Source organism: Schistocerca piceifrons, chromosome 7 (assembly GCF_021461385.2).
Source record: "Schistocerca piceifrons isolate TAMUIC-IGC-003096 chromosome 7, iqSchPice1.1, whole genome shotgun sequence".
NCBI classification, from domain to species: Eukaryota; Metazoa; Arthropoda; class Insecta; order Orthoptera; family Acrididae; genus Schistocerca; species Schistocerca piceifrons.
In genome coordinates, this window is record NC_060144.1 from 283468737 (window position 1) to 283612915 (window position 144179).

Consider the following 144179-nt stretch of genomic DNA (forward strand, 5'->3'; position numbering starts at 1 on the left):
TCTGATGGTATTTGTATGAAGTGTAGACTCGTACTGAAGTGAAACGTGGATGATAAACAATTCAGACAAAAAGAGAATTGGAGGTTTTGAAATGTGATGCTACAACAGAATGCTGAAGATGAGATTGTTAACAAGATAATTAATGAGGTATTAAATTGAAGTTGGCAAAAAAGAATTATATGGTACCTCCTGTGAGAGAGTTAGACAAACCTATGACCATTTGTTTATACCTCATTTCTAAACATATAAAGCAAGTTTCCAATATTTGCACAACTTTGCAATCTTTGCAAGATCTACCGGGATATTCGTGTGGATTTTTTTTTCAGAGAGTACTTAATTACAGATGACAGTATTACATGAAATATTATCTGTGTTAAAAGAAAAGAAAAAATTCCTTGACGTCTCTATTTATGTGCTGCTCCATGACTCTGCTGTCAATATCTTTATTCTTGGTTTGTGTGTAACTTCTGTGTTTTTTCTTACAGTAAATGTGTTTTTTTCGTATCCAGGGTGTAATTACAAAGCTAATAAAATGTTTTCTTGCCTTTAAATAATATTTTTCATCAGGTTATGGGCCCAGTACACGTGTAAAGGCAAACAACACAGTTTAATTAAAACAATATTTGAAATGAGCGTATGTCTGTAAAGAAACATGACTGCTAGCGGCGATTATAAGGTCATCATTGATAAGCTTGAAGGACCTGACGACTGGGCCAAATGGAAATGGCATATTTCTATGGTGCTACGTTCATATGGACTAGAAGATATTATTAACGGTACACGTGAACGTGTAGAGTTGCCGCAAGATGCGACAAGTGAACAAAAAGAAGCGTATGTGGAATGGCTCAAGGACGACGCAAAGGCATCAAGTCTTATAGCAAGTGCGCTAAGTAAACCTGTTGCAGAACTCGTCTTAACGTGCAAGAATGCTGAAGAAATCTGGGACAAATTACGCGCCCGATTTGAACGTAGCAGTACTCAGCGTTTGAATATGTTGATTGAAACATTTTTCCGTGTTAAACGTGATGAATCGGAAGATATTAGTGCACATGTGGCCAAACTGCAAAAGTTATTTGTGGACCTGAACGATGAATTATCAAAACATGAAGAAAATACGCTATCTGAAAGAATCTTAAATGATCGAATTTTGTCTACACTGGGAAAAGACTACGACAATTTTAAGGATCTCTGGGATACGATACCGACAGAAAAGCAAAGCTTGAATTTATTGATTGAAAAACTCTGTACTATTGAACTGCGTGAACAAAACGTTAATGGAAGTGCAGCTTTTGTCGTTTCTGAAACAAGAAAACGGCAAACAAGTAATCAGCAAGTAAAGATGACGAAGTCACAATTAAAACAGAAGTTTCCGTGTAATAATTGCAAACAATTAGGTCACTGGGCAGCAGAGTGTCCACAGAACACTCGTGACAGCAATAAAAGAAAAGAGAAGAAGCGAGACAGTGAACACGCTGCATTTACTTCATACGCTATGGGTGTGTGTACCAGTAATCACAGTGACCCAAATAAATGGTATTGCGACAGTGGCGCTACAAATCATATCACTCCCAACAAACAGTATTTTGTTTCGTATAGTGAATTTGATGTTCCTCAAGTAATTTCATTGGTAAAACAAGATGTGAAAATGTGTGCGTACGGTCAAGGAACAGTTTACATCCAAATCCGACGAAACAATAAATGGTACAATGCTAGAATGGACAATGTTTTATACGTCCCTGATGCAAGTGCTAATCTGTTCTCTGTGAGAGCCATTGCCTGCAGAGGCTACAGTACTAATTTTAGTTATAATAATGTCTGTGTTCGAAAACAAGTCAGTGGCAATATTGTTACGACAGGTTATGTGAAAAATGGACTTTATGTGTTGAACATGCGTGTTGTTAGAAATGCAAAATTGAATCGTATGAGCTTGATGACTTCATCCAAAACATTGCAAGTGTACCATGAAAGGTTTGGTCATCAGAATAAACAACATGTGAAGAATATTTTAAAAGGAATGAACATTAATATGGAAGATGCCAAGAGTGAATTTTGTGACGGCTGTGCGGTTGGAAAGATGCATAGGCTGCCATTCAAAACACGAACAATAAGCGCTACCAGTACTGGTGAATTAATCCACGCGGATGTAAATGGACCAATGAGCACGAAATCTTTTGGAGGCAAGCATTATTATGTATGTTTCAAAGACGATTTTAGTAAATTTCGTCGAATTTTCTTTTTAAGACACAAAAGTGAAGTGTGTACTGTGCTTAAGCAGTTTTTAAATGAAGCACGAACTAATGGACATGTTGTCAAACAATTTAGATGTGATGGTGGCAAAGAATTTAACAATAAGGATGTCAGTGAACTGCTTGCAGACGGGGGAATAGAGCAACTGATTCCTCCTCCTTACACTCCTGAACAAAATGGTGTGGCTGAACGGGAAAATAGGACCATTGTTGAAGTTGCCCGGCCAATGCTAAATCCGAGTAAATTACCTAAAGGGTTGTGGGCAGAGGCATGTAACACAGCAGTCTACCTAATAAATCGTACTGGAAAATCTTCAGTTGAAAATAAAACCCCTTATGAACTATGGTTTAATCGACCAGTAGGACGACTTGATCATCTCAGAATTTTTGGTACAGGCTGCTATGTTCACATTAACAAACAATTCCGTTCCAAGTTTGATGATAAGGCAGTTTTTGGACGACTTGTTGGATATGTTAATGACAAAGATGGGTTCAGAGTTTGGATTCCATCTAAAAAAAAAGTGGTGTTGAGTCACGATGTAAAATTTAAGCCAGAAATTGTTTGTGATTTACATAGTGATCATGTTGAATTTGAAGTCCCTCGGGAAGAATTTAATGATCCGAATTCATCTAAAGATGACCAATGTAAATCTCCTAGGCTGTACACTTCTGGAGGAAGCCAAACTCAAGAAAAAATTGGCACTCTCGATTCTAGAGAAAGTAAAGAGTCGAGTGAATCTGAAGAAAATAAAGAATTAACAGAATTTCTAAAAGCAGAAGCTGCTGAATCTTCTAATGAAGAGAAACAGAAGAATAAAAGACAACGAAGAAAACCAACCTGGATGGAAAGTGGTGAATTGTGTATGGCAACAAAAGTTGATGCACTTGGATACAAAGATCCAAACTGTTTTTCAGAAATATTGCAGTCAAACGAGAAGGAAGAATGGATGCAAGCTATTAGCGAAGAACTTCAATCACTTACGGAAAACAATACCTGGGTGCTGGTTGACCGTCCGAAGAATGCCAAAGTATTGCAAAACCGCTGGGTTCTACGGCGAAAGGTCGCAGTCAATGGAGGTACTCGCCTTAAAGCCAGATTGGTTGCAAAAGGCTGTATTCAGAAAGCAGGAATTGATTATGACGACGCCTTTAGCCTTGTGGCACGTTATGACACCATATGAACTCTGTTGGCTGTAGCTGCTTCAAAGAAAATGCTGCTAGAACAATTCGATGTAAAGACAGCTTTTTTGAATGGAATACTTGAAGATGAAGTATATATGGAACAACCAGAAGGTTTCGAAGATGGTACAGGCCGAGTATGTTTCTTAAAAAAAGGTCTTTATGGGTTGAAGCAAGCGCCACGTTGCTGGAACAAACGTTTTGTTGAGTTCATGAAGAAAGCTGGTTTTTCAAACAGTGATGCAGACCCATGCCTATTTTATCGTAGACAAAATGGAAATAGCCTTTATGTGGCAATCTACGTTGATGATGGCCTGATTGTCGGCAGTAACAAGAAAGAAATTGCTGTTTTTATGGATGTTTTATAACATGAATTCGAAATAACAACTCGCAGTCTTGACAATTTTCTTGGCATAAAAATAAAGCAATATGAAGATGGAGCAATAATGATAAGTCAAGAGAAATACACAGAAGAAATTCTGCAAAGATTTCGAATGGCAGAATGCAATACAATCTCAACTCCTATTGGACGTGAGGACAATAATCAAAACGAAGAAGTTTCGTCATCTGTACCCTACCGTGAAGCAATTGGTTGTCTCATGTACCTTTCAACAGTAACTCGTCCAGACATCACTTTTGCAGTCAATAAAGCTGCTCGAGCTATGGAGAAACCAACCACTGAAGACTGGAATAGAGTAAAGCGCATTTTCCGGTATTTGAAAGGGACCTTAAATTTTGGAATTGTATATAATAAAAAAGAAGAGTTAAAGATTTACGCTGATGCAGATTTCGCAGGTGATAACCGGACAAGGCGCTCAACAACTGGAATTCTTGCAAAGTACTCAGATGGTGCAGTGTCATGGACAAGTCAGTTGCAGAAAGTAGTGGCCACATCCACAACCGAGGCGGAAATAATTGCAGCTAGTGAAGGAGCACAAGAGTTAGTTTGGTTACGTCGTCTGCTATCAGAATTAGTGGAAATGTCGGGGCAGCCTCCAGTTCTTTACATTGACAATGCTAGTGCATTGAAGTTGGCAAAAAATCCAGAATATCATCGACGTTCTAAACATATAGAGGTCCGACATTTCTATGTTCGTGAAAGATATCTGAACGGTGAGATTTTCTTGGAACACATTGATGGACACAATCAGTTGGCAGATATTTTGACGAAACCTCTTGAACGAGTTCGATTTAATTTTCTATGTTCAGAAATTGGCATGCAAGAGACAAAGCAATAATTTCATGATTTTTTTCTTTTGGAGGAAGTGTTAAAAGAAAAGAAAAAATTCCTTGACGTCTCTCTTTATGTGCTGCTCCATGACTGCTGTCAATATCTTTATTCTTGGCTTGTGTGTAACTTCTGTGTTTTTTCTTACAGTAAATGTGTTTTTTTTCGTATCCAGGGTGTAATTACAAAGCTAATAAAATGTTTTCTTGCCTTTAAATAATATTTTTCATCAACCTGCAATGCCATTAATATTCAGCATGAATATGAGGACTCCAACACACTTCCATCGAGCATGCCTTAAGTTACTTCTACTACTGTCATTGCCTCTTCATTCAAGTTAATATGCTGAACCCTCCCAACTAATAAATCCTCAATTTAGTCACAGATTTTGATATCACATATGATCCTACTTCAAGTAATGAACACCGGTCTCATACTGATTCACAAATGCTGCACCCACCTGATTGTCTTAACCCAAGGCTTCGTAAGAAATTGAGTTGGGTTTTGCATCATCATTGCTTGCACAGGTACATTAAGCTTTTTATTCCATAGTTTTTCCAAGTCTTGTTTTCTTTCTTGTGAAGTTGAACCATTATAATACTGGCCCAGTTTTGGGCACTCTCCTCTACATTTTTCAAGTGTTTTTTGTATTGCTCTTGCTGAGGTTCTAACCATTTTTATGGAAAAATCATCATCTCCAGGATACAGAATTGCAGCCACTCCTACCAAGAAAGTGAAAAAAGTTCTTTTTGTGTCTATCAGAAAGATCAGTTAAACATTGGCTGAAATCACATAAAATTTGCTTCATTTGCTTATCTGACTAAACATTAGCAAATCATTATTTCTGCCTCTGCAACGTTTTATTGTTTAGGTCCTTGATAATGTACCTTTTTGTACTCCACCATGTCCATATCTTTTACAAGCTAGAGTCAGAAGACTAGTATACAGGGTGTTACAAAAAGGTATGGCCAAACTTTCAGGAAACATTCCTCACACACAAAGAAAGAAAATATGTTATGTGGACATGTGTCTGGAAATGCTTACTTTCCATGTTAGAGCTCATTTTATTACTTCTCTCCAAATCCCATTAATCCTGGAATGCAAACACACAGCAACAGAACGTACCAGCATGACTTCAAACACTTTGTTACAGGAAATGTTCAAAATGTCCTCCGTTAGCGAGGATACATGCATCCACCCTCCGTCGCATGGTATCCCTGATGCGCTGATGCAGCCCTGGAGAATGGCATATTGTATCACAGCCATCCACAATACGAGCACAAAGAGAGTCTACATTTGGTACCGGGGTTGCATAGACACGAGCTTTCAAATGCCCCCATATATGAAAGTCAAGAGGGTTGAGGTCAGGAGAACGTGGAGGCCATGGAATTGGTCCGCCTCTACCAATCCATCGGTCACCGAATCTGTTGTTGAGAAGCGTACGAATACTTCGACTGAAATGTGCAGGAGCTCCATTATGCATGAACCACATGTTGTGTCGTACTTGTAAAGGCACATCTTCTAGCAGCACAGGTAGAGTATCCCGTATGAAATCATGCTCCATTGAGCGTAGGTGGGCGACGAAACTAAAATGAGCTCTAACATGGAAATTAAACGTTTCCGGACACATGTCCACATAACATCTTTTCTTTATTTGTGTGTGAGGAATATTTCCTGAAAGTTTGGCCATACCTTTTTGTAACAACCTGTATAAATAAAACTACAATACCTCAACTGTTGTTAGTTTTTGAATGTCATTTCTGTCATTAACTGTCTGTATTTCTAGTTCATCTATTGAACTATACATCGATTACAGACTTCAAATACCTGCACAGTTTTGTTTTTCCTTGTACCATTTCTTCTATTTTCTTTGTACCTACACCATCCTCTACTGTTTGCAGAAGTACCTTATGCTCATTAAATGATTGGCCCCTTTTTGTCTGTGTCCATGTAACCCTCAAATTCTAAGATGCTGTACCTGTTACTTAATTTAGTCAGGTATACCTCCATTTCAGATAACTTCTTGTAATCTACATTTCCAGACAGTTTATTTCTTCTTAACTTTATATCTACATTTACTCTGTGTATAACTAGTCAGTGATCACTTGCAATTCTAAAATGGTTTGGGAATTGACTTGACCTGTACAGTTGTCTTATTCTTTGACTACAGACAGTAAATTTTGTTTTTAGTTCTGTAGATCCTTGTCCACTTTTTTATCTTTTTGCCATTGGAAGATAAAGTTAAGATCACACAAGTTTTTGGTCTTTGAAATTTCCATTAATGTATGGCATCTGTCAGTTCTGTTATCATACTCAGAGTTTGTCAATTAACCTCTAATTAGTTTTTGCCCTGTTTCAACATAAAAATCTGTATCTAGTGGTGATATCTGGTGCCTTTTCATTTTTCTGGAATTCCTTATACATGTCTTCTACCTCCTCTTCTTAAATGTAAAGCAGTCCTCAAGCTGAAAGTTGAGTTGAACTCCAGTGTTTTCCTACGTACGGTGCAGTTTGACATGGTCTGCCATTACCTCCCTCTAACCTTCAAAACTGCCTCACCTAGTGCATTATAGGCTGATCTATATTTTAATGTGGACTCAAAACACAAGGAAAAGAGTCATATTTTTTCATGTGAACAAGTCATTGCCAGGAATGAAAGAAACAATCAGTAACAGAAAAAAATCCAAGGAACAACTAGCGATCAAACCCTGGATGTGTGAATTTTTGTTCTTCATTGAATTAATATTTGTCTCTTTGACTGATGTACTAACTTTCTTGGGATACCTGCCTATATTAATAAAACTTTGCATGTAGATATAATTGTTTCAAAAAGAACAACCCCAACATAGACTTTTCAGTGCTGCAAGGTAAACATACTACAGTAACAAATCCATCCCATCAATGCAAGTAACATTTATGAACTGTGATTTTCGCTATACATTGCTTTTCAACTTTAAGCAACAGCTTGTCCCACCAGTGCACCTGACATTGTCCCATGCAAATACTGCCACACTCTCTCCTTCCTTTTGCTACTGTGTGAAGTTATTCACATTTTTAGGCTCCCCCAAATGAACACAGTTGATTCCCCATCACCACACTTCAGTTTACTGAGATGTGAAAATGTGTATATTATCTATCAAGTGACTTGTAAGTTTTGTCTATATTTTCATTGTTGTAATTAATTTGCAATTACAACTGTAATTACAATTAATTTGTAATTAATTTTTTTTATCAAAAATTGTCTATCCTAATAATAGTCTACATATTGTTTTAACATGCCCTGATACCTGAGAAATCTGTTATTTTATGCATCGATAGAATTATCTAGACTATTTCTAGATAAGTGAAGTGAGCCGTCAATTTATTTGGCCTTTAACTCTCAAATCATTTTTACTCTGCAATTTCTTCTCATTTTAAACTATCTTATAGCATTGAGGCAAAATGAACTTATTTACCAGGAACACCAACAATAAACCACAGACAACTGAGTTCTGTCTAATTCCTACAAGTGATTGTTCAAAGTGAAGAAATGGAAATTTAGCATGATATGTAAGTGAAATTGTGAGGTGGGGGAGGGGGTGGGGGAAGGCAGAGCAGTGGATTTATCATTTCACATGTAAAACTATGGTCCAATATAATTCAAAAACAGAAAATATGTGACAGTCCTGCCTAATCTGAAAGACAGGAGATTCAAAAACTTGGCCTCTAATGTTTTCCGTACAACATGTGTGTTCCACAACTGCTTGATAACTTTGTGACAAAGCAGCACTCCCAAAAATTGCTGAAGTTTTTTCCTGCTAAATTTCTGTTTATTTACAATACGTTTAACAAGCAATGTGTAGCACCTACTTGAAAACCAAGTTATTATTTAGTCCAAATTTTACAGGGGTTTATTTCATGCACTCTGATTTCTATTTTATATTTAATTTTCTTTAGGGCACTGTTAATTAAAAGTTACAATTATAATAATGCATGGAAAGTTCTTGTTCAGAACAACGAATTATTTAGGAACAAAGACACAACTCACCAAAGGGCAGAAGTGCTGCATTGTCGACAGATACACAAGAAAAAGGTACAGAGCTTTGCTTTGATAGCTTTTGGAATGAAATTCCTATCTCAAGTTGTAGGAGAAACATGCACACAAACTCTCACTCACATACACATGGCTGTCTCCCTACCTTAATCTCATTCAATTGCAAGCTCTTACCCGGCCCATGGTGAGTGTACTGGGGTGACGTTGGAGTGCAGGGTGGTGTGGTGTGAGGGATGGAGAGAGGCAGGAGGCAGGAAAGGGGTTGGGGGGGCAACTCAGGGGAGAGTGGGGAGCTGTCCGTGGAGTAGCTAGGGGTGCAGGTGGAGGGAGCTAGTGGCAGAGGGCTGAGAATGACACACACACACACACACACACACACACACACACACACACTGTGGTGGTGGGGAGGATACAGATGACACGGGTTGTGAAGCAGCCACTGAAACCTCACAAGTTGTGCTCTGCTGCATGTTGTGTCATAGAGTGGTCCACCTTTTTTTTGGCAACAGTTTCATGGTGGCCATTCATTCTGGTTGACAGCTGGTTGGCTGTCATACAAATATAAAACACTCTACACTGGTTGCAGCAGAGCTAGTATACAACATGGCAGCTTTCACAGCTGATGGGGTAGGATGAGCCTGTGACTGGACTGGAGTAGGAGGTGCTGGTTGGGTGGATAGGGCAAGTTTGCATCAGGGTCTTCCACAAGGGCATGATCCCTGTGGCAGGGGATTCCAGCTGGGAGTGGCATAGAGATGGACTATGAAGTTGTGGAGGTTAGGTGGGTGGCAGAACAACACTTTGGGAGGGAATGGAAGTATCTTGGGTAAGATGTCCCTGATTTCAGGGAATGATGATAGATAATCAGAGCCCTGATGAAGGACATGGGTCAGCTGTTCCAGTCCTGGGTGGTATTGGGTGACAAGGGGGGCATTTCTTTGTCGTTGGTTCTTGGGAGTGAAGTGAGGATCGGGTGTGTGTTTGTGGGGGGGGGGGGGGGGAGGGGAAGGGGGGATATGGCACAGGATATCTGTTTGTATATTAGGTCAGAGGGGTATTGCCTGTGAGGCTTTTGGCATACTGGGCAAGGGAGTTCTAACCACTTCAGATGCATCTGCCACCAGTGGCCAGGCTGTATGGGAGCGATTTTTTGGTGTGGAAGGGGTGGCAGCTGTCAAAGTGCAGGTACTATTGGTGATTGATGGGTTTGATGAGGACTGAGGTGTGGATGAAGCTATCTGAGAGAAGGAGATCAACATCTAGGAAGGTGGCATGATGGGTGGAGGAGGACCAGGTGAAGTGGATGGGAGAGAAGTTGTTGAGATTGTGAGGGTATGAGGATAAGGTGTTCTGGCCTCGGGTCCAGATTATAAGGATGTCACCAATAAACCTGAACCAGATGAGGGGTTTGGTATTTTGGGAAGCTAGGAATGTTTTTTCTAGGTGGCTCATGAAGAGGCTGGCATAAGAGGGTGGCATAGGAGGGTGTCATGCCAGTGCATTTAAGGATCAAGATGAGGGACATGGTTTTGGTTAGGGATAGGGAAAATTTTCTGAAGTGTAGCAGATAAACAGAGCAGGGGTTCATTGTGTTGGTGGGTGGGGGGCACTGGGGAAGGAAGTTTGTTTTGGAAGTGGTGGTTAAAGGTTGCAGGTGTTCCTTAAATGCTGCCTAAGCCATGGAATTCCCCACAATAGCCTAACCATAAATATTCCTATTTCTGGGTGCCACCCCTTCTTCTACAATGACCTTCATCTTTTAAGGTTCCACTAGTTGCTTTCCCTCACAAACCTGGTTCTACCAAAACATGTCTCCATGGCACAGGCATCCCCACAAAGTACTGCTAGTTTGCAATCGCCACTACCTACACCTCATCACCCAAACTGATATCCTGCCACTCAAACACCTAAAAGAAAATTTCCAAACTCCAGCCTGCTGAAATCCTACTCCCGCCTCAGGGCACCACTATCCAACCCAACCCAATTTCCAGTGTTCCTCCTCATCAAACCCCTCACAGCAACCAGACCCTGCCTAGCTGACCTTTTCAACCTATCACATCCTCCAAAACCTCCTACCAGCACTCCATGAAATCCAGAATGGAAACAATCCCAGAACACTGTTTTTAACCTCTCCACCAAAATCCTCAGACCCCCAGAAATTTCAGACCTATCCAAAGGCGTCACATTCAGTCCTACTCCCAGGTCTAACTATGTTGAACTTGTGAAAGATCTACGCTCCTTCTCTCGCTCCCTTCAGTGGAAACACTTCTTTGCCACCAACCCATCCAACTACAGCCAGTCCAAACCTAAAATCAAACCCTGCCTGTCCCAGTTTGTACCACCATCCAACTGTGATGATGATGATTGGTTTGTGGGGCCCTCAACTGTTCGGTTATCAACACCCGTACAAAGTCCCAATTTTTACAAAAATTAATGAATTAATTCACTAATTAATAACTTCATGTAATTCACTTTCATTTGCAATATGGTGTCTACTTATGTAAATGTAGAGAATCATGACATAGAAGAAAAACAGTGTCTATGTATTTTTATAAATTTGTAACCAGCAACATTTTTTGTAATTCAAAATTCTTTTATTTCTTGTACATCATCAAAGATAATAAATTCCAACCTAGCCATATTTCAAAGCAATATGCAATTTAAAGAATGACAATTGGGTCTTATGCCCATCTATAAGTAGCCAGATATTGCTCAAAATAATCAGTCCATGGTTTGAAAATAAATGAGTGACATTTGTGTTGAACATGCTCTCATTGTTTGACTCACACCACAATTATGTTTATTCTGTACATAGGAATATACACTCCATTCACCATGAAAATCACAAACTTAATATTGAGAAGCAGATAGATTGCTACTCACTGTAAAGTGACGTGTGGATTGAAGACAGGCACTGTGGAAAAACTGTTATAAGATTTCAGCCAAAGCCTACTTCAAATAAGAAAATATGCACATTCACACAAGCAAGCAGATCTCATTCAAAAATGGCCACTAGCTCCAGCCATCCCACACTGTCATGTTGAGTGAAGACAGTAATCTGGAGTGGGGCAGGTAAATGGAAGGGGGAGGGATCGCAAGACATGTGTGGGGAGAGAGTAGTGTTAGCATTGCCTGGCAGAGCATGCAAGGATTGGATGGTAGCAGGAGAAGGCTGCCAGGGTCAGCATTGGGAGGCTGAGGGAGAGGGGGGTGTGGGGTGAGGTGGGAAAGGCGAGGAGTAAAGATAGGGAAAAGACTGCTGGGTTCCATGGAAGAGAGCTGCACACAATGAGGGTTAGGAGATGTGAACTGCGAGTAGGAGATGGGAGAGAGGGGATGGAAACTGTTCAGTGGAGGGTATGTGGGCAGTGGGTTACCGTAGGTAGAGGCTAAGATAATTTTGGGAGTTGAGAATGTGTTGTACGGATAAGTTCAGAAAAGCTGGTGGTAGAGGGGAGGTTCCAGATGGCCCGCGTTATGCAGCAGTCATGAAATCAAGAATGTTACATTCAGCTGCATGTTGTGCCACAGGGTGGTCCACTTTTCTCTTGGCCACAGTTTGCCAGTGGCCATTCATCCTGGTGGACATCTGGTTGGTAGTCATGCCAATATAAAAAGTTGTGCAATTGTTGCAGCAGATCTCATATCTGACATGGCTGTTTTCACAGGGGGCCTGGCCTCATCAGAGGGAACGATAAGCCGGTGACATCATTGGACTAGGAAGTTCTGGGTGGGTGGATTGGCTAGGTCTTGCACCTGTAGTCTTCCATAGGGATATGATCCTTACGGATAGGCGTTGCAACTGGGAATGGCATAGGAATAGACTAAGATGTTGGGGAGGTTGGGTGGGCAACAGAACAGCACTTTAGGAGGTGAGGGAAGGGTCTTGGATAGGATGTCCCTCATTTCAGTGCATTATGGTAGATAATCAAAGCCCTGTCAAGGGATGTGGTTCAGATTTCCAGTTCTGGTTGGTACTGAGTGATGAAGGGGGCACTCCTTTGAGCTCTGGTTCCTCAGGATGGTGGGAGGATTGGTGGTGTGTGGGGATATAGCACAGGAAATCTGTTTGTAGACTAGGTCTTGGAGGCTAGTACCTGTCTGTGAAGGCCTTTGTGAGACTGTCAGCATACTGGGAAAGAGAGTTCTTGTCACTGCGGATACAACATTCCCAGGTGGCCAGATTGTTTGGAAAGAATTTTTTGGTGTGGAAGGGATGGCACTTTTGGTGGTTGGTGGTTTCCATGAGGACAGATATGTGGGTTGAGCCATCAGATAGGATAAAGTCAACATCCAGAAAGGTGGTATGCTAGGTTGTAAGAAGACCAGGTGAAGCACTTGGCAGAGTAGCTGTTGACATTGTGACAGAATGAAGATAGAGTGTCTTGACCCTGTGTCCAGATTATGAAGGTATCGTAAGTGAACCAGTCCAGAGGTTTGGGGTTTTGTCAGGCTAGCAAGGTTTCCCCTAGATGGCCTATAAATAGCCTGGCATAGGAGGGTGTCATGCTGGTGCCCATGGCTGCACTGCGGATTTGTTTGTATACTTTCCCTTCAAAGGAGAAGTAGTTGTGTGTTAGCTTCAAGTTAGCAAAGTGTTTGATGGATGAGGTTTTGGGTTTGGAGTCTAGAGGACATTGGAAGAGATAGTGTTCAATAGTGGTAAGATCATGGGCACGAGGGATGTTGATGTATATGGGAGTGGCATCAACAATAATGAGTAGGGATCCACAAAGTAAAGGGGTAGGGATGGTGGATAGTCAGTGAAGGAAGTGGTTGGTATCTTTGACATGGGAGGCAAGTTTTGTTATATTATTGATCAATAGGGACTGAAATTCTTTCAGTGGAGGCACAATAACCACCTACAATGGACATCCACAATTTCTAGGTTCATGGATATTGGGGAGCATGTACAGGTGAATGTGTAGGGTGACTCAGGGATGAGAAGAGAAATGGATTCGGGTGAGAGGCTTTAAGCAGGGATTGGACTTCTGTGATGGGATAATTCTGAGAGGCTTTAAGCACGGATTGGATAATTCTGGCAGAGATTATAGGTGAAGCAGTCAGACAATTTTCAGAGGCCTCTACCAGGCAGTCACTGCAATTTATACCAACAGTGATGAGGCCACTGTCAGGAGGTAGGATGATTATGTCAGCATGTGTTTTTGAGGCTGTGTATGGCTGACCTTTCTTCTGCTGAAAGATTGTTGTTCTTAGGAAGGGTCCTGAGGAAAGATGGTGAGGCCAAACTGGAGGTAAGGAGTTTGTGGAAGGTGACCAGGGGGTGGTTAGGTGGGAGGGGGGAGGATCACTATTGAATGGTGGCACGAACACGGAAAGGTAGGGTTTAATGTTGTCATTAGGGTGGTTTTGGCTGGAGGTATTGGTGGCAAATAAGTGATTCCATTGCAGGTATGGGGAGAAGGACAGTAGGCATTTGACAAATCCAACATGGTTAAATTTGGGTGCAGGTCAAAGCGAAAGAGAATGTATAACAAGTTTTCTCCTGTCACCATGATGTCATAGGCATGGCCACGGCTGCTCTTCTTCTATGGCTCACACCACATCTCCTAGGCAGAGCCGCTGATACAGAATAAACTGACTGAACAGCAAATACTGCAAATGTGGTATAATGTTTATCATCTTTCTGGCTTGCAGATGCACTACGTCCATTTGTTTCATGATACATGTTGTTGTGGTCTTCAGTCCTGAGACTGGTTTGATGCAGCTCTCCATGCTACTCTATCCTGTGCAAGCTTCTTCATCTCCCAGTACCTACTGCAACCTGCATCCTTCTGAATCTGTTTAGTGCATTCATCTCTTGGTCTCCCTCTATGATTTTTACCCTCCACGCTGCCCTCCAATACTAAATTGGAGATCCCTTGATGCCTCAGGACATGCCCTTCTTCTAGTCAAGTTGTGCCACAAACTTCTGTTCTCCCCAATACTATTCAATACCTCCTCATTAGTTATGTGATCTACCCATCTAATCTTCAGCATTCTTCTGTAGCACCACATTTCAAAAGCTTCTATTCTCTTCTTGTCCAAACTAGTTATCATCCACGTTTCACTTCCATACTTGGCTACACTCCATACAAATACTTTCAGAAACGAATTCCTGACACTTAAATCTATACTCAATGTTAACAAATTTCTCTTCTTCAGAAAAGCTTCCCTTGCCATTGCCAGTCTACATTTTATATCCTCTCTACTTCGACCATCATCAGATATTTTGCTCCCCAAATAGTAAAACTCATTTACTACTTTAAGTGTCCCATTTCCTAATCTAATTCCCTCAGCATCACCCGACTTAATTTGACTACATTCCATTATCCTCGTTTTGCTTTTGTTGATGTTCATCTTATATCCTCCTTTCAAGACACTGTCCATTCCGTTCAACTGCTCTTCCAAGTCCTTTGCTGTCTGACAGAATTACAATGTCATCGGCGAACCTCAAAGTTTTTATTTCTTCTCCATGAATTTTAATACCTACTCCGAATTTTTCTTTTGTTTCCTTTACTGCTTGCTCAATATACAGATTGAATAACATCGGGGAGAGGCTACAACCCTGTCTCACTCCCTTCCCAACCACTGCTTCCCTTTCATGCCCCTCGACTCTTATAACTGTCATCTGGTTTCTGTACAAATTGTAAATAGCCTTACGCTCCCTGTATTTTACCCCTGCCACTTTCAGAATTTGAAACAGAGTATTCCAGTTAACATTGTCAAAAGCTTTCTCTAGGTCTACAAATGCTAGAAACGTAGGTTTGCCTTTTCTTAATCTTTCTTCTAAGATAAGTCTTAAGGTAAGTATTGCCTCACGTGTTCCAACATTTCTACGGAATCCAAACTGATCTTCCCCAAGGTCTGCTTCTACCAGTTTTTCTGTTCGTCTGTAAAGAATTCGCGTTAGTATTTTGCAGCTGTGACTTATTAAACTGATAGTTCGGTAATTTTCACATCTGTCAACACCTGCTTTCTTTGGGATTAGAATTATTATATTCTTCTTGAAGTCTGAGGGTATTTCACCTGTCTCATACATCTTGCTCACCAGATGGTAGAGTTTTGTTATGACTGGCTCTGCCAAGGCCGTCAGTAGTTCTAATGGAATGTTGTCTACTCCCGGCGCCTTGTTTCTACTCAGGTCTCTGTCAAACTCTTCACACAGTATCATATCTCCCATTTCGTCTTCATCTACATCCTCTCCCATTTCCATAATATTGTCCTCAAGTACATCGCCCTAGTATAAACCCTCTATATACTCCTTCCACCTTTCCGCCTTCCCTTCTTTGCTTAGAACTGGGTTTCCATCTGAGCTCTTGATATTCATACAAGTGGTTCTCTTCTCTCCAAAGGTCTCTTTAATTTTCCTGTAGGCATTATCTCTCTTACCCCTAGTGAGATAAGCCTCTACAGCCTTACATTTGTCCTCTAGCCATCCCTGCTTAGCCATTTTGCACTTCCTGTTGATCTCATTTTTGAAACGTTTGTATTCCTTTTTGCCTGCTTCATTTACTGCATTTTTATATTTTCTCCTTTCATCAGTTAAATTCAATATTTCTTCTGTTACCCAAGGATTTCTATTAGCCCTCGTCTTTTTACCTACTTGATCGTCTGCTGCCTTCACTACATCTCTCAGAGCTACCCATTCTTCTTCTATTGTATTTCTTTCCCCCATTCTTGTCAATTGTTCCCTAATGCTCTCCCTGAAGCTCTCTACAACCTCTGGTTCTTTCAGTTTATCCAGGTCCCATCTCCTTAAATGAGCACCTTTTTGTAGTTTCTTCAGTTTTAATCTACAGTTCATAACCAATAGACTGTGGTCAGAGTCCATATCTGCCCCTGGAAATCTCTTACAATTTAAAACCTGATTCCTAAATCTCTGTCTTATCATTATATAATCTATCTGATACCTTTTAGTATCTCCAGGATTCTTCCAGGTATACAACCTTCTTTTAAGATTCTTGAACCAAGTATTACCTATGATTAAGTTATGCTCTGTGCAAAATTCTACCAGACGGCTTCCTCTTTCATTTCTTCCCCCCAATCCATATTCACTTACTACATTTCCTTCTCTCCCTTTTCCTACCGACGTATTCGTCACCCATGACTATTAAATTTTCGTCTCCCTTCACTACCTGAATAATTTCTTTTATCTCATCATACATTTCATCAATTTCTTCATCATCTGCAGAGCTAGTTGGCATATATACTTGTACTACTGTAGTAGGTGTGGTCTTCGTATCTATCTTGGCCACAATAATGCGTTCACTATGCTGTTTGTAGTAGCTTACCCGCACTCCCATTTTTTTTTTTTCATTATTAAACCTACTCCTACATTACCCCTATTTGATTTTGTATTTATAACCCTCTATTTACCTGACCAAAAGTCTTGTTCCTCCTGCCACCGAACTTCACTAATTTCCACTAGATCTAACTTTAACCTATCCATTTCCCTTTTTAAATTTTCTAACCTACCTGCCCGAATAAGGGATCTGACATTCCACGCTCCGATCCGTAGAATGCCAGTTTTCTTTCTCCTGATAACGACGTCCTCTTGAGTAGTCCCCGCCCGGAGATCCGAATGGGGGACTATTTTACCTCCGGAATATTTTACCCAAGAGGACGCCATCATCATTTAGTCATACAGTAAAGCTGCATGCCCTCGGGAAAAATTATGGCTGTAGTTTCCCCTTGCTTTCAGCCGTTCACAGTACCAGCACAGCAAGGCCGTTTTGGTTAATGTTACAAGGCCAGATCAGTCAGTCATCCAGACTGTTGCCCCTGCAACTACTGAAAAGGCTGCTGCCCCTCTTCAGGAACCAAACGTTTGTCTGGCCTCTCAACAGATACTCCTCCGTTGTGGTTGCACCTACGGTACGGCCATCTGTATCGCTGAGGCACGCAAGCCTCCCCACCAGCGGCAAGGTCCATGCCATGGTTCATGGGGGGGGGGGGGGGGGGGGGTATATTATGTGCAGCCCAGAAGTACTTTTCTTCCACAGAGGCCCAGGTAAGCTAAGAGGTTTGTCGCCCCTGCTGTACGGTAGCCTTACTATATTATTTATTATTTTAAAAAGTTTTTCAGTCAACGTTTCCAATTCTACTGTTACTTATACAAGTAACACCCAGCACCGAATTTCCATAATCTAAATGGTTCATCCGATTTCGTCGATCGGTGTGTCTTTAGAAAGCTATTAGTGTAAACCTAAATTGCTACGAATTATAGTCATGTAACTTCAACAGTAGACAAGTTATTGGAGGCCAAAGTGGCCGATTACTACTAATCGCGTCAGGCCATAAGTACTCCACAGTGACACGAAAAAACGGTAGCAGCATGCTTATAAATATATTTATTCGTCTATGTCTTTGTTTATGTCTGATACATATTATTCATGAAGAAATTGGGTAAATATTTAGTGTGTTTTAGAAAGCACAGAGACATTAGGCTAGAGGCCTACCTTTCGTTCTATTCCTTTGATATATGTTTATTTAGTTTGTTTATGTATCTAATAATGTGTGTTAGAGCATGATTCTCATCCAGCCATAGGAATATTTATTTAATTTCAAGTTATTTAAATGTAAATCCAGTATTTCGAATGTGTTTCATTATGTTTGTGTGGGTGTGTTGATTTGAAGACATGGCACGAGCACTCTAGCCAATCACAGTGCTTATGAATGAGGAGACTGCATGGAAGCGGGAGAAGAGTTCTGGGCAGGACGGCACAGGACACGGGGAGTGCTGGACGTGACAGTGTGATGGACGCACATTCGCAGGAAAGACTTGGAGTGGAGCAGTTTGGCGCGTGGTCGCGAGAGATAGAAATACTTCGGAGTGCCGACTAGTAAGATTTCCATAGCTTCTACAGTGAAGACGTAGTGTGCATTTAGAAGTGAATATCTCGTGAGCTATGTTGTTGTTCATAACTAATTATGTGCAGTAGGATTCGATTGTTTCCCTGTTATTCAACTTATATCTTATTTAATTGCTGGACGATCAACACCACCAAGTGTTTTGCAGAAATATACCATGTTCTCAAAAGCACTTCTTCTATCGTACTCATCATTTAAAAGTTAAGATAGTACCTGCAATTTTAATTTTAAAAACCAACAGCCTCAGTTGCAAAGTTTACCTAGATTTACCTACGTTTCAGTCGAGATAACCCAACCTTCTTCAGAATAAAAGTAACTACCGTTTGTCCATACTGGACATTAAAATTAATATTTATACGGTTGCTGACAGGACTGCGAAATGTTGAAAATATTTAAGTGCTGCAGATTTTGTTTAATTGCAATCTTTCATTTATAAATTTCTACATTACATTCGCAATTGCTGAGTGATACGAACCTTTGACCATCCGACTCTTGTGTATATTCATATTGTATATTGTTGACTTAGCAGTATTTGGCTTGTAATGCGGTAACTATATATGCCAGCCCCTAGACAATGAAATCAGCCAAAAACAGAGGGTATGTAGTTGAGGACCACACCCACACCATTCCTTTTTACTTTTATTGGAAAGCCCGCACCTGCCACCTTTCAGCCTTTTCAGGATAGTGGCTAGCCATTTCAGCTCTTAGAACTCATACGTAAGCTTCCATTTTCTTCAAAGCCCTTTGTAGTTATCCTATAGGCAGCATCTATCTTTCTCACTTATGTATGCTTCTACAGTTTTAAAGTATCTCCTCTAGCACTTTTGCACTTCTTGTCAGTCATTTTTTGACATCCGTATTCCCTTTCCCCCGTCTCATTTGATACATTTTTATTTTTCTTCTTTCATCAGTTGAATTTAATATCTCCTGCATTAGCCAAGGTTTCTATAAGGCTCTGTCTTTCTACCTATTTTAATGCTCTGCTGCCTTCACTGTATCACCTCTCAAAGCAACTGATTCATCTTCTGTATTCCTTTCCCCCACTTCAGTCAAACATTGCCTAATGATTCCTCTAAAACTTTCAGCCTCTGGTTCATTCAACTTACTGAGGTCCCATTTCCTTTTAGTCTTACCTTTCTGCAGTCCATAACCTATAATTTATAATCAGAGTCCACATTTGCTTCTGGAAATGGTTTGTAGTTTAAAAATTGATTTCTAAATCTGTGTCTTAGCATTATGTAATTTATGTGAAACCTCCCTGTTTCTCAAGGTCTCTTCCATGTATAAAACCTTTTGTGATTCTTAACCCTTTCACTACTACAGATATGCTCTTTGCATTCCATGCCAATGTGGCTTTTGTTACAGCTACGCTGCTTGCCAAATGCTAGTACCTGTGCTGAGACAGTGCTCTAGCCCACATGAAATTCTTATCTGATTTTCAAAAACAATTATGTGAAAAAATTGGGCTTTTAGACATCTTACATTCTGATACCTTCAATCAATAAAGAACTGAATTTCTTCTCTTTATATGCCACATTACCTGTGTTGCATCAAATTAATTAAAACACAGCATGAAATTTTAAAGATTTTGCAGTGGTTAAAACACACTGCATGAACTTTGTTTATATTTGATTTTAGATCATACATTGTAGTGAATGTAATGTAGATAAGATATTGAAATTTTATTTAAAATTGAGGGAAGAAGGATATCTCATTTTATTCTCGAGTTATTGGGTTTTATATTCGATGGATGGTCATGCATGATGCACCCGTTTACATCCTTTCACATTGTGAATCGTGTGTCATAACAATTGCCGTATCTCAAACAATTCAAAATATCGAGGTTTTTTGTAAATGACAGCATGCACATGGCACATTATATGAGAAATACCCTGAACTCTTATTTACCAAGATATGGATGTAACTCATCTGCACCAGTGAGAGGTAGACAGCTCAGGATGCTTTTATACATCCATAGCACTGTCGAAAATCCAAGCAGCACGCAAACTCATGTCAACAACACATGGGGAAAGGCATAACAGGACATGCATACAAGCCTACATCAGCAAAAGTGTTACAGTGTAACAATGATAAAAAAATTGTTCTCTGTGCAAGATTCTGTAAGCCTGCCCTTTTCATTCCTTTCCCTCATTCCATTTTGTCCTCCCAAGTTCCCTACTCTCATTTCCTACCATCAAATTCCAGTCTCCCCATTACAGTTTTTTGTATCTTAACTACCTGAAAAAGTTATTTTTCCTCATCATATGTTCTTTCAATCTCTTCATCTGCACATCTAGTACACATATACACTTTGTGACATAGTAGGTGGATTCTTCCCATCTGCTACGTTTTTTGTACTCTTATAAATAATCAAATTTTTGTGCTAAATTCTATGTTATTTTCAATACATTTACCTACTAGCATGTAATACCTATACGAAAATCTCAGTATCCTATTTAAATGTAACTTCAGTTAAATTTATTATTTAGATTGTCACTGAAGTGTTCCGATTGCATTTGTATAATTAGTTTTCATCAAGGCACTTAATTAAAAATTACAGTTAATTAAAGTTAGCACAATAGTTCACTACATGTAAAACATGGTAATCAGCATAATTCCACAAAGTGACCTATACCATTTGAAAGCTGCACATTCCCACTTGCCAGTAATGTATTTTAAATAGCCAAAGACTAATTATCTTCCACAATAATTAATAGAAGTTCAGAAGCAGTCCCAATTTTCATAGCAGATTTTGTAATAACCATTGGCTGATTCCAGTCTTTGACAACATAACTTTGTTACCATAATTTTTCTGTACAAAATGATATACAGAATTGATTGATTGATTCACTAATTAATAATTTCATGTATTTCTCTGTAATCTGCAATATGGCAGGACAGGTGGTCACAGGTTTGTTTTAAACAATACCGAGAAAGTCTACTGACCAAGTTTCAAGAATCGGCTTTAAATAATGACACTAGGAATACTACAATCCCAAACATACCACAACACTCCCATAAGGAGTGGGGACAAGATTAGATTAATTACAGCATGCACTGAGGCATTTAAACAATCATTCTTCATGCACTTGATACACGAGTCGAATGGGAAGAACCATAATATCTGAAACAATGGGATGTATTCTCTGTCCTGCATTTCACAGTAGTTTACAGAGGTTACCTGTAGATTTAGATTCATATAAACAAGGAAATTCACACTGTGTACAGATAATAGTTCCATGTAATTTCCAGACTTCTGACTAGCAACATTTTCTATATGCCAAAACCACATTAGCTATTGTAGTTTATCAAAAACAGTAAAATCCAACCCATCAAAATTTTAAGGCATAACACGGTTTCCAAAGTAACAGTTTATCCCTATGTGAATATTTATAACACATTCTCAATCATGAAATAGTCTGCAGTTTCAAAGAGCAAAAGTAACATACTTTGGATGTGCTCTCTGTGTAGACTCACGCAGGCTAGTCTCTACACACTATAAGAGAAATACAGGCACTGACAACCACGAAACTGGAGAATAAGTTTTGTAACTTTCAAGTTATCTCTGTAGCCTACATTAATGGCCATTTTAATTGAATGGCAATGTGGTCAACAAACACTCCGGACTATCATCATAATCATTGGGTTGAGCTATTGTTGGACTGTGTTATGGACTGATTTAAATGAATTAACTGTCATTGTCTTTAACAGGAACTATGATAAGTGAAAACTGGGTCAATTTCGAATAAATATGGACTGTTCATATTGTGCCACAATTTAATACTTCATCAATGAACTGTGACTTGGGCAATGTGGGAGCTTACTGAATACTTGTGCTAATGATTTATCATCATATTTAATATATAAACTTTATGAGGATTACAGGTGTGTTAACAAAACCTGAATGTTTGTATCACATACATTTTTACTACTGTACACTTTCAGCTTCAAGGTGATCCAGATCGGTGTTACCAAGGAGAGACTAAAAACTCAAGTCAGTTTCTTTAAAACTTCTACTACTGTGGTGGGTGTTGAATTTGTCTGACTTGGTAAAACATAGGCAAAAGCAATGAAAAACTTTGTGACATAATTTCTCTTTTTTTATTAAATAATGTTTCTACCCACAGTTCTTAGTTACAAAAGTCCACAAAAACACACACTCATTCAAAAGTCAATTTTCTTCCATTACTGTACAATATTTACATATTTATCTTCATCAAAATAAAATCTCCATGTTTGAAAGACTGAATTGCAACTGTCAGTGGCACAAAATATCTACATCCATTTAAGGTCCTCACAATAAATTAAAACCTGTCAATCAAAAGTCATAAAAAATTCTTCACAACAAACATCCTTTCATACTGATGGGTCTTCCACTTACTCTGAACATAACCATACATAACCTCCCACTGTGACATCACACCTGGCAAGCACAAGTATTTGACACAATCTCCTAACTTACTGTTATTACCTGTATCAGTAAATAAAAAAAGTTCAGTCATTTCCTCCAGTATTGAGCAAACTTATGGAATTGTTCAACTAGAGCAGCCATTACTGCAGTAACCGACAAGTCCAGCAAATTCTGCATGTAGTGTACTGCCTCTTCATCTCCAAGATCAAGACGTAGTTTGTCTTGAACCTTCTTCACTGCTTTATCAGGTTCTAGAGCAATGTCTGGTACACTTGCATCCACCATAAGAGAAAACAGATTCAGCATTAAGTTTGCATGCCTGAAATAAAAGAGAAACAGATTATTAAATTGTAAGAATATTTTTTTGTCATCAGGACATTTGAAGATATAATGTGTACTATTAGCTGTGCAAAACGTTTTGGCGTCTGTGGAGATTTGCTGTGTGTACTGCTGTTACACAAAACAACACTGCAGCATGTCCACTTAAAAGAAGGAAATAAGTTAATTACACAAGAACAGAACTACACAATTTAATTGTGAAAAATGTAACAAATAAGGCTGTGTGTAAACTGCAAAGATTCAATTTGTTTTTAATTTCACTATCGTTTTCAATCTTCTTATGTTACTGAGTGTGCAACTGTTTCTTGCCAGTAGTGAGAGTTAAGTAGTCAACAAATATTGCACAAAAGATTGATATTAACACAAAAAATAAACAATTTGCATATCATTTTCAAATATCAATTATCTACAGAGGGTAAATGGCAGTTAATATTGTTTGGATATTAACAATTTAAGATGTAGGAACCGGTATAACATACATTTAAAACAAAAATGCCTGTCTTAGCATTATTAATGCTTTAGATCACAATAATTCTTTTCTGTGTAATATATTTACCTTCTCAAAATAATTAATTAATCAACACTTTGCAGTTTAAATTTTTTGCCAAAAACTGATTGTTTTTGTTGTTATATTTACCTTCTCAGATGGAGGAAAGCTGTATAGCACTGTTTCCTGAATTCCTGATAATGTTCTGAATTGATACCACCCATAGCTTCAACCATTTCTTTGCTCAGCTTCATTGGTGGAGGTAGTGGCTTTGGATCACGACCCAGAATATACCCGAAGTCAATATGGAACAGTTTTCCACTGGTTGTTAGTAAGAGATTATCAAGATGGCGATCACCGACACCAAGCAAGTATGTGATAACACAATATCCAGCTGAAATTAAAAATTTTTCATTGACATTTGTTTAAAAAATTACACTACTGAACAATATAATGTACTGACAACTTGTGTAAAGAAAATGATTTAAATACCCTGTATTAATAATGGATGCAAATTTAGTAAATTATTGTTTACAGATATGTGAAGCATGCAATAACATCCCCTGAGAAAGCACAATAAGCAGTAAAATATCATTATGCTCATCCATGTGTATATTAATTGGAAAATCAACAGATGCTTGTTAAGATCATCGTTCACCGTGGAGTTTTGAAGATTACATGGAGTTTGAGGCACCTAGTCACTATGAGTAAAAAAAAGTGCTCTATTACCTGCTCAAGTAGTCTGAGAAATGTGTGAGCACTGAACACAATTTTCATAATTCAAGGCATGGATGCAATAACCAGGTACGTCATGTTTACATAATTCCACAAAGTGGAAGAAAAATTAACTGGTATCATCTTTTCACAACCTTTATTTAGGTCTTCAGCAAAGTGTAATAGGTTATTACAAGTACAAACAAAGATTTAGTATAATATTTACTGAACTGGGAAAAAACTGACTTTTCTCCCTTGCAACAAATAACTTTGTTTTATGAATATGATGTCAAATCAACAAATAAGCAACTACAGAAACAACAACTATCAGAACTTAAAATAAAATTTGTAAAATGACTCATTCTACATAATGACGATTTATCGTGCAAAATGATCCACGGAACATGAAAGTAAGTAACAAACAGTTCTGCCATAAATCAACTATAGTAAAATTTTAAGCCTGACAGTGGCACAAACTTCTGGGCGAACTTCATTATATCTTTATATTTTTCAGATTTAAATGGAAAAGACTCCATAAAGTGTTTCCTCAGGGAAATGCACGAGTTGTTGTCTTTCAAAGATGATTTGAAGATTGTTATAGCAGATTGCTGCATAGATCACAGAAACGTGTAACAGAAAACAGCATTAAACTAGCTTTGAAGCGCTAGCTTTTTTCTAGCAGTAATACACATATTCACACACACAACCACACAGACACCCAAACGCACTCTCGCATAGCCATAGACATTTTTGTTTTCAACATATCAGCTTTAGTCATCGACAGTGTGTCGCCAATGGCTTGAATTCACTGCATTTGCGGGACATCGTTGACATGAGGATTCATTTCCATCCTGATTGCACAACGAGTTGAGCAGAAGGAGTTGCAAATGATAACTGAATGTCAGACACTGTACAATGGTTTGATTTTTATTACTGCTGTGAGAATGGTTATTCTGAACAATCTGAAGCGACAGTTGTACATACTGCACTGCGAGGTAACCATTTTCTCGAGTACTCTCATCTCACCAAATTAAGCCAAAACGACAACCATGTTTTCCGATACTGAAATAATAACTGAATTTTAACAGAAAACCAGTTCCCCAAGCTGACAAAAGAAAACAAGAGGTCCTTCATTCAGTAAAAACGAAGCTGGAGTGTATGAGATTCATCAGGAATAATAAGACAAAAATAGTCACTGTATTTCATGATGTACAGTTGGCAGTCTGAATTTCCAGTACTGGACGGGTGTCAATTTTTCCACTTTCACTGTCACAAAATATGTATTAGTTTTATAACAGCATTTAGACCATTCAACTTTTTAAAATCTTCTTTTCTTTTTTAGCAAGATATGCTCATTATAAAGACAAGAATTTCATTTCTACCATTTAACAGCCCAGTCTTTTCCAGAATTCACTAGTATCCAACAATTCTTCTGTACGAAAGCAAGCTTAACCAATACCTTGGTATCTATCATTTACACACACACACACACACACACACACACACACACAGACAGACAGACAGACACACACACAGACAGACAGACAGACAGACAGACACACACACAGACAGACAGACAGACAGACAGACACACACACAGACAGACACACAGACACACAGACACACACACACACACACAGACACACACACACACACACACACACACACACAGACAGACACAGAGACAGACACACACAGACAGACACAGAGACAGACACACACAGACACAGAGACAGACACACACAGACACAGAGACAGACACACACAGACACAGAGACAGACACACACAGACACAGAGACAGACACACACAGACACAGAGACAGACACACACAGACACAGAGACAGACACACACAGACACAGAGACAGACACACAGAGACACAGAGACAGACACACAGAGACACAGAGACAGACACAGAGACAGACACACACAGACACAGAGACAGACACACACAGACACAGAGACAGACACACACAGACACAGAGACAGACACACACAGACACAGAGACAGACACACACAGACACAGAGACAGACACACACAGACACAGAGACAGACACACACAGACACAGAGACAGACACACACAGACACAGAGACAGACACACACAGACACAGAGACAGACACACACAGACACAGAGACAGACACACACAGACACAGAGACAGACACACACAGACACACACAGACACACACAGACACACACAGACACACACAGACACACACAGACACACACAGACACACACAGACACACACAGACACACACAGACACACACAGAAAGAGAGAGATATTTGTAAGTTTACCCAAATTAGTGGATTGAAGGTTGTGGTTTTAACAATTTTATTACTAAATTATTTTAATATTATACAACTACAAGCGATTTCAGCAATGCTTCTCAACTGCCTAGTGTGTATGGGAACTGGATACACACGTACAACTACTTTGCCCCTTCTTTCTACCGTCACTTCCTCTGCCCTCTCTCTGTCCATGTGCCTCCCCCCCCCCCCCCCCCCCCTCAATCTTCTACTGAAGAAGGCTCAGAAGAATGATACAAAAAATAAAACTTCTCATTGATTGGGAATTGAAGTTGCTTAAAAATTAATGGGTAAATTGGTATATGGGGTGAGAGAGAGAGAGAGAGAGAGAGAGAGAGAGAGAGAGAGAGCTCTCCAGCTGGTGGTCAGTGAGAATAGCAGCTTCAGGGACAGTATTTCATGTAGTTTTAATCTACAAATGTATAGGACTATCAAGTTTCAGCAATTCACATTCCGAAGTAGCGTTCAAATCATAAGCCCATAAGCTGTAAATTCAACTTTCCTGTTCGCTATAAAACTGATTTTGAGGAAAAAATGAAACAGCACCTGTTTTGTACATACTTGTTTGAAAAAAAATTATATATATATATATATATATGGAGAAAGAATAATGTGGGAGAAACAATTTGTCTAATGTCATCCTACCATAGTTTAAACTGACTGCAAAATAGTAATTGAAAGCACACATTTTCGCAGCGCTGCACAGCATTTTCTTCCTTGGAGTTGATTTTAACTGAAAATCTATACATTGCAGTTACAAAAATTCATGTATGTTCATTAGGGGGTCATGTAAAATAATTTGTTTTTGCTTATCTGTTACAAATTAAAACATTTGTTTCACTGTTTCCGGAAATGCAACCATCAATGGGGTGAAACTAAAGTTTCTATGGCAATATCACTGCTAGAACACAAAAGGCATGATTAACAAAAACCTTCAAGTCCAGCAACATAACTGCATTTTGGTCAGAAGTACATTCAGAGAAGACTCTGCTTCTAGGGCCTTAATTGACATGAAAAGTTAAGGTTTTGCAATTTGTAAATAAAACAAAAATTTGAGAAAAGAAACAAAAATTTTAAAAATCCGTGCAGATCACACAGTCTACGTGAGTGACATAGTGGGCACTAACTAGTTAAAAATACACTCCTGGAAACTGAAATAAGAACACCGTGAATTCATTGTCCCAGGAAGGGGAAACTTTATTGACACATTCCTGGGGTCAGATACATCACATGATCACACTGACAGAACCACAGGCACATAGACACAGGCAACAGAGCATGCACAATGTCGGCACTAGTACAGTGTATATCCACCTTTCGCAGCAATGCAGGCTGCTATTCTCCCATGGAGACGATCGTAGAGATGCTGGATGTAGTCCTGTGGAACGGCTTGCCATGCCATTTCCACCTGGCGCCTCAGTTGGACCAGCGTTCGTGCTGGACGTGCAGACCGCGCGAGACGACGCTTCATCCAGTCCCAAACATGCTCAATGGGGGACAGATCCGGAGATCTTGCTGGCCAGGGTAGTTGACTTACACCTTCTAGAGCACGTTGGGTGGCACGGGATACATGCGGACGTGCATTGTCCTGTTGGAACAGCAAGTTCCCTTGCCGGTCTAGGAATAGTAGAACGATGGGTTCGATGACGGTTTGGATGTACCGTGCACTATTCAGTGTCCCCTCAACGATCACCAGTGGTGTACGGCCAGTGTAGGAGATCGCTCCCCACACCATGATGCCGGGCGTTGCCCCTGTGTGCCTCGATCGTATGCAGTCCTGATTGTGGCGCTCACCTGCACGGCGCCAAACACGCAGACGACCATCATTGGCACCAAGGCAGAAGCGACTCTCATCGATGAAGACGACACGTCTCCATTCGTCCCTCCATTCACGCCTGTCGCGACATCACTGGAGGCGGGCTGCACGATGTTGGGGCGTGAGCGGAAGACGGCCTAACGGTGTGCGGGACCGTAGCCCAGCTTCATGGAGACGGTTGCGAATGGTCCTCGCCGATACCCCAGGAGCAACAGTGTCCCTAATTTGCTGGGAAGTGGCGGTGCGGTCCCCTACGGCACTGCGTAGGATCCTACGGTCTTGGCGTGCATCCATGCGTCGCTGCGGTCCGGTCCCAGGTCGACGGGCACGTGCACCTTCCGCCGACCACTGGCGACAACATCGATGTACTGTGGAGACCTCACTCCCCACGTGTTGAGCAATTCGGCGGTACGTCCACCCGGCCTCCCGCATGCCCACTATACGCCCTCGCTCAAAGTCCGTCAACTGCACATACGGTTCACGTCCACGCTGTCGCGGCATGCTACCAGTGTTAAAGACTGCGATGGAGCTCCGTATGCCACGGCAAACTGGCTGACACTGACGGTGGCGGTGCACAAATGCTGCGCAGCTAGCGCCATTCGACGGCCAACACCGCGGTTCCTGGTGTGTCCGCTGTGCCGTGCGTGTGATCATTGCTTGTACAGCCCTCTCGCAGTGTCCGGAGCAAGTATGGTGGGTCTGACACACCGGTGTCAATGTGTTCTTTTTCCATTTCCAGGAGTGTATATAGCCTCTCCAAATGTTCATTAGAATTTCATGTAAACATTTGCAGTAAATCGGTTTAGAAGTTTTTAATTTTTGGCAAAAATGTTTCCCCTTTATGTATTAGATATACATTTATTTATTTATTTATCCTTCTAATCTATACTGAAAATATTCATTCCATGTCCATCCAAAAGTTCATTAGAGTATTGCATATAAATCTGAATTAAATTGGTGATGCACTTTTCAAGATTTTCAGTAACAATGTTAAACAACAACTTGGCTTTATGTAGTAGTATAGATATACTAACCACAGCTTCGCACGTAGGTGTCCATGACTTCAGATGCTATACCATAGGGGCCAGTTTCTGACTGATTGTGTTTCCGAAAAAAGTTCAGAATACTACCTTCTGTAGCAAGAACCTCTGCTACAGGTATTGATTCAATGAACTGTACAAAACCTGAAACAAAAAGATAATGCACTACATACAGCGAACACATCATTTATAAATCCAATGTGTTTGGTGTTCTACATATTTTGACAACAGAGATTAAATGAGTAACTATGGAGATCACCCAAGACTAAAGAATTTTTTTTGCACACTTCAACCATCTTGTTGCACAGGAAAATGAGAAAAATGTGTTTTACATAAAACTTAATCACTAATATGGAATGCCATCCTGACAAATAAAAACAGCAGGTCTTGCACCCCTCCGTAACAGTGCTTGTACTCCTGACTTGCTACAGCTGTTACGGATAATTCTGTGCCCATTTTCTTTCATAATTAAGCTAATGCTGTAGTTTAATGTCAGTGGAATAGTATGTTATGGCTTAATATTCCACTGAATTAAACTACAGCATTAGCTTAATAATGAAAGAAAATGGGCACAGAATCAGCCAGAACATCTGCAGCAGGTCAGGGGTACAATGACTACTATGGAGGGATGGAAGACCCGCTGCTCTTATTTGTCGGGATGACTATGGTTCTCCCACGTGGGCACTGTGGGTTTGTTGGGTTGGCAAGGACTACGGGAGTCTCTTGGAGATGAGGATGACTGCAGCAAGACAGACAACATTTATATAAACTTTATTACTCCAACAAGCAACAGTAGACACAGGTGCATACTCTCGTCCAAAGGCATGGCGAGGCATCAATCCATGACAACCATGTTCCAAGGGCATGGCCAAGTGTTGATCACAGGCCAATACTTGAAAGAAACAGTGTCATGAGGATTTTGGGAGTGGCTGCCTCAGTAATGTTAAGGCCTTGCATCGATGGCATACAGCAGGAACAATGTTGGCGGCAAGTGACATGCCCAGCCTGGCTGGACAGGCAGTTTTTATATACATCTGGGCACGTCTTCTTGTAGTTGGGATGATGTACATGGTCTGCAAGCCACCATCAAAATGTTTCTAAATGTCCTCATACCTATGTCAGACTTACAGAGCCCCTGGCATGGCTTCAGTGCTGAGCTCGCAGGTGTTTGCAAGGGTCCAGCTTCAGCAACTCTGCCCATGCCACTGCACCTTACTAATGGACTTGTCCCAGCAGCTCTCTGAAGTGATTTAACAAATGGATAGGGGGAAGGGGTAGATCAATTAATGAAAGACCTGCGAGGAAATCTCTACCTCACGATAGATTGTTATCTGCCAAATAGAAGAGATATGGAGCAGCAAACACAATTGAAATGGACAACCACTTAACTGAGACACATTGCTCAACTACCACAGCCACCACATGAAGTTTTCTATTAATGTATTGCAGATGTGCAACCTGAGTTCACTGACCTTCGTTTGCTACATCCTGGAACTACTTCCTCCCCTAAGTCCTGTCCAATGACCCTACACCCAAATTCAATTATGCTGGTTTTGTTTAGGTCTAGTTTCCTGCACATTACCCCACAGTATAAATACTCCTGTCCAGCTGTCCAATGCAAACATCAAATCCTACATCACTAAGTTTTTACCTGCTCCCAATCATGATCCTTCCCCATCGCCCCTTTACAGTATCCTTCTAATCATCAGGAATTCCTAACTCTCAGCATCACATCATCTCCCTTCCCCAGATTTAGTCACCATGAGGTCAACCTCACAGCCAGAAAAAAACCCTGCCTCTATCATCTTAAAACATGCTGGCCTGATCATCGTACCTCCAGACAATGGCATAACTGTTCATATGACACACGTGGTTATGTAGCACACTGCCTACACCAGCTCCTCAATTGCAAAGACCCCACAGAACTACTTCCTTTTGAGTCCCCACAAACTGGACACAGATGTGACTAATCTCACAAAACAACAAAGCGGATGGGGAAGACCAAATTGTTGCAGAGCTCATAAAAAATGGAAGACCTGACCATGTAAGAACCATGACAAGCCTCATATGAAAGGTCTGGCAGCAAGAAAGTCTCTCAGAAGAATGGAAAATGGCCATCATCTGTCCATTACTGAAAAAGAATGACCCCCTGGTATGGGACAATTATGGGGGAACATCTCTGCTAGATGTCAGCTATAAAGTACTATCTCTGTGCCTTCTAAATAGGATGCTAGCACCTGATGAAGCTGTAGGAGACTACCAATGTGGGTTTAGATGCAACAGATCAACAGTGGACCACCTACAGGTGTATACATGGACGAGGAAAAAAATCCCGGATTTTGCCGGATTTCCCCGTTAAAAATACACTTTCTCCCAGATGAAAATACTTTTTCCGTGGTAAGTAACAGTATACTTTTCCTCGGAACTGTAGAACTTATCAATCCTTTCAAGAGTTGTGGTTTTATACACTGGCATAGAATTTCCCGGTACTTTAGAAAACGAAACTCAGACGAAAAAAACACGTTTTGGAAAGATGTATGATAGGCAGCAACATGTACACTGCATGTTTTCGTATTACACAAAAGTATAAATTCGAATTCCACCGAACACCGCATGTTAGTTTCTGAAGGATTGAAATCAAGACTGCGATGCGCTTTTGTAAGTCAGTGCTAGCTCATGTCAAGCGATCATGCCAGCCAATGACAGAGGATATGTTTTCGTATTACACAAAAGTATAAATTCGAATTCCACCGAACACCGCATGTTAGTTTCTGAAGGATTGAAATCAAGACTGCGATGCGCTTTTGTAAGTCAGTCCTAGCTCATGTCAAGCGATCATGCCAGCCAATGACAGAGGATATTCAGAGCATGGGATACGTGACATAGTCAGCCAATAGCAACATCACTGTTAAGTAACATGAACATACAAATAGGAAAAGGTAATGGTTTAAATTACTATACATAGTGTTGCTACAAGAAAAGAAAAGAAAAGAAAAGCTTACACGTATAATATTGGTCTCTAAGATTAATAAGATGCAAGAGAAGCTAAGCTTTCACACATAATGTTTATCTTTTTGCATGTGGTACACTTTAAGATACATCACAGAAATGTGCCAGTAAAATTTTTAACAACGACATAAATGTCTGTTGTTCTGGGCTCGAAAATATTCTAAATGGTTGTCCTCCAAGATTTGATTTTTGAATGAGATTCAAACGCTCTGTGATTTAAGAAATTCAGACATTTGCGCGCAGAGTTCATCTTGTGTAGAAGGAAATTTTCTTCGAAAGTAACGCTCTTCAAACGATCATTCGGAATATTTTCCTGTGACCTGTTGGAAATAGATTCATTTCAGCAGTTACCAGTGAGTGCCAGATAACAGGCATTGCCGCGCTTGCGCAGCTATGACGACGCAGGAAGCCCATATGTTCGTACATGCAAAACATTAAAAGATCTTACATTATGTCATAAAAAAAAAAAAAAAAAACAAAAAAACAAGACATTAGAGGATACTCCAAGAGCATGGGAATTTTGTGAACCATACTAAAATGCATAATTCGGCTTAAAGTGCACAGTCGCATGTCCAGATTCAGATGTGCATTTTCTTGGAGTACCAGTACTGTATTATTTCATGTTTGGTTCTAGAAGATGAAAATGTGAACTTTAAATGCAACGAACAGTTGAAACTAGCCAATAGTGTGGAATTAATCACTTTGTTTCAAATAAATTGACTGTCTCAGCAGAAAAGATTAATAAAAGTAAAATTTCTTTAACAAACCGACAACAATAACTTCAGTGTTCTACAAGGCGATTAACACTTGACTGTCAGAAAGGTGGCAACAAAATAAAATCCGAAACTAACAACATATTTCAGCCTTCCGTAATTACGTGAATGTCTTTTTAATTCACTTGATAGTTCCTGGCCACAGAAATCTGTTTTGTTCTCATTTGATGTGAGAGCAATAAACGAAGAGGGAACAGCAAAATCACTTAACGTAAACATGGGTCACGTGGATACTACCACCTCCCCACTACAACTCAGACTGCTCTGTGTATCACATCCGGGTCTACGATATTTCCGAACTAGGGCAATATTAGATAGTGGCGCAACCCCTCCCTCGAGCGTTTGAGGTAGGACGCCAAAAATTTAAAAAACCGACTTTTCAAAAATGCCTTCATTTTGTAGCGCACATCTTTCTGAAGGGTCTGATACATAAAACATATATGTTCGAGGGAACGTAAGACATGTTATTTGGTCTTAAGTGTGCCAAAGTGCAGTACCACACCTCTTCACACAGCATTATTCCATCACAAGTATTTGTATTTCGCTGTGTGGAATTCAAACATGTAATATTTTGTAATGCGTGCCATTCAGGCCAGTGGAAATTAAAATGTCCTGTTGTGCCTCTCCTGCTCGCAGTCGGCCGGTTTGACATCCTGCCCCTCTTAAAAAGAATCTCGCAATTAATACTGGATGGGATTATTTGTAACCGGCAGAACAAGAACTCTTCAGAAAATTTGCAGTCTTTACTGCCTATTAGCTAGTAACTTGCTGTTTTGTGACATAAAATAAAATATAGGATACATAAAATGAGTAAAGACAAGAGACAAGCAAGGCAGTACACATTTCTTCAATCCTTAAGTCCTAGATTTTTTTCCTATGGAATCTTGCCACCACTTTATGTGGCGTACTTTCTTTTCTGGGACACTATGACCTCATTGAAGTTCGTCAATGTTTTGCTACATAAAAAAATGAAATGTCGTTGTCTAATACTAGAAAAGCTGTTAATGCAAATTGTACCCAAGACTGGTGTGGTTCCTTGATCTGGTTACGTGTATTTTGTCACTTTCTGCTTGATAAAACGAAAGAGGGCTGCCTAATATTGCAGCAATTGTTACACACACCAAATAAATGACACTGTTTTGACACAAATGGTCATTTTTATAACACGACGGGCTATAATTCACGAAATACCAATATCAAATGCATATTAGGCCTACTAAAAGTAAAAAGTTTTATGTTAGGAAATAGTTCCACATTTCATTCATATTCTCTAGCTTCTGAAGCATGAGACTGAAAAGTAGGTGTACAAAATTTTTATATAAATTTTGAATCGTCATATTCTTCCGTAATTTGTGTAAGTCCGTTTCTTCTCCTTCCTCATTTTAAAAAACAATCTTGTCATCACTAATTCTGTAACTATTCCCGCCAGTGTCAAAACGTATTCTCTGGTTAACTTCACTAACCCTGCCACAATCACCGCTTTAGTTATCCCGCATTTATTCTCCGGTTAGGCGTTATTACATGTTCGTACAACGCATTTTCCACGCTACTCCCAGAATAGAACTTTAGCGGCTGCTAGCCGGGGACCGTATAACTGGCCCTTAGTAGTGTAGTGGTCTGGCCAAAAATTTTCTGTCAAAACTTCACTTTCTTGGATACACGGAGAAGACAATATGTAATCTTTGTTGCCTGTTATTCCTGTTAGTCATTTATTTCCATTCTGGTAGTCTGAATCTATGGCATTCACTAGTAATTATAACAATGCTGATAATTTACAAACCCAGTCAACCATATAAAAAGCGATTGGCATTCACCCGTTCAACTTTATTCCGCTCAGCTCGTATAGACCCATCCCCTTTTGCCTGCATGAAAATTCATTTCTAGATGCGGCAGGAATTCCCCTGGCAGAGACGTCATGTACACTATGCACACGCTCAAAAATCAACTTACGATTCATTCAGAAATAAACTTAGAATTTGTTCAAAAATCGTTTAAAAACCAACAGGGATGCATTCAAAATCATATGAGTAATTGATAGACCAAATTGCGCTGGATGCCAGGAGCTTTGTGAAAAAAGGTCTTTTTTCTCAAGAAGTTTTAAGATCAGACTGTACCAAAGAATGATTATGCCAGTGGTTTTGTACGGTTGTGAAAGCCTCACCTTTAGGAGAACAGATGAAGAGAAACTACTTGTTTTTGGAAGAAAACTCCTCCGAAAAATAAATGGTCCTGTTATAGATTCACAAACAGGAGAATGGAGAATTCGAAAAACACCAAGACTTAAAAGAGCTTTACGCACAGCCTGACATTATAAAAAGAAAAAGGAGGAGGAGGAGGTTGGTCTGGGCTGGACATGTAGCAAGGATGAATGAAGGGTTTGACAAGGACACCGAGGACATGAGACTAGGAGCGGGTGAGTGGTGGTAGGAGGCTCGGAACCAGAAATAATGGGAGGAGGAATGTGGAGCAGGCATAAGGTCACTAAGGCCCAAGCCAGGGGGTAAGTAAGTGCCTACACAAGCTATTTGACACACACACCTACAAGCTGGTCTGCAGTATTATAATCCCCTCCTAGATATCCAACATGGTATTCAATACGCTCGCATCCCTACATCTTTATTAAAACCTCTCCCATGGGTGCCTCCCTCTTTACTCTCATGACTCCCTGGTCCCTCACTTTTTATAAGCTTTCCCCATCCACAAGCCCATAAACCAAACCACCCAGGACACCTCATTGTGACTGGTATTGTGCCCTTGTGGTCCAATACCTTTAAACAAATGTACAAAGGTAGTTTGAAAAGTTTACAACCTTAACTTGAAGATAACAGCACTTGTCAACTAATGATGGGGAATTTGTTTATGCATACTTGGTAAAGCAGACGCCAAAATTTCAGCCACTTTGGATGAGCTGCTGTTTGACAGTCATTTTAGTGATTCAATGCAAGTGTTTGTGAAAATGGGAAAAATTGGGTACAGAGCCATCATTAAAGTTTTGATTTTGAAAGGCAATACACCTAATCAAATTAAACATGAGTTGGACTCAGAAATATCATTTACCACTGTGAAATTTTGGGCAGCTGAACTTAAACATGGCTATACCAGCCTGGGTTACTAATGTCTGGGGCAGCTTGAACCTGTAACCACAAATGATAGCATTGCTCAAATTCACCAAATGGCACTAGAGAACCATTGAATTGAGGTGAAAGACACTGCAGAGGCTACGAGAATATCTAAAGCACATGTTTGTCACATACTGATTTAAAATTAGGGGTGAGAAAGCTGACGGCATGATGTGCGCCACTATTGCTCACTCTGCACCACCTCACACATCTATGGCTGCCATGGCAAAAATCCACAAACTGTGGTTTCAGTTGCTTGATCACTCTCCTTGCCGGATATATATGCCGAAGTGACTTTTGTTCACTCACCTGAAAGTTAAATTTTGAAGACAGAAATTTTTGCCAAATAGAGGGGCCATTAACAACATAAACAATTATTTTGTAGAGAAAGACTATTGGATTTCTTATACAGACGGGAGCATCACTGGGAGAAGTTTATAAATTTATAAGCAGATTACATTGGAAAATTAAAAAAATAATGAAAAGGGCATTTATTTGCTAGGTCAAACTTTTAATACTACCTTCGCATGCTGTTTAGCATCATACAACAATTACACAAACTTTATCCACTAGGTCTCCACAGTACCTGTCCCTTATTAATCAGTAAACGTCCCGAGTATATCTGGTCATGGCACCATAAAACACTACCTCTCCCAATAACCGCCTTGATTAGACCTGCTGTCTTCTTCCTAATAATCACAACTGTATAATCTCACCTAAAAATTTTCTCCTCTGGAGGTTGCATCTACAAAAACCTGTGGAACTACTATGAAAAATAGTGGCACTATGCCATGCCAACATGCCCATGGGTCATCTAAAGAATTCATTCTGGTAACTCACATTTTTAAGCCATTCACCTTTCAAAGTGTTCAATAACCAGCAACTGTAGAACATGAGTGTACCAGGCAGCAAAATTTGAGACTTCTGATGACATTCTTTATACTATGTTAGCCCAAATATCAGTCAGTCCTGATTAAGGTTAACTACTTTTCAAAAGGCTTCTTGAGAAAAATTAACTTTTAACATGTTCTGACTCATCAAAATTATACGCTATTTTACTGACAAAATATCTGCCTAAAACACTAACATTATACCCATTCTAAATGTATGCCATTTATTGATTGCCTACAATTTGATAATACAAGATGAAATACAATAAACAAAAACATATGGTTTTCCTCATCCTCATCCTCATCCTCATCCTCATCCTCATCCTCATCCTCATCCTCATCCTCCAAATAGTACAGCTGGGATATTAGCATCTATGTTGTCATAAATATTTTGCTGTTTCTGCTGAATATTTGGTGATTTCTGAGACTGTGGTTACAGTGGGATCTGAGAACACAGCTGATTTCATCTGAATATGTATCTGATTTCACTTTATACTGAAGTGAGGATGTAAAAATGTCTCTTGCTTCCAAACACAGTCTGCCCACCACTCTCTCACTTGCTGCATAGAACCAGCAGCTGACACTCCCCTTTCTTCCCATCATGTTCCGGTGAGTGTCAACAACACTGCAGCATGAAACACATACGTATGCCTCTGGCCCCTAACTAGACTTATTGTTTCCTGCAGTGAATACTATTGTTGAATATTTGTCCAATTTTAAATTTAATTCAATTCAATCCTGACTACAAATGGGTTCAGACAAACTTCAGCTGAAAAGTGGCAGATGTTCCTAAAAAGCCAAAGTTCGTGGTAGAGATTTCCATGGTTGGCAATATGACTATTTGTTGCCCACTCACTACTCCCCTCCTGACATTCATCTAATTCTCAGCCAAGCTGCTATCAATGTTTTCCCTCCATCTCCTCCAGAGTGCTGTGCTTGAGCAACTTCAATGCACATACTGCAGAATCTTCTACTTTGCAAGTCATATGTAACAACAGCAACTAAATCTTAAAATGATCGCAATCATGATTCAGTCCCATTCTCAAACTCTGTTCATCCTATCTATCTACAGATGTCTGTTGGCACTGTCTCCATGACGCATCCTGCTACTGTAATTTTATTCTTGTAACAACAAGAGTTACAGTTTAATATGATTTATTTTATTCATTAGACACTATTCTGGATTAATTTTCCTTCTCATTTCATCATGTTCTAAAGCCGATTAAAAGCTGGGATGTTTTTATCCCGCATTCTAATATGAGAACTGAACTTCTCATTTTCGACCCACTTAGTAAGTCACTGCGGTCTCCCATAATCAAAATATTGATCTGGGTTCAAAATCAAGTAATGTTTTTGATGCACAATATTTCTGGTTTTGAATGTTACTTTTACTTAAAAAGCCACATTAAAATGTTTGTTCACATTATCCATATATCTAACAGAACTTTTATTGCAAATCTGTTCAAGTACAACAAGAGTTTGTGCGATGATAGAATTTTGTGCTATTTCCTCCTGTGTTTCATAAAACTGTCAAATTTTAAGCTGGAAAATATACTGTTGTAGTAAGTAGCTCAGTCTCTTGAATATCCCTTGCACTAGTGCCACATGAGTCAAATGTCATGTGATTGATTTAGCAATGTTGACACTGTATTGAGTGTTTAGGGATATCTGGAAATCTCGAGCCTATTCGAACGTATTGTTTGCCCAGCTGTGCCTTTCTGAACTCTTCAAAACAGATCTGCTCATGATCTCGATCGCCATAGCTTCATTTGTAAATGTGAGACAGCCCCCTATATTTTCTACTAAACAATGTAAAAATATTAACCTCAGCCGCAATAGTTTAAACTGTGAATATAAAATTAACCCATATTTTTTAATGCTGTAGCTGAGGAAAAAACCTCAATTTATAACTGAGTGAGTGTGGTAACAACAAAATTAACCCATATTTTTTAATGCTGTAGCTGAGGAAAAAACCTCAATTTATAACTGAGTAAGTATGGTAACAACGTAATAGGTAAGAAGTGTACTAGCACATACTACATCTTGCTTGTCAAATACTCCTAAAAGTTCCACATGTTAATTTTCACTCTTTAGAGCAATGGACACCATTTCATCTCCATCAAATCATCCTTTCTTTGGGACACTGGTTTCTAACCAGCTGCTGTCCAAAATATAAACATAAAGTGAAATGTAACAGCTACGTACTGGGTTATTCTCTATAAGGTTTATTATGACCATCTCTACAAAGCAGCAATTAGTGCCATTTAATTTTTCCTCAAAACCTTGTAGCTGAGATGGGGGTGTTGCTGGCCTCATTAAAAATATGAGTTTCAACAAGAATAAATTCAAGCAAGCCAAATCTCTTGTCTTCAACCAGTTTAATGCCTTAATACATTGTGACATTTCAGGTAAAAACAAATATGTACAAGATGCTCAAGTACTTTGAGATGCTTTATTGTGGAACATTAGAAACATACAAAACCTTGCACAATCTCTTGTGTCTAAGAGGTGTCAATGGAGAATAATACTTTGAGAGTGCCAGCCATTTGTGCTAATTAAAGGTAGCTTATCAATCATGGCTGTTTGCATTGCTGTTTTACGAAAAAATATTTTGACAGCATAAACCTTAAGTCATCTTCAGGTGATACTTGTAGAATGAGCTCTTTGCCACATCTTACCTCTCTCATACTCTTATTACTCTGTACTCTTTCCCTCACTACCTGGTGCATATCTCGTCGGGCAGACTGCTCCACTAGCTCTCCACGGTATCTGTCCCTTTATCATCAATAAACATCCTCAGTATCTCTGGTCATGGGACCATAAAACACTACCTCTCTCAACAATTGATGAATGCTGGGTGCAAACTTCAGGCCTTCAGTCCTCCTCTTGCTGTCATCAGGCATGGAAGCTGCTCTGAAGCTAATGTTGAGACCTCAGGTGGCTGAGCTCTGGGTTTCACATTTTACTGGGAGTAAAGCTACTGCCTATTTTTCAGGCTACCAGCAACTCATATTTTGACACCCTCCTTTGAAGCATAGTCCCAAAATAACATGCTTTACCTTAGCACTTCTGTTTGTTCATATTTCGAGACCTCTATAGTTATGCATGCTCTGCAATCACAGATTTTGTTGGTTACTTTAATTCGATATCTCTCCTGCATTCCTGGCACCTTTCTTTTATTGTCCACACAGTTGGCCCAATATAGGCCTTACCACAAAGCCACCAATAAAATCTGTGGTTCTGGAAAATTGCATAGCTATGGGGGCTCAATGAAATATGAATAAACAGAAGTAATAAGACAGATCAGTCATTTTGTGATTTTGTTCCACTGGAGACTTAAAATACAAATGGCCGGCAGCCTGATAGTGGCATCACTCCCAGTAAAGCCTGGGATCAGAGCTCAGACAACTGAGGTCTCATGTTGTGACAGAGCAGCTTCTGCACTCTATGGGAGTGGTAGTAGCACTGAGGGACTGAAGTTTGCATGCAGTGATTGCGTTCCTCACCACTTCATCCGACACACCGTGCGGCCATATATTGAGGAAAGGGGTGGACTGTGATGATAGCATGTAGGAAGTGCAATGTAGCAAACATGCTCATTCTCTATATGTCACCAGGAGATGGCACCAAGGTATGTCGTTGAAATATTGTTTCATGAATTGCACCCACTGGACACTTGAGAGCAATACAAACTGTTGAATCATGAGAAAAAGGTAACAAACAGTTGTCAGTTAGAGAAACTAAAAAGGTTGCCACCAGGAAATCTATCTGAAATTTATGACATAACCATAAAATTTTAACATACTTTGCTTATCATTCTGGTGATGGTACCACTGCATTTACTTTTGTGAATATCAGCAATCTGAAGGTTCCTTTCACAGGTCTGATGGCACAAACCAGCAGCATAACTTTTACTAGTTCTCAATGGACACTGAAAAGCAACATATATTTGTCTCTAGTGTTATACAGTAGTTTTAACTTTTCCTAACCTGCTTTCTAATTAGGAAATCCATGAGTATAACTTCTAAGATTTACAGCAATGCAAATTTATACTCTTAAGTCCTATTTCATTCCCTTTTTTTTGACATTCACGTAACAAGTAAGGAAAGAATGCTTTGCTCTGAAATGGGTTTACCACACGAAATGAAAATGTATCAACTGCTGACCTTTAATTGAAAACAATTTTGTTTTGAAACATACCATGCTTTGTACTTGTTGCTAGGACTCTGTAAGGAGTAAGCTTTAGGTCAAGGTTCTCTCTCCTTAGTAATTTGTCCATGAGTGTTATCATTTGTAAAATTAACTGGTCCTGGCGCAGATCATCTCCATGTTTGAAAATTGCAACATACTCAGTATCTTCAGTTGTCAGGAATGTAAGGCGGGATGGCATCAGTGCCGATTTGAATAGGCTAGCCCTGTAATGCAAAAACAAAATTTTTCAGAAATGATAAAAACATGAAAAATTTTCTTTTGGGTTTTAATCTGTAGGCAGAGATTAAAATCAGCTTTCATTTTAAGTTAACATAATTACATTTTTTATAATTAGCACTAATAATGTCACTAATTATTAATATATTTTGTATTTAAATATATATTGTGTAGCTATAGTTTTATATCAAGCATAGAGTACAAAGAGCATAAGGAAACACTACCAAGTAGTACATTTACTTTTTTCTCTTAAGAAACTACACTGATTGAAGCACAGAGAAAAGGGGGGAAGGAATGACATCATCCATCCAGTTCCAAAGATAGTGAGGATAGATATGTGCAATAGTTTCAGCTGAGTAACACTTCATTTCAATCTGCTAACAAGAGTAACATACAGAAGAGTGTAAAAGAAAATTGAGGAATTGTTAGAGAGCTATCACTTTGGCTTTAGGAAGGGAAAATCCACGAGAGAGGCAGTTCTGACATTGTGCTTGCACAAGACTGAAGAAAAATCAAGACCTGCTCATAGGATTTGTTGGCCTTTAAAACACATACGATGATGTAAAATGGTGCAAAATGTTTGAAATTCTGAGAAAAATTTGAGTAAGCTGTAGGGAAAGAAAGGTGACATACAACATGTACAAGAACAGAGACCAAAAATGAAGTGTCCAATTTAAAAAGTGTATAAAGACAGGGAGGCAGTTTTTCACTCCTACTGTTCGATCTACACACTAAAGAAATAATGACTGAAATAACAGAAAGGTTCAAGAGTGGGATTAAAATACAGGGTGAAAGGATATCAATGATAGATTCACTGGTGGTATTGCTGTCCCCAGTGAAAGTGAACAAGAATTACAAGATCTGGTGAATGGAATGGACTGTCTGATGAGTACAGAACAAGGATGACAAGCAAACCGGAAAAAAGGAAAAGTAATGAGAAGTAGCACAAATGAGAATAGCAAGAAGCTTAAAAACAAAATTGGTGATCATGAAGTATACAAAGTTAAGGAATTCTGCTATCTTGTAAGCAGAATGACCTACGATGGACAAAGCAAGGACAATACAAAAAGACAAACAAGGGCAAAGAGGGCATTTATGGCCAAGGAACAGTATCAAACATAGGCCTTAATTTGATGAAGAAATTTATTATTATTATAATTATTATTTCTTTACTTTCTCAGACGTTAAGTCTGGTTAAAAATGGAAAGTGACGCGGACCTTGATCAAGCGTCATTTCCTTTTAACTGTACGGTATGTGTTATATTGCATTTAGGAACCGTCAGGTAACTGAACATGTATCAATAATTACTGATTTCTGTAGTTGTATATATGTTTGGATGTAGCTGTATTGCATTGATGTACTGGTGGATATTGTGTGGTATGACTCCTGTAGTTGATAGAATAATTGGTATAATGTCAACTTTATCCTGATGCCATATGTCCTTTACTTCCTCAGCCAGTTGGATGTATTTTTCAATTTTTTCTCCTGTTTTCTTTTGTATATTTGTTGTATTGGGTATGGATATTTCGATTAGCTGTGTTAATTTCTTCTTTTTATTGGTGAGTATGATGTCAGGTTTGTTATGTGGTGTTGTTTTATCTGTTATAATGGTTCTGTTCCAGTATAATTTGTATTCATCATTCTCCAGTGTATTTTGTGCTACATACTTGTATGTGGGAACATGATGTTTTACAAGTTTATGTTGTAAGGCAAGCTGTTGATGTATTATTTTTGCTACATTGTCATGTCTTCTGGGGCATTCTGTATTTGCTAGTATTGTACATCCGCTTGTTATGTGATCTACTGTTTCTATTTGTTGTTTGCAAAGTCTGCATTTATCTGTTGTGGTATTGGGGTCTTTAATAATATGCTTGCTGTAATATCTGGTGTTTATTGTTTGATCCTGTATTGCAATCATGAATCCTTCCGTCTCACTGTATATATTGCCTTTTCTTAGCCATGTGTTTGATGCGTCTTGATTGCTGTGTGGCTGTGTTAGATGATACGGGTGCTTGCCATTTAGTGTTTTCTTTCTCCAATTTACTTTCTTCGTATCTGTTGATGTTATGTGATCTAAAGGGTTGTAGAAGTGGTTATGAAATTGCAGTGGTGTAGCCGATGTATTTATATGAGTGATTGCTTTGTGGTATTTTGTTAGTTTCTGCGCGTTCTAGAAAGAATTTTCTTAAATTGTCTACCTGTCCATAATGTAGGTTTTTTATGTCGATAAATCCCCTTCCTCCTTCCTTTCTGCTTAATGTAAATCTTTCTGTTGCTGAATGTATGTGATGTATTCTATATTTGTGGCAGTGTGATCGTATAAGTGTATTGAGTGCTTCTAGGTCTGTGTTACTCCATTTCACTACTCCAAATGAGTAGGTCAATATTGGTATAGCATAAGTATTTATAGCTTTTGTCTTGTTTCTTGCTGTCAATTCTGTTTTCAGTATTTTTGTTAGTCTTTGTCTATATTTTTCTTTTAGTTCTTCTTTAATATTTGTATTATCTATTCCTATTTTTTGTCTGTATCCTAGATATTTATAGGCATCTGTTTTTTCCATTGCTTCTATGCAGTCACTGTGGCTATCCATTATGTAATCTTCTTGTTTAGTGTGTTTTCCCTTGACTATGCTATTTTTCTTACATTTGTCTGTTCCAAAAGCCATATTTATATCATTGCTGAATACTTCTGTTATCTTTAGTAATTGGTTGAGTTGTTGATTTGTTGCTGCCAGTAGTTTTCGAACATCCATGTATAGCAAATGTGTGATTTTGTGTGGGTATGTTCCAGTAATATTGTATCCATAATTTGTATTATTTAGCATGTTGGATAGTGGGTTCAGAGCAAGGCACAACCAGAAAGGACTTAATGAGTCTCCTTGGTATATTCCACGCTTAATCTGTATTGGCTGTGATGTGATGATATTTGAATTTATTTGGATATTAAGTGTGGTTTTCCAATTTTTCATTACTATGTTTAGGAACTGTATCAATTTAGGATCTGCTTTGTATATTTCCCTTATCTGTAGTAACCATGAGTGGGGTACACTATCAAAAGCTTTTTGGTAATCACTGTATGCATAGTGTAGCAACCTTTGTTTAGTTTTAGCTTGATATGTCACCTCTGCATCTGTTATCAGTTGCTCTTTACATCCACGTGCTCCTTTGCAACAGCCTTTTTGTTCTTCATTTATAATTTTGTTCTGTGTTGTATGTGTCAATTTCTGTGTAATGACTGAAGTTAATATTTTGTATATTGTTGGTAGGCATGTTATGGGGCGATATTTAGCTGGGTTTGCTGTGTCTGCTTGATCTTTAGGTTTCAGATAAGTTCTTCCATGTGTAAGTGTATCAGGGAATGTGTATGGGTCTGCGATGTAACTGTTAAATAATTTAGTTAGATGTGAATGTGTTGAGGTGAATTTCTTTAGCCAGAAATTTGCTATTTTATCTTTTCCAGGGGCTTTCCAATTGTGAGTAGAATTAATTGCTTGGGTGACTTCGTGTTGCAAAATTATCACTTCAGGCATTTGTGGGATCATCTTGTATGTATCTGTTTCTGCTTGTATCCACCGTGCATGCCTGTTATGTTGTACCGGGTTTGACCATATGTTGCTCCAGAAGTGTTCCATGTCTGTTATGTTTGGTGGATTGTCTATTTTAATGTGCTTGTTATCTATTGTCTGGTAAAATTTCTTTTGGTTTGTGTTGAATGTTTGGTTTTGTTTCCTTCTATTTTCACTTTTTTGTATCTTCTAAGTCATTTGGCCAATGCTTGTAATTTCTGCTTCTTTTCATCTAATTGCTTTATCACTTCTTGTTGTGAGATTTTACCTAACCTTTTTGTTGTTTTTTTTTTTCTGACATTTCATTTCTTATAAATTGTGTTAGCTGTCCGATGTCTTTTCTCAGTCTTTCTATTCTGATCTGTAGCCTGTGTTGCCATGCTGGTTTTGTGGGTTTCTCCTGTGTGTTGGTTGGTTCTGATCTCTGCCTAGTGTGTATATTTAGTGTAGTGAGTGCTCCTATATAAACCAGTAGTTGTAGCTCTTCCATAGTTGTGTTTTCATTTATTTTGTTGTATATGATTGTGTTGATAGTTTTTATTATTGTTTCGACTTGTGGGTTATTTGGCGGTATATGCAAGAATGCTCTAATGTCTGTATTTGTGTCTTTGTATTCTATATATGTCAGCTGAAATTTTTCTTCTACATCTAACATGTGTGTCACTTCGTGTTCTATTTGTGCTTGTTCTGGTGGCTGTCTTAAGATTTCGTTTTCCTCTGACTGTTTAATTGATGCGTGTTGTTCTTTATTTGTTTGCTCTGGGATGTTTGAGTCTATTACTGTATTTTCTTCTTCTTCTGATTGCACATATTTTGTTCCAGTATTTGTTGTACTTGTTGTTTGATGTTTTCTAATTCTGACTGGGGTATCCTGTTATTTTTGATTACTACACGGATCTGATCAGCTAGTCGTTGTTCTGTTAAAAATTTTAATTCTGGGTTTCTGGTAATAAATGTTGTGTATACTTGTGATCTGTATCCAGTTGTGTTGGTTCCTAGGTTTGTTGCTTGGTAGTAACAGAACATGAGGTGTCGATTAACTTCATCTGACCAACTCATCCTCGGTCTTTGTTTTCCTTCTAGGGTGGTTGCAGGAAGCATATCCTGCAAAACACCTCTATTTGGGTTTGAATCATTTTCCAGTTGGCTAGCAGTGTCGTTACCATTGTGGGCGGGCATAGGGTTCAAGTGTCGTCCCCGACCATGACGGCGCTTGTCTGAGGCTTCTTTAGTTCTGTCCTGAACCAACTAATCACACTAAAAGGGGGGGGGGGGGTTAGCCCTATTAGTGGTTTGTTCTTTTCGTTGCCTTTTACGACTGGCAGAACATACCGGAGGCCTATTCTTTTCCCGGGCCTCCATGGGAATTATTATTATTATTATTATTATTATTATTATTATTAATAATTTTTTGGATGCAGGGCACTCAATATCATGGTCATTATCGCCCCGACAACAGGTTAGCGTGTTTTTCTCGTATGGTGTAGGGGAGGGGGCGACAACGGCTGTCCCTATGTCCAGAGGACTCCCCAGCATATTAGGGATGAGGCCCGACAGTTCTCAGAATTTAAAAACCTGAGAAACACTGATGCTGGTGTCAGGCAGGATGGTGGGCAGTTCACCAGTCAAATTGCATGCTCCCCTGATGTCAGTACATAAGACACACACAGCCAAAATGTGCTAAACCAAAAGTGGCACACCACAAGCTTCACAAAGTGGTGGATCCTCCTTTTGGAGGGGGAAACCATATGTTAAAGGACTATGTCCTATTCACAGTCTGGTGAGCAGCACTTCCTTCAATCAGTGAGGTTGGCTTGAAACCTGCCATACCTTTATGGTCGATTTGAGTGACCAGAGTTTGTTTTCTCGCAACCTCCAATGATTCAGTTTCCTATTGACACACAATGAAATGACAGCATGCAAGGGGATTGCATATAGGAGTACAAAACGCTGAAAATCACTTTGGGTCTCTGATGTTGCCAAGGTGGCACTTTGTCCGACCCCTGGCTGTGTATTCAGAGGTGCAGTATATTCAGATTCTTGAGACAATCATCAGCACATATCCCAAATGGCTTGGTCACTTAGGGCCAACTCCTGAACATCCACTCAAAGTTACGGCAGACAGCCACACTAAATGCTAACGACTGACACAATGCTGAGATTTTCGAGCCAGAAAGAGGTGCCGCCGAATCCAGAGTGGAACTTCACCATCCTTTGCACACAAACTCTGAACTGGGCTCGTCTAAGGCTCCGGTTGATATCCGAATGCCCTAACGGTAGATAGGGTGTAACATTTTGAGGTAGCCAATAAGGGCCAAATCTGGGCTGATCTGACAAATGCCCTATAAAAATGCAGGAGGTGGACCTATCAGTTCCCCACACTTTCTGCTGAGATATTTCAAATATTCAATGATCTGAAGCATTTTGTTTGCAGTTCTTTTAGGTGTGGGAGCCCAGTTAATTCAGGGTCAAATAGTAGGCCCATAAAGTGCACATTGTCCTCAAAATGTAAAACACAGGCCCCCATTGTTAGCTCTGGTTGGTGATAACTTTGTGGAGATGGTTAAAATTGACAAAGCAGTCTTCTCTGTTGAGAACCTAAAATTAGTTTTATTCACCCAAGCTTCCAGCCTCCTGATTGTCAACTACTTGCCTCGTCTTTGTAAGGTCTGAGGAAGAGTAGATGATTGCAAAGTAATCTGCAAACAAAGAAAATCTGACAGGGCTCCAGACTTTGGAGGAGATTCCTTTGATAGTGATTGTAAACAGTGTGACACTGAGTACACTGTCTTGTGGGAACCTATTCTGCATGGCAACACCAGTTTGATATTAGAAGCACCATTTCCTCAAGGAAGGATTAGTTAAGCAGTGGCAGACATCCACGCAGTCCCCATTTATGAAGTTTGTGGAGGATGATGTACCTCCAGGAGATGTCTTGAAACACTAATCAAATGGTTTCAGCCTAAGAAGGAATCCTGTAGCACCATTTCCAGTAGAATTAAGTTGTCAAGGCCAGAATAGTACTGCCTGAAACTGCACTGGTTGCAGCACAGGCGACCTTGGGACTTGAGGAGCCAGATGAGGCAGCAGTTGGTAAGGGCTCCCAGTAACTGTTAGGGTCTGTTATGATCCTTGCCTGGTTTCACTCAAGGAATAAGGAATTAATATTGCCTCCTTCGAAGTCATAAGGTAGTGTCCATCAAACCAGATTCAATAGAAACAAGATAGGAACTCTCCTTTGCCTTCAGGACAAAGATGGCAGAGCATGGCATAATGTCTCTGATCCAGTTCTGGAACAGTGTGTCTGACCGCAGACAGAACTGATTTCAATTCCCACATGGAGAATGGAAGATTGTAGACCTCATCACAGTAGAAGCAGCACAGCCTCCTCATATCCACAGCCCTACAGAATACCTGGAATGCAGGAGCTCATTTGGATGACACAGTGATTGTAAAAAAGGGTTCCACTAAAATCTGAACTATGTCTTTGAACATGTCCACCAATGTCTCATTTCTCAACAAGGCCTTAAAGAGAAGTGCACTACCTTTGCATGAAATCTGCCCTGTTGAGTCCCAGACTTTTGCAATGAAGTGGACCGATTAATGGAAGTTACAAAATACCTCCTTGCATTCTCTTCCATTCTTTTATCACTTGCCTCACTTGTGCTCTTGCAGACCAGAAGACATGAAGCATTTCTGTAGTTGGATTGTGTTTGGATTTCTGCAAAACTGGAAGCCTGGCTCTGATTGCTGAGTGGTATTTGTCATTCCACCAAGGGACAGGTCATCATCTAAGGTGGTTGCCAGACTGGATAATGGAATCTGCGGCAGCTCATTTGATCTCACAGGTGATCTGGTCCATCTCCTGGTCACAATCCTGTTTGAAGATGGCCTGTTGAAAGCGTCCCAACCAATCTGCATTTGAACCATTTACCTTTACAGTCTCCTGTTAACCACTGTCCAAATTGGCAGACAAATCCACACTGGAAAGTGGACACTAGAAGGGAAATCTATGGCTACTTCCCACTGAACTGAATAGCTAGGGGGTAAAAATGATGTCAATGGCTGAAGATGATCCTGTAGCTGTAGAAAAGTTTGTCATCTCACCATAATTCAAAAGGCACTCGATAATTCCATCCATGGAGCAAGTGGTAGCCAAGCCCCACAGCACATTGAGTGCTTTGAAGTCACCCAAGAGGAGGAATGGACAGGGAAGTGCATGGAAGAGTTATATCAGTGCATCTGCAGGCAACAGATCATGGGGTGGAGGATATAGAGAACACACAATGATTTTAACTAGTGTGAGAATTTCCGTAGCAACTACGTGTATGGCTGTGGTAAGGGCAACCCCTTCATGCAGGTGTGTCAGTGACTTCAAAATGAGTTTCTTTTAAGCAGATGTAGAACAGACACTCCATAGCCAGGGTCTATAACTCTACCAAATATGATCGGTATCCATTTAAGTGCTACTGCAATAGGGAAGTCCCTATGGAAGTTATGGTTGTCTCTGTCCTTCTGCCTCAGCAGTGGCAATTTACATGAGAGGTCAGGGGGAACATGAGAAGGTGCCCAGCTTTCCAGTTCATGTGATATCAATGTCCTCGAGCATAAAATCATTATTGAAAGGGAAAATGCTCACTGATTCAATAGTTTTGCTGCCACTTTCTTCCACTTCAAACGACTTTTTGTGCGACAGTTTCCTTACTTACGAGAGGAGTTGCTTGGATGGGTAGAGAGAACAGCTTAATGGTTTTCTGATTTGTGTGCACTGGAATGTGGCCGAGATTCCAAAAGATTTCCGGTTCAAGTGTAGCTCTTTCCCCCACAGGTTCACTGACAAGCACATGTAGTTTTACCTGAATCTGTGGCCTGGGTTTGTTTGGAGGCATCACCTTGGCAATTGGCTCCTTAAGGGTCGATGCAGAAGAAATAGTGAACACTGGAGGGTATGAAAGCTTTTATAGCTTCACCATAGGGCATGCTTCTCTTAACTTTCAACTCCTGAATTTTCCTTTCTTTGTTTTAAACTGCACACTTTCTTCTCCATAATGGGTGATCCATGGAGCAGCCTACATTTCAGAAGAAATGTAGAAGAGTTACCGAATTCATGAGCTGAGCCTCCATAATTTCCACATGTAGCTGTCCCAGCACATGCCATAATGGTATGACCAAATCTTTGACATCAGAAGCATCGCATTTGGTTGGGGACATACTGATGAACCTTAAGACTGATACAGCTTGCACAAATACGTACAGGTAATTCCGGTGTGTTGCACATTAGAATAAATGCTGCTGTTTTTTAAAATGTGCTATTGACTCATAGTTCTGCATTTACATGACACCCAAATTTTTCCACTACTAAAATAACTCCTCAGGGTCCATTTCCAATATATTGCAGCAGGTTCTATGGCTAATTTCTTACTAACTATGGAGATGGACTGATAAAGCAAAGAATGAGGATGGTCTCCACATAAGTGAAGAAATGAATATTTGGAAAACACTGACAAGAAGGAAACACTGACAAGAAAGAGGGACATGGTGATGGAACATTTGTTAAGACATCAAGAATAAATACCATGATACTAAAGGGTGCTGCAAGGGTAAAAATTACAGGAAGACAGATTTGGAATATATTCAACAAGGATGTAGGATGAAAGTGTTACTCAGGTGAAGAAGTTGGCACAAGAAAGGAACTCATTGTGGGTCACATCAAACCAGTCACAAGACTGATGACAAAAGTGTTGAGTGCAAGTCAAAATATCTTTTCCCAGATAAAAGATCTGCAATTCTCATTTTCACTTTTGAGAAATAAAATATGAACCATAAGGCTTTTAGACACAATAATGGTTAATATTCTTCTTGAGTTTGCAACCACAACATGTTGCAACACACACACACACACACACACACACACACACACACACACACACACACATTGGTGCATGAAGGTCAGTCCATTTGTAAGAATTAATGGGCAGAAGTCCTAAATAACTTTAATGCTATAATATTCCATATTTGCCTATAATGTGATCATGACAGTTTTTTATGTAGTTTATCACTAAAGATTATTTAATTTTTATTTGGAAGAATGAAAGTTAAAAATCAGCCAAAAAAAAGAGACAAGAATACAACTTACTTCTCAGGCACAACACCTTTAATTAGAACATCTGGGTCCAGAGGAAATGGAAGAGGCTCAAAATTGGCAAAATTAATCTTGAATGCTTCAGGATCTCCCAATAAGGCCTGGAGTCTCTCAGTCTGTGTGAAAGTATGTTTTCTTCAATAACTGTTTTGAATACATACAATCATAAAAAGTACATGGATCAAATAATATAGCTAACACATACCTTTTTCTTTCTGTTTCCACTCTCTCTTGCAACTGTTTTAACAAGCTTCACAAGTTTATCAATGAAGCCCTGTTGACGGGATAGAAAGACTCTTCGCTTTTGCAGATCAGCATTACCTTTGAGTAGAGTCTACAACAGATATATAACAAGAAGTGGGCTGGAACACTCAAAACTATGAGCTTCGCCAGATTATAGAACATTAAAATTATGAGCTATCAATACGTACCTGTGAGAACATTCTCATAACTGTTAAGTACATATCTCTGACTCTGCTATCCTGCTTCACAGCAGGTTCTTGGTCTTCACATTCTATCAACAGGTACCTAAGATATAATTTTAGTTAGCAATATTTTAAAGATTCAATTAGTTGACATGTCAAGTTTAAATACTGATCATATAAGAATTGTTTAAAAAACAGCTGGTACAGACTGTATTTGAGTGAGTAGGGCACTTTTGTTTAAAACAAATAGCCAATCAGCACAAAACTGTCTTAATACTTCAGAATTAAGAACAACTTTTTCAATTTTCCAATTTTCTGTTCAGCACAGAGTCCAGTTAACTTATATTTTACAATACCTTTAACTCGTATTGTTTATTATGACACGAATTGCTCTAGTTTCTTTTACTGAATAAAGAAATTTAAAGTGTGTATAAGGAAAAAAGCTTTGATGATTGCACTACTGCACAGTATGTAAAGGTAACACACCATCATTTTTATTTTAATGCATTCAGGTATTGCTGCTCAGTGTCAGAAGGTACCTATGAAAGAAAGAGAGAGAGAGAGAGAGAGAGAGAGAGAGAGAGAGAGATAGATAGCACAACCACCTAATATGGCCATGTTACAATCATCATGATACTATTTTTTGCCACCTGGCACTATAAATGGCAAGATTGCTGGAGGAAGACTGAATTTTACTAGCTACCAGTGGTTCATAACTGGGGCACCTTCAAATGTGGCATGCATTGTAACACGAATACCTGAGGCCATGCTAGGAACCACAAAATAAAGTAGTAACAAACATTGTTGGACACCAAGATTTTTTTTGGACACACTGTCTTGGTAAAAAGAGAAAGGTAAGAAAAAGCCTCCTGAAATGGGTCAACTCTTACTCTATGATTCTTGCCTATGATCTTTCTTCCAATGCCATATTAGTTCTCACAGTTTGTGTTCCCCTATCTGCTAGTTATCTTCACACTACCTTACGTCCTGGAAGAAACAGTTTATTCTGATAGTTCCTACATCTTCTATACTGGATTTTCTTCATTATGAACTTGGGTTTTGAAAAAGACTGTTTAATTTTGTTGCAAATTGTATGACCAAATATGTTCATTAATGCTTATGTATTCATAAAATGATCTGAATTTATGAAGAAGCTATTCTTTCACGATATCATGAACCATTACAAACAAGGTGTCGTACAACAAAAAGGGATGAATATTCCCTTCTTCTATCTATCATCCTTCAATGAAATCTGCCAGCTAACTGGTCTCCTAGTTTTTCTTGACAAGTTTAACTATAATAATGTTCTCTCGTTTCCCGTTTAGTGAATTCATTGAACCGATACAATGTATCAATTACTGTCAGTCCCATCAGCCGGCAAAGATGATGGGAGTAACACTTATCAAAACAGCAAGGCATTTTGATGAACTCTTTCACCTGGATCCCACATCTCAACTTAAATCTTGACTCCTCATCACAACACACTTTTATGCCCTATGAAAACTCTTTACCACATATGTAAGTGGAAAGCAGTGTTGTAAAACCCACAAAATGCAAATTGCCAGTACCATTTTCTGTGAAATGTATGCAAGGTAAGGATGATGTATGAAGAAATGTTTATCAGCCAATTTCCATACAGGTTTTGAGATTATGAAGCTCATCTTTACAGTGAACGGTCACAGGTAAGTCATTTAGAAAATCAGTATCAGAACTTTTGAACTCTTAACACTTTGCTGTCCACACGTCTCTTATAAATTTATTTGCTTGGCACTGGCAGCGCTAATCTGGATTACCTGGCTTGTCGCCAGCCGTTCTGGAGATTATGAAGAGATTATAAATTGTTACGTTTTACTAATCTCGTCATTAGTTCTCATAAGTTCTCAACCCTTCTCCCCTACTTTCATGAAATTCTGAAGATACACATATGTAAATAAATACAAAATTTGTTTGTTTCATATATTTGTTTATTTGCATTGTCTCTGGGACTTAGAATTTCTCTTTCGTATGATATGCAGCAAAACAGCCTCCAAGACGTAATGCAACTCCACAAGACTTGCACATTAAGTTTGTTGTTCTTTTTTTGTTTTTGGAACATACATGGCAGTTTCTTTGTTTTCATTTATTCGTTTCAGAAATACGTAGGCCTATTAGCTGGTGTTGCTTTATGTGACCGGAAAGTCTGTCAACCAGATCATGATGAGACGTATGCGATGTAGTGGCAATCTCCAAGTTTTGCTCCACGCACTCATCGTAAATAATCGAATCTTCTCTTGTGTGCCATGATGAAAGGGCACAGGTACTTATAAAAACAAAGAACTTGTGGACATGTGTAACTTATTGTTACCTAAACAGATCACCAACAGAATGCCAAAGATACTGAAGTGCTGTCGCCTGCCACTGTGCGATACTGGCTGTGGCCGAGCGGTTCTAGGCGCTTCAGTCTGGAACCATGTGAACGCTACGGTTGCAGGTTCGAATCCTGCCTTAGGCATGGATGTGTGTGATGGCCTTACGTTATTTAGGCTTAAGTAGTTCTAAGTTCTAGGGGACTGATGACCTCGGATGTTAAGTCCCATAGTGCTCAGAGCCATTTGAACGTTTTTTGCACGATACTATACTCACTACACCACTGTCGTGTCGCTGGCCATTGACCATTACTTCACGCACGACACCACTGTGGTGTCGCCGGATGGCAGAGTGTTATGAGGTGGCAAACCTACTCTGCAATATGCTCTGCACATCCACCTTGTCTGCAACAATACTACAAGGTGCACCACTTCTGCCATTTCTTCCCCAACATTTGAGGCTTCAATGAAAAAAATTGGTTACACATGTATCATTCAAAGTATTTTCATTGCTGGCCACTACTTTCTCCCAGCTTGCGGGCAATGTACAAATCCAACATCACAAAAATTGTTCATCATCTTAGGCGCTCCACGAATCGATCCAATTTGTGACTACTTCACGAGATCGGAAGTGTTGGTCAACCAAGCCATGCGCCATTGATCTAAACAGGTGGTAGTCAGAGGGAGCGATGTCTGGAGAATATGGCAGGTGTGGTAGGACTACCCTTTTTAACATTTCCAAGTATGTTTTGACCTTTTTTGCAACATGGGCTCAAGCATTGTCATGCTGCAAAATCAGTTTATCGTGCCTCTCGCTGTACTGCGGCCTTTTGTCTTTTAATGCTCAGCTCAAATGCATTAATTACATTCGATAACGAGCACCTGTGATTGTTTTACTTGCTTTTAACACCTCATAATACCCAATGCTGAGCTGGTCCCACCAAATGCAGAGCATGATCTTGGAGCCATGAATATTTGGTATGGCCGTCAACGTGGAAGCACGGCCGGGATATCCCCATGATTTTTTGCATTTAGGGTTGTCGTAATGAACCCTTTTTTTGTCCCTAGTCACAATGTGACACAGAAATCCCTTCCATTTTTGCCTCTGAAGCAACTGCTCACAAACACACAAATGCTGTTCAACATTTCTTGGTTGCAGCTCACAAGACACCCAAGTTCTCTCTTTCTGAATCATGCCCATAGCCCTGAGACATTTTGAAATAGCTGGCTGTGTCACTCCCACTAATCACACCAATTCTCCTTGAGTTTGATGTGAGTCTTCACTCAGCAATGTCTCCAATTCTGCATTTTCGAAAACATTCTCTCTTCCACCACCCTGCCAGTCTACGATGTTAAAATCACTGTGCTTGAAGTGTTGAAACCACTCACAACACGTTCTTTCACTAATAGTGTTCTTACCACACGTACTTGAGAGCATTCGATGATACTCGGCCACTGTTTTCTTCATATTGAAACAAAACGGCACCACCTCTCACAAATGACTATAATTAGGCTCACAAACTGACATTTTCAATCAAGAACAACTTTATGATGCAGACAAATCAACTAATGTTTGAATGAGGTCATGTTGACTGAGGTCCAAGGTAACTGCCTGACGTCTGCGATCTGTTTCTTTTGACCGCTACTTACCGTTGTCGCACCTATTGGCAAACAGCGGAAACAACGTTGTACACCTTGTAGTTACTTCTCAGTTTTCCACAGTTAAATTTGCCTTTTCAATTTATAATCTCCATATTCTCTTTGTCCGAATGGCTTACAAATTTTATATTGACAAAATCTTAAACATCGCTGTTAAACAGCAACAGTGTAAATCTGAAGAAGTTGAAAACAAATCAACTGGTTGGCTGATTTTCTTCGACCTCTTATTTTGTCCTTATTTTACCTGTCTTGACAATTCCACACACCCGCCCCTCATACTCCCATTTCTTTCTGAATTTCTAAATCTCTCCCCATACACTGCTCATAACTCTCAGATTTTAATGTAACTCCAAAAGCTGAATACTGACTGTCAGTTCACTGTCACTACTTATTTCTTTCGTGCCCTCGTCTCCCCTGTTCTGGCCTTTTGGTGTTATTTTCTTTGCCCCAACACTTTTACATCTTAAACTTTTTACTGCCTTCCGCTTTTTCCACATTTCTTAAAAAGTATTAAGAAATTCATAACTGACAGTACTTTTTAATTTGTACCTATCAAACCTGATCACATTACTTCTGTTTGTGCACCTGGTTAGTACTAAATCCTGTCTAATAATTTCTGCGGCCACGTGAGTGTGTGGTTCTGCGTACTATTGCTGGAAAAGAACTAGTGCTCAAAAACTAATGTGAATACAGTTTCCTGTTATGTGTTACTGTGCTCCATGCATTGATCTGCTATAGATGAGTGATTGCCTTTCCTTTATTTTACATACTGTTCCATCCAGGAATTTCACTGTTGCAACAACAACAAAAACAATCAAAATTAATATGATTCACATGCAATACTTGCCAGTAGAAGTAGTTGGCAAGAGTGGAATTTTGACAGGCACGATGTATGAGAAATGATGCTAGGTCACATCCACCTGACATATCATCTTCCAGACAACTTGCATCTATAGTAGCATCAGGCAGTTGATTTTGTGTTGCAGTCTCAGCTAAAGATGCAGAGCGAACTATCTGAGAAGCACCATCATCAGTGTTGGGTAATTCATGCACTGGTGTAGGAGTAAAGCTCTGAGACTTTTTCAAGATTCCTGAATCCCCACTCTCCTTGTTGTCACTGCTATAAAGAAAATTTACAATTATAAAATTGGTCCAATAATTGATGAAAGCAAATATGACAAACACATAAGACTGACAAGTTCAAAAGAACTAAAAATTAATGGCCCAGCAATTTCAGTATTAAAAACATGCTTCAGTTTATGTTACAGTACTTGTATGCAAACATTAACATTGTTTACAGTGTTAAAATCTGGTTCAGTAGGACCATCTCTTATTAACATCTACACATAAAAATACAGATAAGCAAATCACCTTCAATTACACGTCCCTTTCACCCCTTCTGACATCCTCAAATTTTCGAGAAAGTATCTTACAATAATATTACAGACATCTTTCTGACAGCAGAATTTTGTAACTCTCTCTTAACTTGGTTTTCAAAAAGCCAGCTTAAAATAAATACATAAGTAATCTGGTAAATGAAGTCCTAACAGAGCTATGGATGAAATCTTACCACTTAAAGACCTTCGATAGTATGGAATATAAAATTCTACCTTGTAAACTTTAATATTATAGCTTCAATGACATATCATTTGCAAGGCTGGATTATTATTCTCTTAACAGAACAGGAGGTCACACTGGCCGCCAAAGGAATAAAAGCATGCCGAGAACAAAGGAACACAAAATACAGAGCCCCAAAAGACAGTTCAGCCATGCAATTTTACTTTCCAGGGACCATAACTGTATCTCATTATGCAGTAGACTGTGTTAAATGATTTACAAATATAATAAGTTTTGAAAATAATTTATCATCTGCCACAGTCACATTAATTTTAAAACTAAATTAACTGTTTCGCCGATCATTTGCCATCCTCGGATCTATAACACAAACAAGTTTGAAACTTATAAGAGAAGATATGCAGATTATGCCAAGATTAAAATGAAATACAGTAAAATAAAGTGACGTCATACATGTGTTACATTTTAATAAAAATTTGAAAGAGTATATGTAAATTTTTAATCTGTGGAATGAATAAAACTGCAACACAAAGTCTGCAGTTAGTGTATCTTAAGACACAGACGTGTTGCATTTGTAAAAGCAGGTATATTTTACACATATTATGACAGTATGCAAATAATAGTGTTTAAAGTTTTTACGTAGGTGTTTAAAATTTCATCTTTAATAAGAAGTATCATACACCTTATTGTTAAAAAGAAACAGTGAATATTTGCAGAGAGTTCTTGATGCAAATAATTTCATTTCTTACTGGGAGATGGCACCGCATTCTGGCATCCTGATCACCACATGCAAGCTCATTTCCTTCTTGACAGTGCTCCAGCTCAGACAACGTAGGCAGGCAACAGGTGAACTCAACTCTCTATATGCTCACATGATTGCAGCTCCAGAGACTGTGTTTATAAAATGTCATCTAAAAAATTTAGATCATTGCAACTGTCATCTGGAGCTGTATGTAAACATCACAAGTACATGACAAATGAAATCCACCTGCTGCCTGCCTGCGGCGTCTGAGTGAGAGTGCTATCAACAAGGAAATAAGCATGTGTGCGGCGACCAGGATGCTAGACATCACTGCTTTCTGCTCAGAAACAAAATTATCTGCCTCATACAAATCCCTGCTCATTTTCAATACTACTTTTTAACAACAGTATTTATAAATAAGATATTTCTTATTTAACATGAATTTTTAAAGGACTTTAACAAAAAATAAATCTGGTGTTAACTTATTGTTATACTATCAGACTATGTATTGGGCCATATCCATGCAGATGGTGCAGTAAGGAAGGGACACCAACAGCTGTGGGGGCTTTGGAATCTGAGTGTGATTCAAAATTTCACACCTAGCCCAAGTGTCTAGAGTGTTTGTGCACCTGATGGGTGCAGCTGCTTCGGCAAGCATGTGAGGTGGCATCATCCTTTGATGAGGGTTTACCAATACATCGCAGCCCTGCGACTGTAGCCGGTCTTTCACTAGTCACTGGAGTCAGATACAGGCACAGTATTTTGATCCTGTCTGATAAAACATTTCATTGTTTGGACTTTTCCCTGGAATGTAGTGTGTGGTTAGACAACTCAGGTATGCCCTGGACTTACACTGTTTATGAATTCACCTCGTGGTCTCCACTGTCAGTCACCGCTGTGACCATCTGTTTTGTTCCGCCAATCTCCTCATTACTGCTAGTGTGGGTAATCAAACTGTTTCTACCTATGCAGAGTAAGATAGAAAAGGGGGCTCCAACCTAAACAACAACGTATATGGTAGGGGAGATGCAGTTCAACAGCTGAAACCTAGGCACAAATGCATATCTTGCATAACTTATAAGCTACAGCTAACAGGCCTCCAAATGACAGTAGTAGTAGTAGTAGTAGTAGTAGTAGTTTTCTTCAGTCCTGAGACTGATTTGATGCAGCTCTCCATGCTACTCTATCCTGTGCGAGCTTCTTCATCTCCCAGTACTTACTGCAACCTACATCCTTCTGAATCCTGCTTAGTGTATTCATCTCTTGGTCTCCCTCTACGATTTTTACCCTCCACGCTGCCCTCCAATACTAAATTGGTGATCCCTTGATGCCTCAGAACATGTCCTACCAACTGGTCCCTTCTTTTCAAGTTGTGCCACACACTCCTCTTCTCCCCAATTCTATTCAATACTTCCTCATTAGTTATGTGATCTACCCATCTAATCTTCAGCATTCTTCTGTAGCACCACATTTTGAAAGATTCTATTCTCTTCTTGTCCAACTATTTATCGTCCATGTTTCACTTCTATACATGGCTACACTCCATAGAAATACTTTCAGAAACAACTTCCTGATACTTAAATCTATACTCGATGTTAACAAATTTCTCTTCTTCAGAAACGCTTTCCTTGCCATTGCCAGTCTACATTTTATATCCTCTCTACTTCGACCATCATCAGTTATTTTGCACCACAAATAGCAAAACTCATTTCCTAATCTAATTCCCTCAGCATCACCCGACTTAATTTGACTACATTCCATTATCCTCGTTTTGCTTTTGTTGATGTTCATCTTATATCCTCCTTTCAATACACTGTCCATTCCGTTCAACTGCTGTTCCAAGTCCTTTGCTGTCTCTGACAGAATTACAATGTCATCGGCGAACCTCAAAGTTTTTATTTCTTCTCCATGGATTTTAATACCTACTCCGAATTCTTCTTTTGTTTACTTTACTGCTTGCTCAATATTCAGATTGAATAACATCGGGGACAGGCTACAACCCTGTCTCACTCCCTTCCCAACCACTGGTTCCCTTTCATGTCCTTCTACTCTTATAACTGCCATCTGGTTTCTGTACAAATTGTAAATAGCCTTTCGCTCCCTGTATTTTACCCCTGCCACCTTTAGAATTTGAAAGAGAGTATTCCAGTCAACATTGTCAAAAGCTTTCTCTAAGTCCACAAATGCTAGAAATGTAGGTTTGCCTTTCCTTAATCTATTTTCTAAGATAATTCGTAGGGTCAGTATTGCCTCACATGTTCCAACATTTCTGCGGAATCCAAACTGATCTTCGCCGAGGTCGGCTTCTACTAGTTTTTTTCATTTGTGTGTAAAGAATTCGCGTTAGTATTTTGCAGCTGTGACTTATTAAACAGATAGTTCTGTAATTGGGATTGGAATTATGATATTCTTCTTGAAGTCTGAGGGTATTTCGCCTGTCTCATACATCTCGCTCACCAGATGGTAGAGTTTTGTCAGGACTGGCTCTCCCAAGGCCGCCAGTAGTTCCAATGAAATGTTGTCTACTCCCGGGGCCTTGTTTCGACTCAGGTCTTTCAGTGCTCTGTCAAACTCTTCACGCAGTATCAAATCTCCCATTTCATCTTCGTCTACATCCTCTTCCATTTCCATAATATTGTCCTCAAGTATATTGCCCTTGTATAGACCCTCTGTATACTCCTTCCACTTTTCTGCTTTCCCTTCTTTGCTTAGAACTGGGTTTCCATCTGAGCTCTTGATATTCATACAAGTGGCTCTCTTTTCTCCAAAGGTCTCTCTAATTTTCCTGTAGGCAGTATCTATCTTACCCCTAGTGCGATAAGCCTCTACATCCTTAGATTTGTCCTCGAGCCATCCCTGCTTAGCCATTTTGCACTTCCTGTCGATCTTGTTTGTATTCCTTTTTGCCTGCTTCATTTACTGCATTTTTATATTTTCTCCTTTCATCAATTAAATTCAATATTTCTTCTGTTACCCAAGGATTTCTACTAGCCCTCATCTTTTACCTACTTGATCCTCTGCTGCCTTCACTACTTCATCCCTCACAGCTACCCATTCTTCTTCTACTGTATTTCTTTCCCCCATTCCTGCCAATTGTTCCCTTATGCTCTCCCTGAAACTCTGTACAACCTCTGGTTTAGTCAGTTTATCCAGGTCCCATACCTTTAAATTCCCACCTTTTTGCAGTTTCTTCAGTTTTAATCTGCAGTTCGTAACCAATAGATTGTTGTCAGAGTCGACATCTGCCCCTGGAAATGTCTTACAATTTAAAACCTGGTTCCTAGATCTCTGTCTTACCATTAAATAATCTATCCGATACCTTCTAGTATCTCCAGGATTCTTCCATGTATACAACCTTCTTTTATGATTCTTGAATGAAGTGTTAGCTATGATTAAGTTGTGCTCTGTGCAAAATTCTACCAGGCGGCTTCCTCTTTCATTTCTTACCCCCAATCCATATTCACCTACTATGTTTCCTTCTCTCCCTTTTCCTACTCTCGAATTCCAGTCACCAATGACTATTAAATTTTCATCTCCCTTCACTACCTGAATAATTTCTTTTATCTCATCATACATTTCATCAATTTCTTCATCATCTGCAGAGCTAGTTGGCATATAAACTTGTACTACTGTAGTAGGCATGGGCTTCGTGTCTATCTTGGCCACAATAATGCGTTCACTATGCTGTTTGTAGTAGCTTGCCCACACTACTATTTTTTTATTCATTATTAAACCTACTCCTGCATTACCCCTATTTGATTTTGTATTTATAACCCTGTATTCACGTGACCAAAAGTCTTGTTCCTCCTGCCACCGAACTTCACTAATTCCCACTATATCTAACTTCAACCTATCTATTTCACTTTTTAAATTTTCTAACCTATCTGCCCAATTAAGGCATCTGACATTCCAGGCCCCGATCCGTAGAACGCCAGTTTTCTTTCTCCTGATAATGATGTCCTCTTGAGTAATCCCCACCCAGAGATCCGAATGGGGGACTATTTTACCTCCGGAATATTTTACCCAAGAGGGCGCCATCATCATTTAACCATACAGTAGAGCTGCATGCCCTCGGGAAAAATTACGGCTGTAGTTTCCCCTTGCTTTCAGCCATTCACAGTACCAGCACAGCAAGGCCGTTTTGGTTAGTGTTGCAAGGCCATAGCAGTCAATCATCCAGACTGTTGCCCCTGAAACTACTGAAAAGGCTGCTGCCCCTCTTCAGGAACACATTAGATCAAGTAATTTTAGGCCTATTGCGGTATGTAACTTCAGGTCCTTTTTTGACAGCTCGTAAACAAAGTACAAACTGAGAGGAAACAACCACAAAGTAAGTACTTAGTAGAAAGTTGGCATGTTTGTAGAGGACTGATTGTCAAAGCTCATGTAATGCAAGAAAACTTCCTAAGAATGTGACTTCTTTTTCTGATTCAGAGTTTGTTGTAAGGTTTTTACACAATTACGCAGAACAACATGCCATTATTTTACCAGGCAGAAGTGGCACTCAGTATAATGCAAATTTCAAACTTCTACCTTCAAGTGATAATAAAGCCAAAATTTTTGAAACTTACATGGCTTCCTTTACAAATGATATGACCGTAAAACCAGTATCAAGTAGTGTGTTTTGTAATATTCGGAAATAGATATGCCTAGAAATAGTTGTCATGAAGCCCAAATCAGATCTCTGTGCATTTTGCCGAAGGCATTTCAGTTCAGGAACTGCAATGGCTTCAGTGCCTGAAGAAACTAAAATGGGAACTATTGAAAAAACGAGGTCCCATCTACAACTTGTTGCAAAAGAAAGAGAGTTTTATAAGGGAACTATCAAAAAGACTAAGGAAAATTTTGAAGATGGTGATAGAAGTTGTGTACACTGCAGTTTTGACATGGCCCAGCAGGTTCACATATCTAGTAACCCATTGCAGCCTGGACCTATTTATTTCTTGGTACCGTTCAGAATAGGAATATTTGGGGTTATGTGTGAGACTGAACAAACAAGTAAACTATCTACTCCCAGAAAGTGTAGGAACAACAAAGGGATCTATGTTGTTGTCAGTCTTTTCCACAACTACTTGGAAAACTACAGTCATGGAGATGACACAATGTTCAATCATGCTGACAATTGTGTAGGTCAGAACAAGAACAATATCTTATTAGGATATCTTGCTTGGAGAATCAGTAATATCAAAAATAAGAATTGTTTTGTCATTCATGCCAGTAGGCCACATGAAATTTGCATGGGACTGGGCATTTGGAGTTTTAAAGGAAAGATTTAGGGTCACCTATATCTCTTCCATACAAAAATTCGCCGACTGCATTGAGAAATCTACACCTACAACACATGTTGCTGTGGGCAATTAAATAGTTGAAGTTGCTGTGAATACATATGACTGGCTATATTTCTTGAAGGATAGTAATGCTAACAAAGTACCTCACAGAACTAAATACAACCACTTTGAGTTCAACATTAGCTACAAAGGTAGAGTACATTGCAAATTGCACATTGATGGAAATGAATTTGTGTACCGCATCTTCCCCAATGACAATGGACCCACTGGGTTTCCTGCTGCAGTAATTCCTCCAGGGATGACAAGACAACGAAAAGAGTACCTTTTTAAAAAGAGAACTACAAAGACATTCCGTGTCCCGAAGTAGGCTCAGAATGTGAACCAGAAACTCTAGTCAGCGACAGTGAAGATCCTGAAGAAGAACCTGACCAATCAAATATTCCAGAACCAAAGAACAGGAGAAAATGCTCAGACTTCCTATTACCTATTGGTGACACACAAGAATCAGTGCCGGACTGGGTTTGAATCCAGATATCCTGCTTATCATGAGTGGTCGCCTTAACCATCTCAGCGACACACACACACACACACACACACACACACACACACACACTGGATCAATCCAATCCTCCGAATGCTACACTGACTGTGCCCCTATTGCTCATAAGATTACTTGGATTCTTGCAACAAGGTTAATGAAATAGCTATGGCGACTGCTCATAACAAGTGAGAAATCCACTTTGCTCCTGCAAAGATTTTCTACATCACCAATATGCAATATTTCCACACCTAATACAGTTGATGTCAAAATAATTCACAATTGCAAATAAATTTTGTAAGATTTTGTTGACTATGGCACTTATGTATGCTCTTTTAAATTTTACTGAAAAATGTCAAATGCACATGATCAGTCAGTCAATAGCCCACCAAGGGATTTGCTTTTACACTCAGGACCTTCCTTCATATATATTCACGACAAAGTGACATGTGAGTGAACTACTGTCTCTCTTAAGGTACATCACCACTTAAATTCACTGCATTATTTTAATTTTGATGTAAACTGCATAACTTCTTGTAACTTATTTGTCATTTAGATCTGAGGGTGGACTGTGATGACCAAAACAGGTAATTTACTTCTGAAACTGGTGTGATTGTGCTTAACAATACATTATTTTCAAGATGAGCAATCACTGTCAGCTCCTATTTGACTGAACTGTGTTTCTTGTTATAATATGTTTAACGAAAAATTTAACTACCTACTCGTCATTTAATGAGTGACGTTTACATAAATCTGATCTCTCTTATCTTAAATGATTGAGATAGTCTGATTTTGGTGAAAAAGGACTGAAAGCACTTCACTTCATTATAATGCTTCGTTATCAGTAAATATAGTTCCCATTTTATTGATATTGCCAACATCACTTTTTCCCTCTGAACAGGAGTCTTAATTCAAGCTGATACAGCTGCCAAACTGAGTCTTACTGAAATATGACCTGAAACAACTACTAACTATACCTTTACAAGACTTGAGTAACGTGACCAAGCAGTTATCATCTTAAGTTCTCCAGATCAACCCTAGTCAACACATATTATGAATAAAAATCACACATTATGACAGTAAGATACTTCCAGTCTGAGTCATAGTCATTCCGTTCTGTTCAAGGAGCAGAGCAACAGACTCGATCATTGCTCCCTCTTGTTGGCAGAGTGGGGAAACCACATCTGTAACTGCAGGAATCAGTAGTGACTAGCAACAATTCCCATACAGTGATGAGTACTGTGGTTTAGAACCTTCATTAAAATTGCAAATCCCAGAAATTAACTGGGAGGGGGGACAACAATGCTCTCAGGTGAGCAGAGAATGGCATACCACTTCAGAGAATCGTGCTTTATAAAGAACCACGGCAGTCACATCAGTATTCAGGATATGAATGTTTCAGTTTAGTAACTGAAAATTCAATCAATCAAAATGTTTTTTCTCAGAAAGAAAAAAATAAACACTAAGAAAAACTAGGTAGTAAAATCTTCACTCAAGTGCTGTTTAAAAATTCTGGTTTGTGTTATTCTGTTTTATTGTATAGGTGTTTGATTTGTATGTGGTAAATGAAAAGTCTCTTCTGTGATATAAATTGTCACTGACTGAATCTGTATGTGTTCCTCTGTTCTAAGAGTATGAGCTTCACCAAAAATTTATGGAAAGATGTTCACTAATGGTTAGTACTGTATTAATATCCTTTTTTATTGAGTACTTAAGAATTAAATACTTATAAGCAAAAGTATTTTGTGGAATTGACACTTTAGGTATGTTCCTGAGTACCATACCTACATAAGCAAAAATAATTCCTAATACTTTCCTGCACATGTTTCTTACTATGAATTTCTTAAGCAATTTCAACAATTTGCCTCATGTCTGGGAAGTGATTATCAGAGAGGGTAACTATCTATACATGGTTCTGTAAGATTTGTTTATTTTTGTGGTAGAATTATTTTCCTTGAAACTTTGTGACAGGATAAAACTGCACACTGGACCAACTTACACTCAGATCCTTGCTTTTCACTGGCATTGCTTGTAACAATTTTTCAGCATGACACAAGACCTCCCACACAGCTTTTGATTGCTAATACCTACAAACACCTCTAAAGTAAATTTCCAAAGCATCCGTAACAAAGTTACTGAGTTCACTACCCTCCAGGAATACTGCCACACTCACATTATAATCAGAACCAAGAGCATGAAAATGTAGAAACCTTCATAAAATTTAACGAAGCATGGGGCACATACTGAGAAGACAAGGCACACATCACTGAGAGGGAGAGTTCATTACAACTGACAAAAATTGTATCTATGCAGGTCGAAATTGAGTCTGGATGCGAGTAACCAGCCCACCTGAATTCAAATTAATCATTGGATATTTTTACCAGCCTCCCAATTCTGCCATAAAGTTATAAAATCATTCAAAGAAAGTTCATTTTCAGTACACAGACCATGCTGATTAGTTGAAGACTAACCAACCTAGTACAGACAGACAGCTATGGATTCTCTTATGAAATAGAACACGTTTTTCAAAAACGTGCCTTTAGCAGGTAGTTGGGCAACACACAAACTGATTAGTTTCGTAGGTTGTTTCACTTTAAATTGCTTCAATAGCACTTTCTTAGATATTTTATGGAAGTAACTGCTTCCAGTGATTGTTCTCCATTCTTGTAATCACAAAATAAAGTGTCATCTTACTTATTCATGTTAGATTTATGATTAACATCAACTGTTTCAATCCCGGCACCATGCAACGATCCCCTGCAGGTCTTTCTGCATTTCACTACAATTTCCTACCATTGCAACTTCTCTGTATGCAACAGAGTCACCCGCAAAAACCCCAAAGTTACTATTATGTCTGAAGATCTCTCTCCATTGAGAATGACATGTGTTCTGTTTGACAGAAATCTTCAATCTGATCATACAGCTGGCCTTACATACCATAAGCACTTATTTTGTTCACTGAGTGGCTCTATGGAACTTTAACACCTTCTGGACATCAAGGAACACAGTATCAAGACATTACCTACAGCCTTCTGGGCCTCTTCGACAAACAGAACAAGCTAAGTTACATATGTTTGCTGTTTTTGAAAGCCCTGTTGATTCCTACAAGAGATTTAAGGTCTCTAGGAATGTCATAATATGCAAGCATAAAACATGTTGCAAAATTCTAAAACAGACCAACATTAGAGATATAGTACTGTGTATAAGTTCGACAACCTTTCTTGAAAATGGGAATGACCAGTGCTTTTTTTTTTTTTAATCATAAAGAGCCATAAAGAGCACTTCACTCTTCCTGAGACCTACTGTATACTGTTGATAGAAGATGGGCAAGCTCTTTCACATACTCTGTAGATTCGTACTGGAACTCTTATCACGTCCAGTGACATTTCTTTTGTTGAGCAATTTCAGTTGCTCTTCAATCCAATGGTCACTTATTTAAATACCTGTCATTTTGACATTCATGTGACAATTTAAGGGGTAACTAAAGTGCAATATTCCTCAATGAACAGTTTCAGAAAGACACTTAGTATTTCGGCCTTCTGTGCCATCCTCTGTTCTGATGCCATTATAATCTCAGTGTGGACAGATGGCTTCAATCCTTTTCCCGATTCAACATCAAATCAAAACTTCTATGATTTTCTGTCAGGTTGGTAGATAGAATTTTACTTTCTAATTCACTGAACATTTCATGCATGTTAATTTTGATGTAGTTCAGTTTTTGATTGTCTGTGAAGCTTTGGGAGTGTTTAAATTTGCTGTGAATTTTCTCAGCTTTCATAGCAGCTTTCTAACATGGCTGCTAAACCATGGCTGGTACTTCCCATCTCTCTCAACTTTGACCAGCACATACCAGCATAAAGCATATTTTAGAGTGCTCTTGAACTTTGTCCACTGATGCAACACTATCAGTGCTAGAGTTCAGTTTTCATGTTGACCACTCTGGTAATCTGAAACTTGTTTCTTCTTGTTTATGCTAAGCAAAAACATTCATTTATTTATATTCCTATTTACATCTGTATTCAGTGATGCTGTAATAAACTTATGGTCACTGATTATAGGTTCTACACTGAGCCAAAAAGTTTGAGCCTATTGGCGACCAGGAGATTTAATATTGCCTTCAGAAGTATGTTCTCCGATTACCTAGTCAAGGCAATGTTCAGATAAGGGATTTAGAACAATTTCACATGTCTCCCTATCTCTTCTACCTACCGTAATCAGGTCAGTGTCACTGTCTATAGCTATTAACTTGACATCATTACCTTATATAACATGACCAGGCACTATACATGAAATATTCTCTAAGAGTGTGTGTGTGTGCGCGCGCGCGCCCGCGCGCACACACACACACACACACACACACACACACACACAAATGTGGCATCAAATCCCTCCAACAACCAACCAAGGCCTCATTGCTTCTATGCCATGATGTGTCGCAGCTGTTATCCGTGCCAAAGATGGACATACTGGCTATTAGGCAGGTGGTCTTACTGTTCTGGCTGATCAGTGTGGTCTTTTCTTATGGCTATAATCACACCTCCACAACAGGCATTCAACAATTAAATTTAAGGACTCAGGAAGACTATACTTAACACAAAAGTCTGAAAGAAGGGCACATTCCACAAATATGTGAGATATCGTCAGTCTAGCTCCACAACCATATTGTGGGGGTGGGTCATTATGCAGGGAGAAACAATGGGCGAGATGGGTATGACCAATGCGTAAACAGCATAAAACAATGGACTCCTTCCAAGAGGAGCAGAAAGAAGAGTGCCAAACTGCAGTAGACTTCTTGATTGTGCGGAGTTTATTAGTATGAGCAGTAGCGCTCCAGATAGCATTCCACTTTTGGGCAAAGATTTGACGTAGCTCCGCATATTCACAGCTGGAATCATGAAAGTAAATGGGGTAAGCGTCTGCCTCCCTAGCCAAACGGTTAGCCAGTTCATTCCCTGGGATGCCCGCATGAGTCAGGACCCAGAGAAAGACAACTGAACAGGCAGCATGCTCAAGGGCAGAGAAAAGGTCATGGATAGCGTAGACAAAAGGGTGACATGCGTAGCATCGGTCGATAGCCTGCAGACTGCTCATGGAGTCTGAACAAATTAAAACCCTGTGGAGGGGGGGGTGGGCTGAGAAACAAAAAGGAGGGCCCTGTGAATGGCTAGAAGCTCTACTGTGAACACGCTACATGACCCCGGCAATAAATAAATGGTGTTCGAAGGCAGTAGGAGATGTGCATATCCCACCTTATCAATAGTCTTAGAACCATCAGTATAAAAGATGGTGGCACCCTAGAACTCTGCGAGGATGGCACAGACAAGATGCCGGAAAACCATAGGAGCGACAGAGACCTTAGGACCCTGGAATAGATCAGTCCTAACCTGTGGTCTAAGCACCATCCAAGGGGTGTTATGGGGGAGAAAGAGACAGGATGCAGTCCAGTGAGAGGAGATGGAGATCCTGACAGAGGGAAGTCAGACGTATGCCGACTGGCAATCCCACCTGTGGGCAGGTGTTACGAGGGATACATCCTTCATTGGCAAAGAGCACAGGGTACACAGGATGGTCAGGAATTGGCGAATAGTGATTGCCTAAGAAACAAGGAGTTGGCTCCATCTGATACGTAGAGGGGTAATCCCCACTTTTGTGAGGAGACTAGCAACAGGACTAGTGCGAAAGGCACCAATAGCCAGACGCACCCCACAATGATGGACAGGGTCAAGGGGTTTCAAAGAGGAAGGAGCTGCTGAGCCATAAACTTGAGTATCATAATCTAGTCTGGACAAGACCAGAGCACGCTAAAGATGGAGTAGAGTGGAACGGTCTGCACCCCAACATGTGTGGGCCAGGAGGCGGAGAGCATTAAGCTTCCGCATACACATAGTCTTTAGGTGGCGAATGTGGGGCAGCCATGTCAGCTCGTTATCAAAAATAAGGCACAAGAAATGGGACTGTGCTACAACATCGAGGAGCTGGTTGCCTATATGAAGTCCTGGATCGGGGTGTACAGTGGGTCGACAACAAAAATGCATAACCCACGTTTTGGAGGGAGAAAACAAAGCCATGGATCATGACCCATGCAGAGGCCCATCGGATGGCACTTTGGAGCTGGTCCTCAGCAGATGCTACTGAGTGGGAGCTGCACCAGATGCAAAAATCGTCAATGTACAATGGCCCAACAGATGTCACAACCCCATTGACGGCAATGAGGAAGAGTGTGACACTTAGCACAGAACCCTGTGGGATACCACTCTCCTGAATCTGAGGGGCGCTGAGTGAAGTGCCAACTTGAACCCGGAAGAGCTGGTGAGAAAAACTCGCGGATAAAAATCTGAAAGGGACCATGGAAGCCATAGTCATGGAGAGTAACTAAAATTTCATGGTGCCAAGCCATGTCATATGCCTTATATAGGTCAAAGAAGAGTGCAACAAGATGCCAGCAGTGAATAAAAGCCTGTCAGATGGCCGATTCCAATCGGAGTAAATGGTTAGTTGGAGACTGCCCCGTCCAGAAGCCACACTGATATGGAGACAAAAGGCTCCGAGACTCGCCAGCCTTTCGAGCAGTTTACAAAGTACATTCGTCAGGCTAATTGGGTGGTAGCTGTCTAGACACACTGGGCGTTTCCTGGGCTTAATGACATGAATAACTATACAGTCTTTCCATTGAGATAGAAAAGCACCCATGAGAGCCAAATGTGGTTGTAAATGCTGAGGAGCTGTTGCCTCTGGGGGACAGCCAAGTGTTGGATCATCTGGTTGTGGATGGAATCTGGGCCTGGGGCTGTCTCTCGTGGAGAGCCAAGAGCCTGCACCAATTCCCATTCAATGAAGGCTGCATTATAGGGCTCAACATGGATCACGATGAAACAAAGGTGGTCTCTTCAATCCTGAGTTTCTGCTAGAAAAAGGCAGCAGGTAGGAAGAGAATGATGATTCTGTCGCAAGGTGTGTCATGAGGTTTTCTGTGAGAACAATTGGATCAGAGCACAGAGTACCTTGGAAGTTCAGACCCTGGACAGTTTTCTGTCCCTGGCAGCCCAGAAGGCTACGGAGCTCGGACCAAACCTGTGCTGTAGAGGCATACATCCCCAGTGAGGAAACATAGCATTTTCGGCATTCCTTTTTACTCTGCTGAATAAGGTAACGAGCCTTAGCAAGGAGACACTTAAAAGTGAGAGGGTTGGTCTGTGAAGGGTGTCACTTAAATTGCTGCAGCGCCCGTCAGCGACCCTGGACAGCGACATCCTTGGTCCATCATGGTACCACTCAACATTGAGGGGGCGCTCTGGATAGGGGGACAGCAGTGCCAGCAGCATCAAGAATACTGACAGAGATGCCTTGCATAACTACATCAATGGATTCGACAGGAAGGTGCCAAATTCACAGCAGACATATATAAAGGCTAATTGGCCTGCGGAACACCCAATGGGGGGGCCTGTCTGCCTGGTGGCAGCAGGGGAACGATAGAATCACCAGAAAGTGGTCACTGTAACAAAGGTCATCATGGGATGACCAATGTAGGTTAGGGGAGGAGATCGTAAGATCATTAGCAGAGAAGATGCCATGAGCAGCACTGAATGGGGCAGGGGAACCATTATGAGGAGAGACAAATCGTGGTCCATGATACATTGGTCAATTAGGATACCCCTATCCGTTGAAGGGGCACTCCCCCCACAGTGGATGGTGGGCACTGAAGTTCCGAAGCAGGAGAAATGGGGGCAGGAGTTGCTGGATTAAGGTAGATAGTGCAATGTAAGGAAGTGGCCTACCTGGAGGGAGGTGGTTGTTGTTGTCTTCAGTCCTGAGACTGGTTTGATGCAGCTCTCCATGCTACTATATCCTGTGCAAGCTGCTTCATCTCCCAGTACTTACTGCAACCTACGTCCTTCTGAATCTGCTTAGTGTACTCATCTCTTGGTCTCCCTCTACGATTTTTACCCTCCATGCTGCCCTCCAATGACAAATTTGTGATCCCTCTGATGCCTCAGAACATGTCCTACCAATCTATCAATTCTTGTCAAGTTGTGCCACAAATTCCTCTTCTCCCCAATTCTATTTAATACCTCTTCATTAGTTATGTGATCTACCAAACTAATCTTCAGCATTCTTCTGTAGCACCACATTTTGAAAGATTCTATTCTCTTCTTGTCCAACTATTTATTGTCCATGTTTCACTTCCATACATGACTACACTCCCTACAAATACTTTCAGAAACAACTTCCTGACACTTAAATCTATACTCGATGTTAACAAATTTCTCTTCTTCAGAAACGCTTTCCTTGCCATTGCCAGTCTACATTTTATATCTTCTCTACTTTGGCCATCATCAGTTATTTTGCTCCCCAAATAACAAAACTCCTTTACTTCTTTAAGTGTCTCATTTTCTAATCTAATTCCCTCAGCATCACCCAACTTAATTCGTCTACATTCCATTATCCTCATTTTGATTTTGTTGATGTTCATCTTATATCCTCCTTTCAATACACTGTCCATTCCGTTCAACTGTTGTTCCAAGTCCTTTGTGTGTGTGACAGAATTACAATGTCATCGGCGAACCTCAAAGTTTTTATTTCTTCTCCGTGGATTTTAATACCTACTCCGAATTTTTCTTTTGTTTCCTTTACTGCTTGCTCAATATATAGATTGAATAACATCGGGGACAGGCTACAACCCTGTCTCACTCCCTTCCCAACCACTGCTTCCTTTTCATGCTCCTCGACTTTTATAACTGCCATCTGGTTTCTGTACAAATTGTAAATAGCCTTTCGTTCCCTGTATTTTACCCCTGCCACCTTTAGAATTTGAAAGAGAGTATTCCAGCCAACATTGTCAAAAGCTTTCTCTAAGTCTACAAATGCTAGAGATGTAGGTTTGCCTTTCCTTAATCTATTTTCTAGGGTAAGTCGTAAGGTTAGTATTGCCTCGCGTGTTCCAACATTTCTACGGAATCCAAACTGATCTTCCCTGAGGTCAGCTTCTACCAGTTTTTCCATTCGTCTGTAAAGAATTCACGTTAGTATTTTGCAGCTGTGACTTATTAAACTGATAGTTCGGTAATTTTCACATCTGTCAACACCTGCTTTCTTTGGGATTGGAATTATTATATTCTTCTTGAAGTCTGAGGGTATTTCACCTGTCTCATACATCTTGCTCACCAGATGGTAGAGTTTTGTCAGGACTGGCTCTCCCAAGGCTGTCAGTAGTTCCAATGGAATGTTGTCTACTCCGTGGGCCTTGTTTCGACTCAGGTCTTTCAGTGCTCTGTCAAACTCTTCGCGCAGTATCGTATCTCCCATTTCATCTTTATCAACATCCTCTTCCATTTCCATAATATTGTCCTCAAGTACATCGCCCTTGTATAGACTCTCTATATACTCCTTCCACCTTTCTGCTTTCCCTTCTTTGCTTAGAACTCTGTTTCCATCTGAGCTCTTGATATTCATACAAGTGGTTCTCTTTTCTCCAAAGGTCTCTAATTTTCCTGTAGCCAGTATCTATCTTACCCCTAGTGAGATAAGCCTCTACATCCTTACATCTGTCCTCTAGCCATCCCTGCTTAGCCATTTTGCACTTCCTCTGAATCTCATTTTTGAGACATTTGTATGGAGGGAGGTACACATTGCAAATGACGGATGCTGGAATCATTTGCACTCAAACCACTATTGCTTCCAAGTTGGTACGTAAGGGGATCAAGTCACTAATGACATCAGAGCAAACCAAAGTGCAGACCCCACTAGATGCTACCCCAGGGGCAGCACAGTGCTGACAGAATGCCTGATAACCACAAAATGTTGGAGAATGGTAATTGTGGAAATGTGTTTCTTGACGAATGAGACAGAACGCATAACAAGAGGAGACAAGACATTGCATTTCCAGTAGGTGACGATAGATCGTTTGAGAGTGTCCAAGGTAGACATGAAGAAGCCAAGGAGGAGGTTAGGTCACTCAGTCAGTAGTTGTCACTGACAAGGATGGGGTGACATCCATAAACAGTATGTCAGACTTGGGTTGTGAGGGGAGAGATGGCATCTATGGGGGGGGGGCACTGGGTCTTGGGATTTATGTTTTTTCTTCTTCTTGTTCTTCTCCCCCTCCCCCTCCTCCTCCCCCTCCTCCTCCCCCTCCTCCCCCCGAGGTGGACGAGGGCAGGGCACAGTCGGAAGAGAGTGAGAGACTTTGGGGTGCACAGATGGTGTGCTTTGTGGCTGAGCAGTGGTAACAGTCTTGTGGCCTGAGACGCGGGGGAGAGGGAGCAATATCACCAGCAGATGCCGAAGGAGGGCACCTGATGGGAGGTCATGGGAACTGCAGAGGATGGACAGTGGAGAGAGGTACAGGGCTGGGGTAAGGATTGGGAGGGGGGGGGGGGGGGAAGGAGGAGGAAAGGAAGTAACAGATGCAAAAGTTGAAGATAGTGAACTGGATGGAATGTCTCATACTTTTGGCAAGCCTCAGTATAAGACAGGTGATCCAGTGATTTGTATTCTAGGATCTTCTTTTCTCTCTTGTAAGCTGATCAATACGATGAGTGAGTGGAGTGGCAGTCAGCGCAACTGACACACACAGGTGGCGGAACGAAGGGGCTTCCCTCAGAGTGGATGGCCAGTCACCACACAAAGGGTCCACCATACAATGGGAAGACATATGCCCAAAATGCAAGCACCGCATAAGTGGAGGGATGTATGGTTTCACGTCACATCTGCAGCACATAACCTTGTCATTCTCTGGGAGGGTATCTGTCTCAGAAGCCAGAATGAAGTTGCCAGTACCAGTGAGGTTGTCTTTGCGACCCTTATGCATACATTGAACAAATGAAAAATTACTCCCTGGACCATATTCAAAGATTGGTGAGGAGCGATAGACACGGGGGCATTGCCAAGATGATCAGAGGTACAAAGAGTTGCAGATTGGGTGGCAGAAGAAGCTCTGATCAACAGGAAGCCCGACCGAATCTTCTTAAGAGACTCCACTTCACCAAACTTGTCCTCTATATTTTCCATGAAAAGCAATGGATTTGTGGTGGTGAATGTGTCCCCATCCATCCTAGTACAGATGAGGTAACAGGGAAAGGGTTTCATCCCAAGACGGTGAGCCTGGCCCTCCTTCCACTGAGTAGCCAGGGAAGGGTAAGTTGCCATGTCATACGAAGCAGCATTCAAGGATCCTTCACCAATCCAAGAGACAGCTGTTTGACAATGGCCAGAGTTTCGCAGCCTGATACACTTCATGCACCATGCATCCGCCCTGATACCACCCATTCCAACCAGGGGCTGTCCCCATGGGCACCACCCAGCCACAGCAAGAGCTGTCTGGCACAGTGGCTGTTGCTGGGAGTTCCGATGCTCCATGAAGATAAGCAACCTCTCCTTGGCATACATGGGGAGGGAACAGCTCAGGTATCAGTAGTGTGAGCCCTGTGTCGTCAGGGGGCTCAGCGATATGGGTACACAACAGCCCCATCACACAGACTGGCTACATGTGCTGGGGACCTAGCAGGGTGGAAGGGGGCTACAGTGGGGAAGGAAGGAAGGAAGTGGGGGGAAGGAAGGAAGGAAGTGGGGGGAAGGAAGCAAGGAAGGAAGGAAGTGGGGGGAAGGAAGCAAGGAAGGAAGGAAGTGGGGGGAAGGAAGCAAGGAAGGAAGGAAGTGGGGGGAAGGAAGCAAGGAAGGAAGTGGGGGGAAGGAAGCAAGGAAGGAAGTGGGGGGAAGGAAGGAAGGAAGGAAGTGGGGGGAAGGAAGCAAGGAAGGAAGTGGGGGGAAGGAAGCAAGGAAGGAAGTGGGGGGAAGGAAGGAAGAAAGGAAGTGGGGGGAAGGAAGGAAGGAAGGAAGGAAGTGGGGGGAAGGAAGGAAGGAAGGAAGGAAGTGGGGGGAAGGAAGGAAGGAAGGAAGGAAGTGGGGGGAAGGAAGGAAGGAAGGAAGGAAGTGGGGGGAAGGAAGGAAGGAAGGAAGTGGGGGGAAGGAAGGAAGGAAGGAAGTGGGGGGAAGGAAGGAAGGAAGGAAGTGGGGGGAAGGAAGGAAGGAAGGAAGTGGGGGGAAGGAAGGAAGGAAGGAAGTGGGGGGAAGGAAGGAAGCAAGGAAGGAAGGAAGGAAGGAAGGAAGGAAGTGGGGGGAAGGAAGGAAGGGGGGGACGGAAGGAAGCAAGGAAGGAAGGGGGGGACGGAAGGAAGCAAGGAAGGAAGGGGGGGGACGGAAGGAAGGGGGGAAGGAAGGGGGGAAGGAAGGAAGGAAGGGGGGGGGCGGAAGGGGGCGCGGAAGGGGGGGGAGGAAGGGGGAGGAGGAAGGGGGGGAGGAAAGGGGGGAGGAAAGGGGGGAGGAACGGGGGGGAGGAACAGGGGGGGGGGGAGGAACGGGGGGGGGAGGAACGGGGGGGGAAGGGACGGGGGGAGGAACGGGGGGGGGGAAGGAACGGGGGGGGGAAGGAACGGGGGGGGGGAAGGAACGGGGGGGGGAAGGAACGGGGGGGGGAAGGAACGGGGGGGGGGAAAGGAACGGGGGGGGAAAGGAACGGGGGGGGGGAAAGGAACGGGGGGGGGAAAGGAACGGGGGGGGAAAGGAACGGGGGGGGGGGGAAAGGAACGGGGGGGGGAAAGGAACGGGGGGGGGAAAGGAACGGGGGGGGGAAAGGAACGGGGGGGGGGAAAGGAACGGGGGGGGAAAGGAACGGGGGGGGGAAGGAACGGGGGGGGGAAGGAACGGGGGGGGAAGGAACGGGGGGGGGGAAGGAACGGGGGGGGGGAAGGAACGGGGGGGGGAAGGAACGGGGGGGGGAAGGAACGGGGGGGGGGAAGGAACGGGGGGGGGGAAGGAACGGGGGGGGAAGGAACGGGGGGGGAAGGAACGGGGGGGGAAGGAACGGGGGGGGAAGGAACGGGGGGGGAAGGAACGGGGGGGGAAGGAACGGGGGGGGGAAGGAACGGGGGGGGGGAAGGAACGGGGGGGGGGAAGGAACGGGGGGGGGAAGGAACGGGGGGGGGGAAGGAACGGGGGGGGGAAGGAACGGGGGGGGGAAGGAACGGGGGGGGGAAGGAACGGGGGGGGGAAGGAACGGGGGGGGGGAAGGAACGGGGGGGGGAAGGAACGGGGGGGGGAAGGAACGGGGGGGGGAAGGAACGGGGGGGGGAAGGAACGGGGGGGGGGAAGGAACGGGGGGGGGAAGGAACGGGGGGGGAAGGAACGGGGGGGGAAGGAACGGGGGGGGAAGGAACGGGGGGGGGAAGGAACGGGGGGGGAAGGAACGGGGGGGGGAAGGAACGGGGGGGGGAAGGAACGGGGGGGGAAGGAACGGGGGGGGGGAAGGAACGGGGGGGGAAGGAACGGGGGGGGAAGGAACGGGGGGGGAAGGAACGGGGGGGAAGAACGGGGGGGCAGGAAGGGGGGGGAAGGAAGGGGGGGGCAGGAAGGGGGGGAAGGAAGGGGGGAAGGAAGGGGGGAAGAGGAATCCACAACATAGATGCTAGGGAGGGAGTTCTTCCCCATATGGCTCACACTAAAAACAGGAAATTGTGAAGTGGAGGTCAAACCTCAAGTGGGGACCTAAACGCCAAAAAGGATGAAAGAACAGACAAAAGGAACAAAATTGCAACTAATACAGGAAACCAGGTGGATAGCCAGGTCTACATAAATCAGAACACCGAGAGAGGGGAAGGAGGTGGCAACAAGGATGGAGCGAAGATAGGGAGGAAGGGCAGGGGAAAGGAATTGCAGCCAGGGAAGGAAGAATTGGCTGCAGTAGTTTGGGGCCCCATGTGTGCCATGTACAAACTCACGAAAGAACCGTGAGCCTCTGGGTGGGGGACACCTCATTTGTGCCGACATGAATCAGGATTTGCAGCTGGATGCATCCTGTACACTCAATCACTGCAAGCACAGTCTCTTCCACATCTCTGGCATGACCCCCATGTTTAAGCTGTACTGGTGCAGAAGCAGAGTGGTGTACAGGGAATCTTCAACTGACTCTGCATGCAGAGGTATTTAATCAGTGCTTTTCTGTACACTGATCAATCCTTGCATAACATAAGAGTCAGTGAATAGTTTGGGGGTACTATTTTGGCTTTGTTCTACGAAGCCCCTCTTTTTAGGAGGGTGCTGAAATGCCTAACCATAGGCACCAGCATATATTAAAATGACCAACAACCAGTTTTTTCCAGTCGAGCTCAGCAATTCAGCGACACAAAAGTACAAATCTGCTGCTTAATAGAAACACACATAATGACTTCTAGAGATACATGACACTTCTGCAGTGAGCACACTGTCTGTAATATGTTTTACGGAGAGTTTGCAGTTGAGTGTTATTCTTACATTCTACATGACATTAACTTTGGATCAACCGTTTTACATAACACAATTAACATTTTTTCAATGGCATTGAAGGTTACGAGAGAGTATTTTATGCAACTTTAAATATTAGCCACGTGCTCAGAGCTATAATTACCGTGACAGTCTCTCTTGCTCCCTTTGTTCTTCCATTTCATTCTTCAACTGTGAATAGGTTTGAGTAATTCTGTCAAAGTTCTCGTACTTCAGTGCCTGAACTAACTGTAAAAGATACAACAGCAAATCCTGCAAAAAGAAACGAACACTAAAATTACCTTTTAATGCAAGTACCTTAAGGCAAATCAAACAACATGGCTGCTTAAAAGCATTTATACAACTGATAAACTACCTCATAAGATATTGTTCTCTTAATGACTTTTCGTATGTTTTCACACTATAGATAGTGCCGTCAGCTGTTGGAAAACAAGTCATCACATCTACACATTAAATGTGTTTCAAAGCATTTAGTTTATTTCTGTATAATTTATTTGTAACAAATAAAGAACACAAGAAACACTCTGCATGTTAAAAATTAGTTGCCTGGGGCTTTAACTTTAACCTTTACATTTGTGTGGACAATGTTAAATCAACTATGTAGGCACAACTGCTTTCATAACTTCAAACCTGCTAGTACCCATCCACTGCTTCCGTAGAATCACCGAAATTTTAGTGTGAAAATTCATTCTGGAAACAACCCTTAGGCTGCAGTTAAGTCATATCTTAAGAGTAACCTTTCTCATAAAAGTGATGGTCCAACGTGGAACTTGGGTGAGCGTTTGTGTGGCTGATAGAGTAACAATGGTACTGGCAGTTTGAAGTTATGACTATGAATGTAAGTTAAGGGTTTTTCCTGGGTAGATCAGTAAATGAGAGCATTGTCAGGCACATTTACAGCAAGAATATTCAGAAAGTATAGTCCGCCCATGAAGAAGTTACTCAGAAAACTCATTCAAGAGAGACTGTAGTATTACTTATCAGTTGGGCCCTGTATCAGAAAGGCCTAATCAAGCAAACAAAGGTCTACATCTACATCATATGCTGCACACAACATAACATTGTGTTGAGGAGAGTACTTCCACTCGCAAAAGTCATGTGGGAGGAATGACTATCTGTAAGCTTTAGTATTAGCTCTAATTTATCAAATGTTTTTGCTATGATCATTTCGCAAGATGTATGTGAGTGGAGGTAATATGTTGTCAGACTCTTCCCAGAAAGAGTCCTCTTGAAATTTCAATAGCAAACCTATCCATGAAGCACAATCCCTCTCTTAACATCTGCCACTGGAGTTCGTTGACAATCTCGGTAATGCTCTCGTGCAGACTAAATTATCTTGTAACAAAGTGTGCCACTCCTACTCTCTCTCTTATCAGCCTGTCTGGTAAGGATCCAAACATTGATGAACAGTACTCAGAAATCTTTAAGATTCTCCCTATGAAACAGTCTGGTATCTGCTTTTCTTACATTTTTTTATGTTGCCATCCACTCAAAGTCTTCCTGTACAGTTACTCATAGATATTTTAAGGTAGATACTGTTTCCAGCAGTTCTTCATAAATGGTGTAATTGTACACTACTGGATTTTGTTTCTATGCGTGCACAATATGCCACATTTATTTATGTTCAGGTCAACTGCTGCCAAAGTATGCTCAATTTATCAGTCCTCTGCAGGTTATTCTGCAAATTTATCCCATCTTCTAGTGTTGTTACCTTCTTATAGACAACTGCGTCACCTGTGAACAGTCTTTAAGAGCTTCTGACACTTTCTACTTGATCTTTTATATATTGTAAACAGTAACTGTTTTGTCGCACTTCCTTGGGGTACTCTGGAAATTACCTTTACATCTATTGATTTTGTTCCATTCAGAGCAATGTTTACCTGCAACGAAGTCTTTAATCAAGTCGCAAATCTGGACCAGACCAAAACCTATTTGGATTTTTACTCATATCAGTTGACAAAATTTTACTTTCAAAATTACTGAATGCTTCTCTCATTGATCTCCTTAAGCTCATTTTCAGTTCAATCAGCCCCTCATTCAGCTTTTGTTTGTCAGCTAGGTTTTGACTTCTCTTTAATCTCTGATGAAGCTTTCTTTGTTTAAGGAGCAGTTTTCTAACAGCTATTATGCCATGGTGGGTCTTTTCCATCCCTTAACACTTTGCTCGGAACATAAGGCACAATGAGCAACGCTTTTGAATTTTTTTTCTTTTATGTTCCACATATTTGCCCTCATAAGTGAATATTTGACACTGACTACTCAGCTACTCTGAAATTTGTATGCTGTCACTTGTGCTAATCAGAGACACATTGTGCCTCATGGTGCAATTCACTAAATTCAGAATGCGTTCAGACCAATGAGTGTCAACAGATATATTTCTTCCTCTCACAAACATTTCATATAAAGGCCATGAAAATAAAATTAGTGTGGTTTCAGCTCTCTCAGACTGCAGATATGTGTACATTCCATCCTAGATTTTCCATTGTTTGAAAATAAAATTAGGTAGATTTAAGCTCACAAAGAAGGCTACCAACAATCTTTCTTCCTGCAGGCCTTTCATGAATGGAATAAAGGAGGGAAATGACAGTGGTACATAAAATGCTATCTGCTACACACCATCAGCTGACTTGCAGAGTGTGGATGTAGATGTACAGGGAGCCTATCTGGACAACAGACAGAACTTCACCAACTGCGACATAGTTACGTATACAAACAATGACCTAATACTGTCAAATGTTTTTTATTCCAGTTTTTGATCACAATATCAATTCTTTAGACGATGACCAGTTTCAGTCCGTAATAACCATCCTCAGATCTACAATATACAAATATATACACCTGAGCAGTGTCTCTTTCGACGTAATATAGCAATACATACCACAATATACTTTCATACAACAAGGCGCACATAACAAAACTGCATTGGTAATGCATTGGTACTGCATTTGGCAGAAACCGGCCACACTGTAGGCAATATTGAGAGTTGTATGGGAACTCTACACAGGGCAGAGAAGGGTCATGTGCTTGACTTGTTGGAAGAGTTGGAAATTTACAAAGCCAAAAAGCACAAGCCCACTAGAGTACCCAATGGACAAAGCAATTTTGTGCTCAATGCCTACTTTGGTTTATTTGATAACATATTACGATACCCAAATAATGCCTCGCATATTTATACCTAGCTTCACCTGATGATTTATGTCAAGAACAGTAGGCATTTGCCTTACCTCCATACATTAGTCGCTCTAAGCCTGAAACTGATTATGTCCTACCTATTCATAGAATGTATAGCCAGACTATATAATTTTATTTATCTGATTAATGGAAAATCTCATATAAAGATGTGAAACAAATACTAACAAAGAGATAGAGGGGCTGGCCAATACTTACCTCAGCTCAGTACAGCTGATAGATGACACAAAACAGAACAGAAAATTTACATCCTAGGAATGTTCTGTACTGAGCTGAGGTAAGTACTGGCCAGCCCCTTTACCTCTTTGTTAGTATTAATTTTATTTATTGACAATTAATATGTTGCTTAAACGTTTTCCGTGGCAGACATAACACGATGTATGTAAAGCCCTCTAGTGGTTAAGTTCTTACAATCGGTGCGCGTCTACATAACATCCTGGCAGCCAACCTAACAGAGGGCACTGATGACTGATCTGTCTTTCAGCTGTCATATAGACATTTACCTTCCATAGGCAATTTATAGGATGCTACAGGCAATGTATTATGTATATTAATTATTGACCATAAATTCACCATAAAAAGGATCATATAATTCCTCTTAATAATTTTATGTGGGTAATTGTATTCGTCTTTTAATGTCTCACAATTGGTTTCTATGATAGTTATCAATTTTAAAGGTCTGCTATATGTATTTTACATAATGTGTTTTTATCAGATTATGTTCTTTGCATAAATGATGACTTCATCTAAGCCCACAGAAGCAACATCTAGGGAGGATTTAGGGAAACATATTTCTGGTAGCTACTGTTACTTCAGTAGCCAATTCTACATCTTATTTTAGATCTATATTACGATGCTGTGCTGATTATATTTATATGTTTTGACAATGCCATTATGGCCTTATCACTTTAGGACATTGTGTGAAAAAGGTACGTTTTACTGTATTTTATCTGTACATTTCCCTGGTTGTATGAAAGTATATTGTGATATGTACTGCTACATTATGTCTAAAGACACACTGCTCACTAGGTGTAAATATTTGTATATTGTAGATCTGAGGATGGTCATTACGGACTGAAACTGGTCAACATCTAAAGAATTGATATTGTGATCAAAGACTGGAATAAAAAACATTTGACAGGCAGAACTAATTGCTCTCTAAGGAGACTAACATTCTTAACAGAGTTCATGAAATCTTACTTTCCTGCCCCATCTCTGAACTCTCTGATGCCAATTCGTTTGACTATACAACTGGCAGTCAAAGTAATGCACAATAATTATGGATTCAATGCATTGCACCAAATCAAATTAATCCTGCTCTGATAATCTCTGAACAGAACTGAATGACATGTTGAAATGGAAGTATGTTGTCTTCCTTCTTGTATTGATCTATATGTTCCTCCCATTAGTACTGAGTGTAATATTTAGGCCTTATTTCTTTGCATGTTGCCACACGATAGCTGATGTTGAAGGAACTATGTCATTTGACTTAAGCTGGCTATTTTAAGGTTTTGTCATTAAAATCGGCTACTTGACATGATACAGTTGTCATTGAGAATAGAATGGTAACAAATCTGTTTCACAGACTGTAAAATTCCTGTTTCCAGTTCTTTTCTCAGGACAGAAAAAGATATTGTCTCAAGTCCCTTCTTGGCAACTATGAATTCAATACGACATGTCTGTGCTCTTTTATTCTACATTTACATCGATACTCTGCAAATCACATTTAAGTGCCTGGCAGAAGGTTCATCGAACCACCTTCACAATTCTCCGTTATTCCAATCTTGTATAGCACATGGAAAGAATGAAAACCTGTATTTTTCTGTACGAGCTCATATTTCCCTTATTTTATCTTTGTGATCGTTCCTCTCTATGTAGGTCAGTGTCAACAAAATATTTTCGCATTCAGAGGACAAAGTTGGTGATTGGAATTCTGTGAGAAGATTCCATTGCAACAAAAAATGTCTTTCTTTTAATGATTTCCAGCCCAAATCCTGTATCATTTCTGTGACACTCTCTCCCATATTTCGCGATAATAAAAACATGATGTCTTTCTTTGAACTTTTTCGATGTACTTTATCAGTCCTATCTGGTAAGGATCCCACACTGTGCAGCAGTATTCTAAAAGAGGACAGACAAGTGTAGGGTAGGCAGTCTCCTTAGTAGGTCTGTTACATTTTCTAAGTGTCCTGCCAATAAAACGCAGTCTTTGGTTAGACTTCCCCACAACATTTTCTATGTGTTCCTTCCAATTGAAGTTGTTTGTAATTGTAATACCTAGGTATTTATTAGAATTTACGGCTTTTAGATTAGGCTGATTTATCGTGTACCCGAAGTTTAACGAGCTCCTATTAGCACTCACGTTATTCAGGGTCAACTGCAACTTTTCACACCATTCAGATATCTTTTCTAAATCATTTTGCAGTTTGTTTTGATCTTCTGATGACTTTATTAGTCGATAAACAACAGCGTCAGCTGCAAACAACTGAAGACGGCTGCTAGGATTGCCTCCAAAATCGTTTATATAGATAAGGAACAACAAAGGGCCTATAACACTACCTCAGGGAACACCAGAAATCTATTCGATGACTTTCCATCAATTACTACGAACTGTGACCTCTCTGGCAGGAAATCACAAATCCAGTCACATAACAGACGATTCCATGAGCACGCAATTTCACTACGAGCCGCTTGTGTGGTACAGTGTCAAAAGCCTTCCAGAAATCCAGAAATACGGAATCGATCTGAAATCCCTTGTCAATAGCACTCAACACTTCATGTGAATAAAGAGCTAGTTGTGCTTCACAGGAACGATGTTTTCTAAACCTTTTTTTTTTTAGGGTGCAAAACTTCTATGGTCATTAGCGCCCGGTCCGTGACTTAGGAAACAGTAAAAAACCGAAATTGAAAACCAGCAGCAATGGGAATGAAAGTCATAAAATTGGAGAAACTAAAAGCAGAAGGAAGGCTTAAAAATCCACTACAGAAAGGGGTTGGTTGTCCCCAAAAAAAGCTTCAAATGACTGACGTCATTTCACTGGCACTAATAAACTTGAGAACGCGGTCGGCTAAGCGCGTACCATCTGCTAAAATCGACGATATATCAGGCGATAGCTGTAGATGGGAGCGTAATGGATTAAAATAGGGGCACTCAATTAAAAGGTGTCTTACCGTCCACAGCTGAGAGCAGTGGGGACAGAGTGGGGGAGGATCGCCGCTTAAAAGATGTCGATGGCTAAAAAGACAGTGCCCTATCCGGAGTCTAGTTAAAATTACCTCCTCCCGACGACGCGTTCAGGAGGAAGAGGTCCAAGCACAACGAAGAGCTTTCATGTCCCGCAATTTATTATGGGAAGTGTCGACCAATGCGTGTGCCATAAAGGAACAACATGTTGACATAGAACGCTCCATAGATCGGCGAAGGGAATCGATTGAATAGCTGGCCGAGGAAGAGAGACTGCAGCCTTGGCTGCAATATCGGCCACCTCATTTCCACAGATACCAACGTGTCCCGGGAGCCAGAGGAATGCCATCGAGACACCCCCCAGGTGGAGCAAGCGCAGACAGTCCTGAATCCGGTGGACCAGAGGGTGCACAGGATACAGAGCGTGGAGACTGAGGAGAGAGCTGAGAGAATCTGAGCAGATAACGTACTGTATCCGCTGATGGCGGCGGATGTAGTGGACAGCCTGGAGAACAGCGTAAAGCTCCGCAGTATAAACCGAACACTGGTCGGGAAGCCGAAAGTGATTTGGGGTGTCGCCAACAATATAGGCACTCCCTCCCTATACCTAACGATGTTTTCGAGCCGTCGGTGTAAATAAATGTGGCGTCCGTCATTTGTGCACATAGAGCAGCAAATGCCTGACGATAAACAAGTGAAGGGGTACCATCCTTGGGAAATCGACAAAGGTCACGGAGCAGGCAGATCCGGGGACGGAGCCAAGGCGGTGCTGTACCCCAAGTTGTCAAGAAGGTTTTAGGAAAGTGGAAGGAAAGAGAATGGAGCAGTTGACGGAAGCGGACTCCCGGTGGTAGTAGGGAGGAGGGGCGGCCTGCATACCCTACATCAAAGGAGGCGTCGAAAAAAAGGTCATGGGCTGGATTGGCAGGCATGGAAGACAGATGGCTAGCATAACGACTCAGAAGGACTGCTCGCCGGTTGGACAGCGGAGGTTCAGCAGTCTCAGCATAAAGGCTTTCCACAGGGCTGGTGTAAAAAGCTCCAGACACTAAATGTAATCCACAGTGGTGGATAGAGTCGAGACGCCGAAGAATAGACGGCCGAGCAGAGGAGTAGACCATGCTTCCATAGTCCAATTTCGAGCACACTAAGGCGCGATAGAGGCAGAGAAGGACCACTCGGTCCACTCCCCAGGAGGTACCATTCAGGACGCGGAGGGTGTTAAGTGATCGCAGACAGCGAGCCGAAAGATAGGAAACATGGGAGGACCAGCACAGTTTTCTGTCAAACATAAGACCCAAGAATTTAGTGACATTTGAAAACGGAAGGTTGACAGGACCTAGATGTAAGGAGTGCGGAAGAAACTCCTTACGTTGCCAAAAATTAACACAAACGGTCTTACTGGGAGAAAAACGGAAGCCAGTTTCGATGCTCCAAGAGTGGAGGCGATCGAGACATCCTTGAAGACGTCGTTCAAGAAGGCTGGTCCGTTGAGAGCTGTAGTAGATCGCAAAATCATCCACAAAGAGGGAGCCCGAGACATCAGGAAGGAGACAATCCATAATTGGATTGATGGCAATGGCAAACAGTACAACACTCAGCACGGAGCCCTGGGGTACCCCGTTTTCTTGGGAGAAAGTATGGGAGAGAGTAGTGTTCACCCGCACCCTAAATGTGTGCTCTGCCATAAATTCGCGAAGAAAAAGGGGCAGCCGACCTCGAAAGCCCCAAGAGAACAGTGTGCGGAGGATGCCTGTCTTCCAACAGGTATCGTATGCTCTCTCCAGATCAAAAAATATTGCTACTGTTTGGCGTTTCCGGAGAAAATTGTTCATGATATAAGTGGAGAGAGCAACATAATGGTCAACTGCAGAACGATGCTTTCAGAATCCTCATTGGGCAGGTGTTAAAAGACTTCGGGATTCCAGCCACCACGCTAAATGGTAATTCACCATACGCTCCAAAACCTTACAGACACTACTCGTGAGAGAAATGGGGCGATAGCTAGAGGGGAGATGTTTGTCCTTTCCAGGTTTCAGAACAGCTTCCCGCCATCGTCTGGGAAAAGTACTGTCGGTCCAAATTCGATTATAAAGGCAAAGGAGGTAACGCAGACTAAGGGTTGATAAATGCAGCAACATTTGGACGTGGATACCATCCGGTCCTGGGGCGGAGAAGCGAGAAGAAGAGAGTGCATGTTGGAGTTCCCGCAAGGAGAAAACAGTTTTGTAGCTTTCGCGATTTTGAGAGGAGAAAGCAAGAGGTCGCACTTCCGCTGCACGTTTCTACGGGAGAAACGCTGGCGGGTAATTTGAAGAGCTCGAAATCTCAGCAAAGTGCTGACCCAACAAGTGTCATGCGCGACAGTGAGCCCAGAGACCGGGGAGAAACTAGGCGCGCCTGAGAACCGTCGAAGCCGACTCCAAACTTCCGTGGAGGGAGTGAAGGTGTTAAATGAGCTAATAAAGAATTTCCAGCTTGCCTTCTTGCTATCGCGGATGACACGACGGCATCGCGCTCGGAACTGCTTATAGCAGATACAGTTGGCCAAAGTAGGATGGTGGCGGAAAACGCGGAGAGCACGTCGCCACTCACGTAATGCATCACGGCATGCCTCGTTCCACCAAGGAACTGGGGCGCGCCGGGGCAATTTGGAGGTGCGTGGTATTGAATGTTCTGCAGCTGTAAGAATAACGTCGGTAATATGTGTGACCTCATCGTCGACGCTGGGAAAGTGACGGTCATCGAATGTCCCTAGAGACGAAAAAAGTGTCCAATCGGCTTGGGCAAACTTCCAGCGTCGCGGGCGCATGTAGGGCAGTTGAGGCTGCAGTCTAAGGACACATGGAAAGTGGTCACTCGAGTGTGTATCATCAAGGGCGAACCATTCGAAGTGCCGAGCTAGCGGAACAGTACCGACCGCAAGGTCCAAATGAGATAAATTTGTCGTGGAGGCAGACAAAAATGCAGGGACCCCAGTGTTGAGGCAAACTAGATCTGCTTGGTGGAAGACGCCTAGCAATAGTGAGCCTCGTGGACAAGGATGTGGAGATCCCCAAAGTGGGTGGTGGGCATTGAAGTCCCCAACCAGCAAATATGGGGGTGGAAGCTGACCAAGAAGATGAAGGAGATCAGCTCGTGCCATTGGTGTGGATGATGGAATGTATACAGTACAAAGAGAGAACGTGTATCCGGAAAGGGAAAGACGGACGGCGACAGCTTGGAAGGAAATGTTTAAATGGATTGGGTGATAATGGAGAGTTTCATGGAGAAGAATCATGAGTCCTCCATGTGCTGGAGTGCCTTCAACAGAGGGGAGATCATATCGGACGGACTGAAAATGAGGGAGAACAAAGCGGTCATGGGGATGCAGCTTTGTTTCCTGAAGACAGAAGATGACCGGCGAGTAGGATCGTAAGAGGATCGACAATTCATCCCGAATGGCTCGAATACCGCGGATATTCCAGTGGATAATGGACATAGGGTGAACAGAAAATGGAGGAATGTGACCAAGGTCGCTGTCAACTGAACGACTGCTCTGAGCTTGCGACCGACAGCATGGAATGGCATTCAGCCGAAGGCAGAAGATCCTGATCCATAGGTTGGTCAGGAGCAGCTCCTGCCACCAGCGATCGGCCGGTTGATCGGCCGCCAGCAGTGCGCCTCGGCGACACAGAAGACGGCCGAGGGCGATTTCCGCCAGGTGGTGCTGTAGATGGGACACGCCTTGGCGGAGAAGGAGAGGAACTGGGTTTCTTTGTGGCCTTCTTGGAAGTATGATGTTTAGAGGAAGGAGGAACCGATGGTTGGGAAGTTGCCGTACGTAAAAACTCTTCACGAGTATGCTCTTTTTTCGAAGTCTTGGTGTCTGACTTTTGGGCTTGAGATTTAGCAGAACTCGACGAAGGGTAAGCCAGAGAGTGGGCAGGCGAAAGTGGTGAGGTGAACGGGCGATCTTTGCACTGGCCGATCTGACGACCGTGGCACTAAAGGTGAGGTCGCAAGTCTGCGTGGCCGCCTCCTTTGTTGGCTGAGGAGAAGCAAGGACAGTGCTGTATTTTCCTTTCTGAGGCATCGTGGGCTGTCGACTGGCGAATAATTTTCGAGCAGCAAAGGTCGACACCTTTTTCTTTACTCTAATTTCCTGGATGAGCTTTTCGTCCTTAAAAATGGGACAATCTCGAGAGGAAGCAGCGTGGTCACCCATACAGTTGATGCAGCGAGGGGATGGAGGTGGACAAGCACCCTCATGGGCATCTTTGCCACACGTAACACATTTGGCCGGATTGGAACAGGACTGGCTGGTGTGATTGAACAGCTGACACTGATAGCAACGCTTAGGGTTTGGGACGTAAGGGTGAACGGAAATTATTTCATAGCCTGCTTTGATTTTCGATGGGAGTTGAACTTTGTCAAATGTCAAGAAGACAGTGCGGGTTGGAATGATGTTCGTGTCAACCCTTTTCATAACCCTATGAACAGCCGTTACGCCCTGGTCAGACAGGTAGTGCTGAATTTCTTCATCAGACAATCCATCGAGGGAGCGTGTATAAACGACTCCACGCGAGGAATTTAAAGTACGGTGCGGTTCCACCCGGACAGGGAAGGTGTGTAGTAGTGAGTTACGCAGCAATTTTTGTGCCTGGAGGGCACTGACTGTTTCTAACAACAGGGTGCCATTCCATAATCTGGAACAAGACTTTACAGGACCTGCAATTGCGTCGACACCTTTCTGAATAAAGAAAGGGTTGACCGTGGAGAAGTCGTGACCTTCGTCAGACCAAGAAACAACAAGGAACTGTGGCAACGATGGAAGAACTGACTGTGGCTGAGACTCTGTGAACTTACGTTTGTGAGCAGACATAGTGGAAGGTGAGGAAACCATTGCGGAAGAATCCCCCATGATTACCGGCGTCTCCGATGGTGCGCTCCCCCCTTGTGGGGGCCCTCCCTGAGGGCACTCCCACCTTAGGTGATTGTTCACACCTCAGGTCACACCTCCCGACAAACGGACGGAGGGACCAATCGGCACTTTCGGAAGGTATCAGCTCGGGTAATCACCCCTCCCTGGGCCTGGCCGTTACCAGGGGGTACGTACGTGTCCTACCTGTCTACCCGGGGTGGGGAATTACGCGTTACCCCGTCACCGGCTAAGCATGGAAGTGCGTGGGTCGGCCTTCAGACACGCACAGGGAGGAAAAAAGAGAAAGGGAAAGGAAAGAAGAGGGGTCTCAAACGCTGCAGCAGAGAAAAGGGCAAAGAGAAGAGGGAAGGAAAAGAGAAGGACAGAGGAAGGACGAAGACTTGCAAGTGTAGAAAGCAAGGAATTTGTAGCAGTTTCGAGCGTCCGTCTCCGGACGTAGGCACAAACCATACTCCCAGAGGGGGAGAAAGGGAAGGAAAGAGCCAGAGATGGGGGGGGGGGGGGGGGGGGGCGAAGATGGGGGATGGGGAAGGGGAAGGTATGCAGCCCGGAAAAGAAGGAAGGCCACATTAGCTCGGGGTCCTGTGCTCGCTACGCACGTATTCACAAAAGAGTTGTGGATCCCCTGGGGGGTTCTAAACCCATGTTGACTGTGTGTCAATAGACCATTTTCTTCGAGGTAATTCATAATGTTCGAACACAATATATGTTCTAAATTCATGCTGCATATCGACGTTAACGATATGGGCCTGTAATTTAGTGGATTACTCCTACTACCTTTCTTGAATAGTGGTACAACCTGTGCAACTTTCCAGTCTGGGTACCGATCTTTCGCCGAGCGAACGGTTGTATATGATTTGTAAGTATGGAGTTAATGCATCAGCATACTCCGAAAGGAACCTAATTGGTATACAGTCTAAACCAGAAGACTTGCTTTTATTAAGTGGTTTAAGTTGTTTCACTACTCTGAGGATATTTACTTTTACATTACTCATGTTGGCAGCTGTTCTCTACTCGAATTTTGGAATATTTACTTTGTCTTTTGTGAATGCATATCAGAAGGCTGTGTTTAGTAACTCTGCTTTGGCAGCACTGTCTTTGACAGTATCTCCATTGCAGTCATGCAGAGAAGGCATTGATGGCTTCTTACCACTAACATACTTCACATACGACCAGAATCTCTTTGGATTTTCTGCAAAGTTTCGTTGTGGAAACTATTATAGGCATCTTGCATTGAAGTCCGTGCTAAATTGCAAGCTTCTGTAAAAGATCGCCAATCTTGGGGATTTTGCGTCAGTTTAACTTTGGCATGATTGTTTCATTGTTTCTGCAACAGTGTTCTAACCCGTTTTGTGTACCAAGGAGGATCACCTCCGTCATTTGTTAATTTATTTGGTATAATTCTCTCAATTTCTGCCGATACTATTTCTTTGAATACAAGCCACATCTGGTCTACACTTATATTATTAATTTGGAATGAATGGAGATTGTCTCTCAGGAAGACGAAAGTGAATTTTTATCTGCTTTTTTGAATAGGTATATTTTTCGCTTATTTTTCGAGGATTTGGGGATTACAATATTCAATCTCGCTATGACAACCCTGTGTTCACTAATCCCTGAATTAGTTTTGATGTTCATTATTAACTCAGGATTATTTGTTGCTAAAGAGGTTAAATGTGTTTTCACAACCGCTCACTATTCGCATGGGCTCATGAACTAACTGCTCGAAATAATGGTCAGAGAATGTGTTTAGCACAATTTCGGATGATATTTTGTGCGTAACTCCGGAATTAACATGTATTTTTGCCAACATATCGAGGGTAAATTAAAGTCACTACCAACTATTATCGTACGAGTCAGGTACGGGTTTGAAATCTAACTCATTTTGTTTGAACCTTTCAGCAACTGTATCATTTGAATTGGGAGGTCGGTAAAAGTTTCCAATTATTATTTTATTCTGGTTGCCAACAGTGACCTCTGCCCATACTACCTCACAGAAAGTATCTACTTCAAATTCGCGACAAGTTAAACTACTTCTGACATCAACAAACACGTCACAGCCAACTGTGTTTAGCCTATCCCTTCAGAACACTGTTAGGTTCTTCGCAAAAATTTAGGCTGAGCTTACATCCGGCTTTAGCCAGCTTTCAGTGCCTATAATGATTTGAGCATCAGTGCTTTCTATTAGTGCTTGGAGCTCTGGTACTTTCCCAACACAGCTATGACAATTTACAGCTGTTATACCAGTGGTTCCTATATCTATGTTCTTCCTGTGTTGAGCCTGCACCCTTTGGACTGAAGCCCTTCTTGTGTTTTGCCGACACCCTCCAACCTAAAAACTGCCCAATCCACACCACAAAGCCCCTGCTACCCATGTAGACACCTCCTGTGTATAGTGGATAGCTGACCGGTTCAGCGGAACCTGAAACCCAACCACCCTCTGGCGCAAGTCGAGGAATCTGCAGCCTACACGGTCGCAGAACCGTCCGAGCCTCTGATTCAGACCCTCCACTCGGCTCTATACCAGAGGTCCGTAATCGGTCCTGTCGACTACGCTGCAAAGGGTCAGCTCTGCTTTCATCTGGAAAGCAAGACTGGCAGTCTTTACCACTTCTGTTAGCTGCTCGAAACCAAAGAGAGAATCTCTTCTGATCCAAACTGACACACATCACTGGTACCGACATGAGCAACCACCTGCAGTTGGCTGCACCCTGCACTCTTCATGGCATCCGGGAGGACCCTTTCCACATCTGGAATGACTCCACCCGGTACGCACACGGAGTACACACTAGATTATTAATCATGTAACTCTTATTTTCATTAAATTCATCAGAAGAACTAGTCCAGCCTGGCATTCCTAGTAGGTCAGGTATGAGAACTTCCTTACTATCAACATGAACTACATTTAATTTTGGTTTTACAGATTATACAGTTCCATTCAGGTCTCTCAAAGAGCAAGGAGGTCTTGTGGAGTATCACCTCCAATGCAATCAGAAATGGCTGTGTAACAATTTCAGTGTGGCGGTTGCCACTGTCAAAGCCATCCCCCCTTCCCCCATTTGTGGAGTATAGCTCACTTCAAGACTGATGCACTTCTATCATCTTTATTGATACAAGGGGTCCATGAAAATACCACTGCGAGATAGACAATGTTTCACCAGTGTACCAAATGGTCATTGATTTATACCCAGTGTTTGTGATGGTAATGAGATGGTAGAATTAACTAACTCTCCACTAGGTTTATTTATTACTGTAATAGTGATACACTTAACACTAACACATTTTAATGAATCAAATAAAAGATGTCAATATAATAGAGGGAAACATTCCACGTGGGAAAAATATATCTAAAAAGAAAGATGATGAAACTTACCAAACAAAAGCGCTGGCAGGTCGATAGACACACAAACAAACACAAACATACACACAAAATTCTAGCTTTCGCAACCAATGGTTGCCTCGTCAGGAAAGAGGGAAGGAGAAGGAAAGACAAAAGGATATGGGTTTTAAGGGAGAGGGTAAGGAGTCATTCCAATCCCGGGAGCGGAAAGACTTACCTTAGGGGGAAAAAAGGACAGGTATACACTCGCACACACACACATATCCATCCACACATACACAGACACAAGCAGACATTTGTAAAGGCAAAGAGTTTGGGCAGAGATGTCAGTCGGGGCGGATGTACAGAGGCAAAGATGAAGTTGAAAGACAGGTGGGGTATGAGCGGCGGCAAATTGAAATTAGAAATTAGCGGAGATTGAGGCCTGGCGGATAGCGAGAAGAAAGGATATGCTGAAGGGCAAGTTCCCATCTCCGGAGTTCTGACAGGTTGGTGTTAGTGGGAAGTATCAAGATAACCCGGACGGTGTAACACTGTGCCAAGATGTGCTGGCCGTGCACCAAGGCATCCTTGAACCATTACACCAACAACCTAAAAACAGCTTTTGCATCCCGTAACTACCCTCCCGACCTGGTACAGAAGCAAATAACCAGAGCCACATCCTCATCTCCTCAAACCCGGAACCTTCCACAGAAGAACCCCAAAAGTGCCCCACTTGTGACAGGATACTTTCCGGGACTGGATCAGATTCTGAATGTGGCTCTCCAGCAGGGATACGACTTCCTCAAATCCTGCCCTGAAATGAGATCCATCCTTCATGAAATCCTCCCCACTCCACCAAGAGTGTCTTTCCGCCGTCCACCTAACCTTCGCAACCTCTTAGTTCATCCCTATGAAATCCCCAAACCACCTTCCCTACCCTCTGGCTCCTACCCCTGTAACCGCCCCCCGGTGTAAAACCTGTCCCATGCACCCTCCCACCACCACCTATTCCAGTCCTGTAACCCGGAAGGTGTACACGATCAAAGGCAGAGCCACGTGTGAAAGCACCCACGTGATTTACCAACTGACCTGCCTACACTGTGAAGCGTTCTATGTGGGAATGACCAGCAACAAACTGTCCATTCGCATGAATGGACACAGGCAGACAGTGTTTGTTGGTAATGAGGATCACCCTGTGGCTAAACATGCCTTGGTGCACGGCCAGCACATCTTGGCACAGTGTTACACCATCCGGGTTATCTGGATACTTCCCACTAACACCAACCTGTCAGAACTCCGGAGATGGGAACTTGCCCTTCAGCATATCCTTTCTTCTCGCTATCCGCCAGGCCTCAATCTCCGCTAATTTCTAATTTCAATTTGCTGCCGCTCATACCCCACCTGTCTTTCAACTTCATCTTTGCCTCTGTACATCCGCCCTGACTGACATCTCTGCCCAAACTCTTTGCCTTTACAAATGGCTGCTTGTGTCTGTGTATGTGTGGATGGATATGTGTGTGTGTGTGTGCGCGCGAGTGTATACCTGTCCTTTTTTCCCCCTAAGATAAGTCTTTCCGCTCCCGGGATTGGAATGACTCCTTACCCTCTCCCTTAAAACCCGTATCCTTTTGTCTTTCCTTCTCCTTCCCTCTTTCCTGACGAGGCAACCATTGGTTGCGAAAGCTAGAATTTTGTGTGTATGTTTGTGTTTGTTTGTGTGTCTATCGACCTGCCAGCGCTTTTGTTTGGTAAGTTTCATCATCTTTCTTTTTAGATATAAATAAAAGATGTAATTTATTTGGCAAATTATTTAGTACATAATCTGATTAAGTATTGGCTTACCATCCATTTGCACAGTTTTGACAATTAATATGCATTTGGATACAGACTATTAATACGCAAATCACAGGCCACTGAAAACTTCTCACAACAAAAACCTAGAGACATTGTAGCCCACAAACTTACCTCATCAGGAGCCTGCTGTAATCTGCCAACTGAATAAGATCTTACAGCGGGGTGGGTAAAATTGGGTCCCAAAAGTTCCAGCGCATCTTCTACATCCATAGGTGCCCACTGTTTCAACATATCTAAGGCCTGACGTGCTTCCACATTCAGTTTCCAATTTACACACTTAAGGAATTTTGTGAGTGCCTGCAAATAAAAAGTTAGTTAGCTTATGGATTTAAACATAAAACAAATATTGACTAGTGACAATAGGGTGAAGGGAAATGATGTAGATATTAAACACAAAAACTTGTCTAATCTGTGTGAATGCATGGTCTCAGAATCTGAATTAATACAATGAAAAGTATGGGGGATGCGGACATGCAAGAAAGAAAATTACAGACATTATGTTGAAATCAGTATCAGTTACATGCTCTTATGAAAATTCTTCTTCCATTACTCAGATTCACCACACTGGGGATAATGTGCTTTCATTATGACACAAATTAAAAGATGATTCAGTAATATGTTGGCATATCTTCAGTCATATTTATACTCAACGAGTTTCACCTGGCCTGCCACCTAAATCCTTCCATTTGCAGGTGGAATAGGGAGCAAACTGAATTCTGATAGCACCTGTAGAAGATCTCTGCATTATAAACGCCACTAAAAAGTTCGCAGTCCACCATCTATGAAAGTGTTTTCACCACCCTATAAAATTTTGCAACACTGAAAAATAATTACACTGAATCAGTTATTTCATGTTTCTAGAGGCACCTATCTTTTGTTGAATGCAGTGTTATTTAACTCACAATATAGTATTTGCAAAATAAATTGTGGAAACAGATAAGTTTAGAAGGCACATTTAATTGAGAATGTCAGCAGCTTTGGGAAGTTTCACATTTTTAAGCAGGGGTACCACTGTTGCTGGCCAGCCTTCCCCTTCCCCTTCTTCAGTCTGAAGACTCGTTTGTTGGAACTCTCCAACTACTCTAGCCTGCAGAGGCCTAGTTATCTGCACTGCAACCTACATCTATTTGAGCCCGCTTACTGTACTCATTCTTTGGTCCTTCTCTACAAATTTTTACCCCAACACTTCCCTCCATTAGTAAACTGACAATTCCTCCATGCCTTAGGATGTGTCCTGTCAGTTGATCCTCAAGCTGACATAAATTTCTGTTTTAAGTCACAAAAGAATTGGCTGTGAGTGGACATTGATTAAACTCAATGGGGAAAGTTGAACATTTGTGCCAGTCCAGGAGTTGAACCCAAGTCTCCTGCTTACTAGGCACAGATGCTCTGACCACTTAGTCATCTACATCTACGTCCATGCTCCTCAAGCCACCTGATGGTGTGTGGCGGAGGGTACCTTGAGTACCTCTATTGGTTCTCCCTTCTATTCCAGTCTCATATTGTTCGTGGAAAAAAGGATTGTCGGTATGCCTCTGTGTGGGCTCTAATCTCTCTGATTTTATCCTCATGGTCTCTTCGCGAGATATACGTAGGAGGGAGCAATATGTTGCTTGACTCCTCGGTGAAGGCATGTTCTCAAAAATTCAAAAAAGCCTGTACCGAGCTACTGAGTTTATCTACCATCTCTGTAATGCTTTCACGATTACTAAATGATCCTGTAACGAAGCACGCTGCTCTCTGTTGGATGTTCTCTATCTCTTCTATCAACCCTATCTGGTACGAATCCCACACTGCTGAGCAGTATTCAAGCAGTGGGCGAACAAGTGTACTGTAACCAACTTCCTTTGTTTTCGGATTGCATTTCCTTAGGATTCTTCCAATGAATCTCAGTCTGGCATCTGCTTTACCGACGATCAACTTTATATGTTCATTCCATTTTGAATCACTCCTAATGCCTACTCCCAGATAATTTATGGAATTAACTGCTTCCAGTTGCTGACCTGCTATATTGTAGCAAAATGATAAAGGATCTTTCTTTCTATGTATTCACAGCACATTACACTTGTCTACACTGAGATTCAATTGCCATTCCCTGCATCATGCGTCAATTCGCTGCAGATCCTCCTACATTTCAGTACAATTTTCCCATTGTTACAACCTATCGATATACCACAGCATCATCTGCAAAAAGCCTCAGTGAACTTCCAATGTTATCCACAAGGTCATTTATGTATATTGTGAATAGCAACGGTCCTATGACACTCCCCTGCAGCACACCTGAAATCACTCTTACTTCGGAAGACTTCTCTCCATTGAGAATGACATGCTGCGTTCTGTTATCTAGGAACTCTTCAATCCAATCACTCAATTGGTCTGATAGTCCATATGCTCTTACTTTGTTCATCAAATGACTGTGGGGAACTGTATCGAACGCCTTGCGGAAGTCAAGAAACACGGCATCTACCTAGAAACACGGCATCTACCTGGGAACCCGTGTCTATGGCCCTCTGAGTCTCGTGGACGAATAGCGCAAGCTGGGTTTTACACGATCGTCTTTTTCGAAACTCATGCTGATTCCTACAGAGTAGATTTCTAGTATCCAGAAAAGTCATTATACTCTAACATAATACATGTTCAAAAATTCTTCCCTTGTTCCATACATCAATGGAATGAGAAGAAATCCAAATACTGGTACAATGGGACATACTGCCTGACGTGCAGCTCATGGTAGTTTGCAGAGTATAGATGAAGAAGCAGATAAAGTCTTTTGAAGATACTATCCAACCTGTTCAACTTCTCTTCAGTGTCCTTTGCTGTGTCTGACAGAAGTATAATGCCAAAATTAAATGTTTTTATTGCTTCTCCCTGAACTTTTATTTCCTCTTCATATTTCTTCTTGCGTTTCTTACAGCCTGCACAAGTGCACAGTGTATAGACTGTAACTCTGGGACAGGCTACAACCCTGTTTCTCTTCTCAAACACCACTTCCCTTTCGGATCATTCAACCCTCCTAACCACTGTCTAGTTTCTGAGTAAGATTTAAAACTTTCGCTCCCTGAACTGAAGGGGTCAGCAGACAAAAGTGCCAACCCCAAATTTAGCAAAGGTTAGTCTGATCACCTTATCTGCTGTATATTCGAATGCACCACATGCCAGGAAAAAGTAATTCCATATGCACCAATATCGATACCTATCAAGAACTCAAAATCCACTCTTCACTTGACTCCCTCGATTTGATCCCTGCTATCTTCAGAATATCAAAGAATGTATTCAAAATAGTAATCGACAGCAATCAAAATTCTTTTATCCATTTAGGTAATAATATGTCTTTACATGCTGTACAAGCTATTTCTGGTTTAGAATGTATTAAGTACACCTCACACAGGGAATCGTGGCTAGAGCTTTACCCTTTTAATCCTAAATTTTGATGGATAGTCAGCAGTTTTGGCAATAACACAGTGCTCTGCACATCGATCCTAACATGGATTTGGTAAAGTTGGTTTTTAATCTTCTGTTGCTGTTGTTGTGGCCTTCAATTCTGAGACTTGTTTGATGCAGCTCTCCATGCTACTCTATCCTGTGCAAGCTTCTTCATCTCCCAGTACCTACTGCAGCCTACATCCTTCTGAATCTGCTTAATGTATTCATCTCTTGGTCTCCCTCTACAATTTTTACCCTCCGCACTACCCTCCAATGCTAAATTTCTGATCCCTTGATGCCTCAGAACATGTCCTACCAACCGGTCCCTTCTTCTTGTCAAGTTGTGCCACAAACTCCTCTTCTCCCCAATTCTATTCAATACGTCCTCATTAGTTATGTGATCTACCCATCTAATCTTCTAGTAAGATTGTTTTACTGTAATTCCTTGGTGCAAATAGTATGTGTCTTGCTATTTTATGACCCATTTTGTTATGTATTTCAGAATCTGGTCTGATGATCACTGTATAACAACGAAAATCAGCAATTCAGAATGAGATTTTCACTCTGCAGCAGAGTGTGCGCTGATATGAAACTTCCTGGCAGATTAAAACTGTGTGCTGGACCGAGACTCAAACTCGGGACCTTTGCCTTTCGTGGGCAAGTGCTCTACCAACTGAGCTACCCAAGCACCACTCACACCCCATCCTCACAGTTGGTAGAGCACTTGCCCGCAAAAGGCAAAGGTCCCGAGTTCGAGTCTCGGACCGGCACACAGTTTTAATCTGCCAGGAAGTTTCAAAATCAGCAATTACTAGTAAAATAAATTTATTGTGTTTTGAACTGATACTGCACTGAATGTTAAATACAATCGATGTTCAAGTATTCTGCTAAAAATTCTTACTGCAAGAGATTCCCAGGAGTAGGACTGACTTTTTGAAGCTACTTATACAGTGGGGTAGGTTAAAGGTCCCAGATATGACATCCTGCAGCCATTCTTCCTGGTGGGCCCTTATTTAGGAATAATCGACATAAAGCAATGTCAAAATTCCTTGTGGATCACTCTTTCCAAGCATTAATCCAAACTTGCGGGGTCTGCTGCCCTTGTGGATCACTACAACTTTTAAAATTGTGCTGAAATGGCAAAGAGTGCCATAGCATGGTGATTAAGTTAGTGGGTTGGTATGCAGACTGTTGTGGGTTTGAATCCTGTCTGGTGCAGTACTATTTTATTTTAATTTTTCATCTTATCTGGAAAGACTGCGATCATTTTTATTCTACTAGTTGGCTTACATTTTTTCTCATTTCTTATCATTTGCTTCATCATTTTAATCATTATATTAGTTGCTTTTGCTCTCTTCTTTACTTCCTTTTATTCACTTAACGGCCCCTTGATTTTTAATTATTGTTATATATTTACATCAATTTATATTCTTTTTTGTCCTTTTAAATTTTTCATTTAAGTCTTCATCGGTGTTCTTTTTCTATGGTGTGAAAAGAATTTATGTTTCAAATGTTTATATAAATACTACCATAAAAAATTGCCATTTTGCAGTGAAAAATTTTTGATGCCACTACATGGCCAATACAAACAGATCCTTTTGTCTTAGGTTGTTAACCAATAAACCAGTATTTTAAAATGTTTAAATATTATTATAAAAAATATTTAAAATCATGAAAACAACCATTCCTAATGACAAAAGAATAAAGTGAAGTAAGAAATGGAAGGAAATAAAAAGCTGATAGGATTACTGAAATGATGCAGCAAAGGATAAGAATGAAGGGAATGATATTTAAATCAACTAACTGAATAAACAGTCACTGCAGTTATTTTGATTAAGATGTAAATAAAAAAGCAGTCTCCACCCAACAGTATTTGAACCACAACCTTCAGAATACCAATCCAGTAACTTAACTGCTACACTACAGTGCCATTCTGTAATTCAGTACTATTTTAAAAATTGCAATGGATCAAAAGAAATTCTGAAAGTATTTTTTGATGATTACTCCCAAACAAGGGCCCTCCACGATGAATGGCTGCAGGGTGTGTTACCTGGGACAAATTTACTCCACTGTTCAAGTGGTTCCCAGAAGTCTATCCCATCCCTCAGGACCTCTCCTTAAACATTTATGTTGGTATTGGTCACTTGGGGGGCCAAGCCACACATAATATGTATTTTCACAAATGTTATCTTGCTGCAGGTGAAGGAGAGGAGGATTTGCCAGAGTCTGCCTTTCTCCAGCTTCTCTTTCCTGTCTTACACAATACTGTTTGAACAGCTCATTGAGTCATGCAAGTATTTTGATTTTCCAAGTGCTGACAGTTAGCCCAAATCCGTAAGACACGTTCGTGAAGCAGCTGACAGAGGCTTACTGTTCACTAAAAGTCAAGCATCAAAGCTGCACTTAATTCCCAAAATGCTGTTTGTAGATATTTCAGAGGCTGCCAAGCACAGGACAGGACAGAAAGCATGTGTACGACTGTGGCCTTGTTTCAGCCTAACTGTTATTGGGAATTCTTCAGAATACAGAAATGGACAACTGATACCCATTGTGTGCTTTCTAAGGAATTCAACTAAGTGTGCAGGCATACAAAGTGTTCTGGAACTACCCACATACCACCTTTAGGTACAGGGTCTAAGACTTATTCTATGCAACTGAACACTATGAATTAAAACTACTAAGGCACTATTTGCACTTCTTTTGCAACTGTATGATGCAGATTCAAAGCTAGCTTTGGAGGAGGGAAATCAACAATTCAGGGAGATTCTCTCTCCCCCCCCCCCCCCCCAACAGATCCCAAAGCAAAATTTTAGCTAAGATTTTTCTTATGGGGGAAAGTGCAGAAACATCATGATGACAGCCACATAGTACAATAAATTTTCATAAATGTAGTGATTTAATGGCAGTTTTCACTTCAGATAGTACTGCATATCAAAAACACAAAAGATTGTCCTCCTGGATAATTGTCCACAGAGAGAGAACTTACTGGGCCAGATATTTTACTTGGTTTCAAAGTTTTGAGACCTTTGCCAACTAGTTGGAGCTATTGCAGCTATCCATTGTTAAGAAAGTTACAGTATGTACTTCACTTGTAATGTAATTCTTGTTGAAGGAAAAATAGCTCCACAGATCCTCTCTTCCTCCTCCTCCTCCATAAAATTTGTGGCCTCTGGTTCCAGATAATGCACTACTTTTTTGCCACCCATTGTTTCAAATTGCTCTTTTTGTCTGACAGTGTTACAGCTCTTTAAAATGTGTTCTTCACTCCAGAAGATGGATTCCGAGCAAAGCATACAAAGGCTTTCCTTTTGGCATTGAAGAGAATTAAAAGCACAACATTGTTTTCGTCAAACCAGTCTTAAGTTTCCCTTTTGATTAAGCCAATAGTCTTTTCTCCTGTTCTTCAACAATATTTAGAGAGTAGCCCATTCCAGCTTCACCTCCTTTGTGCAGTAATAGAGGTGCAAGTCAGTAACTCTATTTGAGAGTCTTTGTATTCAGCAGCAAGATACAATCCAATTTTTGAGGTATAAAATTCCCTCCTAGAGCAATTTGTGAAGCTCATGATTTACAAATAATCTATGATTACTTACAAGGAGTTTGCAGTCTCTTCACTGCCAATGTTCCTTGCAGTTTTTGTGAGGACGAAGATGGGCAGACATCATGTGACGACAATTTGTAAGGTACCAGCGTATTCTGGTTACTGTACCAGACGTTAGTGATAAAGGAGCTCATACTCAGCACAAAATCCCATATGCAGTAGTCCATTACGTACTACTAATATTGCAAAGTAATAAGATTTTTCCTCCATAGGAGTGCTTAGATAGAATGTTTAGTTGGGTGCTGAAATGATCCTTCTAACTATTATATTGTTGGCATGATTTTAAGATTATCTCAGCTTGCCAAAAACAGATATACATTCTGATGATGCAGCCATTAAGAACCAAAGCAAAGTTATCACCAGCTGATCTGCAGATGGTTATTTGACTAAGCCTTATTTGCACTTGTACTTTATGTTTAGAGGGCAGTCTGTTAGCCATTGGAATGTGTGTCATGTTGGGATTAATAAAATCGACCAAGTGTTTCCGGTAGAGTTACATCCGGCACAATCATTACAGAGCTGCTTTATATAACACGTCATTAATTTGCAAATTAAGTATATAAGCTTGGCAGTTGTTTTTTGTGAGAGTACTTCATCTTCCAAAGAAGACACCTGGCTTTTTCTATGCAATTTAAATTCTTATTATCTCCTTTGATGTGGCTTTTACTTCATCCTTCTCCTGTTGAGGAACATGGAATAACTAATTCCAGTTGTTCAGCTTTGCCCTGTAACTTCATACTTCCATAGACAGCAAATAGAAAACATTTATGAACAGCACATGCTCTACACATTTACATTGTTTAGCAGTCACTAAACAACAATTCTTACAATCATCACACTGAATGAGATACTGAGGTTATTCATTAAAGAATACTTTTACATAATAACAGTCTGGTGTTAAAGCCATATTCTCTCAAACAATATACTACTATAAGTCTTATGTGCAGAATGAAAAACTTCATAATTTTCACAAAAAATTGTGCCATACAACCTATTTTCAGAATCAATAATCGAAGTCTTATTACTAATAGAATCTGACAATACAACAGATTATTTATTATCCTTTAGGTAATTACTATGCTTTTTGCCGTTAACTGTTAAGGTTTATTTAATGAACTACCCTTTAATCTTGCATTTCTGTAGGTGTACATTCATTCACTCTGTAGCAATGTAGTTGCTCACAGAACAGCCAGATACATAGCTCATTAACACATCAGCATCCATTGTTAACACACCAGGATGGTAGCAAGTTGCCTACCTAGGATTCTGTCTGCTTTTATAGTTTACTTCTTCAGTTAGTCTTCCTAAGATGGTTAGAATGTGTGCAGGCTGTGTGTGATGCAGGAGGAGCTGGCTGCAATTCACAAACAGCAGAATGCGTTTTTCCCTATGGTCACCCACATTTTGGCTGCTGCCTCAGAGTGTAGTGGTGGTGGAGAATCTTGAGCGTTGCATGGGACATCTCGGGTGTCGCTTGTTTTGTGCACAGGCTCGGTTTCCGAGACATTCTAGTGCACCCGATGCAGTTGATCCGACCTCGCAGCAGAGTGCGTGGCTGTGGCAGGTGGTAATGTGATCGCTTCATTAGAAGCTGAGGGTCAGTGAGGGGACTGGCTGCCTGGTGGTGGTGGTGGTGGTGGTGGTGGTGGTGGTGGTGGTGGCGAAGGGGGGGGGGGGGAGTTTACTAGTTATCTGGAGCTCCAATATTAGGCAGATAGTGTTCAGGGCTAGAAAGAAAGCCAATGTGCACTCGGTATGTATGCCGGGGGGCCTCATCCAACATGTGGAGGCGGCCTTGCCATTGGCTTTCGAGTGTGCAGGGTGGAGTCATCTGCAAGTTGTGGCTCATGTCGCCACCAAGGGATGCCTCTTGCTTGGATTCGAGGCCATCCTCGGTTCATACATGTGGCTGGCGGAGATGGTTAAGACTGCAAGCCTCACACGTTGGGTGCAAGCCGAGCTGGCAGTTTGCAGGATTGTTCCCAGTGTTGATCACAGTTCTTTGGTTTGGAGGGCCTCAGGCAAAGGCTTGTTCAACTCTGTGACTGTCTTGGCTGCAGATTTCTAGACCCACATTATCGTGTGGGGATTTGTAGAACTTCCCTTGCTAGGTCAGTGTGCACCACACAAAGGAAGCAGCTACTTGGGTAGCAGAGTATTTATGAAATGCACATGAGGGGTTTTTAGGCTAGACAGTAGTGTGAGGTGCTCTGATGAACACTAAAGTTGATATGCATCAAGGAAAGTCAGACCACAATCAGAGTACATGCAGAATGAAATTTTCTGCTCTACTGTGGAGTGTGTGCTGATATTAAACTTCCTGGCAGATTAAAACTGTGTGCCGGACCGAGAATCGAACTGGAGACCTTTGCCTTTCATGGGCAAGTGCTCTACTGACTGAGCTACCCAAGCACAACTCACGCCCCGTCCTCACAGCTTTAATTCCACCAGTACCTCATCTCCTACCTTCCAAACTTTACAAAAGCTCTCCTGCAAACCTTGCAGAGCTTGCACTCCTGGAAGAAAGGATATTGCGCAGACATGGCTTAGCCACAGCCTGAGGGATGTTTCTAGAATGAAATTTAATTCTAGAAACATCCCCCAGGCTGTGGCTAAGCCATGTCTCCGCAATATCCTTTCTTCCAGGAGTGCAAGTTCTGCAAGGTTCGCAGGAGAGCTTTTGTAAAGTTTGGAAGGTAGAAGATTAGGTACTGGTGGAATTAAAGCTGTGAGGATGGGGCATGAGTTGTGCTTGGGTAACTCGGTCGGTAGAGCACTTGCCCGTGAAAGGCAAAGGTCCCCAGTTTGAGTCTCGGTCCGGCACACAGTTTTAATCTGCCAGGAAGTTTCAGAGTATACGCACTTCGACTGTCAAAATTTTATCAGTAAACTGTTGAAGTACTCATAATAATTGAAGTACTCATAATAAAGTTCCCAAGTTCGCTGCCCTCCAGGAAGTTCTCATGCTCCAATTATTCTCGGGGCCAAGAACTGGCTCAAACCAGAGGTGTAAGGCTCTCAGATGTTTACCGAGTCATAGAACACACATCGGAAAGACAGATTAGAGGAAATAGGAGTGGGAGTATTCATTACAGTAGACAAAAATATTGTCTCTATTGAGGTGAAAGTTGAGAGTGACAGTGAGGTTATCTGGTCGTTTATAACATGTGTAGATGAAACTAAGTTAATTTTTGGATATTTTTAATGGCTACATGACTCCACTGACAGTTCTAGAGTCAGGTCAAAGTGGAGGCATTGTTGGTGGTTGGTACATTTGATACGAATTGAGCCATCTGACAGGTGGAGATTAACATCTAGGAAAGTGGCTCATTGAGTTGAGAAGGACGAGATGAAGTGGATTTGGGAACAGGTGTTAATAATATGGAGGAAGGAATGCAGGTTGTCTTTTCCACAAATCCAGATCATGAAAATGTCAGTGAATCTACACTTCACAAGGGATTTTATATGTTGACTGGAAAGGAAGGACTGTTCCAGATGGCTCTAAATAAGGTGGTATAGGAAGGTTTCATGCGAGTACCCATAACAGTACCATGATTTGTTTATATGAGGATGTGTCAATTATTATTCACAATTTAGTTATATTTTTGTTTATTTTGGTAGTAATGTCGTTTTACATCGATGACACATGCTTTGTTTATTTGTTGTTATATCTTTGCAATTTTCAAGCTGCTAGGTTAGTTTCCTTATCGCTGCCATGCTGTTGATCATGGCTGCTCCGCTGTCTAATTGCACGAAAGAAGAGCAATGTTCAGTGATCCGTTTTTTGTGGTTGGAATGCGTATCAAGAACCAAAAGCCATCAGAGACTTTTGGTACAGTATGGGAACAGTGTTTTGTCACAACAGAGTGTCTATGAATGAATTTAAAAATTCCGAAATGGTCACACAAGTGTTACACATGATGAACCGTTTACTGCCACAAATTAAGAAACCATTGAACGTTCACGTGAAATGATTCTCTTAGACAGAAGATTAACTATTGACGAAGTGGCACATCGTCTGCAAATTAGTCGCTGTTCTGTCTACGAAATCATCCACAACAGACTTGGGTTTCATAAAGTTTGTGCAAAATGGGTCCCAAAACAACTCTCACAGTTGCATAAACAAACATGCTTGAACATCTGCAAAAAAACATTTGGATCACTATGGTAATGAAGGGGACAACTTCTTAGACAGGATGATTACTGGTGATGAAACATTGATCCATCATTATGAGGTGGAGAGTAAGTGGCATAGTATGGAATGGAAACATCCCACACTGCTGAAACACTCCAGAAACTAAAATTTGAAGTACTGGATCATCCTCCATATAGTCCTGATCTTGCCCCTTCTGATCATCGCTTGTTTGGTCCACTCAAACAGGCATTAAGAGGCCGTCAATCTGCCTCAGATGAAGCGGTGAAAGAACCAGTGCATTCGTAGCTTGCAGCTCAACCGAGTATCTTATTTTGGGAGGGCATCAGGAAGCTTGTACAATGATGGACCGAGTGCGATGAAACGCAAGGAGACTATGTCGAAAAATGATGCTCTTTTAAGTTTCCTATTTGATTACAATAAATCTGTATAACTACTCTGTGGATAATAATTGACTAACCCTCATAGATTTGGTTCTCGAAAGTAAAATTAATTGTGGATCAGGATGTAGTTGGATAGGAGGATTATGAAAGAGGTGGGGGTTTGGTAGGAGGAGGAGGACACTGTGAAAGGTAATGTTCCATGGCTGCAAGGCCACGGGCATGAGTAATGTTTGTGTATAATGACATGGCATCCACAGTGATCAACAAGGAGTCTGGTGGTAATGGGACAGGAACTGTGGAAAGGTGGTGTACAATGTGAACAGGATCTTTAATGTAGGACTAGAGGTTACAGACACTGGTTTGGAGGTGTTGGTTACAAAGACAGAGGGTCATTCAATGTCAGCATTGTGCCCAGCCACAATCAGATGACCAGTGGGGAGACCTGTGGGGCTGGGTCTGGGTTTGTGGAGCAGGTGAAAGGTAGGAGTGTGGGGTGTGGTGGGGGCGAGGGTTCTGATGTGATGATGGAGATGGGTTAAAGTGTCAGGTTTCGGGATGGATCTAAGGCCTTAAGGAGCTACTGGAGGCCTTGTTGGACTTCTGGGATGGGATCATAATTTATTAGAGCATCACTTCTTTTTTGCCCTCCATTTATTTGAATAAAACAGGCTATTAATGACATGTTGTTTAATGCTCCGACAGTAAATGTTGCTGAGGGTATGGGCAATTGCACCGAATCAAGGGACTCGTCCGATTCCATCTGGTCGCTTTGACCTGTAACGCAAGTGGGCTGGGTTGAGTGAAGTCAAGGTGGTGCAATGTTGTTGGGTTGCGTTTTTAGGTGGCATGTTGTTTTATCTGGTGGCATGATAATGTTAGATGGTCATGTTTGAAGTTGATTGTGCTGTGTGGTATTGAGTCAGTGATTTTGTGCAATCATTCTGTTAATTTGTGTTACTTTGCTTTCTTGTATTGTTGGTTAAGTGTTCATCTTTGTGTTAGGTATTATAAGTGCCATGCGTTTTTCATGGTCAAAAATGTAGCAGTGTTTTCCTATGTTAGCAATAGGTAAGGCAAAAATTTAACAGGGGTGGAAGACATGACTACCATAAAGTTTTTGCAGGGTTTCAGAGTGGTTGCCGAGTATATTCGATGTCACGAACACATGAGGTTGATTAGAGTCCTGCCTGTATATGTGCCATTGTCGCTGTCAACTTTTGGCAATCTGTATAGAGACATGGTTCAAGAAGTTGAGGTTGGGCATCATAGATATTGTTTTAGTGACCTACCATTCATCTATTCCTTTTTGTGAGTGTGCAAAGTGTTTGGGATTGATTGCCATTTTTTTCAAGGAAGTTTGCAATGAGCTTTGTGAAGTATAGGAGGAAGTTGGGGGGGGGGGGGGGGAGGGGTGGTGTGGTGCTGAAGACTGATGAGTCAGATTGGGAAGAGGAAATATGAGAAGCGTGGTTCTAGTGTTCATTTATGAGTGTTATTTTGGATAGAGCGGCCTTTCTGATGATGTTTTCTGGTTACTTTAAAATTGATAAATGGAATATATTGAGGAGGGGATTACTGTAGGGCAGATTCTTTTTCCGCTACATGAGTTTAGGGAAAAGGGGTTATGATCATTTGGTTGTTAACTAAGAATGGAGCTTAAAAATTATTCCCCTAGGACATGTCAAACACAAAATAGGTTTTTTTTTTTTTTTAATTTTATTATTTGGGGAGGGGGAGTATGAAATATGTTTAGGGAGGGGGAAGAGGTGCTCATCCAATTTGAAGTCATACTTAGATTGGGTATGGTGGGCAGAAGACCGCCCCTGACAATTATTGTGGTTTTTTTAAACGGCAGTGGGGAGAATGTATAGGCCAAGGGTTTTAAGCTGAGTGGGTTGGAAAGAACAGGGGGGAGGGGGGGGGGGGGGGTTGGTTGTGTGGTTTATGGGGTGATGGGGCAGGTTTTGGAGCTGGGCTGAGGAGTGATTTACTTTTGTTTCCTGAGGACTGGTTTTGTGCCAATGTTGGTAATGCACAAACAGTCTGCACGAACACACTAAGGGGATGAATGTTTTTCAATTAAATCATGGGAGGAAGTACGTGGATCAATGTTTGTTAATATATCGAACATGTGACTTATGAATAAACATTAATCCATCCACATTCTCCCACGATTTAATTTACAAAAAGTTGATCCACTTACTTATTGTGCTCACGCAAATCGATTGCATGTTGCCAATATTAGCAAACTACATTGCCACTGCCATAAGTAAAATTTAACCAAAGCATTTAATAGGACACCATATTCACACTAGCTTTAAAGCTCTTGCTCTTTTTCTGCAACCACACAGGCAACCAGATGCACACTCTCATAGTCCGTCTCCCCATGGTAATGGGAGAATGCATTTCGGCAAGTGTGTGGTTGTGTGTACTGTTACTAGAAAAAAAGCAAGAGCTTGAAATCTACTTTAAATACTGTGTTTCTATGTTTCACTTTTCAGTCCATTACAGGTGAGTGGTTGCCTTTTCCTTGTATTATGCATTGCTCCATCCAGAATTTTCAGTATTGTTATATATTCATCTGCACATCTAATTACAAATTCTGTTAAATCAGTTACAAACTGAAATCATCTCATTAAAATTTATAGGAATATGCATACCATCTCCCAATCAATTTCAGGTACATTTTAATTTCAATCATGGGCGTACAAAGGGTACTACAAAAGTTTTGCAATATGGAGCAACAATAAGTCCCAGGAGGCTGATTGTTGCTGTGTTCTGAGAATATTCCATACTTGCGTTGTAGCAGCTGTGGCAAGTATGTGGGCACAATCATTCACTAGCAGGGTTAGTTTGAAGTGCTTGCTATGGCATCGTGGTCACGAAATGAGATTTGGGCAGTTTTGTGGTACAACTTTGCACTTTTTTTAAACACAGACCAGTGCTTTGGAGAAATGACTCTTGTACTCAGTGATGTGCCCACATCGTACAACTATATCACACACAGAGAATTCCAAACAATAAATTTCACTCTGGAGGACGCTGAGAGGCTACGATAATCAGGTATGGAGGAAAACATTGATGCTGTGAGGAAAATGCTAGACCAGGACAGGTAAGTGACCTATAAGGAGATAGAGTGTACCTTAGGACTAAATGCAACAGCAATTCATTTGATTCTACATGATCATTTGCAAAGTAAAGAAATTTTGCTGTCTCTGAGTGCCACAGACTGATGGAAGAGCAGATAACATGACTTCTGACTTGGTGCTGGAAGACGTTAAAGAAGTTTTCTACGGGAAAATCTCAGTATGGAATAACACCGTGACAGGTGACAAGACTCGGTTGTACTATTATGACATACAAACTACGACTCAAAAAGAAATTTGGGTCTCCGATGACGATGATGTACCTGTAACTGCCAGAAAATTCCAATCAGTAAAGAAGAAAACAATAGTTTTTTTTTTTAAAAAAATCGAGTGGAATCGTGGAGCGTGTTGTTTTGGACACACAGAAGACGGTCACAGCTAAGTGGTACAATGAACACTGCCTGCTCAAAGTCAACCAGTCTCTGAAAAACATGCAACAGAAGTCAAGAATGAACACTTGGTTCATCCATCATGACAACACTCCAGCTCACCACACCAAAGCATGCGCCGAATATTTGCAGAAAACAGGACTGAAACTTCTTGAGCACCCTTCTTACAGTCCAGACCTTGCTCCTTGTGACTTTACACTATTCCTGCATTTGAAAATGAAGCTGAAAGAAGTGCAGTTTTCAAGTGGCAAGGGCCTCCTGAGGGCTTGGGACAATGAGAGTGCCTTAAACCCTATAAAACTTGGGAGAAGTGGTTTAGGAATTGGTTTCAGAGGACAGAAATGTGAATTCAATGTGGCAGAAATTACTTCAAAGAAAATTAAATAAAGCTGTATTGCAAAACTTTCACAGTACCCTTTGTAGCAAATCTGACATTATAGAAGTACTTGTTGAAAATAAATATAATACTGCTTCAGTATGGTAAGAGAATGCCAGAGAGGAATTATACACTCCTGGAAATGGAAAAAAGAACACATTGACACCGGTGTGTCAGACCCACCATACTTGCTCCGGACACTGCGAGAGGGCTGTACAAGCAATGATCACACGCACGGCACAGCGGACACACCAGGAACCGCGGTGTTGGCCGTCGAATGGCGCTAGCTGCGCAGCATTTGTGCACCGCCGCCGTCAGTGTCAGCCAGTTTGCCGTGGCATACGGAGCTCCATCGCAGTCTTTAACACTGGTAGCATGCCGCGACAGCGTGGACGTGAACCGTGTGTGCAGTTGACGGACTTTGATCGAGGGCGTATAGTGGGCATGCGGGAGGCCGGGTGGACGTACCGCCGAATTGCTCAACACGTGGGGCGTGAGGTCTCCACAGTACATCGATGTTGTCGCCAGTGGTCGGCGGAAGGTGCACGTGCCCGTCGACCTGGGACCGGACCCCAGCGACGCACGGATGCACGCCAAGACTATAGGATCCTACGCAGTGCCGTAGGGGACCGCACCGCCACTTCCCAGCAAATTAGGGACACTGTTGCTCCTGGGGTATCGGCGAGGACCATTCGCAACCGTCTCCATGAAGCTGGGCTACGGTCCTGCACACCGTTAGGCCGTCTTCCGCTCACGCCCCAACATCGTGCAGCCCGCCTCCAGTGGTGTCGTGACAGGCATGAGTGGAGGGACGAATGGAGACGTGTCGTCTTCAGCGATGAGAGTCGCTTCTGCCTTGGTGCCAATGATGGTCGTATGCGTGTTTGGCGCCGTGCAGGTGAGCGCCACAATCAGGACTGCATACGACCGAGGCACACAGGGGCAACACCCGGCATCATGGTGTGGGGAGCGATCTCCTACACTGGCCGTACACCACTGGTGATCGTCGAGGGGACACTGAATAGTGCACGGTACATCCAAACCGTCATCGAACCCATCGTTCTACCATTCCTAGACCGGCAAGGGAACTTGCTGTTCCAACAGGACAATGCACGTCCGCATGTATCCTGTGCCACCCAACGTGCTCTAGAAGGTGTAAGTCAACTACCCTGGCCAGCAAGATCTCCGGATCTGTCCCCCATTGAGCATGTTTGGGACTGGATGAAGCGTCGTCTCACGCGGTCTGCACGTCCAGCACGAACGCTGGTCCAACTGAGGCGCCAGGTGGAAATGGCATGGCAAGCCGTTCCACAGGACTACATCCAGCATCTCTACGATCGTCTCCATGGGAGAATAGCAGCCTGCATTGCTGCGAAAGGTGGATATACACTGTACTAGTGCCGACATTGTGCATGCTCTGTTGCCTGTGTCTATGTGCCTGTGGTTCTGTCACTGTGATCATGTGATGTATCTGACCCCAGGAATGTGTCAATAAAGTTTCCCCTTCCTGGGACAATGAATTCACGGTGTTCTTATTTCAATTTCCAGGAGTGTATGTCGAATAAATACAGGGGCACAGCTTTAGGTGAGCGTCACAGAAATGTTAAACCTGAATTGGCTGATGCTTCACGACAGAAGCCAATAATCCTACAAAATGAACCATTTTTAAAGGAGGAATCTAGAGAATCTTCTTCATCCTACAATTACATAATGTAGGGACCATTAAGACAAGATTAGCCTAATTATAGTATGTGCAAAAGGATTTAAGCGGTCATCCTTCCCACACACTATGGGCAGTTGGAACACAAGAAACCCAAACTTAGTAATCATGCTAAGTACCTTCTGCAACATCCTTTATGGTGTGTTTGCAGAGTACTGTCTGTATGTAAGTGAAACAAAGGAGTAAACTCATTATTGATCTTACCTTTTTCTGGTTGCTCAAATAGAAACGAAATTTCCAAACAAGATCTTGTTCTTCAGTTGTTAACTGTTTAGTAGGAGGATAACCAACTATTGTGTGTAGAAGGTCACGGACACTTGCATTTGGCTTGGCATCTTTATCTGAAATGCCACTTCGAACACTGCGAGCTAGTTTGTGATGTTTACTTTCAACCAGGTTTTCCTGAAAAATATTTCTTTCCTTGTGAGATACTTTTTTCACTAATCACTTATTTTTTAAAAGTTCTCTCTTCCTAACTTACATTATGCTAGAAATATACATACAACTGCAACCATTTTAATGATACTACATGTATCTTAAATCCTGTACAGACAGCATGAACAAGCCACACACAGATAATTTAATGTAACAGTAATGGCAGCATCATATACACCATTTATGACACTTAGACAAGTCTAAGATAGCATGATACATCATGAGGACTATGTTATGCCTTCAGTGGCTTAGAGAACCACCATTTTGTATTACCAGTGGAGAAATAATGAGACTTTCCCTTTCACACTTCACACAGCCATAGTGTGGCAAATGAAGCATCGCAGAAGGATCTGAAATGTTGGGATATGCTCAGTGAGTATTGCTAGTTTTAACATTTATGCAAATAAATTGGCCCATTGTCTCAGCAACATGAGTGGTTAAAACATAGCATGATTAGTCACTAGTGCTTTAGAAACTGGTCAGTCAGAACAACTTCAAACACTGGAACATATTCTGAGTGACCATCACAAGTTTGGCCAAATTGTGACCTGTAAAACAGCCATCAGAATGCAATGCAAAAGACTTGCACTCAGGAACAGAGCAAATCATCAGAGCAAACTGCCTGTAGCCATTTTCAAGAAGGTTGTTTTCACTTGTTGAATCGCTGTCTGCAGCTTGAGAACACAATAGTGATCTAATACATTGGGCTGATTAACATAATGCACACCTAAGACGAACAAATGAACTAAGGCTCACTGTTGAGCCTGGTATTTGAAAAAGAAAAAAAATTTGAACATAAAATAACTTTAAACTGGTGCCCATTACTTTCCTATCTACTGATTAGACACAATTCTGTTATCATCTGAAGATAAAAGGAAGGACTTTTCAAACCTATTAGTGATACTTTGTCAGTGGCCATACTTTACTATTAAATGTCACTTTATTATGTGGAAGACAATTTTCTCTTGTGCAGAATAGAAGGCCTTTGATTGTCTTGCTGTGTGTACATATTTTCGGATCTGAGTGTTGATGGAGCCTTCTGACGGTTAGGGATTTTTACTGCTATGCCACTACATTTCCACCCACAAACACACCACTGCAGAAAAAGGGGAGTTGATCATACAATATAATTTGTAGGGTGGTGCAAAACCTGATGCAAAGAGAAGCTAAGCAAGGAGAATGCACGTTCAAGCAGTGGGAGCTTTTTAGCCAGTATGGAAACTGAGAAAGTGCTGATTTGGTATGACCATCTTGTCACATCCCCATATATTTTTTTTCCAAAATAAATGTTAGATGTGGAATATAGTACACCAAGATTAAAATACAACAGAACCAATGGAGGTTTGAATTCATAAAGCTTGCTGGATTACAAGATTTTTTTCCGAGAGAAATGATAGATGCAAGATTACATACATAACCATACCTGCAATATTTCATTATCGGGCACTGTCACAATGTCAGCCTGGGCCCGAAACTGATAAACTTCATCTCCATCTTGTTCATAATAGACAACAGAATGCTGAAACATATTTTATTTGTCATAACAATATAACAAGATAAAAAAATTATCAATGTTTGAAATTTGTTTTCTGTGAACCAATACTAACTGCAACTCCATCCAATTCAACCACTGGAAATTCAATCATAAGGTACATGTAATCAGAGTTTCGCTTTTCTTTTTCATTGATCATTTCTATTTCACGGAAAGTGAGACGGTCCAGCCAGTCTACTTTTGGGATATAACCATTTCTATGCTTCTTTGCAAGCTGTAACACAGAAAATATATATGAGAGATTAAACAAATATAGCACAATATTTCATATGATGTTAAGAAAAAAGAATTTAGACTGATTGATTTAAGAACTGCCAGCAACACTGAGCTAAAACAGTATGTTAAAACCTTAAAATTCCTATGTTCATGGAAGAAAAGAAAGCTAGATGAACAAACTACCAGTTGGCATGCTACATATTTGTACCCAACATTGGTTCCTCAACAGTAACTGACAGATTACAAATTCAATGGATCATCATCAGTTAACTAAGGTTTGGCCTATATTTTCTCAAACAGAGAACTTATTTACTAACACATAGAAGGATCCATACCTTTGCAAGTCTCTGCATCTTTTCTTTCCCATGATCTCTTGCCTTTCCTGGAGTACTGCTTGGAGATCTACCATCAGCTTCTTGGTTGGGCCATACTCTCAAGTCAATCATACCCTTGAACATGAATTGAAATGAAAGTGGGTAATTGCTAATTACAAATGTGAAACTAATCTGTGAAAGCATGTGACATTACAACTGTTACCTTTAAGGATTGGGTTGCATATTTTAAATGACTTAAATGCAACAGCTGACAAAAGATAATATGTAGCTGCCTCAATATTAAATGTGTTTCATACCTGCCTAAATACACCATGTTTCCCAAACAGTGATATGGTTGTCCCTCCCACAGGCTGCATTTTGCCAGGTCCTACACAATCATAGATGGTCAGTGCTAAAAGGGCATTCCTGGGTAGGTCACTGAACATCACAGGAAGAGTCAGCCATTCATTCCAGCTGCAAAGCAGATGTTTACATTAGTTAAAAACCAAAATCCTCATCCTGAAAAACTTTACTGAATTCCCCACTATCCAGATGAAATTAATCAAGTCCTAGTATTACAATAAAAAAATTACTGTTTTCGCTGAATGTGTCAAACCATAATTTGAGAAAATAAAATCCGGTTTTTAGACTCATTCCATAAATCCCAAACTGAAGCTAAGAGCTTATCATTCGTCCAATGGGCTAGTTTTTTTACTTAGTTACAGGCAGGCATTTAATCAAGGCCAAACATTCAATGGATTTTCTTTGAAGTACATACACATTCATCAATAAACAAAAAATACGAAAGACCCTAAAACTGCAGTGATCATTTATTACTCTTACAACAGAATTACCATACGTCTACATCACTATCTTCCAAGCATCAGAAGTAACGACTTAGTCTGAATACAAACTTTTACACGTAAAATGTTACTTACTTCCATCTCGTAGAAAAAGATTTATAAGAAGTTGAAACAGGTAAGGCAATAGGCCGTCCATCAGCAAAAACTTGACAGACCACCATAACATCAGCACAGCCGTCTTGATACAGCCCCGAATACTTCAACATTGGGTCAGTCAATAGCTTTTGATAATCTGGTTTCTGACGCTTTCCTTCTAGTGTCCCTCTGTACAAAAATAAAAGTAGCAACAACAAAGACTGAAGGTTGTCTGTTCCATAGATACACAGCACCGAAAATATTTATGATTATTAAATACGAAATTTAAAAGAGTTCACTTGTATTGTTATTAGTGACAACACAGGACAATTGGAATTTGAAAAACTCAGTGGCAAAATAAAACGGTCGATAGTTTAAAATAGTATTTAGATCAAGAGAAATTAATATATATCATGCACCAACTCACATTTTCACCTGAATTTTTGTTTCTAGTGATGAACTATACACGTAATTAAATTCGGAGTTTAAGTCTTCCATCATCTTATTTCGAAATAAAACTGTATGACTGATAAACTGAATGTTACATGCAGAATACTGTCAGCTGTTGTCATACGAAACGAAATGCATGTATATTTCTATCAGAAGCACTCTACAATGTTGAAACAGGAAGAAGTCCGGAGGAAACTACTATCTTCTCTCATACTTATTCTCAAACCACCCATCCGACCCATGTGTCTGACACCAAACAAGTATTTACAAATCTTGACAACTGCTCCACAACATACACTGTTACATCGCTGCATCGCTCTCAGATATGCATGTATGTACACATGGCTACCAACGGCAACCGGACGTATTTCCTTGTATTTTACTGAAGTACGAATAAATACAACAAGAGTTTGTTGCTTTATTTGTGAAGCTTTTTTTATTGGTACCAACTCACTCTACACTTGCGATATTTTGATGATACTTATGACTGGAATAAAAAATAAATAGTAAATCCTGTAGCGCATCATTTGCTTTGGAATGTGGCCAATAAACATGGGAGTTTGAGAGTTTGACTGTCACACAATTGATCAGGAATGTAGTAATTTCGTCAGTGGTTTGATTCCGCGAAAGTGTGCTTCGAGTAGGCCTATTACCCTGAACAAATATTTATACTCCTTATCCACGCTGGACAGTAGTCAATAATAAACACACGTTTCATAATGGCTACGATCCAAGCCTTTTAAAAGCTTCCTCACCCAAGCATTATCCCGAAACAACTCTTAACACTTAAAAAAATCCTGATCAGATGTCAACTTGTCTGTGGCACAAAAATTAGTGCACATGCTGCTGAAACATGTGTCGTAATAGATAACAATATTACGGGCGAAAGCTGAATTGTGTGTATTTCTTTGTGATTAAGAACCAAGGAATATCGCCTCGCTTCAGTCAGCTGGCGTGTCACTGGCTGCACAACAGAACGAACAAGTGGTTGTCGCTGAAATCGCGAGACCCCAGGGCCCTAAGGATTATCTTATGAGGTTGAATACGTAAGATAATCACGAACATCCCGGCGGCTGTTTAGGGATAATTCCTGAGTGTTTTCGCATGGGGGACCCAGTAACGAATGACTGCGTTTCATTATTTATCTCTCTCTCTCTCTCTCTCTCTCTCTCTCTCTCTCTCTCTCTCTGTGTGTGTGTGTGTGTGTGTGTGTGTGTGTGTGTGTGTGAGAGAGGGGGGGGGGGGGGGCGTAAGCAAAGCATTAACTACTGCTTGGTTCTCTCTCAGGGTCAGTTTTTCGAACAATGTAAGTTCTATGTTCACAGTGATACCCAATTTGGATAGATTTACTGGTTTTATTTATTTATTTATATCCCATAAATCCAATACTGCGAGACATTCGCAATGATGTAGGACGTGTCAGAATTATTACAAATAATACAAAAGGAATACATAAAAGTACCTCTTGCAAGAGGATATCTGGTATAAGACAAAATACACATTAATAGGTATAGAAAAAATTACATTAAAAAATGGTAGATGCTAATAGCTAAATGAAAGACACAGTAATGTGAGTATCGTAATGCACGATAGCACATCAAGTTAGTAAATGAAAAAAATCAACTACAGTTAACTCTATTGAAATATCCTTCTGCCGAATAGAAGGAATTATCTAACAACTACTGTTTGAGCTGTTGTTTAAATTTGGGAAGCTTTTGGATAAGTAATTTCAGTGATGGTTGGAGAGCATTGAACACCTTGCAGCTCGTGTAATGGACTCCTTTTTGTACAATAGTAAGGTTTTTTGATTCATAATGGAGGCCCACCTTCCTCCTGGTATTGTGGGTATGGTACGAATCATTGGTTTTGTACGATTGTCCATTTTTACCAATGAAACATAACAGGGAGTAGATATATTGGCATGCAGTTATCAGTATCCCTAATTTTCTGAAAAGGTTCCTACAAGAATGTCTAGGCTGGACTCCCTCATTATCCTAATAACTCTCTTTTGGGCAATGAATATTTTTTTGGATAATGGGTAATTACCCCAGAAAACTATGCCATACAGCAATAGTGCATGGAAATAACTAAAATAAGCAGTTTTTATGGTGTCTCGGTCACAGTGGAAATAATATGAACAGCGAATGTTGCTGAGCTGAGTTTTTTGTGGAGGTGCAAAATATGTTCAGACCATTTTAGACTGTTGTCAATGTGTACACCCAGAAACATGGTTGACTCAACTTGTAGTAACTCACTACCATTCAATGTAGGCCTAATACTTAATTGAGTCTCAACTTTTTTCCTTACTTGGAAATGTACAAACTGGGTCTTATTAACATTTAATGATGACCCATTATTTACACACCAATTACATACTTCACTAAAGACAATATTGGCTGATTCCTCAAGATTGAGGTTGGGAGTTTTGTTGATGAGGATAGAGGTGTCATCAGCAAAAAGAGTAAAGTGAGTTTTAAAGCTAGTACACAAGGGAAGGTCATTGATAAAGATGGGGAAGAGAAGGGGGCCAAGTACAGAGCCCTGAGGAACACCACAGCCAACAGAGCCCCAGCTAGATGACACAGAGTACCCCTCAGAGTCATTCAACATGACCTTCTGCTTTCTTCCAGTTACATATGATTTAATCCATGAGGCAACTGAGCCACTTATACCATAATATTCAGCCTTTGCTAAGAGGATTTCATGATTAACACTATCAAAGGCCTTAGAAAGGTCACAGAAGATACCAACAGGAGACAATTTATTATTAAAAGACACTAAGATTTGATGGGTGAAGGAAAAAATAGCTTGTTCTGTTGATACACCCTGTTGAAATCCGAACTGAGAGATGCAAAAGTCGCAGGTGCCAAGGTACTTTGACGCAAATGCTATAGCTGTTGGAGCAGCTAAGCATATTGTCAAGCCATGAATTTTCTGCATGCCTGTGTACCTAGCACAGTACAACAGATGGAAGTAACAACAGTCCTGAAAACTGAAAGAGTCATTAAATCTCAGAAAAGTAAAAACTCCACTGGAGTTGAAAACATATCTAGTAAATTATTAAAATACTGCTGCAGCCATGTAACTAAAATCCTTTGCCATATTTTTGATGCTTCGCTTAAGCAAGTGATAGTTTGCGAAAGATGTAAGTATGCAGCTGTGAAACCTCTGGATAAGAAGGGAGATAAGGAGATACTTCAAACTATTGGCCAATCTCTCTACTGACAAGTTTTTTTGAGGTGGTAGAAAATCTAATGCATGCCAGGATTGTTAAGCATGTCAGTGAAGGGAACATCATCAGCAAAAGGTAGTCTGTATTTTGGCATTTGCTGCCAATGTTTTGGATTCCATCAACAAAGAGATGAAGATGGTTGGAAAATTTTGTGACCTACCAAGAATGTTTGACTGCATTGGTCACCAAAGACTTTTACACAAAGCTACATATCTAGGCATAAGTGGTGCAGCAGGGAAGTGGCTTGATTCGTATCTGTCACACAAAAAACAGAAAATAGCACTAGACAGTCGAGAAGGTGTCTCAGCATCATTGGAATAGGGCACTATCACATGTGGAGTGCCTCAGGGCTATGTGTCCCCCTCCCCCTCCCCCCGGCCCTGTCTACTTTTTATTATATTTATTAAAGATATACATTGTGTACAGAATATTGTAAATTCACCAACTTTGCTGATGCCACTATGCTGCTTACTGATAATTCAGTAGACAAACTTCATGTGTCAGCTAATGAGGTTTTTAGGGTCATTGTGTACTGATTTAACATAAATTGCATACATTAATTACAGTGAAACAAAGTGTATCCAGTTTCTCATGACCTTGAAAGGTGAAAAAATAGGAGAAAAACTATGTGACCAGCAGATAGCTTGCATGGATAGTTGAAAATACCTGGGCTTATCAACTGATAGCAAACTAAACACATAAAACCACACCCTGGATCTGTGTAAAAAACTAAATTCTGCAACATAAGCTTTATGAATTGTCTGCTCTTGTAGAAATATGGAAACCATTAAACCAGCTTATGGTTATTTTCATGCCATTATTGCACATATTTTGGCGAAATCAGCCACTTCCTAGAACAGAGCCATAAGAACCGTGAGTGGAGTACACTCTCAAGCCAAATGCAGAAATCTTTTTAAGTAACATGAAATCTTCACATCCACCCCTTTTTATACCTAGTAGTGTGTATATCAATGAAAAAAATCAAATTTTGAAAATATAAGCAATTGGATAGACAAAAAATCTACTCACCAGGTGGCAGCAGCAGGTGAACACACATACAAAATGTATTACAGTTTGCAAGGTTTTTGAGCCTCCTTCTTCTGACAGAAGAGTTGAAGGGGAAGGAAGAGGGGCAAAGGAAAAGACTGGTGAGGTTTAGAGAAAGGGGTGGAGTTTGAAAAAGTTACACAGATCCCCACGTCAGGGGAGACTTACTGAAAGGGATGGGAAGGAAAGACTGGGACTGCCAATTTAACTTTAATAACAGTATAACAATATTATGAATAGGATAGTTGCTACTCACTGTATAGCAGAGATGCTGAGCCACAGATAGGCACAACAAAAAGACTGTCAGAAAATGAGCCTTAGGCCAACAAGGCCTTTGTCAAAAATAGACAACATATACCCACACACACTTAAACAAACGCAACTCACACACACATGACCAAAGTCTCTGGCAGCTGAAGCCGGACTGCAAGCAGCAGTGCATGATGGGATGGCTAACTGGGTGGGGTAAAGAGGGGCTGGGGCAGGGAGGGGTTGGGATAGCAGGGTAGGTGTGGGGGACAGTAAATTACTGTTAATGGGAGCATGAAGGGATAAGATGGAGAGAGGGTAGGGCACCTAGGTGCAGTCGAGAGGTTAGACAGAGACCGGGGGATAGTGGAAAAGGAGAGAAGTAGAAAGACTGGGTGTGTTCATGAAATAGAGGGCTGTGTAGTGCTGGAATGGGAACAGGGAAGGCCCTATATGGGTAAGGACAATGACTAACGAAGGTTGAGGTCAGGAGGGTTACAGGAATGTAGGATGTGTTGCAGGGAGAGTTCCAACCTATGAAATTCAGAAAAGCTGGTGTTGGTGCGACGAGTCCAGTTGGCACAGGCTGTGAAGCAGTCATTGAAATGAAGGACGTCGTGTTGGGTGGTATGCCCAGCAACAGGGTGGTCCAGTTGTCTCTTGTCTGTGGCCATTCATGTGGATAGACAGCTTGTTGGTTGTCATGCCAATGTAGAATGCAGCACAATGTTTGCAGCTCAGCTAGTAGATCACATGAATGGTTTCACAGGTAGTCCTGCCTTTGATGGAGTAAGTGATCTTTGTGACCGGTCTTGAGTAGGTGGTTGATGGAGGATGTATGGGACAAGTCTTGCATCTAGGTTGATTACAGGGACATGAGACATGAGGCAAGGGGTTGGGAGCAGGGGTTGTGTAGGGATGGACAATATTGTGTAGGTTCGGTGGGTGGTGGAATACCACTGTAGGAGGGGTGGGAAGGATAGAGGGTAGGTTATTTCTCATTTTAGGGCACAACGAGGGGTAGTCAAAACCTCGGCAGTGAATGAATTCAGTTGTTCCAGTCTTGAGTGGTACTGAGTCATGAGAGGAACGCTCCTTTGTGGCCCAAAGGTGGGACTTAGGGAGGTGGAAGGGTGACTGGAAAGATAAGCATGGCACATCTGTTACGGTACAAGGTTGGAAGGGTAATTATGGTCTGTGTGCGTGAGTTGCACTTGGAGAGCAAGAGAGAGAGAGAGAGAGAGAGAGAGAGAGAGAGAGAGAGAGAGAGTGGTGTCTATTTTTGACAAAGGCCATGTTGGCCGAAAGTTTATTTTCTGACAGTCTTTTTGTTGTGTCTATCTGCGACTCAGCATCTCCACTATAATGGTGAGTAGCAACTGTCCAGTTCATAATATTGGTATGTTCCATCCTGGATTTTTTTCCAATAAATGATAAATACGAGGGTTGGAACTTTAGTAGTGACAACTATATATTTACAGATTTACAGCTCGTACAAATTAGATACGTGTTTCAAAGTTTTACTGACCTTCAGAGTTGTCACCAGCATTGTGTATAACCCATTGCCAGTGATGTGGAAGTCGTAGGATACTCTTAGCAGTGCCAGTTGTGTTGACAGTTCGAGCGGTGCGGTCTATTGCCCAATGAATTTGTAGCAGTTCTGAAGTGAATGCCGTGAAGTGTTCTCTTCAGTTTAGAAATTGAGTTGAACTCACTGGGGCTTAAGTCAGGGGAGTGCAGTAGGTGGTATAGCACTTAGTAGCCCCATCAGTCAAACAAATCAGTAACATGTTGCACTGTACGTGCTTGAGCATTTTCCTACAAAATAATGGCCAGGTCCTGCAGAAAGTGTCGTCACTTCTGTCTCTAAGCTGGTTGTAAGTTGTGTTCCAAAAATGAATGAAAGTGTCATCACTTCTGTCTCTATGCTGTTCATTTTTGGAACAAAGACCAGGGACTGCAATACAGGAAGCAGCGCATGATGAGGGTGAGAGGATGTGAATTGAATTGGGAGAAGGCGGTAGAACAGAGATGGCGACAACTGCTGGGAGGAGAGAGAGAGAGTAGATTATTGTAGGTTGAGGGTGGGTGTAGTTTCAGGAGTGAAGAATGGGTTGTAAGCATAACTCCCATCTGTGCAGTTCAGAAGAGCTGGTGGTGGAAAGGAGGACCCACATGGCCTGGGTTGTAAAGCAGCCATTGAAATCAAGCATATTATGTTCAGTAACAAGTTATGCTACTGGGTGGTCCACTGAAACTTCTGTGGGGCTGAGGATTTTGATGGCAAGGTTAACAATAGTATTCCAGGACTGTTTCAGCTCTGGACTTAGTGGAGTGATGCTAGGGAGTTTAGGGGGATGTGGCAATTTGAAGAGGTCAACTATGCAGGGCCTGGGTTGACTAGGAGGAACATTCTGTGGGTAGTATAGAGATTGGATAGTGTTGCAGCAAGTGTGAAATTTATTATTTAACAAAGCTTATAACTTTGTAGGGTGTACTCATCCATATATCTGCTGCTACCTCAGGCTCATGAATGGTAAAATACCAGTGGTTACAGGTGTTGGAGCAGCACCTTTTTTAGGATAGGTAAGACAGAAAGATGTCAAGTTCTATGAGAGGTCAGGATTGAAACAAATCTTCAGTTTAGGAAAGAAATTAAACAGCACAATTCTAGCACATTGGATCACCAATCACAGCTATCAATTATAAATTTTCACCAATCACCAGAAATTTTATCTCCACCAAGTTGTATCTCAGTCCTAGGTAATTGCATTGATGAATTAAAGTCAGCCAACCCAATTGACATAATCTGCCTCTCTGAACACCATGTGACCACTGGTATAGGAACTAGGCCTAAGCACAATGAGAAACTCAGACAGAAGAGTACTGCAAATGTTAGAATAAGGAAAGGTTCTCATAAAAGTATAATTAAAAATAATGTAAGTATATTTCATCAAAATATTGGGAGTTTAAAGAATAAAGTAGATGAGCTTCTGGTTTGTTTAGAAGATTTAGAAGCTGAGAATGAAATAGATATACTATGCCTGTCTGAGCATCACATTGTTACTGATATGGATAAGGTAAATGTAAGTGGTTATAAGCTCTCTGCACATGTAATGAGAGAACATATGGAGAAAGGAGGAGTTGCCATATATGTCAAAAGTTATCATTGCGCAAAAAGTATAGAAACAAAAAAGTTTTGTGTAGAGAAACATATAGAAGCATGTGCCTGTGAGCTTAAATTAAATAAAGGCACATTTATAATTGTAACTGTATATAGGTCCTCATCAGGAAATTTTCATCTATTTCTGAAAAATTTGGACTCCTTGTTGTGCTATCTTTCAGACAGGGGGAAGCAAATTATTATTTGTGGGGACTTATAGGAAAAATGACCTTGAAGTATTACTCGGTTCTTTCAATTTGACACCCGTTATTGATTTTCCTACTCGGGTGGTAAAGGATAGCAGCTCACTGATAGATAACTTCTTTATAGACCGAGATAAGTTTAACCAGATAAATGCTCAGCCTGTTGAGAATGGTCTTTCTGATCATGGTGCACAGCTAGTTACAATATATGACATAGCTCCATTCAGCAATACTAAACAGTCCTCCAAAGTAGTACGTTCAGTCAACGATTTAACAATTGCAAATTTCAGGGAAAGCCTACAGCAGTTAGACTGGGATGAGGTGTACCGTGAACCTGATGCCAATTTAAAATATAATATATTTCATGACATTTTTGTAAATGCATTTGAAAACTGCTTCCCCAAGAAAATAGTTAAATGTACTCGTAAGAAACCTTGTAACAAACCATGGCTTACTAAGGGTATAAAAATATCTTGTAACCGGAAAAGGGAAATGTATCTGACAGCAAGAAAGAGTAGTGACCCAGAAACTATCAAAAATTATAAAAACTACTGTGTTATATTAAGAAAAGTTATTAAAAAATCCAGGAGTATGTGTATCATGTCTGAAATCAGCAACTCTGATAATAAAATTAAAACAATTTGGATTATTATTAAAAGAGAAACAGGTCAACCAAGAGCAGAGGAAGACAGTATTACCATCAAATTGAATGAAAACTTTACGAACAAAAAGTCAGAAGTTGAAAATATTTTTAGTAATCATTTTCTAAATGTTGTGGGTATAGTAGGATCCAGGCGTTCATTAGAAGATGCTAGGCTGTTAATGGAAGAGGCCATACCTATGCAATTTGATACAATTGAAATCTCACCCACTTCTCCCTCTGAAATTAGGAAAATAATAAACTTGTTTAAAAGCAAAAACTCACATGGAATTGATGGCATTTCCAGCAAAATACTAAAAGCTTGTTCTCAACAGATAAGTAAGATTCTCAGCCACCTGTGTAATAGCTCTCTGGAACAGGGCATTTTCCCTGATAGACTGAAATATGCTATTGTTATACCTTTGCATAAAAAGGGGGATAGATCTGATGTCAACAATTACTGTCCAATCTCCCTTCTAACAGCTTTATCCAAAATTTTTGAGAAAGTAATGTATTCAAGAGTAGCTTCACATATCTGTAAAAATGAAGTACTAACAAAATGTCAGTTTGGTTTCCAGAAAGGTTTTTCAACAGAAAATGCCATATATGCTTTCACCAGTCAAATTTTGAATGATCTGAATAACCGAACACCACCTATTTGGATTTTTTGTGATCTCTCAAAGGCTTTTGATTGTGTAAATCATGAAATTCTGCTAGACAAGCTCAAGTATTGTGGCATGAGTGGGACAGTGCACAAATGGTTTAATTCATACCTAACTGGAAGAGTGCAGAAAGTTGAAATAAGTAGTTCTCGTAACATGCAAAGATCAGCACATTCCTCAAACTGGGGAACTATCAAGAATGGGGATCCACAAGGGTCAGTCTTGGGTCCTTTGTTGTTCTTATTATATATTAATGACTTGCCATTCTATATTCATGAAGAGGCAAAGTTAGTTCTCTTCGCTGATGATACAAGTATGGTAATCACACCTGAGAAACAAGAATTAACTGATGAAATTGTCAATACTGTCTTTCAGAAAATTACTAAGTGGTTCCTTGTAAACGGACTCTCACTGAATTTTGATAAGACACAGTACATACAGTTCCGTACAGTGAATGGTATGACGCCATTAATAAATATAGACCTTAATCAGAAGCATATAGCTAAGGTAGAATATTCCAAATTTTTAGGTATGTCCATTGATGAGAGATTAAATTGGAAGAAACACATTGATGATCTGCTGAAACGTTTGAGTTCAGCTACTTATGCAATAAGGTTCATTGCAAATTTTGGTGATAAACATCTTAGTAAATTAGCTTACTACGCCTATTTTCACTCATTGCTTTCATATGGCATCATATTTTGGGGTAATTCATCACTGAGGAATAAAGTATTTATTGCACAAATGCGTGTAATCAGAATAATAGCTGGAGTCCACCCAAGATCATCCTGCAGACATTTATTTAAGGATCTAGGGATATTCACAGTAGCTTCTCAGTATATATACTCTCTTATGAAATTTGTTATTAACAACCAAACCCAATTCAAAAGTAATAGCAGTGTGCATAACTACAATACTAGGAGAAAGGACGATCTTCACTATTCAAGATTAAATCTAACTTTGGCACAGAAAGGGGTGAATTATACTGGCACTAAAGTCTTTGGTCACTTACCAAATAGTATCAAAAGTCTGACAGATAACCAACAAGTATTTAAGAAGAAATTAAAAGAATTTCTGAATGACAACTCCTTCTACTCCATAGAGGAATTTTTAGATATAAATTAAGAAAAAAAAATTAAAAAATAAAATAAAAAATAAAGAAAAACAAAAAAACACAAAAAATAAAGTTTTTATATTAACTTAAGTATGTTGTTAAATTAACCTAATTATGTCATGTATTGGAAAATTCGACTCGTTCCACATCATTACGAAATATCGTATTCATGATCCATGGAATTAGTATTAATCTAATCTAATCTAATCTAATCTGCAACATGGGTTTTAAGCCATGATTAATAAACACAAACATTAAGTTTCAGAACTTTTATTCTAAGATATTTCATAATTGTACTGACATGCTTACAACACTGACTTACATTTTCCTTAAGTCATTACAAGCTTCTTGCATGGAATCTAATAAAATACTGCTCTCCAATGCCAACATGGCTGCCCCTTCATACTTGAATCCGAACAATCCTCGGTGTTATTATAAAGGTTTTTTTTAATAAAATTACAACGAAAACTGTTGTTATAAAATTAATGACATACTTCAACAATTTCACTGGCACTTATACAAGGAATGCATTTATCAAACTTTAACCATTAAATATTTTATAAATGTGAAAATATGAAATACTAACAATACTTTTACTATTTTTATAAAATGCAAAAGATACATGGATCGGAAAATGTTCCTACCAATATATATGTTTCCAAGTCACCTACTGGGTGTGGTAATATAGGTCTTTTATTTATTATTGACAAAATATCTAAAGAACTACCTATGTTTACATGCCACTTATAACATTTTCGCTAATTATGTTTTTATTTTCTAATCAATTCTGATTCTCTCAGTTGGTTTTTTGTTTAAATGCAACAGACTTTAATTTAGTCATTGTTTTAACACAAATCCATCTCAGTTTCAAAGAAATGACTTTGATCAATTTTTTTCCAGATTTCACATAATTAGGTTAATCCTAAATGTTCCTACCAATTACAGGACTTGTATACTTTAAATGGGTTTCAATGGATTGTTATGTCTCACAAGGTGGCAGTAATTTGTAAGCAGGTTGGATAACCTGGATGGAATGCTCTTGCAGGTGCTGGAGAGAAAGTGATATAATTTCAGAAATGTGATGCATGTAGCAGGCATTGCACAGTAGCAGTATCTTGTGCAGGGTGCAGAGATGGTTCTGGGAAGCCTGCACTATGGAGATGTGTTTTTGCAATACCAGGTTTGTGAGGGACAGGGACTGGCAGAATCTGAAAAGGTGATGGTCATTTTGAAAGGAGGGATGGGATCCAGAGAAAGGAAATTTTATGGTTATGCCATTGGAGTAGGGGCAGGGGGGGGGGGGGGCAATTCCATGGTTCAGGCAGCAGGAACTAGATGTGGTATTGGGTTTTAGCTAGTGAAAGGGATACTTTCCTGGACTGGTGCAGAAAGACAAAGCAGGGATGCATTGTGGCAAGGATGCATTGGGGAAATGGGAACTGGTGTAGGAAATAGGCAAATGAAGGCATTAGGTGGTTGTGAGGGGACTGGATAACAGAAAAGATGCATAAAAATACATACAGGCACACCCAAATATGTAAAAAATATGCACCAACACATAAAAATACTCACAAAGCCTTGAAAATACATAAAATTACATGCTAACAAGTATGTAAAAAATATGGGGAAAAATGATGGAGTGTATGAGATATGAGAATACACACTTGTTGGGACAGGTGAAAAGAGAGAGATGGAGGGCTATTGTTTAGGTCGAAGTTGACAAGTTCAGTTGGTACAGAAAATAGCATGTGAAAGTACATGAAACGAAGGAAGGAAATGGGATCAATAGGAATAATTATAATTATCAACAGAGAGAATTTGGGGCATGAGAAGCTGCATGAACAATCCGTGTGGTCACTTAGCTGTGAGTTCTGTGTGGTTGAGACCACTGATACAGTTTGCCTTGGATGTCAGAGCATGTGCAGTTAGGAAGGTGATAAAGAAACGCAGGAAAGGAGGGAAAGACTGGACAATGAATAGAGTAATGCATTAGAACATAGTAACAAAGGAAAACATCACAGGGCTGTGTGATGAAAAAAAAAAAACCATTTGGCAAAATCAAACATTGGAAAGCCCAGGTTGGAATATCAACAATTATGAAATGGATAGATTGCAGCTCACCTTGAGATGTTGAGTTACAGAAAGGCACAATAAAAAGACTGTTCCGCAATGAGCTTTTAGCCAAAGCCTTCTTCAGAAAAGAAAGGAAAACACACACACATTCACACAAGCAGGTATGTTTCATGCACATATGACTGCTATTTCTGGCTGCTCTGACCAGACTGCAACTTTTGCACTTCATGAAAGCAGCAATCCAGAGTGGCGTAGGGAAGATGGAGAGGTAGGAGGGGGTGGAGAGTTGGGGGGTGGAAACCACTGTCTGGCAGAACATGCAGGGACCAGAAGATGGCAGGACGAAGCTGCCAGGCATAATGTGGGAGGCTGTGAGGGAGTGCAGAGAGGGTAAAAGACCTGTGGGTGGGAAAAAAAGAGGAGTACTATGAGGGTGAGGGGATATGAATTGGGAGGAGGTGATAAGATAGAGGGGGCTGAAACTGACAGGTGGAGGGACAGTAGGTTACCATAGGTTGAGGCTGGGATCATTCTGGAAGTGGAGATTGTATTGTAAGGATAGCTTCCATCTCAACAATTCAGAAAAGCTGGTGGTGGAGGGGAGGATCCAGATGGCTCGAGTTGTAAAGCAGCCATTGAAATCACATGTGCTATGTTCAGCTGCATGTTGTGCCACAGGGTGGTCCATTTTGCCCTTGGCAACAGTTTAGCAGCAGCCATTTGTCCTGGTGGACAGCTGGTTGGTAGGATATAATGTTTAAAGTTGTTACGCCTCTTCTGAAACCAAACTGTACATTTGACATCAAATTACATGAACTGAAATGATCAGCTACACTTACATAAATGGCCTTTTCAATAACTTTTGCAAACACTGATGGTATAGAAATAGGTCTAAAATTGTATACATTGCCCCTTTCTCCTATTTTATAAAGTGGTTTTACATTGAGTACTTTAATTGTTCAGGAAACTGAGCATTCCTAAAATAAGCTTTACAAATGTGGCAAAGTACTCAGCCAACATATGCGGCACAGTATCCAGAATGGAATTTTCACTCTGCAGCAGAATGTGTGCTGATACAAAATTTCCTGGCAGATTTAAACTGTGTCCTGAACTGAGATTTGAACTCAGGACCTTTGTTTTCATGGGAAATTACTGTACCAACTGAGCTACCCAAGCATGACTCATGATCTGTCATCACAGCGTTACTTCTGCCAATACCTCATTTCCTACCTTCCAAACTTCGCAGAAGCACTCATGCAGAATTTGCAAGACTGGCACTCCTTGAAGAAATGACATTGTAGAGACATATCTTAGCCGCAACCTGGGTGTTGTTTGCAGGCTGAAATTTTCACTTTGCAGTAGAGTGTGCACTGATATGAAACTTCCTGGCAGATTAAAACTGTGTGCCAGACGTAGACACCAACTCAGGACCTTTGCCTTTTGTGGACAAGTTCTGTACCAACTGAGCTACCCAAGCACAGCTCACAAACTGCCATCACAGCCTTACTTCCACCAGTACCTTGTCTTCTGCCTTCCAGACTTCACAAGTCATTACATGCTTCTTGCACAGAATCTAATAAAATACAGCTCTCCAATGCCAACATGGCTGCCTCTTTATATATAAATCCAAACAATCATTGGTATTGTTATAAAGGTTTTTTTTAATAAAATTACAATGAAAACTGTTGTTATAAAATTAATGACATACTTCAACAGCTCTCCCATGAAACTTGCAAGACTAGCACTCCTGGAAGAAATGATATTGTGGTGACATAGCTTAACCACAACCTGGGGATGTTTCCACAATGAAATTTTCACTGAGCAGCAGAGTGTGCACTGATATGAAACTCCCTGACAGATTAAGACTATGTGCCAGACCAAGGCTCAAATTTGAGACTTTTGCCTTTTGAAGGTAAGTGCTCTAACCAAGGAAGGTATTGGCAGGAGTAAAGCTGTGAAATAAATGAAATGATCGTATGGCATTGTTGGCCGGGAGGTCCCATGCGGGGAAGTTTGGCCGCCGTATTGTAAGTCCTTTTTTTTTTTTTTATTTGATGCCACTTCGGCGACATGCGAGTCAATGATGATGAAATGATGATGAAGGACACACAACACCCAGTCATCATGAGGCAGAGAAAATCCCTGACCCTGCCGGGAATCGAACCCAGGACCCCGTGCGCAGGAAGTGAGAACACTACTGTAAGACCACGAGCTGCGGACGAGTAAAGCTGGGATGATGTGTCATGGGCCATGATTGAGTAGCTTGGTTGGTAGAGCACTTGCACTCTTGGTCTCGCACACAGTTTTAATCTGCCAGGAAGTTTCATATGTAGTACAATGCTTTAGTATCCTGCTCAACACCCCATAATATCCATGAGAGTCCTTAATCATCAGTGATTTAATTATTGACTCAGCCTTTACCTTGTCTGTATCACTGAGATGTATTTCAGATAGATGTCTTAGAAAATCATTCTCTAAGAGAGTTGTATAATTCCCTGCCCACACAAAGTTTTTTGTACATCTGCTATATTGAGAAAATAATTGTTAAATATTGTACATGTATCTGACTTAATGGTAACAAAAAAAAATCTTTACTACATATTTACTCTATATCCTCACCCCTGAGCTGTTGGCTGGAGACTTCCTTCACAACTGACCATGTGGTCTTAACTTTATCATGAGAATCAGCTATTTTATTTGCATACCACATGCTTTTTGCCTCCCTAATGACATTTTTAAGCACATTTCAATACTGTTTGAAATGAGCTATTACAGCTTGATTGTTTTTATCCCTGACATTTTGATGTAGTTCCTACTTTTTTTTTCTACATAATGCCCTTACTCCATCAGTCATCCATCCACTTAATGGAAAGCAACTTTCAAAGAGTGTGGGAAATATGTTGACAAAACAATTATTTTTATCATCTATGTTACCTGCACTATAAATTTCTTGCCACTCTTGCTCTTTAATGGGTTTTAAAAAAGTCTCTCTTGCCACTGAATTATCATTTCTAAATAGTTTATAATTATATTTAACATTTGCGTGTGTGCAAATTCCTTATAGTGTTAAAATTTGTTTATTATCATCTGAAAGACAATGTATCTGTCGACTAACAGAGTATCACTCTAGTAATGAAGAGCAAACAATAATGTTGTCTGTAACTGTGTCACTGTTCCCCTGCACTCTGGTTGGAAAGAACAGTCTGCATCAAATGATATGAATTTAGCAGATCTTCCTACATTATTTCCATGCACAATCACTTTTAAAATTAATGTTAAATCACCATAAACAGCTAATTTTTAGTACTTTCTACAAAGTGAACCAAGAAGGCCTGAAATCAGAGTTAGGGGACCTTTAGATAAACTATAATTAAAATCGTTCTTTCACTAAACTGAATTGGCCATGCTCAATATCTATTGACCTGTTCAGTGCAGTGCTTTGATACATCAACATATTCAAATGGAATACCATTTTTCATGTACACGGCCACTCCCCCACTCCACAAAGAGCTCCTTGAAAAATAGCGAGCCAATCTATATCCCAGTATAGGAACCCTCTGAATTGACACATTGTTTAAGTGGTGCTCTGGCATATCAGTAATGTCAGAGTCAACATAAACAAACAGTTCACTATCTTTATCTCTTATACCTCTTATACAGGGTGTCAATAATTAAAGTTCCAGTTTAAAAATGCTGTAGAAAGAGAACAACTGCTCAGAATGATGTTTAATCTGAACAACATGTTATTGACACAGGGGGTAATGACATGGCAAGGAGGGGGGGGGGCGGGGGGGGGGGGGGGAGGAGAACAGATTGACCAATAGATGACACTATAAGCATTAGAATATTCACACCAACTGATGCACAGTACGTGGCTATTCCTCAGTTTGTGTCTGATATTTCCAACATGACTGTCCCCCTGAAGGATCATTCCTGCTGTAAAGCTCTTTTACAAGAATGGTGACTGTTCCAGTAACCCTACAGAAGTTCTGGACACTCCCTGGTCTGGAAAAAATTATTACAAAATTCAAAAAGACAGGTTTTTTTGATTGCATTGTAGCAGAGGGAAAGCAGCTGATCTGACATCCATCGAAGATGTGGCCACAGGACTGCTGGAGGGGTAGAATGGTGGTGTGCAAACATGCAATACATGGGAAATTACCCAAACTTTGCCAGTGTTTGTGAGCACAGGGCATAAAATCCTATGAAACATCCTGTGTTGTTGTCCATAGAAAATCACCCATGTTCACAAGTTGTTTCCTGCTGACCTATCAGCAAGACAAATGCTCACTCTGGAATTTATTGCTCACATGGAAGGGGATAATGAATGTCTGTGGAACATTCTGTGGACATATGAAGCCCATTTTTATCTCCAAGGACGTGTCAATATGCAGATTGCACAATACATGCAATGGGAAATCTACAAGCACGTCAGCCGGTACCACTTCATTCTGCAAAGGTGACTATGTTGTGCAGGCTGGTAGCATTGTTTACCATAAGGCCATATTTTGTTGAGGAGATGGGTTTTGTGGTTCCTGTAAACTGTACTGTCACTGTAAAAGCTATGACAGTCTTTTGCACACCAACATCCTTGCGACCCTTCGGCAGCATGCATGTATGGTTAGGATCATTTTTATGCAACATGGCATTTCTTCACACATGGCACAGCCAGTGAAGCAACTACTGCAGAGGCATTTCAGAAGTGCTAGGATTATCAGTCATCGTTTACTTACAGCCTGGCCATCCAGATCATCTGATATTAAACTGTGTGACTTCTGGCTGTGAGGTTATCTAGGACATAATGGATTCTGTGCTCCAATTCTGGATGTAGCTGAATTGAAGGCACACATTGTGTAACATATTCTGAACATGAAGCCTGATATACTCTGATGTGTTGTGTGGAATGAGCTGTTTCTTAATTTCAATTTCTTAATTTCAACTTGTGTCAGGAAACAGATATTGATTGTGCCTCCTGCCAGTCTCACAACACTTAGAAATCCATGTAATTTTTGATTTTTATGTGGTTTTTGACTCAAGGAAAATTGAAAGCTGATGTCATTTTGCTTTTTATGTGGGCTTTTGGCCTCAGGAAAGTTAAAAACCAATTTTTCCCTTCTCATGTGGTATGACCTTGCCATGGTTTATGGGGTTACATAACCAACAATGCCACAACTGTTGACTGCTGAACTTTTGCAGTTATTGAACAATATGGGTAGTGTAATGTGCACCTCAAAACATAGCTGCTTTATTGAAATTCATCTGCCATTTGTAGCCAACCCCATTTATGGTGAGATGCTTAAAGTGGTAAAAATCTTCATTCAGCTTTTGACAGTATCATAAAAAGCATAGATTGCTACTCAACAACACTTGACCACTGTCTCTGGCTGCCAAGGCTAGACTCACACATGGGTCACACAGGTGCACTGTATCAGCTTTTATCTGTATGCATTTCCAGTGTCAATTTTGGGACAAGGGGAATTTTCCCAGGTCATGATTGAAAGTTGGAATTCCTTGTAGCCACAGTGTGGGATATTGTTTGATGGTTGACCTATGGTAGGTATTTGCCTATTAGCTGTTAGGGCATGGACATGACATCCTACTGTTGCTAGATTTCAGATACATCTAATGATGGGGCTAAGGCCCTGAAAATGTGGTAGTCTATAGTGATTTCTATCATGCAAGACTTTAGTCAATAAAAAATTCTATAACTGTAGTGGATTTGTTTACATTTTCATGGTATGAATGTGCCGAGAAGTAGGACTATCTCTTATGATTCTTAATTTATATGGGTTGAGACATATCTTGTTTCCATTAACTAGATGGCCCAAGATTTTTAACATGTAAATGGTGAAAAAACACTTTCTCAGATTCAGCTAAAGACCTGCATCATGATTACAAGTCAGCACTGTTATCAAGCATCTCAGGTGCCCTTATATTTGAGCAAAAAACAATGTCATCTAAGTAATGAAGAATGTAAAGCAGGTTGTCCATTGTGCAACTCATATGTGCCATCAGGTGTTGTTAAAACTGTCTTTTCCACATATGGCTTTCAAACTTTGGTATGCCAGAAGCCAGTGTGCACACCTACAGTGAACAAATACCTTGCCTGCTTCAGACAGTCTGAGGAATTGTCTGTTCATGGTAGTGGATGTATGTGCCATTATGAGATTTTGTTCAGCCATTTGTAATTGAGACAGGAGTGCCATTTGCCATTTTTATTCTTCATGAGGACCACAGGGAAGGACAAGGACTGACTGTTGACTGTATGATGTCCTCTTACTGCATCTTCTCCACTTCATTTTGACTTATCCATTGCTCAGCCGGAGAACCAATATAAGTGTTGGCTGATGGGGTATGATTCCCAGTGCAGAAATGAAGTTTCACGTTGGTTTGTCTGGTCTGCCTTGTCTACACTATGGACTTGTTGGTAATAGTTACATCTAGTGAGAAGTGGGTGACAGTAGCATAGTATAAGTCTCTGTTGATAGCACTTTGGTGACCTCGGGGGACTGGTTCAGCTTTTCCTATGCACATATCTGTACAGATGAGGTTGAGTTGTAGTTGTTCTTGGAAATTGGCGTCCAGAACTCTTTTTATCCACTTTTGGTGTCATTGATGGCTCATGAGATTGACCACCACATTTTGCACTTGACTAGAGTTTCACTGTTAAACTAAGAGTCTGATCTGTTGACTATAATTTGTCTCTTGGTGACAGTGGGATATGTATGTCTTTGATGACAGCAATCATCCAGAGCAATTGTTGTATAAACTTTTTGGAGTAGGTTCGTTAATCAGGAGATTCAATCTTCTACAGTCTAAGACTGCTTGTGATGCCTGCAGGAAGTCCAGTCTGAAAATAACATTATAAACGGATTCACTTAAAATGAAATATTAGAAGTCAATGAAAAAAATCCATTTTGAAAACATAATGTAATTAGATACATAAAAAATCTACGCACCAAGTGGCAGCAGCAGAACACACATATAAAAGGCATTACATATGCAATGTTTTGGAGCCAGTGACTCCTTCTTCTGGCAGAAGAGTTGAAGGGGAAGGGAGATGGGTGAAGGAAATGGACTGATGAGGTTTAGAAAAGGGGTAAAAATCAGAAAAGTCACCCTGAACCCCAAGTCAGGGATGAGTTTCTTAACAGGATGAGAAAGAAAGACTGTCACCAGTCCTTTTCCTTCACTCCTCTTCCTTCCCCTTCAACCTTTCTTCCAGAAGAAGGGCCCACAGCTCTGAAAGACTGCACACATAATAGCTTTTATGTGTACATCCTCCTGTTTGGTGAGTAAAATGTTGTAAGTAATGTGTCCTCTTATTAACAGTTATTCTGACAACACAGGTTTCTACTGGCTGGACATGTTTACCATTTGGATACTGTAATGGGACACTCTCCTCTAACATTACCTTTTTTTTTTTTTTATAGAAATAACTGATACCATGCATACTATCGATTCTTGTATAAGTGAATATTATATCAGCTGTCTAACTGAATGAAAATCATATTATTTTGTATACAATGTGTTATTTCAGGCTAAAATATGTAAAAAGAAATTAATTTGTTAGTCCTCTGTACGTACAGTTAAAATTAGTCTTGTTTTAAAAATATTTGAACTTACTTAATTTCTGGCACATTTAAAATTCATATTAGTAATTGTACAATATAACACTAATCATTAAATTTATTTCTGGATCCATTTACAAAATAATGATATATTGTAATGAAGATTCTTCTTTGTAAAATCTTTTGCTTTGTAAATGCTTTGGAATATTGTGAGTAGTGCAAAATGTAAGTAGCAGTGGGCATGCCTCTGATGGAAATGCATGTATTTTGCTAATCTTGTCAACAAGAATGTAATTAATCGTTTTTATGAAAATGCAGATTGTGAAGTTGGTGTGGTATAGAAGAATGGGATACAATAAAAAAGATATTCATAGAAACAGGCAAATCTTCACCAGTTATTTAGTCTACAAGAAACTGCAAAATCAAAATTTCAGCCGCAAGATTGTATCCCTAGATGCAAGACTTGGAGCTGAGGAGGATTACTGGATTGGTTGCATCAATAATCACACCCCATTTAGCAATAGTTCATTTATTAAACTTAACACATACAAGGATCACAAAGAAGTGAACTGGACATGGCGGAACAGCCAAAGATAAGCTTAGAGTCCAAAGATGAATGCATATCAATGTTGGTGTCAATTTCATAACCCCCCCCCCCCCCCCCCCCGCAGTACGGAGTACTCTTGATTGAGAGGCCAGGGGGGGGGGGGGGGGGAGGCAGCTCGACAGCATCATCGGGGAGCTGTGTGGGTAGATGTCGTAAAGGAAAGTTCGTTAAAACATAGATAGGACGACCCTCAACATCAGTCTTAAAATGCTTGATCGCTTCATAGACCACAAGCAACTCCCTGTCAAACGCAGAATATTTCCGTTGTGCATTGGTGAGCTTGTGCGAAAAGAACTGCAGAGGCGAAGTTTGGCCATTGATTGTCTGGCTAAGGACAGTGCCAATGGCAGTATCGCTTGCGTCTGTGGTGATGAAAAGCTGCGCATTGGCATGAGGATGCGCGATGGTGCAGACCTCAGCAAGAAGATTTTTGAGGGCAGTGAAAGAGTCAGTCATAGCAGGGGGCCATGGAATGGGCTGAGATCCAGAAGTGTTGGTGCCTGCCAAGGCGTCCGTCAGTGGAGCCTGAATCTCCGCTGCCCGAGGTAGGTGTCAGCGATAATAATTAACCGTACCCAGAAAGTGCCAGAGTTCTTTGAATGATGGTGGTTTGGGTAGGTTTAGTATTGTTTCTACTTTCTCAGGGAGCGGTGAAATGCCGTTGGCAGAGACCCAAAAACCAAGAAAAGTGACAGCAGGTTGATGTAGCTGCAATTTGTCCTGGTTGGTCTTGATGCCTGCTGCCACGAGAGTGTTCATAACAGTTTGCACATGTTGAATGTTGTCCTTGACGAAGGAGCTGAACACAAGAATGTCATCAAGATATGCAAAGTAGAATTTTATGTCGAATTGCACTTCGTTGATGAAGCGTCGCCAGGTCTGGGTTGCGTTTTTTAGACCGAAGGGCATGAATCAAAACTGAAATAACCAAATCAGAGTGGTGATTGCTGTCTTCTCGATGTCTCCAGGTGCCCGTTTGCAATCAATGTCAGAGAACATAGTTGCACCTGCAAGGGAACTGGTAAAGTTGGCAATGTTGGGTATGGGGTAGGTGCCCATACGTGTGTTTAGTTGACGGTAGGTTCCGCACATGCACCAGGACCCGTCTTTATTGGGTGTCATATGTATGGGCGTAGACCAGCTACTGGCAGAGGGTTCAATGACGCCGGAGCTTAGTAGTTCAGAAATCTGATTTTTAAGGTTGGAGAGGCACTCGGGCCAAAGTCGACACGGTTTACTGGAGATCGGGGGACCTGGTGTGAGGCAAAGCTTGTGAACCATGCCATTGGTGATGACAGAAATGTTGCCGGCGGCATGGGAGGCAGTTTGTTTACAATGTGTGGTGGGCGGGGCAGGCGAATGTGGTCGTGGTGTTCGGAGCCACTCTGCGGATCCGACAGAAGCCGAGGTGGCAAAGTGCCCCAGGAGTCAATGTGACACGATGGCTGCTGGCCCGAATCAGTGGCACCATGGTCGGGTGAGCTCGGTAGAAGTCGTGCGCCGTTAGTGAGTCCATTGTCCAAGGGCGCGGCCTGTGGCAGCACTGTCGCGGGCAAAATGCTTGGTGTGAGAACACTGTTTGTGTTGTCAGTGGTGGTTGTACGGCGGCATGCAGGAGCCGAATTTGCATAGTTTGAGGTGCTGTCTGCAAGGGGCGGGGGTGGAGGGAGCCGTCAGTTCGGGAACACATGACGCTCGTCGCACATGTGCACTTGTGTCCGGCTGAGTGTCAGATGCCACCGTGTTAGGAGGGTGTGGCCCTACTGAACTGTCAGTACATGTTAGGGCAGTCTTGGTAGTACAGTTGCAAGGGGCAGTGAGAGGAAAACACATGGAGGCTCGATTGCAAGCAGATTCGGCGCACTTACTGACCTTGCTTTGTCCTTGCTGTAGTGTCTGTAATTCCTTTGCTGCGTAGGAGAGCTGGAGCTGTGTTTCGTGGAGCCAAATGGAGAGCTCAAAGTTTTCCTTGCATAGGTGAGCGACGTGTTCAAGCCCGACAAGGCACTTGTGCGTGGTTTCTTGTAATGTCATTGACAGAGACGAGCATGTACGGATGAGATGAGCCTGGACCAATGTGTCACGGGGGGGTTTTGCTCGATGGAGCACAGAGGAAATGAGTCTTGGATGGATGATGAAACACGGTGTTTTGCACTAGGTCCGGTGAAAGTTTGTGGTGTCACAACAAGTCAGTGCCTAGTATAGGTTCGTCAATTTCACACACTAAAAAAGTCCACTTAAGTTTGCAGTTTGCAGAGAGTGAGACGAGGTGGGAAGTTGAACCCAGGCATTGTAGTTTAGTTGAATTCATGGCTTGCAGTGAAGTATGATAAGAGTGGATGTTCAATGATGCTAAGGACGTAGGCAGCAGCGAAACATCGGCGCCTGTGTCCACTAGGAAAATGTATCCCGACGAAATGTCTTTAATGTAAAGTCGTCCGCAATTATCCAGTCATTCCCGGACAGAATGGAGCACTGGGGGGGGGGGGGGGGGGGAGATGGGGGTGCCTGCTGTCATGTTGTGCGCAAGAGGCAGCAACCGGACCTACCTGCGATTGGCGTTTGGGAAGTAGCAGGGTGGTCTGCAGTTCCGTGCCACCTCACCAAACTGTGTGTGGAAGTAACAGTACGGGTAGTGCGGTTGCATTTCCTGCGGAAAGTTTGTTGCCAGTGGTGGTGGCTGAGGTTCGGTGGCCACAGCAGGTTCAGTTGCAGGAGGGGGCTTGTCCGTGGGCAAAGCTGGTGACATCCCAGTTGCTTGTTTACTGCTTCCTGGAGCGAGCGTAACGGTTGGCACAGTACGGCCCCGCCCACGTCCGGCCGCAGGGCAATGAGCCTGAACCTGAGACTTGTCAGGTAGGCAGTGGCTGGCAAAATAGAGCAGTGATGCATTGTGTAGCTTGTCAGCAATTGTCATTCTTTGCTAGACAGGTTCAGGAGGCCTTTGAGTTAGAGCAAAGCGGATGTGAGAAGATAGCTTATCTGACCAGATGGCGAGGGGAGCTGTGTCAGAGAATAGATCGGCGCTGACCAGGGCAAGGTTTGTCATTGCCTAGTTGCTCAATGTGGAGAACTTGCCGTATTCCTGCCTCAGTTGAGCGTGCTAGCTGACGTAGAACTGTCTTTTTGGCTAGAGTGTACCGCGTAGATGAGTCCGGGGTGTCGACCAGGTCAGCAATCAAGTCCTCCTGGTTGTGCAGGTGGGTGATGAGGCACAGAAACCTGGTTGACTCGTCGAGTTTTTAATGGTCGAACACTTCGTCCACAATTTTGAACCAGGTTGTTGCTCTGTTGGGATTAAATGGTGGCAGCGTCGGTAAGTGTTGTAGAATGTTCGGAAGAACAGGTTGAGTTGAGTTCGTCGGGGCACTGCCTGAATCGAGCTGTTGTTGCTGTAGTATTCCAGAAGAGTGTGCCTCCAGGGGATGTGGCAATGACGGTTGTTTGGGTGGCAGCGTGAAGGTGACACGTTGTGGTTGAGTGCGATCCGTCACAACGTGGAAGGCCGACGTGGGTGAGACACCATAATGTGTCGATTGCGGCTGTGGAAGCTCAACATGTTGCAGGTGTGTTCGGACTGACACGTTGCAGAAGACCAACGTGGATGAGGCACTGAGATGTGTCAAGAACGGTAGCAGAAGCTCGACTGGAGCCGGCGCGGGGGCGACAGGTGGACAGCTCAACGTATGATCAGAGCCAGGGCCACCTGTGCTGCAGGGAGGCTGCGGAGGTGCGCGCTGTCCAGAAGCACAGTGTGGGAAATGATGTCGAATCTGGGACGGAGTGTGTGAATGTTCACTGTTCATAGTCACTCCACTCAAAATGGTGTGTGGATAAGGTGAATGTCATGGCACAAAACGCTGAGGCGTAGCAGTGGGACGGAGGTGGAGGTCAGGCACAGATAACAAGTTATTGTTTCTGTTGCAGGCTGAGGTATCGAAGTAGGAAGGCATGTGCTGATGCTGAACTGAGGCAGGCACGGGTGTAGTCGGGAGCTGAGGAGGTAGACCTGTGAACAAAGAAGTTCTGGCTACATGGCAGGTATCTGCGTGGTACCACATGGCAAATTGTCCTGGCGGTAGTAGGTTGTCCGACGAAGCATTTGCATAAATCGGCATTGGTCTCGCACTGCACGGATATCCATGAGAGGTAACTGCACAGTCGATGAGGGGGGGCACATGCGGCAGGAACAAAGGCGTTTGATAGCCGGAGTCATGTGCACTCCTAACCTCACTTATTGTTGCAGGCTCGAAAACGTCCTGCGAAATCGGCAGAATCATCAAGTGAAAGGCATCGTGTTGCAGTCCTGGTGGAAGTACATCATCCGCAACATGATGCACGTCGACCACAAAATCCAGCGTTAGGCGCTGGGCTGAAGTCATTGTGCAAATGCTGTGTCGATGTAATACATGCAAAAATAACCAACGTGGAGGTTGCGGACACAGTAAAACGTCGAAAACGGAAGACATTCTCCCTTCTAACACCGTCCAATCTCCCTTCTAACAGCTTTGTCCAAAATTTTTGAGAAAGTAATGTATTCAAGAGTAGCTTCACATATTTGTAAAAATGAAGTACTAACAAAATGTCAGTTTGGTTTCCAGAAAGGTTTTTCAACAGAAAATGCCATATATGCTTTCACCAGTCAAATTTTGAATGATCTGAATAACCAAACACCACCCATTGGGATTTTTTGTGATCTCTCAAAGGCTTTTGATTGTGTAAATCATGAAATTCTGCTAGACAAGCTCAAGTATTGTGGCATGAGTGGGACAGTGCACAAATGGTTTAATTCATACCTAACTGGAAGAGTGCAGAAAGTTGAAATAAGTAGTTCTCGTAACATGCAAAGATCAGCACATTCCTCAAACTGGGGAACTATCAAGAATGGGGTTCCACAAGGGTCAGTCTTGGGTCCTTTGTTGTTCTTATTATATATTAATGACTTGCCATTCTATATTCATGAAGAGGCAAAGTTAGTTCTCTTCGCTGATGATACAAGTATGGTAATCACACCTGAGAAACAAGAATTAACTGATGAAATTGTCAATACTGTCTTTCAGAAAATTACTAAGTGGTTCCTTGTAAACGGACTCTCACTGAATTTTGATAAGACACAGTACATACAGTTCCGTACAGTGAATGGTATGACGCCATTAATAAATATAGACCTTAATCAGAAGCATATAGCTAAGGTAGAATATTCCAAATTTTTAGGTATGTCCATTGATGAGAGATTAAATTGGAAGAAACACATTGATGATCTGCTGAAACGTTTGAGTTCAGCTACTTATGCAATAAGGTTCATTGCAAATTTTGGTGATAAACATCTTAGTAAATTAGCTTACTACGCCTATTTTCACTCATTGCTTTCATATGGCATCATATTTTGGGGTAATTCATCACTGAGGAATAAAGTATTTATTGCACAAATGCGTGTAATCAGAATAATAGCTGGAGTCCACCCAAGATCATCCTGCAGACATTTATTTAAGGATCTAGGGATATTCACAGTAGCTTCTCAGTATATATACTCTCTTATGAAATTTGTTATTAACAACCAAACCCAATTCAAAAGTAATAGCAGTGTGCATAACTACAATACTAGGAGAAAGGACGATCTTCACTATTCAAGATTAAATCTAACTTTGGCACAGAAAGGGGTGAATTATACTGGCACTAAAGTCTTTGGTCACTTACCAAATAGTATCAAAAGTCTGACAGATAACCAACAAGTATTTAAGAAGAAATTAAAAGAATTTCTGAATGACAACTCCTTCTACTCCATAGAGGAATTTTTAGATATAAATTAAGAAAAAAAAGAAAAAAAAAACAAAACAAAAATATTAAAAAATAAAAAAAATAAAAATAAAAATAAAAAATAAAGAAAAACAAAAAACACAAAAAATTAAAGTTGTTATATTAACTTAAGTATGTTGTTAAATTAACCTAATTATGTCATGTATTGGAAAATTCGACTTGTTCCACATCATTACGAAATATCATATTCATGATCCATGGAACTAGTATTAATCTAATCTAATCTAATCTAAACATTACAGCTCACGGTCACCAGTGAGTAGGATTACCGGGTTGGTTGCACCAATAATCACACCCCATTTAGCAATAGTTCATTTATTAACTTGAACACATACAAGGATCACAAAGAACTGAACTGAACATGGCGGAACAGCCAAAGATAATGCTTAGAGTCCAAAGATGAATGCATATCGAAGTTGCTGTAGATTTCATTGGCGCCACAGAGCCAATAACAAGAAGAGAAAATGAAGATAAGTAAAAAGTTCTTCTTTTGTATATCTTATGCATCTTGAAGCTTTCAAAACTTTTATGGACAGAGAATTTTAATAGTGATATGTGTGGGCGGGTAAGATTACGAGTGTGGGCACCAGCTATGATCTGTTGACTGATAATGAAGTTTTTCTGTTGCAGAAGAAGAAAGTACAATTCTTTCTATATTTGCAGTTTTGATACATTCATGAACTTCAGTCACTCGACTAAAGAAGACCTGAGAGCTGCCCAACGAAGTTGTATCAACAGTGATGAGATAATATGAACAATGACGGGCCGGATGAATTGAAAGATGACTTTACAACAATGATGAGGGACATAAATAAGAAAAAAGATAAGAACAAATTATTTGTGAAATTAATCTTTTTAGTGGACTCATGTGATTTCTAGGAAAAGGAGGGTAGTGGTGATGAAGTAAAAACTGTAGGATGTAGCCTTACATCTTTGAAGCAAGTGAAAGTGTAGTCAAGCAAAGAAATAGTGAAAACCGATATTTTGCAGTTGATTTTATTAAAATTAGAGGAAATGAAGATGGACAACAATAGCAAATTTAGTATAGTTAATGATCACTTAACAGAAAGAAAAATAGATAACAATAGCAAGTTTAGTGCAGTCAATCATCAGTTTATGGAAATTCAAATGGGAAACAATGGTAACATGGACAGGACACAATACCAAATAAGTAATCAGGTTTTGGAGCTAAAAATGGATTATCAGATGGATTGAAAAGTATGAATGAAAAAGTCAATGTACTAGAAAATAAATTTATTGCTTTGGAAAATGGTTTAGTTGCACAATCTTCTCAACAGGAGAACAATGTTAATGACATCAGATTCCTACAGCAGGCTGTAGAGGAAAAAATGAAATGGAACTTTAGTATTTTAGATCAAAAAATTTTAAGTGTTGGAAACAATATGCTGACTAATGTAAATTTTTTTAGATCAAAAAATTTCAGTAGTTCAGGAAAATTGCATTCACAACAATCTTTATTCAAATAAGGGTACTGAGTGGTCAAACATTCCAACCAAAAATTTTCTGTCAGACAATTTACATTTACAGGACTGGGAAGGGAAGATTGGTACAGCTAATTCAAAAGTAAGTCTTTTTCAGGATAAATCCAAACAACAGGTCCCCCTGCCTAAAGAATATTTCCAGCACTTTAAAAAATACTGAAAAACTCACTCTGGATATCACACATACCATATGTCACAAAAAAATCCTCCATCAAAACATGCAATCAATAAGAAATA

At 41.0% G+C, this 144179-nt stretch overlaps 1 protein-coding gene across 2 annotated transcripts; it reads right to left on the reverse strand.

Moving 5' to 3' along the window:
• Window positions 1–22655: 22655 nt before the first annotated feature.
• On the reverse strand, window positions 22656–116395 carry LOC124804755 (phosphatidylinositol 3-kinase catalytic subunit type 3). Of its 2 annotated transcripts, none has more exons than XM_047265063.1 (17): window positions 116040–116395; window positions 115613–115801; window positions 114992–115148; window positions 114696–114809; window positions 114200–114358; window positions 114016–114111; window positions 112362–112559; window positions 95078–95263; window positions 78618–78745; window positions 56885–57154; window positions 52040–52136; window positions 51814–51942; window positions 51603–51724; window positions 41672–41886; window positions 29675–29824; window positions 23947–24190; window positions 22656–23289 (listed from the first exon to the last, which is right to left on the reverse strand). In XM_047265063.1, the coding sequence occupies exons 1-17, from the start codon at window positions 116111–116113 to the stop codon at window positions 23058–23060; spliced, it is 2760 nt and encodes a 919-aa protein (XP_047121019.1). In that variant the 5' UTR covers window positions 116114–116395; the 3' UTR covers window positions 22656–23057. The 2 variants fall into 2 exon arrangements, with proteins under 2 accessions (XP_047121019.1, XP_047121018.1); XM_047265062.1 differs by having other exon boundaries at window positions 22657–23289; window positions 56885–57157; window positions 116040–116394.
• Window positions 116396–144179: the final 27784 nt, after the last annotated feature.

Bases quoted from the DNA above. Each gene is read 5' to 3' on its own strand.
- LOC124804755 (XM_047265062.1), bottom strand. From the start codon at position 116,113: ATGATGGAAGACTTAAACTCCGAATTTAATTACGTGTATAGTTCATCA. The intron at 115,149-115,612 runs GTAAGTAACATT...TCTGCTTTGCAG, and splicing joins TCTTTTTCTACGAGATGGAA to CTGGAATGAATGGCTGACTC. The intron at 57,158-78,617 runs GTAATTATAGCT...TTTTCTTTATAG, and splicing joins GAGCAAGAGAGACTGTCACG to CAGTGACAACAAGGAGAGTG.